The sequence below is a fragment of the Cyphomyrmex costatus genome, unplaced genomic scaffold (genome assembly GCF_001594065.2).
Source record: "Cyphomyrmex costatus isolate MS0001 unplaced genomic scaffold, Ccosl1.0 scaffold33, whole genome shotgun sequence".
NCBI lineage: Eukaryota > Metazoa > Arthropoda > Insecta > Hymenoptera > Formicidae > Cyphomyrmex > Cyphomyrmex costatus.
The window spans coordinates 1139435-1260070 of record NW_017277450.1 but is presented as its reverse complement, the minus strand read 5'-3'; the positions used below and the strand labels follow the sequence as shown (position 1 = coordinate 1260070).

General features: G+C 31.9%; 7 protein-coding genes and 1 long non-coding RNA gene across 9 annotated transcripts in view; all 8 read left to right on the top strand.

Moving 5' to 3' along the window:
• The first annotated feature begins 2048 nt into the window (after positions 1 to 2048).
• On the top strand, positions 2049 to 11362 carry LOC108775838 (neuropeptides capa receptor). The gene is made up of 6 exons (XM_018542284.1): positions 2049 to 2343; positions 9326 to 9416; positions 9499 to 9698; positions 9984 to 10232; positions 10609 to 10933; positions 11107 to 11362. The coding sequence occupies exons 1-6, from the start codon at positions 2049 to 2051 to the stop codon at positions 11360 to 11362; spliced, it is 1416 nt and encodes a 471-aa protein (XP_018397786.1).
• Positions 11363 to 16527: 5165 nt separating this feature from the next.
• Positions 16528 to 20284, top strand: LOC108775886 (uncharacterized). Its single transcript, XR_001940772.1, has 5 exons — positions 16528 to 16798; positions 16869 to 16987; positions 17075 to 17210; positions 19735 to 19989; positions 20079 to 20284. It is a non-coding gene; the product is annotated as an uncharacterized LOC108775886 (long non-coding RNA).
• A 9009-nt stretch (positions 20285 to 29293) lies between these two features.
• LOC108775878 (neuropeptides capa receptor) lies at positions 29294 to 58416 on the top strand. Its single transcript, XM_018542335.1, has 6 exons — positions 29294 to 29570; positions 40496 to 40586; positions 41688 to 41887; positions 53540 to 53782; positions 57179 to 57521; positions 58170 to 58416. The coding sequence occupies exons 1-6, from the start codon at positions 29294 to 29296 to the stop codon at positions 58414 to 58416; spliced, it is 1401 nt and encodes a 466-aa protein (XP_018397837.1).
• An 11775-nt stretch (positions 58417 to 70191) lies between these two features.
• Positions 70192 to 72239, top strand: LOC108775884 (fidgetin-like protein 1). The gene is made up of 2 exons (XM_018542340.1): positions 70192 to 70390; positions 70472 to 72239. The coding sequence occupies exons 1-2, from the start codon at positions 70209 to 70211 to the stop codon at positions 72237 to 72239; spliced, it is 1950 nt and encodes a 649-aa protein (XP_018397842.1). The 5' UTR covers positions 70192 to 70208.
• A 1476-nt stretch (positions 72240 to 73715) lies between these two features.
• Positions 73716 to 77509, top strand: Rae1 (ribonucleic acid export 1). Of its 2 annotated transcripts, XM_018542333.1 has the most exons (7): positions 73716 to 73908; positions 74231 to 74498; positions 75241 to 75414; positions 75982 to 76053; positions 76126 to 76407; positions 76771 to 76965; positions 77046 to 77132. In XM_018542333.1, exons 2-7 carry the CDS (start codon positions 74241 to 74243, stop codon positions 77130 to 77132), a joined length of 1068 nt encoding a protein of 355 aa, XP_018397835.1. In that variant the 5' UTR covers positions 73716 to 73908; positions 74231 to 74240. The 2 variants fall into 2 exon arrangements, with proteins under 2 accessions (XP_018397835.1, XP_018397836.1); XM_018542334.1 differs by lacking the exon at positions 73716 to 73908 and having other exon boundaries at positions 74241 to 74498; positions 77046 to 77509.
• Positions 77510 to 78050: 541 nt separating this feature from the next.
• Oseg6 (intraflagellar transport protein Oseg6) lies at positions 78051 to 85368 on the top strand. Its single transcript, XM_018542317.1, has 19 exons — positions 78051 to 78121; positions 78444 to 78823; positions 79339 to 79549; positions 79635 to 79747; positions 79835 to 80252; positions 80316 to 80546; positions 80620 to 80745; positions 80824 to 81121; positions 81193 to 81391; positions 81473 to 81570; positions 81706 to 81988; positions 82178 to 82656; positions 82750 to 83060; positions 83141 to 83290; positions 83581 to 83677; positions 83752 to 83958; positions 84032 to 84318; positions 84392 to 84468; positions 84923 to 85368. Exons 1-19 carry the CDS (start codon positions 78107 to 78109, stop codon positions 85047 to 85049), a joined length of 4107 nt encoding a protein of 1368 aa, XP_018397819.1. The 5' UTR covers positions 78051 to 78106; the 3' UTR covers positions 85050 to 85368.
• A 4022-nt stretch (positions 85369 to 89390) lies between these two features.
• MSBP (membrane steroid binding protein) lies at positions 89391 to 93987 on the top strand. The gene is made up of 3 exons (XM_018542308.1): positions 89391 to 90198; positions 91780 to 91929; positions 92570 to 93987. The coding sequence occupies exons 1-3, from the start codon at positions 89868 to 89870 to the stop codon at positions 92737 to 92739; spliced, it is 651 nt and encodes a 216-aa protein (XP_018397810.1). The 5' UTR covers positions 89391 to 89867; the 3' UTR covers positions 92740 to 93987.
• Positions 93988 to 109029: 15042 nt separating this feature from the next.
• Positions 109030 to 120636, top strand: part of LOC108775851 (CREB-binding protein) — a 20571-nt gene continuing 8964 nt past the window's right edge. Inside the window, exons 1-10 of the mRNA XM_018542296.1 lie at positions 109030 to 109134; positions 114532 to 114684; positions 116599 to 116810; positions 116895 to 117272; positions 117350 to 117638; positions 118343 to 118666; positions 118764 to 119081; positions 119332 to 119541; positions 119753 to 120116; positions 120203 to 120375. Of these exons, the coding sequence (XP_018397798.1) occupies positions 109056 to 109134; positions 114532 to 114684; positions 116599 to 116810; positions 116895 to 117272; positions 117350 to 117638; positions 118343 to 118666; positions 118764 to 119081; positions 119332 to 119541; positions 119753 to 120116; positions 120203 to 120375 (2500 nt within the window). The 5' untranslated portion in view covers positions 109030 to 109055. The remainder of the gene's footprint in view (positions 109135 to 114531; positions 114685 to 116598; positions 116811 to 116894; positions 117273 to 117349; positions 117639 to 118342; positions 118667 to 118763; positions 119082 to 119331; positions 119542 to 119752; positions 120117 to 120202; positions 120376 to 120636) is intronic.

The window sequence follows — 120636 nt, the reverse complement described above, 5'->3', positions numbered from 1 at the left end:
GTGTGTGTGTGTGTGTGTGTGTGTGTGTTTAAAACTTTGTCATATTTGATAAATCGAGTAATTTTATTAAGAATACCTGATTGCTTGCGACAGACGATGCGATTTTTCTCACTAGATTGTGCTTGCGATTTAGTAAATTTCTAAAAATTCTGTATTTTCTATGGTGTAAATCGTAGTAATTTACTAAATACGCAAGCAATTTAACAGAAAAAATTACTGTCTATTGCAAACTTGAGATGCTTCCAAACCTCTAAAGTGATTTCAAGAAAATTTCAAAACAATCTTGATAAAAAAAAATAGTTTTAAAAACATTATCGAAGCTGCGTAAAAAGATCTTTCTAACAAATACACTTTCATATTAATATGCTTCAAAAAGATTTCAAAAATTAACACCGAAACGATAACGAGAAAAATGTGGTTTTGTTTTTTCTTAAGAGGATGCTGGATTTAAGACCAAATTATTGACATTTATAAAAATCTCTGAATTAATTGACTGAATAGAACAAAAAATTCTTTTATAGGATTAAAGTAGACGCAAAATTAGGAGATGCTGCAGTGGACTTTATACTAAAATAAAAAAAAGTTAAGTAAATTTCTGACTTTTTTTTATTTTAGTAAAAAGTCCACTGCAGCACCTCCTAATTTTGCGTCTACTTTAATGCTTTAAAAGGATTTTTGATTCCGTTAGTCAATTAAGAGATTTTTATACAACTGTAATGTCAATAATTTGATCACTCCAGCATTACTTTAAACAAAATAATAACGTTAGTTATTATAGATTCACGCATTTCTACGAAGAAAATTGCTCTTAAACTTTTCGTCGTTACCTCGATAGAAACTTCTTAAATCTTATTTATAAAAGGAACTTCTTTTGAACTTTGAAACCATCACATCGAATATTAAAACTGACCAACTTGAATTATTTGCAAAATTCAGAAAGAGATTTGATTAATTTGACTTGATGCTAATCAAGTTGAAGAAAATTCGCTATCAGCGACGGAACAGTCGACAGGTGTTCTTAATGATATTATCAAGATCATCGCGCTCAGTTCGTATTCAGCGACGTTCTATCGCAGATGATAGATCCGTTCTAACATCTTTGTCACGATAGACGTCTAATTATTCGGTGGTCTCGGATTATTAGCGCCAATTGACGAGTCAAAACAGTCGATAAGGTGACCTTGCATAACCCACGAAGACACGTGTTTCTCAAAATTACAAACACTTGTATGCTTTGAAGCACAATTTACGTTATTCTGATGTCTCACGAGTGCTAAATTGTAAACAGCGCGTCTTTCAGCACGGAGCTCGTAATTTCGTTTATATCGATTCAAAGTGGAACTCGATCACTACAATATTGCAGACTTTTTTTCCGGTTATATTGCGGTTTTATCGTTGTCGAAATTCGAGAGAGTGTGCACGTAAAAATAAAAAAAAAGGTTTAAAAAACACAAAAGTGAAAACTGCAGCGATGTGCGACAATTGTGTTGTGACGATCGCGGATTGTAACGCTGCGCAAATATTCGAAAAGCAATCAAAAGCATAATATTGACTCTGAATACGATTTATAATTGCAATCTAATTTCAATTAAATTATAATTATAATCTTGCTTGGCAGCAAAGTTGTAATCATTAATGTTGTGAACCGATTGTTCGCAGTGCGTACGGAAACGTAAAAACGAGGAACGTTTATTTTATCAAATAATTTAAACGTATCCACGCTTTTCATCAGTACGAATCGCTTTTCATGCTTGCGTATACTGCCTTGGAATTCAGTTGGAAAAATTAAGAATGCATGAATGACACTCTTATCCCATCTGCTTCGTGTTAGTTTTTCTTTATAGTCTCGAAAGGATTTTGCAAGAAGAAGATTATATTGTCGCAAGTGAGTGACCCATTAACAATCAACAGAAAAAGATTTATCGAGAAGCCTGACGCGTTCTTTGTTTGCGTGCGCGATACCGAGTGATATCAGAATGTGCATACGGGCGAAGGTATTGTCATGATGAACCGAACTAGCGTGTGACATCCTCACGAAGGTTCCGAGCATGGGGACGTCGAGCCAGGACGGGGACATCGAAAACGACACGCTCGATTTCTGGCGGGACTGGGATCTAAGCGAGTTGACCGAGGCTGAGTACCTGAGCAAGGTGCTGGGACCCAAGTACCTGTCCCTCAGACTGGTAATACCACTCACGATCGCGTACGTGGTGATCTTCATTACCGGAATTTTCGGTAATCTCGCCACGTGCACGGTCATCGTCCGGAACTCATCCATGCAGACCGCCACCAATTACTATCTCTTCAGTCTGGCCATATCCGACCTCACTCTACTTTTATTAGGTAAACGAACAAAACAAACATCAAAATTGCTTTTCGATATTGTCTTTTTGTGCTTCAAGCGTTTTTTTTACAGGCTGATGTTTCTTACGGATTAGATACTAATTGTTTTTTCTTTTATACTTTTCTCTCACATTTATTATATTTATCCATCGGTGAGAACACAGTTAGACAATTTTTGTCAAATTTAACACGTTTCAGATGTTCAAAGGATTCATACAAATTTTCGTGTTTAACTTAAGATGAATATGAAAGTAACTAATATAATCTGTAAACACAAATATTTTTTCAGTCAAGTTAATATTAGTGAAGTGTTAAAAATTAATCTATATTTTATTTATTCATCTTAGAATTAACGTTTTAAAATACATGCTTATATTACTTGTTTACTTATTTATCAATTATTGTATTCTTTTGACACTAAAAGAAATATTGATCTCAAGTTATAAACAAGCTATTTAAATAACATAGTTATATTATGTTAAAAATTCAACTCAAAATTTGAACAAGGACTTCAGTCGACCAGTTTTAACACAAATACAAAATGTTTTTACTGTGTAAAGAGAAGTCACATCATTTCAGTTAGGATGATCTTCTCAGATCCAATAACAACATAGTAAAACCTAATTTGATAGGTTAATACTCGTTGCAGAATCTATCTTTAAATAGCTTGGACTCTAACAAAATGTGTATGTGTGTGTGTGTGTGTGTGTGTGTGTGTGTGTGTGTGCTCGCAGATGATTTTAATAAAAGAATATTCTGAATATTCCTATAAAAAATATGAAATGAAAGAAATAAGAATATATTATTTGACTAAATACATGCTATTGCATATTTAAATAAAATACGAGTCTTATATATGTTTGCCTCAGCAAAATCTGCCTTTGGCATAAAATTTCTTTTCTTTTTATTATTGTCAAAACAGATAATATAAAATGTAAATATAAGGAATAGGATATCAAGATCTAAGCTATTATTTCGCGCTTTCTATGTTCTCTTTATTCATGTTTCATTATCTCTCGTAATGTATAGAATTTTATGTTTATAAAATGAATTACATATTTGCGAGCTGAAAATTCGCTTCCTTTATCACTCTCGTTTCAATCGGGAATCGATATAAAGCAACGCCGACAACCGAATCGCCTCTGGCTGGTAAATCAACGACTCGTTAAATGCCGATGGCTCTTCGCTCGCTGATAATGCGATTTTGATAATTGGTAAAGCAATTGATAACGATAGCTGACTCGCTTAAACCGTCCTCATTTGGATAACGCAGAATAATAGATATGTTTTGCGGTGTCGATTTGGCCGAGAACCTGTTTGCAAAATGTCTAAATTTCATTGGACTATTCTCGATTGGACCGGTCAGGTCTAAAAAAGTTTTAATAATGAATGAGGTCAAATTCTTATTGTAGGAACAAATTGGTTTGGATTTAAAAACTAAAGGGAGCAGTAGAACGAAGCCAATCCCTTTACTTTGACGTGATGACAAATTAAACTGAGAATTCCTAGCATATATATATATATATTTCTCATATTTCTTCGCGTTTCTTTGTTAATAGGTTATTTTTTTACGTAATTTTAACAAACAACATCGACAATAAAAAAATATTACAATCGTGAAACTGATAGCGTTTTAAAAATATTATTCGCATATTTTTTCGTCATATTTAAAATCAATATAAACGATATATTATTATATTAATACAAGCATCTCCTTTATTGAACGTTTCAAGAATATTATTCATATATTGTTGTCACGTTTACAATGGAAACGAAATATTAGATAAATACAGGCATTCCTTTATTGAGTTATTTATTAAAAAACCACAGATATTGTAACTGAGAATGTTTAAAAATGCAATTCAAACTATTGTTTCATCAATACTGTCGATATATTTAGACGCTAGTATATTTTTGTATTTAACTAATTTGTAGCTCTTTGATTAAATTTAATCAAAATTAAATTTAAATTAGTATGTATTATTAAGTAACGCTTGACAACACGATCAGCATTTCAAAGCACGAATACAGACGATCTTTCATCGGATAAATAAAATCAATTATTGTACGTTATCTGTATTATCGCGATCACATACACTTTTGATACTCTCCTGCTTTCCTAGCATTGACGCACGTAGATAAAAGCATGAAATTAATCTCCGTTTTATGTGTACAATTACGATTGTTATCTGCACAGTGGTTTGTTTGCCGATGGTAACAATGGCATTCGTATTTACGTCATTGCGAGGAATTCGCGAGACTGAAGACTTGGACATGATAACAATTCCACATCAAAAGTCTGAGAGATAGGCTATTTAAACAAAATACGAGTCTTATTATATGTAGGTACAGTTTTTATCTAAACGAAATCTCTTCTTTAGCCTGAGGAATTTCTTTTCTTCTTTAATAAGTTTATCTAGACTATTTTATGAATAAATCAAACAATTAAGGAAATTGACCTATAAACGATATAAAGAACTGTGAAAGACGTATATTATAAAATGTATATAAAAATTTTATCAAGCATTAAGATCTACTTGCTACCTTTTTTCTTAATTGTTTGAATATTCTTTTCCCTTTATCCATTCTTTAAAATAGCAGATAATGTAAAATATATAAATGTAAGAATATCAGAGTTTAAGCTATATAATATTTCGCGATTCATGTAATTCTACGTTCTTTATTATTCTTTTCACTATTTTCAATCAGCTGTTTTATGAATCAATGCAAAGAAATCAATGCCCGTATAATAAATTGTACAATAAATGAAACAATTTGAATAGTATTTGAATAATACTTGAGCAGCATTTAATACACTGAATAAGAATATTAAGTAAAAAAGTCCAAATTTCTTGTATTAAAGCAGACAGAAAAATATAATTTGTATGGATGTGTGTATGTAGACGTCATGAATAAATTAAAACTGGCGTGTTTGTCAAAAATTAAAATAGAAATTCTTTATTTAGAAAAAAATATTGTGAAAAGTCAACAACAGATGTACGAACTATTCAAACATACCGCTTGGAATCGAGAGGGACGTGTCACTTACGAAGGATTTAATTATAAATCAGTTATTTTGGCATGAGAGAGACTAAGAAAAACAGAAGAAGAGAGAAACTGAAACAATCGCATCCGTAGCGCTCACGAGTAAAACGGCAATTTTGCAATGCAATAAAAGGTTTTATCATGTGACGAATGTTGTTGTATAACACAAGTGCCACTTTGACAAATGTTAGGCACAATAGGAACGACCGAAAGGTTTCCACTCGAGGAGGCTATACCATTCACGTTTACGTTCAACTTCCAGTGGGAATCAGACTTTACGAAGGTTTCGACACTAACTGTGAAGCTTTATAAAAAAAACCAAGGATAGACAATTAATATACAATATGTTAGACGACTACTGGACAGCTTTTACGCTTTGGGAGATGACTGAAAAGTACAAAATCCGACATATCGAAAATCTGAGAGGAAGGGGAAATGTACTTTTAACATGGCTTGCACAGGGAGGAGCATTCTTTTAAATTTTGATAAGGAGAACCAATTAAATTATGAAAATCATTTTTACAATGAAAAGTTAAATACTCATTGCTCAATTTGTGGCACGTGTTATTCGTAAGAAATTCGATTAAAATTTCTCATTGAGTTTATAATAGAAATTTAATATTAGCATATTAACATATTTGTCAGAAAGTTAACTATTTTAATACATTTTGTACAAAAATAAATTTTTTCTCTTTTTATCGAAATTCCGGGTATACCCATAACTTTTAATATTATTATAATAAAATGTGCTTATTTCTAATTCATATCTATAAAAGATTTGTTATATAAATATTTGCGACATTTTCATTCAGATCTTTTCATTTCTATTAAATTATTAAAAGAAACCATCTCTTAGAACCACGTGTTAGCAAAAAATTAATGAAGAAAGAAAGAAATCGAAAAAAGTTAGTACAAAAGCAGTAGAAGAAAACGGGATATTAACGGACCGTTGCATTAATGAACAGACAGTAGAATAAAAAAATATTAGATTACGCTGAAAGACACAAAGATTTGTCTTGTATAAGCTCTTCGCTTATACAATATATAATACGTTCATTAATTAAAACACGAACATTTGAGTGGTACTTGAATGGAGTTTATTCGATTTACAATGATATGCGCTGAATGTTCGCAGTTTATTTCTACGGCGAAGGTATATAATGATTGAAAGTTATTTTAATTTGCGCAGGGAAGGATGCGCGTAACCTCGTTAATATGGTCATGATACAGTGATGCTTTCGCGCTAATTACCAGCCTGGTTTAAGTCAGTCGTAAATCTGTTTTTTGGAAAATTAATTTACACTCATGAAGGAAGGAGAGAAAAAGGGCTATACAAATGTTTTATCCGAGAGCATATCGTACGAGATTGTGATGCTGATACAAGCAGATATTCGAACGTACCTTGTGTGTTCTTACTAAGCTTTGCGATTTTTACTAATTTTTTATTGAGTCTAAAGTTAAAGATTAACAGTTAAATTCAAAAGACAGAACATTTCTGAATGTTAATAAAAAACATAAGACGTAATCAAATATTTATATAAGTGCATGAGTATAAAGATTTAAAAAAGTAGCGTTTCACGCATACTAAGTATATATACACCCAATATGATCTAAGTATATGTTTTCCTCTTTTTCGTAAAAATATGTTACAAAAATAGAAAATAAAGTGATACGTGCAATGCTACTTTTATACAAATAAAATTATAAGATTATATTATTATTAACATATTGATATGTTTATTGACAGATAAGAATACACGAAGAAGTATTACAAAAAAACTATTTTTTGCAGACAATGATCTTATCTTTACACAACACACACACACACACACACACTTATCTATTAATTTATTTATTTTCACGATGTTTCACTTACACTCCGTATTTCTAGTTTGATAGGATTATATTACGAGTAATTCTACTTTTTTTTTTCATTATGAACATAACATTGTGACGAAAATATTAACACATTGAGTGCCGACTAATTTTTATAGATGTACCAGAAGCCAAAGCTTGAAACTATCCAATGTTTGGAAATTATTATTTTTTATGCAATTTGAGAATCTTGGTTAGTTATTTTATAGTATGAACAATAATGACGATTAAGTCGTCAATGAGAGTTCAGCGTGGTTGATAGTATGCAAGTAAAAATATTATGAAATTTTTTTACTCGAAACTCTTTATTTCATTAAATTGTACGTTTCGACTCACTTCGAAGTCCTCTTCAGCAATTGTATATGTTTCTCCTTTATGAGTAAAAGATGAATCGACAGTAAATTAACAGATTTGATGTAGTGAAATCTGTCAATTTGCTGTCGATTCATCTTTTACTCATAAAGGAGAAATATATACAATTACTGAAGAGGACTTCGAAGTGAGTCGAAACGTACAATTTAATGGAATAAAGAGTTTTGAGTAAAAAAAATTTCATAATATTTTTACTTGCATACTATCAACCACGCTGAACGAAACGTACAATTTAATGGAATAAAGGATTTTAAGTAAAAAAATTTTATAATATTTTTACTTACTATCAACTACGCTAAACTCTCATTGCCCGGCTTAAGTCATTATTGTTCTTAATTTTGAAGAGTCCGCACTTTTTTATGGTTTCATTTTAGTATATTATACTGGAAATCACGGAAATCTGTGACACACAGTCAATGTCACATGTGTCGCCGACGCTCGACACGTTAACTAAATATATGTATAATGTAAAACATAAATAAAGAGCTACAATAACATAAACTATTAAAATTAATAACCATCTTTTGGTAGTTTTATAAAAAATTATATTTACTTACGAACTATTACATCACATTTCGCATTTTGCTTTACTGATGACGATAACAGAATGAACAAATTGAGCAATAAATCGATGCAATTTAGTCAGATAGATAATCTACACGAGCTACTACTGCTATCTATAGAACTAATCGCGTAATTACAAACAGCGAACAGGGCGTTTTGAGTACACACCCATATTAGATCTGGTTATATCTTACATTAAAGTAATTGAAAATATGAAAAGAATAAGAGAATTAAAGCAAAAAATGAGAATCATGTCTCAAATTTTGCGAGAAAAAAAAACTAAACTTTAAAGAGTGATGACATTCTTATAATTTTCTTGCCCATTACGTAAAATATATTTAACCCTTTTCGTTTTTTTGCATATTTTTACTGTTTTCGTCTAGTTCAAGTTCTTTTTACTATTCTAAGTTTTCAGAAAATGTGAAAAAAATTCAAGATTACTTTTCAATATCTCTATTATAATATCAAATAGTTAGTAGTTTATTGTAGACTCAAAGTTTTTAATAAGATATTTTAGAAGGACGAATCAGACTCCGCGTCCTCCTTTATGTTAAATAAACTTGAATAGAAATTTTGCTGTTGGAATTGTGCCAAAAAAGACCTTTAAATTACAGCTGGAGAGTTAATCAAATATATATTCATATAAAAATTATTCTTAAAACTGTTCAATAATGAAAATTAAAATTCTTTATTAAAATTATTTTTCTTTTACGTTTTACAGATCCTTTCGAACATTTTCAGTTTGGCTCATTGAAAATTTAATGGAATATGTATATAGGAATACACTAACATAAGTCAAGGGAAGGTCAAAATGACTTTATTTATGTACGTTTATTTCTGTATGACATCATAAAAGTCAAAATGATGACTTCTTTTCATACAAAATTTAACTCTTTATTGACGTTAAAAATTAAAATAAAGTTATTTTGATTTTTTATTAATTTTTATGTATTCCTTAAGTTGGAATGAAAACTCGCTCTAAAGAGTAAAAATTGAATCAATCTTGAAAAAGAGCTTAATTTTTAATTTTTTTTTTTTAAGAGTAAAATCTTCAGAGTAAAAGATTTTAGAAAGTAACATAAAAATAATTTATTAATTAATCCATAACGTTAATTAATTGTTCTAGGTCTTCCCAATGAACTAAGTGTATTTTGGCAGCAGTATCCGTGGGCCCTTGGCACGGGATTATGCAAAATCCGGGCGTATGTGTCAGAAATGTAAGAAATAGCACGTCTGGTTTTTTGTATCCCACAAAGAAATCTGACACTCTTCTCTAAATCTGGGCATCGATTTCCACAGGTCGTCCTACGTATCGGTTCTTACGATTGTGGCTTTCTCTATGGAAAGGTATTTGGCCATCTGCCATCCATTGCACGTCTATTCAATGAGTGGTCTCAAAAGACCAACACGTTTCATCCTTGCAGCCTGGTTGATTGCAATTGTCTCGGCCATACCGTTCGCAATTTATACCAAGGTCAATTTCGTCGAATATCCGCCAGGTTAAGCCGACATACTAATTCCTTGCAATTATCGTAAATCAATATTCGATAATTAATTGTTCAAATCTTTTGTAATCTCAAGTCTTAAACTTTTATTAAAAGTTTGTCATTGCATCGGTCGTTTAATTTCCTCCTCAGAATTTTCTCTTGTATGCAACAAGTGCGAAATATATAAAATTTAATTCCGAATATCTAATTATTTTAATTATTTAAACTGCAGTTTTAGTACACAAATTTATTTAAAATAACTATGATCTACGTTAAAATGTCAAGTTCTCTTTTCAGGATCAGGAAATTACTCAGCTGATTCGGCGATTTGCGCGATGCTTCTGCCTGACATGCCAAAATTTCCCCTTTATGAGCTCAGTTGCATCGTATTTTTTCTAATACCGATGCTTATGATCCTTGTAGTGTATACGAGAATGGGATTAAAAATTAAAAGCAGTACCAAAGAAATACTTGGCCCGATACAAGCCTCCGTTCATGGCGATCATCGACAGATTCAATCCAGAAAATCTGTCATCAGGATGTTAAGTATGATAATCATAGCCTTTATTCTCTTTAATTATAACCATAGTTTTATTTTTTTCTTCTAATGATATAATTGTAGCGATAATTAAAAAATTGGCGAGTAGTTGAATAATAAATATAATTACATTAATTGTAGTCTAATTTTTGTTAACGGTAATTCGGTTAATATTATACTCCTTTTGTTTCTTATTTTTGATATTAACAATTTCAATAAACAATGTAAAAAAAGATTTAGGTTCTAACAAGATAAATCAATAATTAATAAATATTTTAGAGAAATGTCTCTAAAGCATTTATTAATTAACAATCTTAATAATTAAGAGACATTAATAATTAAACTTTAAAAGTTTTTTAAGATTCCTGACGTAATTTCTTTCAGGCGCGGTCGTTATCATGTTTTTCCTTTGCTGGGCTCCGTTCCACGCCCAACGTTTACTTTACATCTATGCACAGGATTCCGATTATTACCCAGATTTAAACGAATGGCTCTATATTCTGAGCGGCTGTCTATATTACTTCAGCACTACTGTCAATCCGATTCTCTATAATTTGATGAGCATCAAATACCGTCATGCATTCAAACGAACAATAGGCTGCAGAATGAGAAGGCCGACGAGCAAAATTATGATAGTTAAGAAATCTCATCCGCACAGATGTGATTCCTTGAGCGAACCTCATGACCGAAATGTTGCATGCTCTGTTAGGTACGTATGGTAGTTTGAAAAGTATAAAAAATGTTATATCAGATAAATATATAATTTTAATATTGTATAATAATTTTATATTCTATAAAACATGTTTGTCGAAACATGATTCTTTTTTTATAATCTAATATACGATATATTGCATTACAGTAATTTCACATTTTTTTCTTTAGGCATACGATTGCTCAAGTCAAAAATATATTTTGTTTTACGTCGACCCAACGAGAAAGTATCAAAGATAGCAATAGAAATAATGGAAATGCAAGCAATTTTCCTCAAAATGCTTACGCGTTACAAAAGAAGAATTCATCCTCGTCGTTTCTCTTTGAACGAGGACATCTTCTCGCTCATCAGCAGCCTAGCATCGAAAGCACGACATCCACAAAAAGATCGGAAGACAGTGTTTCCGTAGCTAAAAGCAGTCTGTGATCTATTTCCATTCGCTTTTATTTAGATATGCATTTATAATGCGCGTCGCTGTAAATAAAACTAGACATATTCGAATGATCGATTATTATAAATGCGTCTGAAAGGTTTTAAACTATATTGTAAATAAGTAAAATAAGATAGATAACCTGAATTATTTTTTATTAATTATAATAACGCGCCAAAATTTATTTTATACTATTTATTTCAGAATAAATTTTACACATATTATACCTGATATTTATTTTACGCATTCGTGATATTTTGCAGTTTTAAAAGGCAAAGGTTTGAAATCCTGACATGAGAGTAATGCTTTTCGTCAAAATGCTAATATTTTCCATAGGAATCATAAAATACGCTTTACGTCAACAAGCTGTACTTTAATAAAGATATATTTGCTGCAATAAATCGTTCAAGTAAGTTTTTAATAATAAAATCATTTCCAAAGCTTCAGCTTATTTTAACAGCGGTATTATCAGTCAAGTTCCTAATTAGTTAATTATCAATATGTAAAATACACGTTTTTGCTCAAATAAAACGTTACTTTTTATTTGCAATTATTATCCTTCAATATAAAGTAATAATTCCCCGTATATAAACTTTTATATACGGAGAATTTTATTTATTCTTATTGGACCGCTAAACTTTAAACCAAATGATACAATACCACAGCGGTGTAAGCTGGATCACGGGTGCTTCTAAATAATTGTGTGTGAATTTACATACTGTATGTAATTAATTTTCACTGCAAAAAATTAATTATTTACAGTTTTTAATAGGTTATTTAACATTAATAGAATCGATATAAGATGCATAAACAGCATCAATAATTGTTAAATTGTTAGACAATTTAACTCGTGATATTACTGCGGTACTTTATTAGTGTTGCGTTTCAAATCTGAAAAAATTTTGGCGCGCGATCGAAGAATTTATACATTGCAGTATATAAATTCACATATAATTATTTAAAAGCACCCGTGATCCAGCTTACAATTAGATCGCTGTGGCATTGTCTCATTCGGTTTCATATATATTTTTCAATTTACAATACTTTACTTAATTGTTCAAGTTTTACATAGTAGACAAACGTATTCAAGCAGTGACAATAATTTTCCTGCACTATATTCAAATGACGTAACCCACGCATTTATTTCGATTTAAACGAGATACGTATTGTACTTATAACGTATACTCCTCTTTGTTTCTCGACACCAACTTCAAGAACTAAAAGAATATTTAGTACCGTGTAATTATTTATTTAACGTCCGTAACTTTAAAGTCGTGTAGATAAGAAGGCTATAAAAGTAAAAGATGACTTTTTGATAAATAAAGTAATTTAAGTGAGAAACCAATATAATCTATACATTCATTTTATCCATGTTCAAAAGATAGTTCCCGTCTCAAAGGTAATTCATGCAGAAATTCTTAATGGCAAAAGATTGTTCGCAGAATTAAATTTCCAGAATCACTTGACATTCCCGCATTGATTTTATGGAATTTGATTTAAGTAGATTCTTTAGAATTTTAATTTGATTTTAGAACTTATTTTATTTGTTTGGTACCTATACTGAATTAAAAAAGTAAGTTTTAAATAATTCGGTAATGCATAAAATCGCGATCAAAATTTTCCTTCAAAATTAAAATTAGATTCGATTTTAAGAAAAATATGTTAACATCACACTTATAAAATAGTAATTTTAGCATATCATTATGAAATAGACTTTATTTTTGTTACTGCACTGAGTTTCTATGAAGGTTAATTTCTACATTGAAGTCGGAAAGAGTTGAATCGATCGATTTTCTGTATTTAGCAAAACCTTCAACGAACCTTTAATGAATCTCCATTTACTACAATCATCGACTATATTTTACACCGTTAATTACAGTTAGGTGTATAAACCGTAGGGAATTAAGTCTGGTTCTATTTCGAGTAACAAATCACTAACGCGTTAATTACAAATACGAGTAAATTAACAAAATTAAAGAACTCTTAATGTTAAATAATAATATAAAGAAAGTGAAATTTAAGAGTCAATTTTAAAATCTTAATCTTAAAAACTTAACTTAACGCGTGAAAAACAAAACATTTACATTAATTAAGTTCATAAATACATATTTCGGCTTTTTGATTGAGCCATCTTCAAATATTCAAATAGATGCAGTAATGATACTTAGATAAATCAAAAATAACGCAGAGGAAAACGTTAAGTATATAATAACTTATATACTTATCTAACGATAAGTCCTGATGAATAATATGTAGAGAGACAGAAATTGCTCGCAAGCGGTGGAAGACTGATTGTTGGAAATTTCCGGAAGTTCCAAATGGCCTCATACAGCGCGAAAGATAATTGTATGACTATTTTAAACATCCGGAAATTTCCAACAATCAGTCTTCCACCGCTTGCAAGCAATTTCTGTCTCTCTACATATTATTCTTCAAGCCTTATCTAACTCATATACTTAAGGTTTTACTCGTGTGTTATTTTTAATTCATCTAACACACACACACACACACACACACATAAGTATCGTTACGGGGTCTATTTAAATATCTACAGATAGCTCAATCGAAAAGCCGAAATGTAATATATTTTACTGAATTTATAGTTTATATTTAATTTAGAAATATATAATATATTAAACATTTTATTTTTCACATGTTAAGTTTTTAAATTTAACTCTTACATACCCTTCACTTTCTTTATATTATTAATTATAAATAAGGTATGCACGTAGCATTTCGCTCTTTATATTATATATAACATTGATTGATATAAATCAATTTTTTATGCTATATCAAGAACTTAATTGGATGTAGAATCTTTTTAAACTATCAATTTTAAATATGCAATAATCTTTATTTTAGATATAGACAAGAAATCTTAAATTAAATTTTTGCAAAATTAAAACTTTTATAACGTTATTTTTGCCAGTGTTTCCATGGCTGTTGGAAAAAGCACACACACACACACACACACACACACACACACACACACACACACACACACACACACACACACACACACACACACACACACACACACACACACACATATACACGTGGGAGTTTTCTTATTAAATTTCATGAAGAGAGATGCTAAAAGTACATATTTTAGTACTAGCGTGCCAAGAGCTTCCTCATATCATGAAAACTAAAATAATTTAGACAACGTGATTTTAAATAAAATAAATAATTAAATTATGTGTCATAAAAATGGTGAAATATTTTCACATTAAATTACGAAAGTTCGAAAGAAAATGTATCAAATCTGGGAAAAGAACTTTTCAACAAAGGACAAAGCACACGTTGTGATGTTACATTATTTTTCATACTAGTAAATAATTTATAACATCTTTGTACTCTAATGTATCTTCGGTGTCTCTTTACGAAATGTAATAAGACAACTCTCATATGCCCTTTTCCAACAGCTCAGCTGGAAAAAATAGTATTATAAGTTTGAAACTTTAATTTTGTAAAAGATTAATTTAAGATTTCTTATAGGTATATTCTTTTTAAATTAAGAAAATTATTATATTATTAAAATATCTTTAAATTTTCGCTTCCTAAAGAATTGTGCCAGAAGAAAAAATTCGCGGAAAATTCACGTTTTTTTATTCTAAGCAAATTTTTCAAATACTCGTAACTACAAGATTTAATTTTCATTGAGCTATCAAATATAATGATAAAAATGTCAAATTTTATATATAATTGTTATCGATCATATTGTGAAATGATGCAAACACAAGATTTGCATCAGCGAATTGAGATGAAGATCTTACTCTTCGCCATGTTTCCATGTATCATTCAAATGTAAAATAAGTGTCTTACGTATAAATTCTCACAAAGGAAGTTTCGCTGAATTGGCAAAGTTTCAAAAGTGCTGTCGTAGATACTACGACCGAGGAACACGTTAACGTTTCATAAACGTTGATCGATAAAGATTTATTCCAAATCGTGTTGACTGAAAGTTCAACTAGAATAGTTACAAACAAGTTCTGTATGTTCGTACGCTTTCATTGAGCCTAGCATATTACGCAAATTCGACTGAATGCAAACTTAAATTAAATTTGTTATGAACTATTTTACATGAATTAAGAAATTTGGAGATTTTACTATGAAAAATTAGAAGTGCCTCAGAAATAATAGAGAACATGCAAAGCGCTGTTAATACAATATTTACGTATTTACATATTTAACATTTACATATTTTGATGAAAGCCTCAAAGCTCATTTATTCTATACGATTATCGGATGTTTGGATCGTTTCCTAAAATGGGATTGTCATATTTTGATGCAGCATTGCAAGAGGTGGCGGCGGTTCCCTCAAAAAGGTATTTCAAGAAAATCCTATTTAGGCAAACAGAGGCCAATTTAAGAAAATTTCTCATCTACATACTTTTCCGCTCCGAAAATATAAACAACAAAAGCGTAAGTATTCAAAGAAATAAGTTTCACATATATTCTAAAAATATTCTAAAAGAATTTTTTTCTCTTATTTGAAGAAGATTCAATTTTACGAATTATATTTTTGAATTATTTTATAACTTGTATTAAACTATTATTAATAATTTATTTCTTATAATTAATAAACGGAAAGAAACAGAGGGATTAAAGAAAATTTAAAACATTTTCTAAAAGACTATTTTGAATTCTAAGTTTATTTTTTAGATTCGTGACAATTATCTTTTGACAAATTCTAAAAGTTATTATATATATATTTGCAAAAGAATCGATTATAATAAAATGATGTATACTCTTAAAATAAACCATTTTAATTTTATCATAAATTATTATAATCGTACTATAATCATAATCGCAAATTATGATATTAGTTAAACAAATAATAATTTCTTAGAATATATTTTTATACTTTCTTAGTATCAGTAATAATAAGAATAATTCAATTTTTTTAAATTCATTTTTTTGTACATATTAAAATAAAATGAAGTAAATATAAAGAAAATTAAAAGAAAATCTATACACCCGTTGTATTTTACAATATTGAAATTTATATCCTCTCTTTCTGAATACGAAAGACATAGCTAATAAGAACAGACATTTAAAAATGTACAATACATTTTTCATAATTTTCGCAGGAGTTTGTTGTTTTTCATTTCGTTGTACGCGCGACAGATTTCAGAATGTTACAATGTTCATACAACGTGATAAATTTCTCTCGTGCAAAAATGTAACCTACGTTTGCAACATTCGTAACAAATGTCTTCCAAACCACAATTTTCCGATCGCGCGTGCCGAAACGTTGCGCAAATAATTTCGGCCAGTGCGATGAAATGATAGATTTGACTTTTGTAAAATTTCTCGTCTGTCTGAAAGAACTGATTGTTCTTATTATAGCGCAACTCCTTGAAACGACTGTGAAATGCGTGCTGCCGGCGGTAATCGCGCAACTAACGGGACCGAGATATTTACGATGGGTAAAGCCTCGATGATTTGTAGCGAAACAAGACTGCGACCTGTTTGATCGATCCCGCTTTCTCCTTTCAGACGCGAAATGTTCTTTAGTCTCGCTATCTTATTTTGTGCGAAATTCTCTATATGCATGGCATGAATAAGGACAAAAATGAAGAAACGTTAACTCCGACACTTTCGTTATCATTGTCGTGGTAAGCATTAATTAAACAAAAAAAGGTAAAAGGATGGCAGGAAACGCCTGACGAAGAGATGCTATAATCGCTCGTAATATATTTCAGTATATTTAACGATTCCCGTTTTTGCCCGCATTCATCTTGTGTGTTATACGCGTGAACATATATTACACCATATTAATGTAACCATTAAGAAAATTATGGATCCAATAGATCAAGTTATCGCTGATAGCAGTTAATGGTACGTCAACCTGTATAAAATAAAGTAGATCGATGAGAAACATCTCGTCTATCGATAATATAATCTTGTATTGAAAAACAGAATTTTACATGCAGGTGCGCCACTATAAATTATCTACTCAAAATTGAAATTCTATACCGCTTTAAACACATCCAAAAGGCAATATTGAAACATTAACGGGCATAAATTATTTTGCAAATTTACAACATATATGGTATTATATATTCCAGACTTACCATGATAACCGTTAATAATAGATTCCTCCCAAAGAAAATTTTACATTGTGTAATCAGTTCAAAATTTTGATTAATTCGTAATAATTGCCATCACTGCAGTATCTTTTTAATCAGTTAATTTTGAGCTTATCTCAATTAAAACCTACAGTAGCTTCAATATTTTGGTATAAGAATTTTCATCTTAAAATGATTCTAGTCTAAGAATCAGAAAATACATCAAAATAGTATCATATATTGACTTAATAATGTGACAAAAAATGGCATAAATTTGATTAATAATCGATCAATATGACATTAACATTTTATAGTGAACTATAAGTATAATATAATTATAATTATGAAATATTAAAAAAATACATATTAAAGAAAATATTTTAATAAGATTTTTTCTGGTGCTATTGAAATTGAAGGAATATAGTGTCTGTATCATTACATTTATGATACACACTTTTTCTTGAAATTGTTTATCGCGCTTCATATAAAATTAGAAAATCCGACACAAGCAAGCGGTAAAAGGGGAAATAATGGGCATGAATTACGAAATCTAGTCAAAAATTGAAAGTAAATTCCAGCGCTGTTCTACGTATTCTATTAAACACTTTCATTACTGTGCAATGTGCTATGCTTAAGTGAACAAATTTCAAAAGTTTTAGTTAACTTCAAATCGCTCTCATTTAAAAATTACTATTAGCTTCAATATTTTGGCATTAGAATTTTTATCCCAAAATAATCTCAAGAATCTATCATTAATGGTTGTCACCGTATCAGGAACACCCTGTATATGATATTCGATTTGTATAGATAACATTAAATTTTATCGATCGTAAGGTTACCGCACATAAAATGACACAGCTGCATATGAAGGTCGTCTGGACCAATGAGCATCCAGCATAAAGTTGCTATATTGATTTGCATAACATATTATGTAAGTACTCATTGGTTCAGACAGTCTCATGCTATGCAGACGAAGCTATGTTACTTTGTACGCGATAGCTTTTAGAATGTATCGCAAAATATATAAGGAAAACGCCGCACTGCAGATGCATTATTAACATATAAATAAAAAACTGAATAAATGCGTAGTATAAAGCCGCTTTCATTCTTAAATAATTCTTCGTAAAGGACTTATTAAAAAGTTTTCATATTTCTCTACCTTTCTTTTTACATGGCGATTTAGTTTTCATAGCAGGATAATATCCGTTTTGCACATTAAATCGGACTCTTCTTTTTTAAATTTCTTTTAAATTTAATATTAACCTGCGTGATAATTATTTAATAATAAATAAAAGTTATACCTTTTTGACATTAAAACGTTTATGAACGAAGTGTCATGACATCGCAATATAATTGTATAGTAAGTAATGAAAAAACCTTATCGGACTGAGTAAAGGCCTCCCTAGAAGGTCAGTAATACTCAGTCAATATTACTGATCAGTATTACTGACAGTATGCATTAGGTTTTACAACCTTATACGATCAGTATTATTGACAATATTTCACTTCAGTTTGACGTGGTTTGGCGTACATTATTATCTATGGCGACATGGATCTTAGGGAAAAAGCATGTATTCAAATCCACACACACAAATCATCGTCAGTATTCCACGTCAATCCATCAATATTAACCACACACGATCAATAATACTGTCAGTATTCGTTAATACTGACAGTATATTATTGACCACATACAGAGACCTTAAGATCTTAATGCTTAAATAATGCTTAAATTTTGATGTGAATTTATATATATATATCTAATATTCATACAACACTACGCACCAAAATCATTTTCAATCTTTAATCTTTAAAGTTTAAACGCAATTTTAAACCAAACTGGTGTATAATATCACAAATTAATTTATGCAATGACAATTAAATATGGTAAACCTCATAAAACATTTACGGATAATTGAAAATATTATTTTGGTCATTTTGTAAGTGATATCTGTAAATATATACGTTACTTAAAATTTTCAAAAATTTTTGCTTTTAAAATGAGATAAATATATGTATGTACGAGTTTTGAAAAGAAAGTGACGGTACTAAATGTAAAAGTGAACAGTCCATGCATTAAAACACTATTTTTCACTGGTTCAGTAGTTTTTACAGAGTGCAATATTTCCGTTATATTTTGACGATATCATATTCACATGTTGCGTGTCTGTTATCTCTTTTTACCTCCCTATCTTGTCTGAAAATCGATGATCTGATTTATTTGTTTCACCAGTCAAAGTATGATATAGCAATAAAGTGCGATATAGCAATAAAATGTTATTGATCTTTTGCAGTTTGCGTTTTATTTTTACTTACTCGGCACGATATTTCTGCTGCTGGACTCGTATGCCGAAGCAACGAAATTGCCTCCTGAGAGATATACGTATAGCGTTTGCCATTACCATCAAGTGTATTTACCGGAGGAAGCGATGGCATTGCAGACACGCGACAGAGGAATGTTCTATCTCTTGGAAGGCGTCGCAACACATCGCCGGAAGAACGTGATTCATTTCATAGTTGACAAATAACTCGGCAATAGTAATAGAAAAGTAACGATAGCCTTACTAATAGTTACTTTTTTACTTCGGTATTTTACGTAACGATCGCACTATCAACACCGATCATTGTATGCTTTCAGACTAAAAGCTCCTAAATAAACAAATAAGAAGAATAGCCTACAACGGTCAAACCTGGATCATAGTGCTTATTATATAGTTATGTGTGATTTTTATATACTGCGTATGTAGTGCCCCCCAATAATCGCGCGCTGATATACTATTCAGATATAACGCAAACATACTTATCTCAGTATTATCACGAATTAAAATTGAATAACAATTTTAATACTCATAACATCATGGATCTCAATAATATTTTGAATGACATATTAAAATCTAAAGATGATAAATTATTTTTCTATATATTGAATATTATGAAGAATATCACGTAATTTTTGGCGTTTCGTCCCGGCTTCCACTACTGGACTCATCAGTAAGGTAATGTAGTGGAGACCTACCTCAAACGCCTTGGATGAAATATTAAATAGATTCTATATAAAGAGATATACGCATATCTCAATACTTACGAGAATTTGCGAATATCGATAGACCTCTGATGGCGGATCGACGCAGTAATATTCTTCGTAATATTTTTATTTGAAGTTGGAATAACGTCTCTTCGGCTTGACGTATAATTAATATATATTAAATTCTATTACGACTGTATATTGATAAACAAATAAGAAGAACAGCCTGTAACGATCAAACCTGGATTATAGTGCTCCTAAATAAAGTTTAACATTTTCCGACTGATGTCAAAAAAATTAGAACATTCTGCATGTTGAGGAGATTTTTATTATTAATAGAAACGACTTCTTGGCATAAAATATTTAGATATTATAGCAGAGATTCCAAACACGTGCGATGGAATTTATAAAGCGATCTTCTGATATTAATGTACGATTCGATTAAAGATGAACTATTATTGAACTAGTTTCTTTTATTCAATTTCTACTAAACTTAAGATTCTTAAAATCGTGTTACAAGAAAAAATCTTTGTATATGTCTATCCTATTTTAATTATATACATAAAAATTAAGATTTATATCTAAGAGTAAAAGTTATGTATTAGAAGATCCAAAAACAAGATGTAAAAATATCAATTAACTATCTTTATTGATGCAATATTAAGTTTTCCAGTTTCCTGTTTATAATTCTTATAAATTCCACAAAATTGATTTTAAACGTTTTGTTTAAAATCTATAATTTTACAATTTAGAGGTTTTATGGTTTTATAATTTTGCTTAAAAGAATTATAACTTGCAGCAATATGTAGCAGATGGAGAATGATTCATGGTTTACCGACAATCTTATGGAAGTTCTTGAAGTGTGTAATGTTTGCGGACAACATACAATTGAAGAAGAGATCTACTCGAATGCACTGAGCGATAAAAAGACGAATGGAAAAATCGGTCGTGCGTGTCATACAGGGCTTCTCTGAGGATGCGGAATGCCATTTAAACCGACGAGAGACTTTACGGGATTTTTCAAAGGACAAAAGCTGCTACAAATGTATTGTCCGACAAACAAAATCACGACGATCTGTCGCAACCAGCTACTTTGATCGACACGCGGACGATAATTTTAAGCCAGCAGTTGAAACTCACTGAAATCCCCGTGTCGACTTCAACAAGATCACTTCTCGACGCGACAGCAATTGTTGAAACCAACATAATTTCAGTCAGCTTAAAGCTCGATGTCATAAACACACGGAAATCTTTATATAAAGCTGTCACCGCAATAATATTATAACATGCAAAAACAAGAATATAGTACTGCAGTTTTGAATTTATATCAAAATTGTATGTTAAAACCACAAAAAGCGTCACATGAAACTTATTTTCTTATTATCTCCTAATAAATAAAAAGTAAAATTACTAAAAGATGATATAAATCTTTCTCTCAAAATAAATTTTCATTAATATTTGTTGCGACGAGCGTCTCATTTATTAACAGCGATAAAAGAGTAATAATTGAAAGGAGTGGAACACTTTTTGCGTCTGTTGTATGGAAAATTTAATTCAACTGAAACCATTTCGGTTTCATTGCTTTTATCTTTCTAAATGAATGTCTAGCAAATATGATTCGTGTGAATAAAATTTCTTAAAAATAGGTCGCCATAAATAGCGATTAAAAAATAAATTTTTATGCAAACACTAATATATAATAGAGATGCTACTGGTAATTTGATTTTGAAAGCGCTTTATTCTTCGAGTTAATCAAAGTATCTTCATTACGTAATCAATGATATACTACACGCACGAGTGAAAAACAGATGAGTGAATTTATCAAATTAAGTATTCGTGGCGCGTTCGACCGTCATAAATATTGGCACATAAATTAATATTTCCGCACATAACTTACTCCTCTCATCCATGCCCGACTACGTTTCGCGAATTCGCGATGTGTCAATTGGAAATTCATTTAGGAGATCGAGATTTAACGTAGATTTGCCAAGTTTTGTAAACTTACTTAATCTTAGAATGCATAATCTACGAGTCCTGTAAATATATATCCGTTATTGTGAAAAATATCTGTACATCTGAGAATTTTGTTACAGCACATAACGTTAAAATCGCGCTACATTTTACTTGATACATAAGAGATCATTAAAAAAAAAAACTGTTATATTACATTTCTTCAACAATTGCTTAAAACGTTGAATAAAACTAAATAATGCACACATATAAGCTTTCTCTCTTCGAGTTTAGAATACCTATTTTTCAAAATCTATTTGACATTCGTAGTCTATATTATATTTTTAGTGACTACGAGAGTTAGTTATTACATACAGGAGAAATAACTCGTGCAAAACATATAAAATATTTCCTCAAAACATTTATTTAGAGACAAAAAATAATATTATTTTACAAAATAAAGTTCTATTCATTTCAGGAATTTTAAATAGGAATTTTACGTAAAGCAGCATCGAGAATAGCAGAATATATTATTTACTGTCGTCGTTGTACATAAACTTATAATTAAAAAAATAATAAAATAAGAATAAATTAAAAAATAAAAACGAATAAATTAAAAAAACCGAGGTACAGTTTCTTTCAACTCGGTAAAATAACAGAACATTTTAATAACGATACGTAAAATTAGCGTCAAAAGTAATATTTTTAATTGTCAACCTAAAGCGTTAACAATTTCTGATTATAATTGACAAAAAAAATGCATAACTCTCAGTTAGTATTTTTACATCTCTCTCTGTATGTTACAAATACAGCTACAACTTTCTACGAAATGCATTCAGGAAATATCTCATGTCGGAAAATGATTGCGGGTTACATGATAAACATACAACACTTTCCATAATTAACGCGTGCGTTTGATGTATTATCATGAAAAGGAGTTTCTCGTTGCAAGCACGGTTAAGGTGCCTCGAATATCTGAAATAAGTCATGTCTGAAAGCTGTCTCTTAATTCTACCAATATATAGTAAGTTATATAAGATTAACTTTAATCTCTCTTATATGACTTATTAACTAACTGTTTATCTCTTTTTCTCATTCTAGAATTAGAAAAATAAATAGGTTAAATCGCGACATTAATTAATCATACATTGGAGAAATTGAGCGTTTGTCTCTTTTATCTTTCATCAACTTTTGATTAAGGGATAAAACCATTCTAGAGAGAGAGAGAGAGAGAGAGAGAGAGAGAGAGCACGAGAAATAAGTCTAATTTTATAGAGTTTCTTCGGAAATGTAATGAAAAAAATAAAGAAATATATTTTAGGTCTTTGTTGTGCATATATTGAAGTGTAAAAAAAATATTTTTTATAGTGATTTTGTTACATAATGGCGGCGCTACAGCTCTGCAATGGTACCGTCTTCTCTCTCAATGCTCTGCGGCCGGAACAATAACTCCGGCAATTTTTAATCTGGAACAAAAAACCAAAAATTTTTTTAATCTATGTTCCAAAAGCTAGAGAAAGACAGAAATTGCAATATATCGTTTTTTAAAAAAATGGTACGAATTTGAAGTATAAATGTTAAAAAAGGGTAAAAAATTGTTCACGTATATATAAAAAAGTATATATAACAAAAAAATCCGTACTTCTTTCTCTAGAGAATATAATTTTGAAGCTACAATTGAAATTTCAAGTAAATCAGTGAAAATTTGTGGGAGTTATATTTCCGGCCAACTTGAAAAAAGTGATTTCGAGAAAAATACATTTAAAGTTTTATGTAACAATCATAGAAATGTTTACCTTTAATCTGCGATACCTGCATCGTACAATAGACCTTCCTCGTTGATGTTCTTTTCCTCCTGATCCTTCTTGGCTGATTTTAGAGATAATTTTCGAGTCGTACATAACTAATTTCTTTATTATTCTCAGAAGGACTCCTTTGCAAATATATAAATCTTATCGACAAGTACAATGCTTTAAACTTCCAAAAATGACACTTAGGAATTTTTCTTCGCTATATGACCTTTTGTACCTCATTTCTAAGATTTTAAAGCATCATTTAAGCAAAAAAAACGATGAAAATTTTTTTTGAAAATTCTAGAGTGGCTTTACTCCTTAAGGAGGAAAGCCACTGTGAACGGTCGAAAACATAGGGTAACTTAGGGATTTTTTTATAGTTAAATAATAAAGTAAATAGAAAATCGGTTTGAAGGCCTTTAATGTACATATTTAAAAGTATTTTGTTTTATTTTTATTTTATTTTTTTGCGTCAAGATGGTGACGTTGGAGCCCTGCAAATGAGACTGCGTTTTTCTCATAGGCCTCCGGGGCTTGCAGCAGAAGTGCCGTATACTTTCACTAAGGACAAAAAGCAAAATTTTTTCATAATCTACATTAAATTTGCTAGAGAAGTACACACGTATATTTTAAAATATTGATTTTTGTAGAAATGGTGAACATGTAAATACAAAGTTTCATTTTCACTCAAAAAATTCAATAAAAAAATATTAGTAACAAAAAAAGTTTTTAACCGATCGAAAAAATCGTGTGTACTTCTCTAGAGAATTTAGTTTAGCAGCTATTGTAAAAATTTCAAGTTGATCGGATAAAATTTGTCAAAGTTATGCTGCAAGCCAATTAGAAAAACATGGTTTCGAGAAAAACGCGTTTAAAGTTTTGAACAACATTATTTCATATTTAACTATAGAAATTTTTTATCTACCTTTACTCTGCGATATCTGCACCATATGAACTGTTCTTCCATATCGATGTTTTGTTGAATTAAAACTTTCATTATTGTTCTGCGTAAAGCCAACTAAGCAACGATGATTGAGCGCTTAGATGGTGTTACGCCTTGCTTCAAAAAATCAGCTATAAAACCATTAAAAAAAATTTTTTCACGTATAAGACCAATTGAATCTTATTCTAAAGACTCTAAAGTATCATTTAAAACAAAAAAAATTTTTTCGATTTTTTTTGAAAAGTTCACAGTGGCTTTCCTCCTTAAGTTAATTGAAGATTAAGACCCGGTTTCACAATTCATGATTAGCTTTTTAACCAAGATTTATCTCTTACTTCATACACCTTTTCAATTCTAGAATTGGAAAACTAAGCCTAATTCGCAAAAGTGCCAATTGAACAACAGTTCAATATAAATAACAAGAAAATAAAGGGCGATGTAAAGGTCACAACTTTCAAATATAATTAATAAAATCTTTCAATAATTCCATAACTTAACAACTAAAGATATTACTTAAAAATTACTTAAAATGTACTTAAAAAATACGTATATCTTGTAACAGGTTTCGGCTCCTGGATTGAGCCCTCCTCATACATACATATTACACAGCAGTCAATATATCGTTAGACAATAAGATCACGCATGCAAATTAATATATTGGTCCTGTGAGTCTCCATGTAAAAAATTGACGTTGATTGCACACGATTGAAAAGTCGTATATATAGCAATATCTCTGAAAAGATGTTAAGAATCTTTCTTTATAAATGATAAAAAAACATGTCAAAATTATAAAAACAAACTCACCATTAGGCCATCAAGTAAAAGAAATTACTTTCAAATTATTATTTAAAAAATTAAGTACTTTGTGAAGAATATCATTACGTCGACTTGCCAATAGAGGTCTATAGTTAATCTTGTCAATTCTCGCAAGTGCTGAATTACATGATTATTTGTTTATATAGAACTTCTTTCTAACATCTCTCCCAGGCGTCTAAGGTAGGCTCCCACTACATTACCTTACTGATGAGTCCAGTAGTGGAAGCCGGGACGAAACGCCAACTCGTGATATTCTTCACAAATTCTTATTTCTCTCAGTTTTAAATTTATTTCTTTCTTTAATATTTAATTTAAGATTTTAATATGTCTTTAAACATATTATTAAGATCTTGTTAGATGCTATAAGCATCAAAAATTTGTGATATTACTACGGTAGTTAATAGATTTGCGTTTTAAGTTCGACGGATGTTCGGCGCGCAATGGGGGGGGAACTACTTACGTGGTATATAATATTCACATTCTAATATCTTATATATGGTCGCACCAATAACCGCGGAATAGCTCTCATTAGCCTGATTATTCTTGTTATTTAAAAGAAATAAAATAAATTTAATAATAATTTGGTGCGTCCACATAACTGTAGTAATATTCGTCAAACAATTAATTATTGAAAGATTTTATTAGTTATACGTTTTATATTTGAAAGTTTTGACTCTTATGTCGTGCACTGTCTTCTTGTTATTTTTTTTATACAAAGAGTCCTTTATTTCTTATCTATTAAACAATTTAATATATCAAAACTTCTTTCTCTTCCGCTTTTGAAGTAAACTATGTTTATTATAGTTCTCACATTCACAACAGCGATGATTGAGTTAACCATTGATGTTAGCGTTAATCAGAGTGTGCGAAGAAGCCCTTGGTGACATAAACACTTCTATACTTCATATTTACACACCATTAACGATCCTCAATACACGCAGTTGAGAGTTAAAACGATCACCTGCAATTTTGATAATTAAATATCACGTAACATATCACATGACTGTAGGATTGGCGTGAATAATACTCGATAAATTACATTCAAACCGTATTCGATAAAATCATGAATATAATCTTTATACATAGATAAAGTAAATTAATAATAATAATAATAACGGTAATAATACAAGAAAATAACACAGTGAAATGAATAATATGACAAATAAACGATACGTGCAGTGAAGCGATTTAAACAATTCTCCAAATAAAGCGAAGCAACAGGGAAAGCAGAAATTTGTTGCACAAAATGAGTAACATTCACGGAAGAACAGAGCCAATTCTATTACATTGGATACTTGTTTTGTGATACAATCGCTGGCAATTAAAAGAATACCTATAATATGATATAAAATTATCTTATTAAATATCATTTACTTTTTCATAATTTTATTTACATGTAAGAAAGTTTTATCATAACTATTATATTAACTTTCTTCTAGATAAAAAACGAAATTATTATAATTACGATAATACATCATCTGTTGCCGAAAGTTAAAACTTTGGATTTTAGTAATAAATAGTAATGAATTACAGATGTTGAAAGGCAAACTTAACATAGAGCTATTTTTAATTTACTTTAAGAAACACAGAAATTGATACCCGCATTAAATTTAAAGAAATTCAATAAATTTCATTTCAAAATACGCGAAATAGATTAAATAGATCTCCATCCTAATAAAAAGATGGAGTTTCCTTTTCTAAAATCTCGTTTAACCATCTCGAATCGCTTTTGGTTAAATATAAAGATCGTGTGTCTCTCACACACATACACGCGCACGCGCGCGCACACACAAAAGCTAGAACGAACGCTCAATACAATTTCAAATAAGATTGTCAGGAAAATTCATTATATGAGAATTGATACAAATCGCTCTATGTAATACATTTAATTTTATTTTTCAACCAAGTATCTTTTAAGACTGTAATGTAAATACACAACAACCAAATAGAATAAAAATCTTAAAAAGTCAAGAAAGACTTTTTTAATACTTAAATCATTCGGTGTAAATTTATATACTTATTTAATCCTACAAACTACGTGCCAAAGTTATTTCAGTCTTGAAACATAGTTCTAACAGAACTAGGGTACACACGCTAACAAAACTGTTTAGTTATTATTTAATATAATAGCTATCAAATACTTATTTATATAATAAAAAGTATAGCTACAAAATAATTTCTTTGCTTAGTAAATAACAAAAATAAGTATTTATTTGTACCAACTAAATAATTTAATTAGTGTAAAATTACAGTTTTGTTCGATATATTTTAATCAAAAATTTGTGTTCAGTATATTTCAATAAATTTTTGTTATTGCAACAAAATTTTGATTTATAAAATAAAACATTTTTCCTAGTGTAATAATATCACAAATTAAATTGAGAAACAATTTAATAATACTAATACTCATTAGCATCTTAGAAAGATATTCTAATGTTATTATTTCATTTAAACAAAAAAATGTTCAATATACAAAAATTTAATTATTTATTCTCAACCCATTATCTTACGTAGGATAACTTCTTAATTATATTGTCAATAACGGAGCATCGTATATAAAATCCTTCGGATCTGATCGACTATTCGATTAAAATCAATCGTTCAATATCATCTAACTAGAATTGCTTCAGGTATCGCTATCCCAGAGAGAAATGACCGTCAATTAGACGTCGAATCGATATCGAATTGCCATCGAAATCATCGTATCGATGTCGATTCGATGAGTTATTTCTCACTGGAATGTCGTTTAAAACAATATGCGTTGAATATCTGGAATATTTTACACGGCGATCAGCGGACTTCTATTGGACGGGTGGCGCAGCGTGCTCTCTCGAGGGGGTTGAAGTTAAGGGCTGGATGCGTGGTGGATGGGCGCGTGGTCCGCTAGCGAAGACCGGAGCGTTCCGCGGTCGTCACTTGTTCACAATCAGTCGAATGGAGCACTTTTCCACCCCGTTGTATATTCCTCGCGCGTATCGCGGCTATTTATTCTCGAAAAAAAGAAAAACAAACAGGCTTGTTTCTCGAAAATATCCACAAAACCGGGCGATCGATATTGATCAGTGAAGATCAACATTTTTGAGAAGCAATAAGTCGATTAATGACAACTCAACGCTTACGCGATGTTTGATGTAATGTGTTGAAAACCGAAAGAATAATCGTTAAGTTTCTGTGCGTCGTTTGATCAGAATTTAATGTAGTGTAAAATCATGATTGTTGAGAGAAGAAGGAACAAGATAAAATCGGTGTACAACGAACGGACGATCTAATCGGCAATATTACTGACGGAGAAAAGTGATCGACCGGATCAATAAAACACGTGAAATATGGAATTTTCAGGCCAATATCTTCTGAGGATCGATAACATCACAGAACTGATGAACCTGAGTGAGTCCGATTATGTAAGATCAATCTGGGGACCGAAACATCTACCGCTAAAGCTTGTGTTGCCGATCACCTTCGTCTACGTCGCGATCTTCGTCACCGGCGTGTTCGGCAACGTGGTCACCTGTATCGTCATTAGGCGAAATCCCGTCATGCAAACCGCCACTAATTACTATCTATTCAATTTGGCGATATCCGATTTGCTTCTCTTGATTCTCGGTGAGTTATTGTCAAAATTATCTTCTCTCTTTCATTACAAATTTCTATCCTAAATTGAATTGTAAATAATAAAGATTCCTTAACAATTACAATAAAATAAAAAGTCGATTTAATATATTATTTAATACTTGAATTGAAAAATATAGTCCTTAAGATCTTTCATTTTTTTATAATCTATGTAATGATAATACGTATATTATGGAAAATATTTTGTTATTTAATTCACAATTTAAGAAAATTAATAAATGTGAATTTTTTATTATATAATATATTAAATTATTTAATAAATTTTATTATTTTATTATTACTGGGTCTCGAAGATATTTAAAAATTTAAGAAACGCTATAATTTGATAATTTTTATCAAATTAGAATATCACTATAAAAATTTATTTCTAAGTATCTTTACATTTTCAACATGCAAATTAAATTATTTAAAATTTCATCATGTTTTATTTAAAAGTTATAATTGTATAATTAAAATTTTAATGTATTCTGCAATGTGTAAAGCGTTAATATAATATATTTGAAAATTGTATGATATTAATTTTACTAATAAAGAGTGAATGTCACTTTAGTTGTAGCAAATACAAATTATATAATATTTCTTACACATTATTCTTGTAATATGCTTTTATATTCCTTAATTTAATTTCCTTATCGCAATAAATTATCACGTTACACATTTAATTAATTAATACAGGCTATTTACATAAATTATAGAAAATTCAAAATTATTTTTTTATTTAAAATCAAAAAAATATTGCAAGTTATCTATTTGGATTATTGAATTATATATAATTTATATAAAATTTTAATTTATAACAAAATTTTCTACATAAGTTATATAAGTCACTTGCATAAATTAGTACAAGTTACTCGAAAAGTTGTTTCCTTCTTTGAAATGTAATATCCTTGTAATCCATCAAATTGGTACATTTTCTCAGATATAACAGAAATTTTCTTCTGTTCGAAAATTTTCTGTACTCTCAGCACAGGTTTACATTATTCAGTGCACTCGATTCGTCAGAAGATCGTCACTTCACCTACGTCTGATTTATCTCGTCTCATTCTACTTGACACCATACGCGCAGCTAGAATAATATCTGCGGAAGTGTGACTCGTTTGGTATTTCGATCCGATACGCAGTTATGTGCCAGTCTCAGCTCTAAAGTTTTCCTATTCGACTTTTCCTATCAACTGCTCCATACCTGCCATTTCATTCACGTTGCAAGAGTTTGCATAGTGTTCGTAATTCGGCTTTACATTTTATTAAGCGCATTTTGTTGGCATTTCCAATTAGTTAGCCGTAAGCTTCGCACCACGACGTAATAATTATTCTGTTCATCCAATTAGTAGTAATCGCATTAAGTGTTTATACCGAGCTTTCACGATAATGGCTGATAACATGGCAGAAAAAACGCGTATACTTACATTAAATTGTTAATGACAACAATTATTTACTCTGGAAACGTTACTCCATCGCGTCCCGGTAGAAATTCATCCGCTTTTGTTTATCGTCGCTTTGATCATGATTATTATACGCGTAATGAGTTTTAGCTCGCGACAATTAATTTAATCAGCTATTAATATTGTCGCAGCCAAAACCGCCGCACCTTGGGCGGTCGAAGAATAGGCGCTGCTCTCTGAAACAAAGTTACTATAACCTAACTATCGCATTGTCTCTTCGCGCGGGCGATAATCATCATAATGAATCTCACCATGTATGCGATAATGAAGGTATACACAGCACCGCGTCCTATTCATTACGTGTTAATTATACGATTGAGAATTACGTACCAAGGATCAATTTCGATATTTTCGTTGTAATGTCAAGAATCAGTGTAAAAATTTATTAACGCACCGCTTTTTATCCTCGACACTTTTGCATCAATTAACTCTACATTACTTGTATAATTTTTTAACGTATATAATTCCCTATAATTAGGGCACTTCTGACACCTCAATATTACACCTGAATTTTCATTGTTTCTTATAATATAATATTAAATAAAATTTATATATTACACCTGAATTTTCATTGTTTCTTATAATATAATATTAAATAAAATTTATAATATTTTGTAGATTCTTTAGATAAAAATCGTCCTTTAAATAAAGATGAATGCAAGGAAAAAAATTGTTTTAATTGTGAAACAGTTTACGCTAAATATAATAATGTATATAAATAACATTTAGCAAATTTATAAGGTTGGGACACCTTATAAATGAAGACACCTTAGAAATTCGCGTGGGCCGTGCTGGACTCCCCACGCGAATAATAAAGGATTAATAGACTATGCTAATTTAAATCGAACATGATCCACGTTTTAAAAAATTCTATGATATTTTAAAAAATTCAAATTGATGTATTCAGCTTCATAACATTCTCCTCATTTTTGTCAAGTTTTTATCCAGTGCTGTTTATATTTTTCGGATTTAATATCACGTTTCCCTCGAGCGAGTGGGTTATTTATTACTCGCATTCCGACGATAAACGTGACGAACTGCAGGAATTTATCGAGGGTGACCATCGAATGCTAGCTATTAGAGAATCAACGATAATCGTATTTCTTTATTATTGGTCTCTCCGGAGAAATTTTTTACAGTGAAAACATTTTCCTCACGTATATTAAAAAGAAAGTGCATACGAAGCTTTTACATGTGATCTTACTTAGACATCAACATCAGTCGTCAATTTTTCCTTTACGTTGTGAATAAATTACACCCCCGCAATCTTCGGAATGGAGTTTCCTCTGATATTTCTCTGAGTGCTGTTTTAAACAGTTCATCTGTCAGGATCACGAACAATATCTGCCAATGATTAATGGATAGCCCAGATATTGATTTACCGTTGTCGCCTCTCAATGAATAAATAATCATTATTCATCATATTATAAAGTAAATATTCATTAGAGAAAATATTGTTTTCATCCCTATAATTATTATTGATCTTTAAAATAAATGCAAATGAGAATATTCTCTTTTTAATATAGTATACAAAGAAATATTTTATTTTCTATATTCATTCTGCTTTTGAACTTTTTAACTAAACGCCTATGTCGTGCCGAATGTTGAAATGAAAAGTGGAACATCCATTAACTTTATAAAGATGATATGTTGATTGGAAAAGTATTCTCCTGATGTTATGGAACAATTGTAATACTTGTCATAAAATGAATGCAACAGAAATAATAATAGCATTAAATTATTTCCTACCATTGAATTTCTGATTTAATACACTGCTGATATTGTTTCTGTATCCTTTGCCATATAATCCGATACTTCTATTTCACAAACTCGGCCATAGCATTTCCGAACATAACGGATCATGTATTTGTCAGCTATACAAAAGTGATTAACGATCAATGTACTCGAATAATGTAGAGAATTATTATTTTATATTATGTAGATATATCTATACACAAAAAATATTGTTTGATCGATTTTATTTTCTATTCTCGCAAATCTAATTTTTGAGAAGTACGCGATGAAAGATTTTTTCCAGAGAGATTTTATTTTATAAATTCCAGGTCTTTGTGCAATATTTTTTAGGGATTAACATAAGTAGAGACTCTATTTGTTAGGTGTAGAAGACCAATTAACTGAGGTGAAGATAAACGAACATGTAGACTCGTCCTTTAATAAATACTTCAATGCAACAAATAACATTATTGTCGACTTCCACAACTTTTCAGTTGTTAAAATAGAAAAACGATTGTTTTTCTAATGCACAATCAACGTTGATATATTTTGCTTCGTAATTAGCAATGCCGTAACATCAGGACCATCGTTAAAATACGATACAAACTTGTAAATAAGAAACACATATAATAGAGTACATTGCAATTAAAGTCACGTAGCCGATATTGAGCTTCTGTTCTGTCCTTTTTTTACGTTTTTCTCCATCTTCCTTCGATTGCCATGCATTCTCTCTCTCTCTCTCTCTCCCTCCCTCTCTCTCTCTCTCTCTCTCTCTCTCTCTCTCTCTCTCTCTCCCCCTCTCTCTCTCTTTCTCTCTGTCTTTCTCTCATGATAGCAGTTGTATTCGAAGTTTCAAACACTGTTCGCTCTTAATGCAATCTGTATATCTCACATATGGTTGGCCTTATTTTATATCTCACTTATATGTACCTTCGTCATGAATTTCTCAACTATGAGATTAATGCAAGCACTAGTGAATGTCGTGAACATCTTCGTGCAATATGGTAAATTCAGTGAAAATCGAGCAGAAAATTAATTTATCATTCTTCGCAATATTAACTATATTATATAGATTAACTTTTGCTAAAAAATTAATAATCGTGAGAATTGTAGAAGATATTTTTGCGCAATATTCAATATAAATATCAACTGTCTTATTACGTGTGTGTGAGTGTAAATCTTTTCTAAAAAAAAGTTTTCAGAAGAAATACCTATATATATGAATTTTTTTAAATTTTATATATTTCTCCTTAAAATTCTCTTTTCTCTTAAAATTTCTGTTATACAATATATGAGTTTTTTCTATATAAAAAAAGATTTATTTTTTAATATTTGAAATTTATAAAAATTTCGTACATTTCTTCTTAAAATCTCTTTTCTCTCTTAGAAAAAACTCATACACATATAACAAGGCAGTTTAAATAATTTATATTAAATGTTGAAGAATACGTTTTATAATTCTAATCTACTAACGTTCTGGCTAATCCAAAATAATATGTAAGTTACGACTGCGTTAAATTAACTTTCTGCTCAATTTTTACTTAATTCGTAAAAGTAATTTTAAAAAGAAATATATGACATGTTTATAAGCTTTTTATTATCTCCTATTATATTATTATATATTATTATATTTCTATCTATTTCTCTTTTTTTTTAGTAAACTTATACACACACACACACATATAAAACAAGGCAATTAAAATTTATGTTGCATACAAGAATACGTTTTATATTATATTAAGTCATGAAGTATAAAATGTTCATGTTACTATTAATAGCAGCTGTAAAATTTATTAAAAATTAACGAAATTTAAAAAGAGTTTTAAAGCTGAAAATTTCTACTTACAAAAGGACATTATGTTTTTTGAGTTTTTGTGAGTTTATGTTTATATATAAAAAAACTATGAGCTGGATAAAATAAATTTTTGGTGTTACTTTGTGGACTTATTACGTGTTTAAAAAATTTTTTTGAAAATTTTTGTTTTTCCCACGTGAAAATTCGAAACTTTCCTTACAAATCATTTACCTAAATTGTTCCTTAAATTTGTTGTTACTGAGTTATCACGAATTATTTATAAATAACAAAAATGTTTTTATTTTGATTATTCATAACTTCGTTAAAAATCGTCGTAACACAATTTAAAAAAAACATTCTTAAAACTGAAATGTTCTATCAAATAGTATAACTACTAAATTTTTGTAAAAGCGTGTAGATAAAATAATAATCATACGAAAAATGATTATTTCATACTTAATAACTTATATAATAATAATCCTCTGCACAAATAATAAGTAAACAGCTTAATAAGTAAAACAGTGAAATTTTAATGATTCTCCAGCAATTATAAAATTAGAGTGATATCTTCAGATGAGTTTACTATCGCAGAGATTAAGAATTCGGTCATGCTCAATCAATGTATCAATGGCTTTTAGAAACTTTAAGAAATTGCCGCGAAAGTTGTGTTGCAGTGCAGAAAAGCGGCGAATGAAAAATAATATCCTAGAAAAGTCTCGTTTCTCATATAAATGTAGGAAGTAACTTGAACATATATATTCTGAATATTTATGTGATCTAGCGACTAGCGAATAACCTTTGTTTCCTGACATGTTATTTGACAAGAGATATCTTGATGTACAGAACATTTCGGGATACCCACGTATGTTTCTCTCGCAGGAATAATGATATAAGAGAGAATTTCCGGTTGATTTCCTGAAGCTTAGTTCATAAAAGTCATTTTATTTTCAGTTGATCATAACTTAAGAATCAGTTCAAATAATTCTACATTCCAATATCTCTGACTAAAAGGATTTTCGTCGAAACCAGATATATACTGTGCCCTATATATATATATACATATGTGTATATATATATATACATATATGAAAATGTAATATATATATATTACATTTCAACGTTCTCCTTCATCGACCACATATCAGATTGCTGAGAAAATACGAGAACTTCGTATCTAATAAGGTATTCTCCCGTGAGAAAAAAGAAACTTTACTTTTACGACGGAACGTTGATTTCATATGACATATCTTTCCCATTACTACAACATTACATTACATCTTACGTAATATCTACAATAATGCTTAAGATTGAAAAAATTAGTTGAAAATTTAATTAAATGGTGAAAAAGAAAAATATTTATCTTGAGTATACAGAAATGCACAAACACGATAAATGAGTTTATAATTTTATCATTCCTTTCTCAATATTTTTTATGAAAAAGTATTGCTTTTAAACTTTTTAATAAAAATAATGCAAAAAAGAACTTTTTGCATTATCTCACAAGCCAGAAATTTTTATTAGATTTGACGTGGAAATATTCAATTTATGTGAAAGTTTCGAGTTTATGTAGAGAGTTACGTGAGCCTTGAGCTTTCAATTGTGAACTTTAAACTTCTCAAATATGAATCTTCCGATATTCTCGTTAATGATGCGCTAATAAGGACTCTTCATTGAGCCTAGTGAAAGCCAATGTCTATGCGAGAACACGTTCTATCATGTGATTTGAGGATTCGTCACGTACTCGATATTAACCGCTAGTTAATGGATTTTGCGATCTCTAAAGTCGGATAAAATGGACGACTCTGCACAATGCGGTTAATACAATTCCACCGGGTCTTCTTAATTATAGTTTACAGCGATCTTATATTGGTATTCGGTTGCGAGTACAGGTATCCGAGGTACAGGTTGCGAGTACAGGTAAAACCCGATAAAAGCAACATTTTTGTAAAAAATTCATGCAAACAATATACATCAAGCTTTATTACGTTTTTTCCTTGTTTGAGTGTTGCTTCTTTATTTTTCGACAATGTAAATTTAATAAAATCCTTGAGTAAAGTGTATATTGTGAATCTTTAATCCTGAAATGCTATTGTAAGTGAATTTTCACCAAAGAGTACTTTTTGAGTTTAATATAGTTTGTTATTATAAATTTTGATAGCTTAAAATAACGTTTAATAAAAAAAATGAGTTAACATTAATATTCATTATTTAAAAAAAAAACGTAGTGAGAATTAAAATAGACATAAAAAGTGTAAAAAAAATTGTTAATTATTATATAGATGAATTTTTATTCAAAAAATGTGTTAATATAAGAAAAATGAATAAATAACATTCTAAAAAATAAGCAATGCGCAAATAAATATACTTGCGCAATGCAGAAGGCTCGAGATAGTTTGAAGATTTGGAATGAATTAAGAAAAAAAAGTTTTCTTTAGCGCAAATTGCTAAATTAAAATCTTTTAAAATTTTAAAATTAATACTTTCTAATAATATGTACATAAAATTTCAGAATCTTTAGACATTGTAATTTATGCAATTTGCTTTATAGAATATAAGTACATTAAAAAATATATTTAATAAAAAACAGAAATGTGAAATGACCAAAGTTTTAAAGACACGATATTAATACTGATCACGAAAAATTAAAGGTTTATCATCGAATCATATCGTTATAGGTATTTCATAATACTAGTTACGTTTCCAACGACATTCAATACAAGGCATTGAGATAAATCGTTAAATAAAACGTCACTGTTTGTTGCATGATTTATGAACTTGTTTAATATATCTTTGAGATCCATAAATTGAAAACATCATCAACGCGAAAACCGAGTAACAATAAAGCGAACAGTGTCAGACATTGTATTTTGAATATGTATCTAATACTTTATGATATTATCAGAGTTTACAGATATCGTCAATTTTTTCTCATGACCCACAATATGATCAGCATAAAATTTATTCTTTGCTATATAAAAGTTAATTTTGTCAAATAAGTAACAATTATTACTTTTATTTTGCCACATAAATATATTACCTGTGTATTAATTTGTCATATTAGATTGTTACATAGAAATATCGGTTTTATAAAAAAAAAATTACCTTTGATCAAGAAAACAAGGTGACATAAAGTATTAGACACAATCTGTCTTTTTTTACAATTATTACAAACGTCTATTCTATCTACATGATAATGTTCCTTTCTAGTCAATAATAGGGGAGAATGTCCTAAATCGAACCGTGTTCCTAATCGGATCTTTTTAATTTAAATCAATACGGTTAAGCAGATTGCGTGCTATTTATAATGTAAAATCTTTATAAGATACCGAACATGTGACAGCCGTTTGGCAGTACTCTGTCATAGGATAGACGCAAATATGTATTTTCGGCTATCATGCGAAAATTTTTTTAAAAAAGAAAATCATTGTAAATCATTATTTAAAAGATGTTAAAAATTTGAACGGTAATTGATTTAAGATAATTAAAGAGTGTAGAATTCAAAAATATCGAGAGTTTTGTAATTACTTTTGCGGTTTATTATAAAATTTGTTCCAATAGTTCGAAAGAACTCGTGTCCAAATCGGACTTATACAAGAAACATTAAAAAGACGAGTAAGCCAGCTAATTCATCAAAGAAAGAAGGTTCGCCACAACCTGGTTGTAGTATTGTTGATCAACCGAACAGATCTGGTCGAAAAAACACTAAATCAATAAAATATCATGTGTCATCAGACTCACAATCAGACTGATAAAATTTTTTATTCCATTTATTGTAATTCTAATAATATAGACTGTATTTTTATATACCTTTAAGTCTTTGCTTGAGTAAATTACTCGTTTTTACTCAATACTAACAAAAATTAATTAAAATATTTTAAAATTCTATCCAAAATTCCATAAAAATAGGAGAGATCCGATTTGGAACTCATAGTTCCAAATCAGACCGGAAAATGCATTTTTATATTTTTCATTATAGTTCGATACAGGTAAGAGATACGTCAAAATAGTCTGAAGCAAAAATAAAGGAAATTAAATAATCTTTCGAACGGCAACATTGGTTTTATGATCGGACTTTATTTACGCTTTATAGAGAACAAAAACTGCAAATAGGTTCGGTTAGACCACTCCCTATATTATTTACTATTTGAAATTTACTTATGTATTATATATTTTTAAGAATAAATAGAATACTATCTGCTAGAGATTTTCATCTTTTTCATTATAGCTTCGTTATATTTTTATATAAATAAATTTTTTTCATTATTTTGTAAAAATATTTTATGAAGTATTTAGATCCTGAGATCATAAAAAATTAAGATATTACAATATATATTTCATATTTTACATTTACATATATACAATATATATATTTACATATATAATATTATTATATAAATATCTATTTATACTTAATAAATATCTTACACAATATTTATTTTCTAATAATATTAGGTTAACGTTTTTTATAAATAAAATAAATAAGTTGCTCATATTATTTTAAAATATTCTATTGGTTAATTAAATTGTAAACATTGAAAATACAGAAAATATAGAACTTTAAAAGATCAATTTCCTTCATAAAATAATGATCTTTCTTAATTAAAACGTTTATATTTTAAAATAATTTTATAACACTATACTTAAAAGTAAAATAATAAAATAATATTATTTTAGTATTTTATTTGTTATGACTGTAAAAATTGCAAGCAAGGAAGCATTTTTTGCAAAATGTAAGAGAATTATGATATTCTAACATAACATGTTGTGTGTAACAAGCAAATGCGAGGTAAAATATCCTTTTTCTATTTTAAATCCAACTATCTTGTATAATGCAGTGACCTAACATAAAAGCGTGAATCGAGTGCATGTGCTCTATGGTTGGCAAGCGTACAAGAAAATAAAAAACATACGCAGTGTCCTCGGACACAAATAACGCTTAGTGAATCATGAAATATTTACAGTGACAGGTAATATCATCGCTTGATGCATCGCTTGTAAACAAAATTAATATCGGAATCTCGTTCGCTTATCATACAAGAAAAATTATAATTCAAGGTTCTTACCCTTTACGTAAGATATTATTTTTAATTATTTTTTATTGTGCAACTAAAAATGATTCACATACCTACTAAAAAATTTACTCAACTTTAAATTACACACACACACACACGCGCGCGCGAGTTGTCTATTTGGCGTCTTTTATATCATGAAAATGATTACAAATTTTAACAGAAAATTGATTTATTAAATCCATCGAAACGAAAATTGTAACGCGAGTTATGCTCTATTTTGTAATTAGTGATTGGAATTCTCTATATGAATTATATAACAATTGAATCTCTGATTTGCCTTGTTTTTGTGTCTTTTATTTACGCGTGCTCATTAGAATTCATTTACAATTAGACTTACCTACACTAGCTTTTAACAAAGAATCTTATATTACTCTAAAGCTTTGTTTTTATGTACTTACATGGCACGTTTCTATTTAAAATTTGTGAATATTTCACATCTTTTGTATATCAATGAATTATCCCAATAATTAATGATCTCAGAGAAAAATGCATAAAGCAACATTATGCAAGCAATTATTTCATAGATCTTTTGTTTCCGTGTAAAAATAAAGTTTTTAAACAGCGTCTCTCAAAATAGTAACATAGGAATAACAAACAAATTTTATACATTACACAATCGCTCTTTCCAATGCCAGTCTTTTCCTAGCCAGGAATGATTGGTCGATCGACATCGAATAATCGTCGATCAACATTGAATCAACATCGATTCGACGTCGATCGAGGTTAAATCATCATCGATTCGACGTTGATCGATTAATTATTTCTAGCTTGGTTCTTTCCAATCTTTATAACTTATATACATGACACAATAATCAATTTAACAATTAAAATAAAATATTTTCTCTTTGCTTCCAGGATTGCCTAATGAATTAAGCGTATTTTGGCAGCAATATCCATGGACACTTGGAGTGGGTTTATGCAAAGTACGAGCGTATGTTTCAGAAATGTAAGTTTAGACAAACAAATAAAAAGCTATTAAATAAAAATAAAATAAAAACAAGAGCAAACTTAATTGGAGATAAATAATAATTTTTTACCTATCTATTATGTATAATCTAAATTATGATTTCTATAATAAATGCAATACAATTTAACAATTCATATTTTATTATACGTAATTAATAATCATAAAAAGAACTAAACAAATAAAATTAAACAGCAAGTGCATGGATATGTTAACTTTTTCAGTTACAGAATAAATTGTATTTCAAAGTAAATTTTAGATAATTGAACTTAGAAATATATCTGATACAAGAGAAATGCAAATATGTGCTACAGTATACAACTGTAGAATAAATTAGTTATTCAAAGCATTAGATTATTTTGCATTTAAGTTACGTATGACATATCCTATGCAACAACAAGAAATGCATGAAGAAGCACAGAAACTAATGAGATTTTGTAGCAATTACGTACATACAAAATATAAACTTGTTTTGAAATAATCTTCCTTTTCAAAAAGCTCTCGTTACACATTTTCTTTACAGATATATTTTTGCTAGAAAATATTCTGTGTAAATATATATCAATAAAAATTAAAAATATTTTAAGATTTGTGTTTTACAGTTCAGTTTTAAATGATTCAAAATTTTTTAATTATTTATTTTAAAATTTAAGAAATGCTTTAATTATAAGAAGATTGTAAAATATTAAAAAATTTAGATACAAAAGTAAGAGCAGAGATATATATTTATTACAGGATATATTACAAAATTTTACAACATGAACATGTTAATGTTCTTTTAATCCTCAATTACAGCTATAAAAAGTATATCTAAGTTGTAAAATATATTCTATTTGAAATACAAAACACAAATAGACCTTTGCTTTAAATTGATTACTAGAGAAAGGTTTAAAGTTTTCTTATCTCTCTACGACTATAATTTAAAATAATATCAATCGTACAAATCGCACAACCGAACAAAAATTTTTGCTTTCATTTTTGCATTCAAATAACCAGTTTCTGTAGTCGAGGATTAAATATAGGAATTTAGAAAAATTCGCATAATAACGCACAACTAGAAAATTAATTGGTATGTTTTTTAAGGTCGTCTTACGTGTCAGTGTTAACAATAGTAATATTCTCATTGGAGAGATACTTAGCTATATGCCACCCCTTGCACTTGTATTCCATGAGCGGGTTGAAACGACCTATACGATTCATCTTAGGCGCCTGGCTACTGGCTCTCATCTTCGCTCTACCCTTCGCCGCTTATACCACCGTTAATTACATTGAGTATCCGCCAAGTGAGTATTTCTTGTGTTAATAGCTTATCTATATCTATTATTTAGTCGAGTGCTTGTACCAGTGATATAAGTATCATAAATAAAAGTTTTAAGATTTTTCACAGAAATAAGATATAAGTATTGTTGATAGCATATAAAAGAAAATTATAGATCTGAAAGAATTTGTAATAGTTTCTGTTTCTCTTTATGATTTTTTTTTATGTGTACGCGAGGTATAAAAGAAAATTACAAAAAGAACTTATCATAGTTTTCCAACTTATATATTAGAGGTATATAAATAAGTTTCCGCCGTTTTTTCATCAAAAATTGGGCATTTATTGTGAAAGAACGGTACCTATAATGTTTTATTCGAATAAGTATTGTCTATCGCTAGCCACTACTTTTTCCCATCTTTCTGGTAATTAGTGGATTCCACGTCGATAAAACAAAAAACGTCGAAACTACGTTCTTTGTCTTCGACGTCAAATTCACCATTCTTAAACTTATGAAACCACTCACGGCAACTTCTCTCACTTAAGGCAGCCTCACCATATGCTTCTACAAACAATTAATCGATGCGCCTCAGCTGCAGATTTCTTCAAATTAAAGAAGCTCCCGCAAATGACGCTTATTCGCCTCAAAACTCGACATTTTCACACGAAAAAAAATATATGATGCTGATACAAAATTTATATATATATATATATATGGAACGTTTCGTGTCAAGTGGGCCACTTCTTTTTCTAAAATTTGACGCAACGGAAAAAAAACGTTTAGGGTCCTTTCCTTGTCATTAAAGAAATAATTTGCATGTAATGCGATACTCTAGTGCCATTAAACCAATGGTCGCTGTAAAGTATATTAAACTCGACATAAACATCAATTATGAACTACGACACTTCAAGTTTTAAATATTGATTCCAAATCCGCCATGTTTGACTTTATAATTCTATCTCTAGGTTCGTATAATCATATACAGTAATCATTTTCAAGCCGATTGTCATAGTTTTCGCATTTAAAGCGACGATGTTGTAAGAACATTCGTGACTTTTCAAACGCTATATTTGAACGGTCATATTGAATTTTTTAAAAGACCACGTTTCATTCAAAAGTACCGAAATATACGAATATTTTGAGACCTTAAACGTTAATTTTATAATCGTAAAATATAAAATTATATATTTCTACAATTTTATATATATAAAATGTAAAAAGAGAGAGAGCATTTACAAAATCTATAAAATTGTAAATAAAACATTTAGTTCTGAACTCTAACAAATTAAAGATTGTCTAAAATAGACATAATAATCTGATCATATGACCACATGGCTCGCGCACTTCGGAATTACTTTCACATCATAAATGCGAGCTCTGAAGGAGACTTATAAATAAAAAACTTTTATGTGGTTGATATATTAACCTTCATATTTACCCGCGCATTTCTTTAAAATAGAGGAAGCACTTGATTATATAAGACCTTTATTGTTTTATTTTTTGTTTAATATACAACCGTGTAAATACTTTCTAAATAATAGAATACATACAAGTTAAAATATATATATATATATATATATATAACAATCACACTTAATAATTTTATATACTTATAAAAGTGAACTTATGAAAGTTAATTCAAACACGAATGACTCATTACGTGTATCAAAGGACCAGAAAATCATCATGTGTACTAAAGGTGAAATGGAGAGGTTAGATAGACACAGACTATTATTGCAATTCTACTTTAATAGTCTTTTTTGATCTTTCTTCGTTAATTGCCCCTTACACGCCTTCAACTTTGATTCTCTTTTCGCAATTTTCCTGTAATTCTCCTTCTTTGATCCTTTCTCTTTAATTCGTTTTTTATTAAGAAAACAATTACTTCGTCAAGTCCTCTTTCATGTTCATCTCATCTTCTTTTGTCTTCTATATTTTTACTTGAGCCATTCTTCTCACTAGATTCTCCTTGTTGATTTTTCCTTTCATCCTGCTAAATACCGGCGTTTTTAATTTTATAATCTACCATTTGTAAACCACCTTCTTCAATCCTTTGAACTTTCTCTTTCAATCGTCTCTTTTAATCCTTTTTTCCTATTTTCTTGCAATCTTTTCATTCTGTTCGATCTTCGTTTTTCAATCTCTTTCAATTCATCTCAAATTCTATTTTTATCTTATGCTTTTCCTTCAAGGAAATCTACTGTTTTTATTAGCCTTTCAAAGATAGGCCGATTCGGAAATAATGTGTTAACAACATAGAGCTCATTTGAGAAAGAATACAAGAGGAATAGATGCATAAAGCAAGTAGGTATGTAGCGAGTTTGCAATCTACGTGTAATTATGACTGGTCTATTTGCTTGCCGTGAGTACACTTGCGGGCTATCGACGAGTAAACTTGTTTGAAGCAAACGCTCGTCCAATTATTCGAGCACATTTTTCATTACTTCTTCAATTTCAGTGATCATAGGTATGGTGAAGTAAATAATTAAGTAATAGTGACTTTTTTTATAGGAGCATTATTATAGCATTATAAGATTGTTTGAACGCGTAAAAGATACGATTGCGAATAAAAATGTAGAAAAAATCCTATAAGTTTCAGAACAATTAAAATAAATAAGTAAAAATTAAATGTATCACACTCATTTCAATAATAATAAAACAATACATTAAAATGACACTTCGAGTTATCTCTTAATTTTAATAATCAATATCGAAACCAATTCTGCACTGCTATGAGATTCTTTATTATTGCAAATAATTACTGAAGTTATCACAGAGAGCTCCACAATTAAAAAACAAAATAATTAGCACCGATGCTGTGCAAGATACCGAGAGAAACTTAGATAGAGTCCAATACTTTCTTTCGACCAAAAACAGAATATCTAATTAAAAATTAACTGAAGATATGAAAATATATTTCGCGACAAATCAATTATTTACGTAAAATAAGACAATAAAAAGTAACAATAAAAGCAAAAAAAACAAAGATGTTCTCTTTACAAAGAATTTGTGAGCATTTGTTTCAATCTCGAAATACGTATACTCATTATGTATACTCATTACTGCCGAGATTTCGATCTGTAAGTAAGTATTGAATTTTGTATAAGCTATCCTATTATAGCTGTCCAAACTGTAACATGTGGTGACATGAAACACCTCTGTGGTCGGATAGAGTATATACCATATGAGCTGAATATATCATATGGACCGTTTCACCGCAGATTTACGATGAATCAGTGCGACAATTATCTCTGGCCTTGATCGCAATACCACGTGCATATTACAAGTTATACTCGATATAAAGAGCTGAATTTGAAAGAACCATATAATTTTTATTTTATGATGCGAGTTCTTTAATCTTAAAATTACAGAGTGACTCTTTAGAATATTTTCTTCTACATATCCATCTTTTTGAATAAGTTCAATAAAAGTAAAATAAGTTTCAATTATAACAAATTCGATTGGAGACACTATATTACATATTGATGTCAAATTTTATTTCATTTTACATCTATCTGCCAAACAGTTATGTCGTTTATAATTTTCATTTAAATTTCATTAAACTGAGCGGTCTAATGGAACCTGTACTACAACTATACAAAAAATCGTCTAAGCTTGACAATTATTAAATTTAACAATTTGATGAACAAGTTTGACTTGAATTTAATGAAGTATAGTTGTATGTGCTACCATCATAATCGTAATTTTAATCGTGTTTAATTGTTAGTTTTATATTATTTTGTACTGAGGAGGACCTTGACTATAGGTCGAAACGTACACACATACACACACACACGCACGCACGCACGCACGCACGCACGCACGCACACACACACACAAATAGCAAAATGCTGTTATAGAAAAACAAATATAAATTATTTTATTTTTATCTTATTTTAATATAGAAATATTAAATACAAAGTGCTTTGTCAGAGTTAATTATATTATAGTTAATATAGTTGTAATTGAATGTTTACACGTGCGGTACAGCAAGTTAACTTAATCTTTCCTTATACATGAGCCAATGTACCCCATTTCTGTATACGTCTGATTTTTATCATTTTATCATAACAAATTATCATTAACAATAACGTGTCATATACTATCAGACACTTTTCTTACAACTAATAATACATCACTTAGATTTACATTTTCAAGCCAAAGGACGTTAATATGAAATTACGAAATGCATTTAGAATTTAGAATGCATCAAGAATTTACTTATTTCGAATTAAATTTTTCTCTTTTTCTATTGTAATACTTATTGATTTAAATGAAACTTAGGAAAAAAATACTTATGTTTTAAAAGATATATTTTTATTATTGTTCTCTCTCTCTCTTTCGTCATAAATATACGATAATCGGAATGCAATGCCAACTTGCCTCGTGTACCAACGATCCTCTACTAACCAAGTTATTACTTCGTATTCTTTCTAAAGAAAAAAATCAATAGATTTGACATTTCTATACAAAATTACCATTATTCTATAGAAGATCGATTATCAATATCAACATTGTTATCTTCTAGCAATACCTTTCCTTGATAAATATCATTATAAATTTGGCCTATCAAAGATTCTTTTTAAAATCGAAGAAGAATCGCGACCGTCATAATCTATACACTTTTTTAAAATTTATCAAAATTTTGAACGGTTAATCAAGCGATGCGGTAGCGTCGCGACGCCAAGTGCATAAAATAAAAAAAAAACCACTTGACATTATCGCTTGAACATTATCGTGTATATGTTCATGTCGCTGCCAAATTCGCGATGCTACCACAGCTTTATTTGGAGTTATCTACAAACTTTAGATTAATATTACTCAGAAATTAAAAGTCCAATCAAAAATCTAAAAACACTTTTATTATATAATGTCATCGGTATCTTCCGATTGCAACCAGTCCGAATAACATTGGTGCAGCCAATACCGAGATCTATGGACCAAAAAGGGATCGTTTCAAGATATTTTAGTCTTACGTGTGACACATACATGTAAATCGTTTTTGTCCATTAAGCTGCTGTTTACAATGTCTACATTCAAAAAGTAAATTATAAAAATTAAATTAAATTAAGTAAAAAATTAAACAAATAAAATTAATTAAATTAAAAAATTAATTAATTAATCTAATTAAATAAATTAATTAAATTAAATTAATCAATTTAATAAATAATATATAAATTAAAGTGGCTTAAAAATAAACAAAATAAGAGGTCAAGCATATGCCACACACTGGATCGTATTAGTGAAAGTTATCTATATTATAAAGTACAATTACATATAATTAGAATAGACGCTACAACTTCAACCCTAAATGTGATCATTTTCAGTATACAATAAAATTAAAACAATGCAAAACAGAATAACACAAGGATAAAATGAAGTTGTGTGAAATTTAAGTATTAGTCCTTATAATTATCTAAAATGATAATAATTCTATAATGTTATTACGCAAGTCAATGTTATAATTGTACGACGTATAAATTCTATGAATTTCAATTGATAAATTGTGATATTAATCGTGATACAAAAACAGTTTTGTTAGAATATGTTTTAATTCTTGCCTGAGTTGGATTCATTAATTAACAATTCGTCTGTTCCTTGTCAAAAACAAGGTTGTTGGATGTTCCGGGACGTTGCGGGACTTTGCGGGACGTCCCGGAACGACGACGACGACGACGACGATTATTTATATACAGTATATTTGAACTTTGCATACTATCTTGTGCGACAACTAAAATAAACAAGAGAAGATAACATTACACATACATATCGATATCTTTCAATTTTGAAGTGGCACTAATTGAATACATACAGTACGTATAAGTGCAAAGGATGAGAAAAAGAGATATTATTATAACATTAATTTCCTATTTTCCGGCAGATAGAAGAAATTTTCAACATTAAAAACACCTTTTTAAAAAAAGAAAATATATACGCTAAGTGCATAAAAAAGTATATAAAAAATTGAATTCTTCTTAATTAAAAACGGATATGAAATAAATATAATTATTCAAGTATTTCATTACGCAACACACATAAGATGAACCAAAAGTATACTAAAATTAAAAATGAAAATACAGGACTCTTAGTATTTAAAATATAATAAAAAGGTAATATAATAAAAGTTTAAAACAACGCTAATGTATTGACATAATTAAATAGAAATATAAAAATATAATGATTAACACAAAAAATCGAACAATGATAAATCATATAAAGCGTTGAATAATGTACAAATTATTACATGTTCTATTTAATTACGTCAATATATTAGCGTTGTTTTAAACTTTTAATCTTGAATGTGTGATTAGCCCTCTTATTAGCCCTGTACCTTTTTATTATATTTTATATACTAAAATTGTCAACTGGATTATGCGGGAAAGAAAAAACTTTGCGTGCCTTGTCGCATTAATTGTACTTCAGTGAAAACATTATTCCAATATATTTGCGTTATAATTAAATTAAAATATAAAATAATAGACATATGTATATAAATATAATATATACGTATGTATATATAATGATATAGCTTGTGGGATATAAAGAATACTAAAAAATAATTGATATGTTGTAAATTATGAAGAAATAAAATATTTAGATATATTAATTGATTATAGATAACAAATTTACAAGTTTAGTAAACTATCATTAACATCTCTTCTTTGTTGAATTATTGTTTTCATATACAATATTATGTATACCTGCATAATGTTGCGATAGAACCATACTGGTTCTGGAATATCGTGTTTTAATGCGACTTGGACACTTCAAGTTTTTTCTTTACCAGTTCACAATTTTAGCAACTTTCGGTTGATCTTACGTGTCTCGCATAATGAAATACTTGGATAATTACATTTATTTCATGTCCGTTTTTGATTAACAAGGATTTAATACCTTTTTTATGCACACTATATTTTTTCTTTTTTTAAAAAGGTTTTTTTAAAGTTGAAGATTTCTTCTATCTGCCGAAAAACAAGAAATTTGTTTAAAAAGTCGAAATCTTCGGCGAAAACCAAAGAGATAACTGTAATTACAATTTAAGGTTTATTACGAGATGAGTTAGTAGCCCAACCCTTCATTACTTTGCAGGACGTGGAAATCAAACCAGAAACCCGCCTATTACGTGTTCGCCGCTTTTACATGGAGTAGTGCATCACATTATATAATAAATCAATTTCTATTAATACATGTATGAAAAGAACGACTTTACTGAAAATATTTAAAAATTTGGAGAAACAGAACTGAAAATAAGATAATCAACAGAACTGAAAATAATTTAGACCATTCAAATAATTAGAAAATTCAAACATGATAAACAATTCCAAAAAATTTTAACATTGTAGCAATCAGATTGAGTTGTTCTACATAATTATTTTGATAGACTAACAAAATTATTTTCAGATCTATATTTAGCAAAATTTTTAGATACTCCAACAAAATTCTGTGTTCTTTTCGTACATATATTTATTTATTATAAGTTTCATCAAAAGCAACAAAATTAATAAAATTTTATATAATTAAATATAAGAAATTAAAGGTACATATATATATATATAAATTATTTATTCTTTATTAAATATTAATTCTTTATAAGAATTTATTCTTATTCAACTATATTATTATTATTTTATGTTTAATATACGTGGACGAGATGATGCGTTATATTGTTTTGGCCCTTCTTATGTTAGATATACATAGAATATATCGCGAGAAAAATGCCTTCTTAAAACTTTGCATTTGATTGCACTCTCCAGAAAATATAAACAAATTGAGAAAGAAAATAGATTCTTAATTTTTATGAAATATAAAAGCTTTTAGTTACACTATATGTAGTAGACATGATAATATCGAACGGGGTTGATCAGAAATTCAATGGGAAACCCAGCGTCGCGTATAACGGTGATTATACTAAGCGCGTGCAATTATGTCGCACAAAGAGAAGCCTTTCACGGCACGCATCAACGTTTGTTATACGAACGATAATGACGATCGGCGAAAATCACGTGATAAACTGTTTTGCGCGAGAAATTTATCGTCCGGCCGCGGGCAACAAGTACATAAATCTGGTAATATCGAGAAACACTTCACACGTGTTAACGTAACAAATTTTGCAATCGTATTATTTTCATGATTATATAATATTCCTGTCAATAAAACAAATAAATATATATACGTGACTTTGTCCCAATGTACAAGTTGACCATTGTGTTTAAAGATGTATTGGTACATAGTTCTTTTTCCGCAAAAAGTGACAGGAATAAGAATATTTTATACGTTTTGTAGAAAAATAAATGTTATATGTAACATATGAAACAATTCAATAAGGTCAATGTTCATATTTAGCAACACAATTTTATAGTTCAAATGAAAATTTTTCTCATTTTATCTTAATTATTTTTTAAAAACATATCTACTTCTTATTGAAATAATTTTTAATTCAAATTTTAAATCGCCGCCGAACTTTTGTATGTATTATTTTTACTTAAATATATATATAATACAAAAAAATCTGACATTTTTTAATAATACCTTCATTTTGTTAAAAAAAAAAAAAACATGTGCATCCTTAATAAAATGCTGTAAAAACATAAGTTTTAAGTATGATAATGTTAAATTATATAATGTGTATCTCATAAATTTTACTCTTACAATGTTTACAGCTAAACAAGTAAAAATTGAGTTAAATATAATATGGCAGCGACATTTGAATACAAAAACATATCTATGTAGAATTGAATTTTTATCATAAACTTCGCTATAATTTGCTGAAATATATCGCTTTGGCTGCAATAATTTATAATTTTTATAATCGCCTGATACTGCATAATAAAGTTGCAATTATTGTTATCTACAGCACCTCTCTTCTAATGTTACGTTTTGTTTCATGTAACTAAATAACAGAGAGTATAAATATGAACCATTTTAAACGATATTTAGTATTATTCATATTAGATTTCTATTCTTAATTTACACACAATTCTTACATCTCTTTTTTTTATACAATCATAGAAATAAGGTTGCCAATTATATGCGTAATTTCATAATACTTCCAATAACGTGATTTCTCTAAGCTTCATCTACTTTTAAAATTTTCAGAAATGTCATATTTCAGGAAATTGTTTCTTTTATACTTTAGAAATTTCTGTTTTTCCGAGACAAGAGACATGTCCATCTTTGAAATGGACTTTCCGCACAATCAATAGGATTAGTATGAATCTTTTACATTTTTTATATATATCTTGAATTTTTACGTCAAAATACATATCTCGTTATTATAATACCAATATTTTGCCAATGCATGTACATTAATGTAAAAAAGATTTTAAAAATAATATTTTAATGTAACTCATACAAAAAAAATAATTTTGATATAAAAAATCTTCCGCGATCAGATGTTATTTCACATACTCATGCTACATCCCGTTCAAAATTATATATATACTTATCTATATTCGAATAAATATGGATGACTGGACTAAAAAAAAGATTAAAAGAAATTGATCCAGTAGTATCGCGATGCCAAGTATATAAAAAGAATAATAGATAATATTCAACTCTAAAAGAAAAGAGAAAAACAGAAAAAATATTAAAAAACTAATTGCAAACTTGAAATTTGATTTAAAAGATAATTTGTATATAATTATATTTTTTAAGTAAAAGGAGGAAAATAACACATTTGTATTTAATTAAATGTAATAATTTTTCCCTACTATATTTATAAATATTTTTTTTCTCCCCCCCCCCCTTTATACAATCTATACCATTGTATCAACTTCTCCATTGTCTTTAAAATGTGAATATCATAAAGAAATTAAAGTAAAATTTTTATATATCCTAAGTATACATTTATATAATGAAGTACTTAATGAAGTTCTTCAAATACTGTATTATCATTATTGCGTCATGCATGATATTCCCGATTGCATTTTTTAAAATACTTGCCTGTGTATAAAATATTTGTAAAATATATACATATACATATATAAAATCATTAATTTCTAGATTTAACAACAATTTTTCACAAAAATAATTCCATTTTTATTTGTTTTTTTATACTTTAACATATTTTTTGTTATAAAATATGTTTTATTATTTATACTTAAGAATTAAAACTCTTTTCGGCTTCAAACAACCTATCTCTTGTATACATATAATCAATATTCTATTAAATATAATATAACTCTATTGCATTAAAATGCCAATAAATAATGATTAGGTATATGAATAATTTTTCTGATTATTAATAAATTCTATTTTTACAACATTCAAGTTTATATCAAGTAAATTGACAAAAGATTAAAAATATTATAAGATTAAATAACAGCATCGACCTATCCTAGCCTATCCATTTCAAGACAACAGATCTATGAAATGGTGCATTTGTAATATTATTATTAACAGATCTATTATGTTAAATTAAAATAAGGATAATTTGACATTCACAAATACAATGTACGAACACAACAAAGTGTTATAATTAAATAAATTCCTCTACTTTTTCTCATTCACTTTTCCCTTTTCCTTCTTATATAGATCCATTGTTACATTCACACCTAATTAGAATTATAATATATTTAATCACATCGAAATACAAATTTCATGATAATTTGTACAACGGGCCCGAAATCAAATGCGATATGTATTTTTGCGGAATCTTGAAGCGCGATGCAAAATAGATTACGTAACTAATATTAATAATAGTGTAATAAATTTAAATTTGCGTAATAATTAAAAAAATTTTGTATAATGCTTTGAATATACACCACACATAAATTAATAAATAGAATTCCCCACACAGTTTCTATTTATGAATTACAAACTTTAAATAGTTCTTATGTGATGCAAAACGGATCATTGAAAATTAAGATATAATTAATTTCTTATATAAAATACGATATATATACAATATACATATATATAATTACAGTAAAGTAATTAAATTTTTTTATTTATAAATACTTTAAAGTATATATGCGATACTGTATTATAATTTTTCAAATTTTCATAATTTTGTTCTAAAAATATTTAAGTTAAATTAAATTAATATTTAGAAATCAGTTGATATATTTCTATATTTAAAAAATTTATATATTTATGCATTTTATATAAAATTATTTGCAAGAAGAATTTATATTATATTCTTGTATCTATAACAATCTATATTTGACAATAAAACGTGTGAATGATTATTTGACATTACATATTCAAAATCCTGTTTAAACTATTTAAATGCGTTTTATTCATTGCACAGATAAGTGATTATTCAATCGCGAATTAATTAGTCAGAACATATTATAATATATCTTGTATATATGCTTTTGTACTGATATGATTTAAAGCTTTTAATCCGACAGTTACGATATGTAGTTGAAAGATTATAACGAAATTCCATTTGCAAGAGAATTTATATATTCCAGATTATTAATTATTAATAAAACCAGCATATATTCCCTAAAATGCATTGAATTAAAATTTGTTTAATAACAATTTATGATTATTTACCATTACTAAGATTTTTACCATTCGCGTAATTAAAATAAAATTTTATAAAAAATATCATAATCTAATAGTTTCAATTACTAATGGTTATATATATGTAAGATTTATCTATAGATCGAAAATATAAGAAATAATAACAGAAAAATAGAAGAAAAACGTGTTTCTTACATCTGTTTGCAGAATCCGGTCGTTATTCCGAGGAGTCAGCAATGTGTGCCATGTTACTGCCCAACATGCCGAAATTCCCGCTTTACGAACTCAGCTGCCTCATATTCTTTTTCGTACCGATGTTGTCTATAGCGGTGCTATATGTAAGGATGGGCCTCCGAATACAAAACAACGGTCTCGGACGCAGTATCGAGGGTTCCGTTCACGGAGAAACGAGGCAGGCTCAGTCACGAAAAGCCATCATCCGAATGCTCAGTAAATTTCCGTCTTTTTCCGAACACTCGTGTCATAAAAAAACATACACACACATAGAATTTACGCAACGTAGTCTATTGATTCATGGCACTCACTAGATTAACGCCGCATTTTATTTCGATTGAATTCGTTTTACATCCTTGAGACTGCCAGCTATTATTTCATATTTTATAAATCATTTATTGCAATGAAATTTTGTATCAGTATCTTTATTGAAAGAAACGAAGTCAAATTAATTGATTGAGTTTGACACAAAGAAAACGTATAACTTGTTTCTAAATTAGTAATGCTGCAAAAGATATCATATGTATTATATATTTCTGATTGATATTGAGGTAACTTTGATATATACTGCCTTGATCAAAAAAATTTTACACCTTATTAATCATTAATTAAAATTTTAGCATAAAAATTAATTTATGGCATTTGTTGTAATTATTCTTTGTTTTATGAACCCTTTTTTATGTATAATATAATGCCGGTAAGATCACAGAATTCTTTTACCTGCATGGTTATCAATAGGTAACAATACAGAAAAAAATTTTAAATATGGTATTATAGATGAGATTGAGAAGAATATAGGTACTTAATATTTTTCTCATCCATTTAAAATTCTTTTATCTGCATTATGCTTTGTATCGCAAACTTAACTTTTTAAGTACTGAATATTCACAACATTGAAACTAAATAAACTATATCAAATAAAAACTTTATATTGTCGCGCTATCTACAAAAAAAATTATAAATATAAAATAATTATTTTCTATATTTAAAAAACTTTTTAAAATACTTGCATTTTTGCTATATATCTCATGTGGCACTTTGTTACGTAAATTCTGGAGCGGTGTAAATACCGGAGTTACTTGATAATATCATGTTAAACTTATAAAATTTTCATAACTGTGTGCGCATAAAGTATATCAGGAAATTTCATGTAAGCAAGGTAAAAAATTCGATAAAAAAGAACGCCGTTATATTTTTTTTATACATCTCGTCCAAGCTTATGTGTCAGCATGCTTCAATATTTTCAACATACGATAAATTGCAGGGAGACAGGGAGTTGTATGGTGAGCGTTACGTTTTTGAAAACTTATTACGGAGATGTCAAAATTCCATGCGTTAACCGCATGGTTTTCATTCTCACGCGCACATTTCATGACGGCGGATGTTAAAACTCTATAACATACTGACGTAATATCAGATGCTTTTTCAATCTGACACAGTGTCGGCCCAAAGTTATCCCATTCTCACATCTACTTTGTGTGTGTATTTGTAATGGGACACCTGACAACTTTCATTCTCCTATAATTTTGATATTTGTTTCTTTCTTTATGAAACATCTGTGCATTTCCACTTGGCTCCTCAGTTGATGCAATTTCAAAGTTTACTTGAAGTTTATGGATAATTATAGCAATAAAACGTTTTATCTAACGTCACTTAGGAAAAGTGATGCTTGCATAACACCGAGCATAACACAAAGAGAGAGAGAGAGAGAGAGAGAGAGAGAGAGTTTCTTGATTTGGTTTTAATTATTCCCAGAGATACATCGTTGTATAACAACACGGAACTTTAAATATTATTCTTTGTCGTAAGAAAAATATTATTCTTGAAAGAACAGGTCTTTAAAAAGGGATGAAGGTATACCGATCGCGGTACAACTATACAATATGAGAGATCTTTTTATTTCCGGTATTCTTAATTTTTTATTGAATACGTTAAGAAAGAAAATATATTCACATCGTTTTAAATGTTAAAAAAACGTTCAGAGCTTCTGCACATACATACACTGAAAAAAAATAATAAATTTTAATAGATATTTATTTTAATTATATTAAGCACAAAAAATCATTATTTTGTTTTAGATGAATTACTGTTCTTTTTATATATATATATATATATATATTGAGTAAATATTTTTTTTTTCAATAATACAAACTAAACTTTACTTATGATAAATGTTTAGTTCGTATTATTGAAAAAATATGTATCAAGATTTAATAGCGCACCCCCCGCTCTGATGAAGTGAACAGCACGGTTCACGAAACGTTGGTATTAATAATGAAGAAAGACACGGTGATAACCCGCAAACCTTCTGGTATAATAGAAGATTTAATAGATTTTTTTCTCAGTGTGTTTTCGAAAATTAATATAATCGTATAAAATATATAAATAGAATTCTTTTGATAAATTTGACTTAAATTACATTTATGTAATTATTATTAACATTCAATAAAATTAAAAGTAACATTCAATAAAATCTTTAACTAGTATAATTTAAATTAAATGGGGTTTGAATGCTTAATAAATTATTTTCCCAATTTTTTATTACTATACTGGAAATAATTTTTCTTTTGCGTATGGTCAGTTTCCTAACAATGAATGTCATTCCTCTATGTCTGCATTGTGCTTGTAAACTGCCGTGTAGCAAATTTCCGAGAAGATAAAGAGGAAGTCGTTTGCAGCATCGATTAATCATCAAGCTGCTTAGGTTTCCTATTTCCATAGCTACGAAGATAACAGGGCTGAGTAAAACCTATAAAGTAGTATGCGTTGACACAAATTTGCTGATTCACTGTAGCAGAGTATCGTAAACTATTCAAGCATAACGATATAATAAATTACAGCAACACGCGAGAGTATCGTACAATATAACAGAAGTACGAATATCATTTCAATTTCCTCGAATATCTGTGTTCTGCCGTTCCAATATATTTCTCAGTATCGCGCGTAAATTCTCTTGATTTGATGTATAATGCAATTTTGAATCTCGTATTGTTTTTTATTCTAAAGCAATTGGAAACACTCGCTGATAGTAAACATTGCATCCTTTCCATTTCTGTTATTTCCGTAAATATCCCGCTACTTCAAAAAGCAGAAACAAAGAACATAAATATTTTTTTTATCACGTGAATACATTTCCATAATTGAGACAAGAAATAAATAAAACAGCATTTTCATGTCTGCATTCGTTTTATAGACATACGGAATGGTGTGGAAATCGATGAATTGATATTACAGATTTTACGTTCTCGAAGTACTTTTAGATTCATAAAAAATTGATGATTCCAGCAAATGAAAACGTTTCAAGACGTTTTCATCCTTCCATTAATTTTAAGCTTAAATCTTAACACATCTTATTTGATCATTAATTTTATTAGAAGGTCTTACTTTTAGCAAATATTTAACTTAGAATTTTATTAGAGAGTTATTTAATTACTTTCCAAAATTAAGTTATTTTATTCAATTATAGTTGGGAACATGGAAAAAAAATTAAAGAACAGTTTATATTATTTTTAATTTTTTCCACGTGGCGTTCCTTGTGCATTCTCCCTTATTCTCGAGAAGTGAAAATAGCGATACGGCTACATGAAAGATACCGATGGCTTCATTCTACAGGTGCGGTCGTGGTAACATTTTTTATCTGCTGGGCGCCCTTTCACGCTCAGCGCTTATTGTACGTGTATCAAGTGTCGGCCTTCAATGACATTAACGACTGGCTGTATCCACTCGGCGGTTGCCTGTACTACTTCAGTACCACCGTCAACCCGATCCTATACAACGTAATGAGTGTTAAGTACAGACTGGCATTTAAAAAGACATTGTACTGCACACCATCGAGTCCTATCATCACTAGAGACGATCTCAGCAGTATGAGAGATAGCACGGTGTGCAGATGCGGATCCAGAAGAGGGTCCCAGCTAGTTCGCGTAAGAAGTGTGCACTACCAACGTAGCATTAAGTAAGCACTCGCGCAATTAATTTTCCCCCCTTTCGCCCCCGTTAGTTCTATCAATATCAAATATTTGCTTTTAGTATTTGTATTCAAACCAATCCACTTAAGTCCTTGTCAAAATTTTGTGTTGAATTTTTATCATTTTCGAGTGTTAATTTAATATAATGTGATTATGTTATAATATTTAAATATTTTGTGTGTTAAATTAATATTCAACATATCCCAGTCAAAACAGCATAAAAATAATATTTAAAACGTAAATTTAAAAAAGTGAAAAGAATATTACGTATTAAATTAACATACCATAAATATTATTAATTTTACTGAAAAAATATACTTCTGAAATTTGCTTCAAAATTGTATCAACATCACATTTTCTGTTAATTTTTTGTAAATAATTATTTAATTTAATTTAATGTACCTACTTCTATAAAAAATATATAGATGTATGATAAAATAATAACTACAAATTGCAGGTAAATCATGATAATTATGCGCGCAATCATATTTTCTCTCGATTAACATCTACTAACAATTCGTTTAAATTACATATCATTTCAAAACTCGATCAGTACTGTAGTCTTTATTTTAAAAAATCCCAGAATTAGTATACGCAATTACAATTAAAACGAGTGCAATTTTTTTCAATTTTAGATGTAACGTGTCGCACACAATGCTTCGTTCGCCGATAAGATTACGTTACGACGACGAAGATGACGACGTAAACCATTGTGACGCAGAAAGGATACCATGCGACGTTCTTACTCCTGACACGCAACCACAAGATACAAGATCCCCTTTCATCGCGCATTCAAGTAACGGCAGGAATACCATATTTAAATCGAGAGAGAAAACGAGAGACGGCATCTCACCGATTGCAGCGAATGAGACGTGTATCTGATCTCTGGTTTATTCCGACGAAAAAAGGAAGAAACGTTGCGGTACAAGGATTATAAGGATCACTTATGACCTCGACGAAAAGCAGCCGTATCGTTTCCGCATACATGATGAGACTGACACATCGAATGCTACGTATAACCCTACATTGAAGGATAACTTCCAGAGGCAGACGTGTCGCAATATCTTCCCTGAGGAGCGTGTTCGCAACCGGAACAAGGAATCGAATTTCGTGGAAAGTTATGTTTGAATGATGCTTTGAAACCTCACAAACGAAATCATGAAGTGTGTGACGAATATGTTGAATCAAGACAAACTTAGCAATATCAGTAAGTTATATTACATTTATAATTTACAATATTAAATGTCGCAAAGTCGCAATTTTCAGTAAAAATTTTGCGAAGTTAAATAAATTCAATTAATTAATTAATGCAACATAAAATTATTAATAAATTCGCGTTAAGAAAGAAAATATACGAATGGCGAAATCAAGTTACAAGACGAAATTTAATCTAATGTGGAACACAAATAAATCTTACAATTAATGTGTGTAATCTGAGTGTAGAACGAAAGTAATATGAGGAAAAATTCTTCGAAATATTTAAGCAATACTAATTAATAAATAATATATTTCAACAATAGTGATTCATAAATCAATATTATATATATAGCCTTTTCAGACTTTCTCTTTCTCTCTTTCTTAAATATAATCAAAATATCAATAAAATCCTCTTCTTAAATGCTTCTTATTACAATAATTACTTTATTAGTAATCTCAAAAATATATTATAACCCTAATATCTTATATAGGGGAGAGTCTAAATCGGACCTATTTGCAGTTTTTGTTCTCTATAAAGCGTAAATAAAGTCCGATCATAAAACCAATGGTGCCGTTCGAAAGATTATTTAATTCTTCATTTTTGTTTGACCATTTTGACGTATCTCTTATCTGTGTCGAACTATAATGGAAAATGTAAAAATGCATTTTCCCGTCCTCTCCTATTTTTATAGACTTTTAGATAGAATTTTAAAATATTTTAATTAATTTTTGTTAGTATTGAGTAAAAACGAACAATTTAAGACTCAAAGATAAAAATACAGTTTATATTATTAGAATTACAGTCAATAAAAAATTCCATCAATCTGAGTCTGAGACATATGATATTTTATTGATTTATACCTGTTTCCACCAATGCAGATTAACTTTAATCTCGGTTTAACTTACTGTTAATCTTTTTCTAATTTTTAGAATTAGAAAAAGACGAAGAGCAAATTGAACCGAGATTAAAGTTAATCTACATTAGTGGAAATGGGCATTAGTGTTCTTTAGACCAGATCTGGTCGATTGATCATCATCTGCTTAACCGTATTTATTTAAATCAAAAAGGTTCGATTTGGAACACGATTCGATTTAGGACATTCTCCCCTAATATATACATATTTTTTTTATTTTTACGTAAATAATAAAAAAAAACAAATTTTGCGAATAAAACAGCTACTCAAGTAATTTTGAACAAAAGTTACGTTCCGTTGCACACATATAATCCACATGAGGTATCATGTTATTTTTATTGTTCGCAGAGTATTAAACATCTGAAAATAATTTTCTTGGACAAAATAATTATATTGAACAATCAAGCATGATAACCAATGTCGTATTTTGACATTGTAGTAATTTTTCTACATAATTATTTTAATGGTTCAACAAAGTTATTTTTAAATCTCTATTTATAGATATTTAATATCCTTTATTTATATACATAGATCTAAACTTTTAGATCCTTCAACTATTCTTTCCATACAGTATTACATTATACGCTTTCTGTATACTCTTTTCATATAATATTAAACCACTTTTTATGTTTAAATTCTCTATACGACTGTACAGTACATCGAGCATTTGCATGATCTCCTTTATAAAAATTTGTCACCATTTTTAGCCCGTTTTTAGTTTGCGCGAACGGTTAGTTTGAGTGATGAAAACGTGCATTTCACTCAATGAGTACGGCTCCGTTTTTAACTCGCAAACAGGAACTTTTCCGTAAAAATGAGTAGTTAAAACGGATTGCACTCATGCAGAACACGAATATATCCGAGTGGTAAAAACGTATACATTATGTGTATTTTTGAGTGGTAAATACATGCTGTGTAAATTTGAAGTGAAAAAACGTATCTTTAGCTACTATAGTATGAAATACTCATTTAGCATTCACAAATACACTCATAGCGGAAAAAAAAAGTATTGAAAACGTAATCTCCTCAAAAATACTCATACGTATACTCGTTTATACTCGTTATCGTTCCGATAGTGCACCGCGAGTGTTTATACGAATGTAAGAACAGGAATGGGTTAAAAACGGTTCATAAGAATAAAGTCCAAAAACGGTGAAAAATTATTATAAGGGCTAAGTTGATTCTTGTCTTGCAACTTTGTTTTGCCATTCATAGAACTTCTCTACGAGTTGAAAATTCTATTGACGTTTTACTTGTAAATATTGGACAGTTATTATATTCGCAAGTGTGAAAAAGCTATAAGAATATATAAAATATAGATGATGTCTAAAATAACAAAATGACACGAGCAATGTGTCGACAGGGAACTACATATCTACTTTCAAATGAATTCAAGAATCGTTTGGACACCTGAGAAATAAACGCTCGACAATGACATACGGAAAGCGATGAGCGCAGGAAAGTAAATTCCTCTCGGAAATCCTCGATTTCAAGTTCCGTTGGAAAAGGACTGACAGATACTTATCGGATCTTCGATATATCCCACCAACGAGACACATAAGATGTCTCTGACAGTTTCTGTGGACTCGGCCAACAGCGCGTTCGATATAAGCGCCTTGTGTATGTGTAATGCTCAAAGGAGACTAGGTCTCGATTAGAATAAAGCTTTTACAGGATAAATGGACACGAAGTCTCGCGATTAAGGCACAGGTTTACGAAATAAGTTTGCATTTTGTGTGTGTGTGTGTGTGTGTGTGTGTGTGTGTGTGTGTTTTCCGAAAATAAGAACTCAATTGTCTCACGTTTATCCTTATGAGAGAAATATTCGTGCAAAAGTGAGTGTATTGTATTTGTGTATGTATACGCGTACAAAATGGATAAAAGGATCAGAGAAAAAGGATTTTATAATGTATTCGTACAGAAGATTGCTCGCAAGCGGGATCCCATAGTACGTAATCTTGAGGGAATACCGGTAGAGGAATTACTTTTCGTGCTTCAAGTACAAAATGAGTGGTGCGTAAAGAATTCAAATGTGTGGTCAAACGAGAGAACGACCAGAGAGACAGCTGGAGAGAAAGAGGAAGGGAAAAGAAATAAAATCAAACTCGCGAGAGTTCGTATCTGCACGCCGCCGGGGGACTTCATTGTGATCGGGCGATTTTCATTTTCAGAATGTTCCCACTTCCCGGGTAAAATGGACTATCGCTGAGATGTATCGATTATCGGGACGAATGCTCACTAACCCGCATACGGACGGTCCAGCCGCGCAGCGTTTTTTAGTTCTCTGTTCATCCGCATGCCGCGGATCACAGGATTTTGATTGATTTTCAAAGTTGTTACAATAAATTCCTCATCCTAACATTCCATAACTTTTCCCTGATTTCTAGACAAAATTTCATGAATTTCCTTTATATTTCCAATAATTTTGAAATTTTTTGTTTTTGTATTTTCATCTTGGGGTTTAGAAATCAGCAACTATTTTATTATAAGAAATTTAACATATCATTATTAACGTTGTTGATACCGCTTTAATTTGTTAAGTTGGTATAGCATTCCAAAACTGCGTAAGCACAATTCAATTTCTTTAAAGCCAAAAATTTTGCGAAATTTCCTGACTTTTTTTTATGTCACTGACTATTTTTAATTTCCTTGACATTTCCCTAATTTCCTTGATTCCCAGTTTTGTGGAAATGCTGTTCTTACGTGAAAAGAACCGCCCGCGGCAATTTACACTGGACCAGTCGCTGCGGCTTCATTCAAGCGCGAATTCGTGATTTAAAAATCTGTACAGCGTAAATGTAATAAGATGCGTTATAACAAATAAAACTTTGCTTTTTAGTAATCGTTGTTTGTCCATTAATTTGTAGGTAATATCTGCGCTATAAATACCATTACATTTATTGTAACAAAGAAAAATTTCAATATTAGCATTTTAATAAAACGTAAAATATTTGATATGCATGGCGAAGCCAGCAGTAAATAATAGTAACGCAAAATTGAAGTTTGAAAACAAACTACAACTAGAATTTACCTTTCAAAGATGTCATTTGCTAATAAAAAGTTTGTTTAAATCGTAGACCGCTCGTGAGAATTACTTTAAAAATAAAAAACTATAGCTTATGCATCCTCAAAAGAATTAATGTTTTAAACATGTTTTATTATATACCAAGTTATACTAGAATATATTCTTCCGAATATCAAAATTTTCAAATTACCAGGTTTGTCAGAAACACAAATTAGACAATTCTAAGGTAAGTGTACCGTAACAAAATGTCAAGGTAGTTGAAAGAGGCTGCTTGTGAAATTTGTTTTGTTTCAGAAATAAGATTTCAGCGGAAAGCGTGTTAGTAAGACCCTATTATGCGGCGGTTATTACTCAAACATTGTGGCACGTTATTCCTAAAAACTATGTTATTGAAACATTTAACTAAATGAGTACTATTAGATATCAAAGGAACAATTCAATCCCTTGAGTTAATAACTTGAGTTATTAACTCAAGGGATTGAATTGTTCCTTTGATATCTAATAGTACTCATTTAGTTAAATGTTTCAATAACATTTTTTTGTTAATTTTAACTTCCATATCTGGTCACAATCTATTTCTGTAATTAGTTTCAATGTAAAAACTGTCCATTCATTTATTGTTAATAAATAATAAACTATAAATTTGAGTCAATAAATTTGATAAATATTTTTTAATTAAATTGTTTAACTCTATTTAGTTAAATTAATGATATGTGTGTGTTGAGCAGAAGGTTGATTAAATGATTAAAAATAACTCAAACTCTGGATATAATTTGACATTATAAATTAAACAGTAGTATTAAATAATTTCATTTTGCAAACAATCAAATCGATAAATTTTTAAATAGACGTCCTAGATTGTATACATATATATGTATGTGTTGTATATATACATTTATATTTGTATTAGATCTTTACATGTATATATAATTATGACATAATGTTTTTAATCTCAAATAATTATGTTTTAATGAGTATGTCCAGTGTTGTTTTATATTAACTTCTCCAAAAGGATCTTCTAGAAAACTGATAATATTATTTCGCAAAGATATTAAATTTTACGCTCGAGGTGGGACGCATGAAAATGTATGTATCAAGAGCAAGGAATTTCCTCAAGAGATCACTCGGCGCACGCTGTTTCGTACATTATTTCCGTCTGTTTAATTAAAGCAAGTTTAATTATACACTTCCTTTACATATCTTTCTCAGTGGACAAACCGCGAAAAATTCATTCACTAAAATTCTAAAATAAAAATGATTATTTTATGTTTATTATGTTATTGTAATTATGCTTTTCTAAAAGAGAGAGAGAGAATAACATGTGCCAACTTCAAAATTAAAAAAAGTGAAAAAATATTAAATAGTTGTATTTTCTATTCTAAATATTAAGAATGTATTATTACATGTATTTTTAATAAAATAAAAAAATTATAAAAAAGTTACAAATATTGTATTTAAAAATTGAGAAAAACAACTATTTGCATAAAAAACTATATTTCAATAAAAGATAGACATGTTCCTAAAAAATAATTAATATGGAAGGAGAAATTTTTCATTTGAACTATAAAATTGTATTAAATATTAATATTGATCTTATTGAATATATATATCTGTTTCGCGTATATACATTTATTTTCTAATTTCAATTACCTTAAACGACAATCAATATGCCAATAAAAATAATGTCATTATAAAATAATTAGAGAACATTGGTGATGTAAATTTCCGGTATCTAGCAGTTCACAAACAATATATATATGATATATATATATATATACACACACACACACAAAATATATAATTCACTGCAATTGCAAGTACTGCGTTTCTATTCCGTGCCATATTCATGCCGACAAAATGAGGTGCCGACAAATGTAAGAACCCTCGAAGCCCTAACAATTCTCGTCGTTAAGCAGATTAAAGCAGTCGGCATGTCGCATCTGTCCCAAAAGATTTAATTGCACGATCATTACTTCCCGCGGGAATCGAGACTTTCGGGTCGCGTTGGAGTGCCGCAGCAGCAACTTCGTTGCTCGTTAATTTACGAAGTTCTAAATAACTTCCATGTTACCATCGACCAATCGCCAACTCTCGAAAAGGTCGACATGCCATCGATCACTCGTATCTTCTCTAATTAAGATCTCGGCATTTAATGGTTGTGTTAATACTTGTTTTCGTGAAAACGCTCGAGCGAATTGAATGCGAGAAACGTAAGCAGATTAATAAATCACGAGTGTAAAAAGAAATACAAAATATCCTAAAAGCATATTGGAATTTTGAATTTAATGACAGAACCTTCGAACGAAAAACAGATTTTTTTTTAGTTGATTCACTAATGGAAGACCTTGATCGAAACTGATATCGAGGACACTATATAAAAGTCTACTACATGCAAGAAAAATTAAATTGCACGCAGATTGGAGAAATAGAAAAAATGAAAAAATTTTTATCGCACGTATATATCCATGTGTGTCTTGAAATTTATAAATATTTAATATTAAATTTATAGAGAATATATATATATACCTTTTTAATTATATATTAATATCTCACATATAGTAATACTTTTAACATGAGATTATATAAATTATAAAGTACTACTAATTTACAACAAAAATAAATTGCCAGACATTCTGGAAATATTCTTTTTTTATCTTTTAAATCATTTTGACATTTTTATCAATTTTTTATGAATATTTGTTAACAATACATAGTATTGTCAGAGAATAAAAATTATCATCCATTCCTTAAATCACTCATAGATTTCGGGTATATACTCTAATAAGTATTTATACCCACTTCGATATTTCTGAATCAACAGATCATGCGCGAGAAAAGCTTAATATAATACTCACTCAATATAACAGAATAGATTATAATCCAAATAATAAATTAATTCAATTTATAGAAAATTATTTGTATCATAGAAACTAGAAGATCGATATCACATTCGAAAGCAAATAGAAACTTTCAATAAAGTTATAAATATTTTTTAAACAGCTGAATAATATTATTAAATAGAAAGGTGTTGAAAAAAATCTTTTTTTCCATTTACATTTAAATTATTGTCATATATTATTAAACTTGGTACGAAAATTATTTTGCATGACTGTTGAATGTTTCCTTACTTTAAGCTTTCATTAGTTTCTTTATATATTTATTTCTACTAAAATTTTTTTAATTTTAGAAGTTCATAACTAAGCAATAACTATACACAATAAACACAATTTATCTTCCACATAAACAAAAGATTGATAGGTAGAAACTCCGGGATAAAATTAACCAACGGAAATTAAACAAAATTTGGAATAATTGAGTAAATTTTCAGACTTGTATTCCGAATCAAACCGTTATTGTTGTCGCTACTAAATCATAGAAATCACTTGCTGATTCAAGTATATATTTTTGTGGCGTGCCTAGCAACTATTAAATCCCATTCACGGAATATAAGTTCAAGTCAATCAGGTCAATTGGTATCAACACGAAAGCTTTCTTTCGAAAAAGGAACGTGAATCAGAAAATTCTTTCATCGCAACTCTCTCTTCTTTCTTGAGCTTTTAACTTCTACCAATCTAGTTAATTTACTCCTTCAATTCTATTTACCGACTTCAGAAAACAACTGATTCAACAACTTTTTTTATATCTTTTGTACCTATCTTTTTTTACTTTTATTATAAACGAAATTAAACCTTTAACAATAATTAAAATATTATATTCAGGGTTCAAAATATTAATTACTATTATATTAATTACTATTATATTCCTTATATGCCTTCTTCTAAAGAATTATTTTTATAGATTTTCAGATATAGATTTTCACTTTATTTCAGATACTCTTTTATAAAAAAAAAGACTAATTTTTCTCTTTGTGTTACAGTAAATTATTTTAATTTAAAAAATTCTATTTTTTTAACTATTTTTATTTTGCTTTTGAAAGTCGACACACAAAATTTTGAAAGATAATTAGTTGAATCATTTTTTTATGTCTCCCTAATTATTGTAACTGTTCTTAAAAGAATTAAATAATTAATTTTTTTAGCAAGAATAATCAAAATATATGTGTATGTGTGTCTGTGTCACATCTTATTTATAAAAGAATTTCAATAAGCAAACAAATGATAAATTGTCATCTTTAATATCTTTGAAAAATTTCTTTTCTGTTCGCTTCGCAAATTCAATACTTTAGAAGCACACTTGTGACGTCTACAAGGGAGATGTCATTCTTTTTTGCGTAAGCTTATTACGAAAGTTACTGTCGCGAGAATGCTATTGACGCTCGATATACGTCAAGTCTGTCTTATCGTGTTACCATTGTGAACGCGAATGTACAGTCTGCGAAATTCTCACGGGTTCTACAGTAAGTCTCTATTACGATTGAAATTTCAATTTTAATGTAACTGACTCAACCGTGTAGAATCTTTATGTAATCATTAGGCATTTACTTTTTCCGGGAACTCGTGGATTTCTTCTCTTGTACTGAGAGGAACTTACGTAATCTTAAGCTATTTATTGATTTCACGTGCTTTAATAATATCACCGTTCGTCTTGCAAATAACATTTTGAAACACAAATATATACTTTATAACAAATAAAATATATCACTGCAAAACAAATAAATATGACAAATTAATTTCACATCGCATATCTATCTCCTTATTTCTCAAATAAAAATAAATGCATTAAAACAGACTGACTATAATACTAAAATGGTTTTAATTTAATAATTACGTAAGATGTTATTCATTATTTCCTTAAATAAGAGCCATCTAGAAAATGAGAAACGGAACTTCTTTGTAGGTATTATATAGAAAACATAGATAAAAAATAACTCTCTTTTTTACTTTTTATATTTTTGCTCGTTGCAATAATACGTTTCTGACACTTTCAGACCGTATATATCATATTTTTGCAGAATGTTTTGAAAGCTCTGGATTTTAACTTCACAGGCGTCTTTATTGATTCGAAAACAAATTTACTAGTCAAAATAGAAGTGCTCGCGCGACTTTCAGAGATGCTTCCGGAAGACTGATTTCAGATTAATTTATAAGAGATAACTTATAAGTAATTTATAAGGTACATATATATAAACGTATATAGTTTTAAATACATTCTGTACGAGATAGTCTTACAATCTCCAAGCACAAATATAAATACGCCACGATGGCGATCGGCTGTAACCTCAACAGAATATAATGCAACTATATACTCACTGCGTAGCGGTTTACACGACAATCGTTCACCATCATGATCTATAACGAGATGACGAACAGTTGTAGCCACAACTGCAGAAATCATGCAGAGAATTCTGTTTGAGACAGCTCTTACATCGTAAGAACGGATAAACGAAAATGCATTTGAGAGGAAATTCAAATGTGTGGAAATCGATATGTCTGATCTACAAAAGATTAAACAATTTCATTTTACTTTTCTCCTCATTTTATTTCTCATGATTATCTTATCTTGTTTTATTTTTTAACATTTTCAACTTCACGTTCTCATTTTTTGCGTGAACGTCATTTAATTACGATTTGATAAAACAATTCTCAATTTTGTTTGGATAATTTTTTGTTTATACAAAAATGCATTAAAAAGTTTATTTTTACATTAAAGTGAAAAGGGATATGTATAATTTATAAAATAAAAAAATTTATTTTATTTTCTCCTTTATATTATTATTTCTCGTGATTTATTTCATACTGTGTGTCACTATTTTTAATTTTTAAATTAGAGTAATTCTATATTTTTCTCCTTTTGTTCGTATCATTTAATTACATTTTAATAAAACAAATCTGATTTCCATTTGCGATACTATCCGATTACCTCACTTTTGACATTTCGCTATCATATGTAAGTGGAATCTATTCAAGAGGTGCGAACCAGGTTTACCGCGGTTAATGCGCGGGCTTTGCCAGGGAAACAGGCATAAGCGGCATAAACGTGTTACAAAGTTTATACAGCTAATAATTAAATGTTTCGAAACTGGTACGCGCCGCGAGTACTGTTCTGATGCAAACTGCGTTGCTCACACTGTATAAGTTATAGTTGTTATGAACAGATAACTGTACGAGTAGAATAGCATTATGTATCTATTATTATTGTTACAACATTAGACACGCAAATTATGTGAGTTTCGACGGCGTTAAAAAGTTCGGAAATGCATACATCACCGAGAAGCAATTCAAAGCAAAGGCAGGCATAATTATAATGTGATCTTTTTTATAATACTGTATAATACTCCTTTATATATAAGAAAAAGAAGCAAAAGTTTTTGTTTGGATATTTTGCTAGTCCTCAATTATTCAATTATTATACATGTATATATATTATATTAATAATAAAATATAAATTTATTCTAAATATTGCGCAATTTTAAACGTATTCGAAAGTACTCTGTATTTTTTATTGAATAATATATTTTTTTATAATCTATATATTTCAAAACCATTCAAGCTTTAAAATAGTTTTTAAAGTTCTTGAAAGTTTCTTACGTATTTATATATATAGTGTCGTAAAAACACTAATAAAAGCAAAACATGTAAAAACATTAATAATTTTACAATATGTAGTCAATAATTATTGAATTAATACTTCGCGCATTGGCAAATTCTAACAAGCTTTTCGAGCATCAATTGTCTTGGCTATTGATCAAATTTCGCTCTATCTTCCGATCTCTCGATAGAGATTAGGGATACTTCGGGTTCTAGAGGAAGGATTGTACGATCCAAAGTCGAGTTACATTACAGCTACATTCCTCCGCGCAATGCAACGCATTAAATGACTTTACTTAACTTGATATAAAAGATCGCATGTATAATCTCGAATTCCACCACAATGAATGTATTGCATCATTGCATTTGAGCGATTATTGATGCAACCGGGCCTTACAATTAATAAGTTACCATCAGAAATATTCGTGCACATGGCTACATAGTTCATGTCCATATTTTGTAGAGGCGCTAATGGGTGAAACATGAAAACCAATTACCAAACGAAGTGAAACAAGAGCGTATTTATATTCGGTAAGACTTTTTTTCATTTCTTTATAATTCTTTCTAATATTATAATAACAATAACTTCATTGAATTCTAAGTTAGATATTAAACATATTATAATAACATAGTTTATCTGCGGATAACTGAAACGGAAATGAGATACTTTTTTGCATGCGTATTATAATAATTGACATAAGAAATTAAACGAAATTATATCGGCATTTTTGAATCCTTGTGAGTTATTCGTAGTTATCTTCAAGTTTTGACTTGATAGCCAATCATAGTGGCAACACGACTCACGTGACACACGTCAAGCTGCCTTCTTGAGTGTAATCTCTGTACGCAATATTTCATGCTGCAACAGGTGTTTATAAAGTTTTATTGACATAAGTATGTAGAGATATTCAATCTTAGCAAATGAACTTGTTAAGACGTGATGATATTTAAATCGCAATAATTACTGAAAGATACCTTTAAATACACTATTATATCTTGATAATTATTCAATTTAACTCTCTCTTCAATTTCAATCGACGTATATCGAGTATGAATAAACATACAGCTTCTGACAGTGCACAGTGTGTTTCACCAAATTCGAAAGACGAAAAAAATAATGTTTTAGCTGCTTATCATACTCTGATATTTTCAAAAAAAGATGAGGACTGCTTCGATGTCGCAGATATTGAACGCAAGTCGCTCGCTATGAAGTATATGACAACAAAGTTATCGTAAGTAAAATGCACACATACTCCATAATTTTTTGTAGCGTTAAATTTATCATACATTTTTGTTTTCTCATTATTGAACAGCAATTCAGAGGATAAGGCAGCTGTATTGCTCCAAAAGGGTCTTAAAGATTATCACAGCCTAATAAAGGATAAGAATGGAGTAAACAATTACTGGAAGCAGATTAAATCTCAACTGTCAACAGATGTAAAAAATGATCCATTGAAGTGGAAGTCAGAATTAGATGTGGACACTACGTTAAATTTTATAAAACCTTTGACTTGTCAGAAGCTCAATACTCTACCTTGCAAAGCAAAATCTTACAATGATAGGGATATAGAGAATCTAATGAATAATTCAAAGAAGGATATAGAAAGAAATAGAAAAATCTGTTCACAGTTACAATCGGCTTCTAGTCAGAATTCAAGTCAAAAACTTTTATTAAAGCCTAATAATAGTGAACAAGATGTATCTACATATTTCACAAATATTCCCAGAAATTTTAATAAGCATGTAAGTTCCACCAAACAGAATGTTTCCAAAGTACAAACAAATAATCAATCTTCCTATCAGACTCTGGACAGATTTGTGAAAAAAGTACCTCCTAAGTTAAGCAATAATAATATGAATGGTAAAAGCTTGTACAGACCAATAAATCCTCATGTGCTACAATTAAAACCAGTTGCTCCTCCACAGACGATCAATGAAAACGCCAATACACAAAAAATCGATTTCGATTCCTTTAGAAGTGCCAGAGACGAATTGTACATCCAAGAGATGAAGAAGAACAAGTCGGCGCCAAAGAAGACTTTAGGCGGCCGAGGGGCGGCTAATTCACAATTTGTTTGTCCTTTCAAACGTGATAAGGAAGAGCCAGCGCAGAGCTACAATGCACTGCAAGGTAAAGCGAACGCAGAAGTAGAGGATGAAAGGCTAAAGAACATTGATCCAAATATGATCGAGTTGATAAAAAATGAGATCATGGATTCAGGTAAAACGATAACATGGGACGACATCGCCGGGCTCGAATACATCAAAAAGATCGTCAAAGAAGTAGTAGTGTTTCCCATGTTGAGACCGGACATCTTCACAGGTCTCCGTCGTCCACCTAAGGGGATTTTACTGTTTGGCCCACCTGGAACAGGAAAGACCCTCATCGGCAAATGCATAGCTTCGCAGAGCAAGTCTACATTTTTTTCGATTTCAGCGAGCTCCCTGACTTCCAAGTGGATTGGCGACGGCGAGAAGATGGTACGCGCGTTATTCGCAGTGGCCAGGGTACATCAACCGTCCGTCGTCTTCATCGACGAGATCGATTCGTTGTTGACGCAGCGTTCGGAGACGGAACACGAGTCTTCTAGAAGGTTGAAGACGGAGTTCCTGGTGCAGCTAGACGGCGCAGCAACATCTGAGGAAGATCGTATTCTAATCGTTGGTGCAACCAATCGACCGCAAGAGCTGGACGAGGCGGCGAGAAGACGTCTCGTCAAGAGATTGTATGTTCCTCTGCCAGAGTTCGAGGCGCGTAAGCAAATAATAGATAATTTATTGAAGTCAGTGAATCACAATCTTAATGAAGAGGATATCACGAGGATCGCGAAAAAATCGGCAGGATATTCTGGCGCTGATATGACTAATCTCTGCAAGGAGGCAAGTATGGAACCAATCCGCAGCATTCCCTTCAGCCAACTTGAAGATATTAGAATGGAGGAAGTGAGGCACATAACGAATAGTGATTTTGAACAGGCGCTAATTAACGTACGACCCAGCGTGTCTCAATCGGATTTAAACAATTACATCGAATGGGATCGTACTTATGGTTCTGGTACTGCTCAGAGTTGTAAAACCTAATGTAATACATACAAATAACTTAATTATATTTTTTATCTCAATAGTGTGTTATTTATATGTATATACATAAATTACCGAAAAGAAATTCTCTCTAGTTTTATTTTTGTAACTTCAAGTTTTCTAATAAATACATTATTTTGTGCAAAATTAAATTTTCTTTTTAATAAAAATTTTTTCTTTATTCCTAATTATTACACGATTAAAATATTAGCTATTAATTAAACATATTTGTTAAAATAAATGGTGTGCCTTGTAATAATCTAGGTAATTATAATTTATAACAAATTTTTAGTTACTCTGTATTACACTAGCTGTAAAAATTACTTTTATATGAAATTAAAACAAAATGTTGAAAATGAAGATTTTAAACGATACCTATGATATCGTCACGTTATTTAATATAATATATACATGTCATTATTTCATTGTCAAAGTTAATTATTATTATGTCACTGTATTTAGATATTTATATAAAGCAATCTTTAATACGTACTAATCCAGTGTAGTAGTACAAATGATTAAATTCGTCAGTATAAAATCCTGTATATTATCGTGTAATTTCAAAAACGGCATATATATATATTAATATATTATGAATTGTGTATTCTTTATATTATAATTATTTAGATTTGTTAAAATAATATAAATAAATTATTTCTATTATATTTATGAATTATATAATATTTATATTATTTTGTATGATTTATTGATTGCGTTCAGCATACTCAACAGTTTTACAACTGTCTTTATGATTCCTCGCTAAGATAGCTAGAACTATTCCTTTAGATCTAAAAGTATAATCCAATCAGCGAGACGAATCATAAAACGGTTGCAAAACTGTTGAGTCTGCTGAACGTAGCCATTGGACGAGTTTAAGACGGTAAAGCGATCGAATATGATTGGTTGGATCTGGAATAAACAGTATGTATTCCATAGTACATGATTTCTGATAGGTTGAAATTTTATTCTCTGTTCTTTGTTCCCTGTTCCTTTTATTCTGCGCAGCCTTAAGCCAGCGGCACACGATGCTTGTTTTCCTGCTGGATTGCTAGCTATATCAGATTCTTGCCATCGGATTGGCCACGATACTGACACTTTCAACACCGCAGCCAATACGGTGGAAAGATTTTAATCCAGCTAGCAATCCAGCAGGAAAACAAGCACCGTGTGCCGCTGACTTAAGTAATAATCAATGGGCGCATTCAGCAGAAAAGAGCGCTACGAGAGCGCTCGCTGTTATTGGTGTATTCTTCTAGATCATCCAATCAGAATTTTAAATCTGGAAGAATATACCAATAACAGCGAGCGCTCTAGTAGCGCTCTTTTCTACTGAATGCGCCCAATTATGTTCAATCACTCGCGGCAAGCTTTACTTTGCCGTTTTGAACTCGCCCATTGATATCTCAGATTCTTTGCCATATTGCAGCGCATGCGCAGAATCGAGACGATGCTAGAAATAATTGGCTTTTTGTTAGGTTAAATTCGTCGATTGCAACTTACGTCTTGCGTATACTTGCAAGATCCAGTCCAGCCTAGGTAGTGGCAGCCAGAGATAGAGCAAGCTAGAGCGTTCACTCCATATTTCCAGTCTCGTTCGAATTATTCGGATTGATTATTTTCGAGTGTGGACGATGTAGAGAGGCCGTTTTCGCCTGCAAGTAAACCAGAGGTAAACAGTCGCATGAGTCACATACATTTTGCATGAGATAATTTCAGATCATTCGCTAATTTACCGTTGCTGATATTTTTGTAATCTTAATAGAAACATTATTCATTACTTGGGACTATTCTGAGTCGGTAGTCCTAAATCTTATCGGTGAAGTTGGTCGTTTATTTCGTACAAAAACGCGTCGAATGAGTGTATTTTTATCAAAATTTGAGGTGAACGGGTACTTCTTAACATTTACCCAAATATGCAAAAATTTATAGTTACCTATATTTAGGTTAAGACTAGTTAGAACTTAAAATTTCCAACTACTAACTCATTGTAGATTCAACGTAATGTTCAATCAAAGCAACTCATTGAGGACGGGAACGTCGAATACATCAAATCCAATGCAAGACTTTGAGGTTGTCTCGCCGCCTGATGACTCAGTCTCAAGCCTGGCGTTCAGTCCAGCGTCAATACCACAGAATTTTCTAGTGGCTGGCTCCTGGGACTGTAATGTTCGTTGCTGGGAAGTAGAGCAATCAGGCAAGACTGTACCAAAATCAATGCAAAGTATGGCAGCGCCTGTCTTAGCTGTGTGCTGGAGCGATGTAAGCTCTTTGATAATTATATAATTAGCTTGATTAAATGTATTTTTATTGAGATTTGAGGTGGACGGGATATTTTCAACATTTATCTGCAATTATCAAGGACCATATTCTCAAAAAATATTCCATATGAAAATTTATAAAATACTCTAGTATATATATTGATTGCTTTCCATTTGTACCAAATCTTAAGTCATTTATAATTATGATGTCATGATTCAATTGAATGCATATTCTTTTTCATTCTGACAAGTGAGATTTAACTAAGTTTTGTCTATAATCTCCACAAGCTCGAGATTGTATGCTATACTGAATCTTGTTAACTCACATTAAAAGTGAGATGACAAACCTATTGTTATATGATAATTTTGCAAAAGCAAGTTTTATTTGGATATAAAATATTCACATAACTTTAGACTTAGTATCACTTGTATAAGAATGAAAAGCAACTACTATAAATCTTTTCATTATCTTTGTATGCAATATTTTTCAACATAGTTTCTTTTTCCTTTTTTTTATTTCCAACATGAAATAAAACAGAAAATATGATTTGATCAAAAAGTACAATTAACAAAATAGACTTTATACATGGTGAACATGACTCTAGATAGCATGGACATTCTCATAATATTGTAGTTATATGTTACAAGATTATTATAATATTGCTGAAATCTTCCATGCTACCTGGATAACTAAATAACAGTATTAAATATTATACACTTATAAGTTATCTAATAATTATTAGGATGGAACCAAAGTATTTATGGCGGGTTGCGACAAGACAGCAAAGTGCTGGGATTTGGCTACAAATCAAAGTGTACAAGTAGCAGCTCACGATGCACCTATTAGAACATGTCACTGGATAAAAGCATCTACATATTCCTGTCTAATGACTGGTTCCTGGGATAAGACATTGAGGGTTAATATTCAACTTTCTATTTTATTTTAATGTTATATTTGCAAATTATCAAATTTTTTAATTTATTAGTCTGTCAGTTTTCTTATAGCAAACTTGATCATTTGTCTTAATTACATTATACTAGATTAATACATATATTAAACATATTAAAAATTATAAATATTTAAAACAATTAAATATCTAATAATGTCTAATAATGATGTTGTTATGTTATTTAACTTGTAATATAATAGAATGTAAAATGTACATTGTATTGTTATTATTAAAATTGGTTATATCATGCCACTAGATTTAGATACTTTACATAAGGTGGTTTTTCTTTAAGAAACACAATTGACACAAACTACGTTATATTCTTAGCATTCAATGAATAACAAAGATAGAAAGAGCACTTGTATTGACTGTATTTCGTAAAAAAAAAAAGCAGCTTAAAGCTGCCTTTAATGTGTACTAATTTAGTGTAGTGCGAGTGATCGAATTCATGATTAAATATTAGTCACTTAATATTAATCACAATTGTTAATTTTTTTTTTAATATTGACTTTCATCACAATGTAAAATTTCCAGTTTTGGGATCTGCGTAGTCCTAAACCTGCAATGACTATTAATCTGCCTGAAAGATGCTATTGCTCAGATGTGGTAAATACACACAAATCATATAATAAAATATTACACTGATGTGTAGCATTATTAATATTAATAATATTGCAGGACTATCCTATGGCAGTTGTGGGAACAGCTGGGCGTGGTTTAATAGTTTATCAACTAGAAGGCAGTCCTCGTGAATATAAACCCGTCGAGTTGAGCCTAAAATATCAGTACCGTTGTGTGGCAATCTTTAGAGACAAGAAGAAAGTACCGACCGGTTTTGCAATAGGAAGCACGGAAGGACGCGTTGCAATTCATCATCTGAATCTCAGTACAAAGGAGAACTTTACGTTTAAATGCCACAGGACCAATGGCACGCCTAATGGATATCAAGATATCTATGCGGTTTGTTAGACTTTCCTTTAAAATGGAATTGAATTAAGATTATGTTAAGCTTACTTCAGATTAAGGTTGAGATTGGATTTAATCAATTAGAACAAAGGAAAATGTGTAGATCTATTCTTTTCAGCTAAACTTATGGTACAGTTTATCCATTTTCTCTTTTTCTCCATTTTTGGAGAAAAAAAAGAAAATGTGAGCGTACAAAAAAGCTAAAAAGAACAGGTCTGAGGCTTTTCAAGTTAATAATTTCTGCTTTGATTGATCAAATTCCAATCCATCTCCATTCTAATTTGTAATCTTACACAGATTTTACGTTTTTTATCTTCTTGTAAACAATTGCAATAATTTATTGATTCGCGCGGACAGGTAAACGATATAGCATTCCACCCGGTACATGGCACGGTAGCGACCGTAGGCGGCGATGGTACTTTCGGATTTTGGGACAAAGATGCACGTACTAAACTGAAATCCTCTGAAACAATGGAGCAACCCATCACACGTTGCTGTTTCAATCACAATGGACAGATATTTGCATATGCTGTTTCTTACGATTGGTCAAAGGTATCGCTGCATGAATTTGAAGTATGATAATCGTTAAAAGGTCTGTGTGTAACATTATTATTAATTTACAAATATTTCAGGGCCATGAGTACTATATTCCGGCAAAGAAAAATCAGATATTTTTGAGACCTTGTTACGATGAACTAAAACCGAAGGCTACGCCTTAAGCTGGATGACATTCGAGCGAAACAATGTGTGAATCTAGGTGCAATTACGAGGATTCACGTATTTTTATTCGATAAAAACTGTACTATCGATACTTTTTTTTACGTACAACTGTTAATATGCGTGTAATGTAAAATACAGTTAAAACAGTAATTATTGGGGTTTTTTTTGTACGTTAGACATAAAGAATTGGTACTGGGAAACACGTTTTGATATAATGTCGTTTGTGTATCTTATTTGTTAGTATTTATTTTTACAAGAGAACCTGAACACGACGATGAATTCTAAGACATTGGACGATAGTAGAGCGATGCCACAATTCATAAAGCGAGCTGATATTTACATAATCCTTTCTATAAAATATACATTTTTTTAACAAAATTACACATGCATGCCTTTTTTTACGTTCAATATCATTTCCTTTCTATGACTGAATAGTGCGTTACATTCGAGTGACAGTAACTGTGTAAGTTTAACAGTTGTGAACATATATCATTAGAGCTCTAAAAAGCTGATATATAATTATTATTAATTAGGTGATATTATTAGATATATTTAACTATAATAGGATTTATTCCTGATGACATTGAATTTAAATTATTTTTCTTGCCCCAAAAAGTTATTAGGATTATTGGCAAATAATAAATAAAATAAAAAAGAAATGATAATCTTATAAATTTTTCCTTTATCAACTGTTGATATGATTTTGTTATCTCTAGTGTTTATCTATTGAGTTATGCGATCTAGAGTTCTCTCGTCGCATGCAGATTAACATGTATAAATCGATTAAAAGCAACACAGAAATATAAACAATATGGCCGATGTATGAGATACGTCAGTACGCAAAAGCGACACTACTTAATAAATCAATATTTAAGCTATGCATATTGCAATCAATTGCAATGCCGTATAGACCTATCATTTAAATGCGCGGATCGACCAATTTCTCCCTGAGAGACAAATTCTCCGCGTTACGATGTCGTCGGAGAAGGTAGGTTATGCAGCCTCGACAGTTGTATTTTATGGAATTATTAATAAAAACGTCAATTTTAATGATTTAAGAAGGGAAAAATATATTCTATTTTGACCATCAAATTTGCATCTCTATTCGTCTCATTTGATTTCATTATGCGAATTTTCAAGGTGTTTTTTATTCCTGTAGTAGACTGCACTTTTTTCTCATTTTAGCTACAGGTATCAAATAGATACTCTTATTTCAATTTAAATTTAAAAAAAGGGTAGTCCAACTAATTCAACTATAAGAAATAGACCTATAGAAAAATGCCTATCTAATCTTATATATTTGATGACAGATTCTTTATCGACTAGACCAACCCCATGGCAATGGCAACGTCTGTATTTCTTGGCGGCCTGGTAATAGCACACATTTGGCCACAACAGGTTGCGATTCCACCGTTGCGGTTTTCGATAGACAGGGAGACATTCAGGAACGGATACAAATTTCTGGATTATGCACTGGCTTTGGCTGGGACTCAGATGGGGATCTATTAGCAATAATATCACAAAATTCTTCAACTATAATTCTATGGGATGCCACAACTGGGAAAAAGGCCCAGATAGATGCGGGTGTAAGAGATGGGCTTACTTGTATGATGTGGGCAAAGAAGAGTTGTCTACTAGCTATAGGGACACAAAAGGGAAATTTTGTGCTTTACGATCACATAAATGCCAAGTAGGATATCAGCCATAATGAGATAGATACTGTTTCCTAGAAAAAGACATAAAGTAACGTAGTGATCATTTAATATTTGTTTTAACATTAGCAACAAGGATGTAATAATTTATTGTAAACGGTATATAAAATAGAGTCTAAAGTTGATTATACTGTGTACTACTACATATGTATATGCCACTAGATTTAGATATTTTATATAAGGCAGCATTTAATATACTAATCCAGTGTAATGTGAGTGACCAAATTTGTCATTACTTAATTTATACTATCTCACTTTATATTCTTAATTAAAGTTACAGAATGAGACAGTATAAGTTTTGTGTGTGTACACATAAGTAGACAGTATACATACATTTTCTTGATAGAATTTTAAATTATTTATATATTATAAAATTATAATAGAGATTCTGTTACAGAATCTCTAATACACTGTGTTATCTGTATCTCTTGTTAGAAAGCATTCACAATGTGTAAAATATTTTAAAATTGTTTTATTTAATTGTGTTATACAGGCGGATACCTATTTTAGGAAAACATAGAAAGCGCATTGTATGTGGCGCGTGGTCGATGGATGGTCTTCTTGCCTTGGCAAGTGAAGACAAGGTTTTAAGTATCAGTACGAGCGAAGGAGATACACGTCGAGAAATAAATCTTCAAGGCGATCCCTCTCTTATACAATTTAGCGAGATGAAAATGGATCATAGAATAGGCGGTGAAAACACGGTATATGATTTTACATCACTCACTATTAAAAATATCTATAAAATATTTATATAAAGCTGTTACTTTTACCCAAAAATGTGTTTAGGTATCCCTTATCGTTAGTAAAACGACATTGTTTTTGTATAACATTCTGGACCCAGAAAACCCTATTGAATTGGCCTTTCAGAAACGTTATGGATTAATCGTAACTTACAAGTGGTAATTATTTGCTAGTATTAACAAATAAGTTTAATAAAATAGCTCCAATTTATTAATCAATAATGCGCATGCATTTCTACTTTATAGGTATGGCGATGGTTACATATTGGTGGGATTCGAAGCTGGTTTCTTTATAGCGATATCGACACATATAAAGGAAGTTGGTCAAGAATTGTTTCAAACCAAGAATCACAGAGATTATATGTCGGACATTGCGCTGAGCCAAGCGGTTGGAAAAGTAGCTACTTGCGGCGACAATACGCTAAAAGTACATAGTTTGCAGAATCTGGAAGAAACCGAAACGTTGATCACGGTGACCAACGAGAATGGAATCAAAAATATCGAATGGTCGACGGACGGAACGATGCTGGCAGTTGTAACTTACGTCGGCAATGTTTTAATTTATTTGATAGAGATTCCAAAATTAACCAGTGTCTGTGGCAACAGAATAGCATTGTTAACAAGTCTGATGGAAGTAGCTGTACATCTTTATACTTTAGACAAGGTATTTTTGTCAACACATAATAATAAAATAGATTTTTTTTATCAGAGCAAATTATACTTTCAGGATAAACCAAGCCCGCAAATAATCAATACTATAATAGAACCGGCAATATTAGCAGTGGGACCAATACATTTAGCAGTAGGATTAAATAACAGAGCGCTTTTTTGGGATTTGTCTATAAGCCATTACGATCAAATACATTTTGAAAGAGATTATTTGGCTACGATAGATAGCATGCGTTTAAATGAGACATATGTATCGGCTTTATTCGATGGAAAATTGCAATTACATTCGGTAATAAAGAATTTTTAATTAATAGTAAAAACTTCAAAACAAGACAGGCTCATTAATTCTGCTTTATGCGCAGATTAAATCCGATCAGGCTCTAATAAATAGCGGGAAGGATACAAAGATGTTTCCAGATTCAAATTCTTCCTATAATAGAATAACGTGTCACGCACTTTGTTCTGATTTTCTGGTTTACGGTAATGACGTAAGTTAGCATTATGAGATACTTTTGAATAATATTATAAGTTAATAGACTTTATACGTCCGTTTTTCAAATTTTTAGATGGGTCATCTTATATATTTTTGCTTGGAAACATTTCATCAATGTACCGAATTTATACATAACAATGGAATAAAAGAACTATATCTGGACGCGAATGGAATACAATTGTGTTTCATTGACAATAAGTTAGATGCTTATGTGTTTGATCCGATAAACGAAGCGGCCATTGCTGTGCCTGATTGTCCTGATAACATTGATGGTATTCTCTGGGATCAGAACATATTTGAACGTGCTATATTCGCAGTGTATAACAAAAGCATTATTGTAACATATATTTTCGTAAAATACTTTGTTGAAGGTAAGTAGACCTGAATGAGCGTTGTGCATTATCATTATGGAGTCTTATTTACTTGATTATGTCATGAACAGGTACCAAAGTAATAAAAATCAATACAACTAAGTTGCCATCAGACTCAGTGCCTTTATTAATGTACTCAGGCGAAGTAACACTGAGCACAATGGGTAGTAAATTAATACAATTAACATTAGCATCCCACGAAGAAGTGGGGAATATTGTGGAATCGAAAAAAATTATTGAGATTTTAGAGAATCAAATTTTGTGCAGACGGTAAGTTCTACATAATCCAATTTGCAAGTGGGAAAATGTGTATAAAATATTTTTTTTTAATGCTTTTGAATTATTTTCTAGATTTCAGCAAGCATGGAATAGTTGCGAAAAATTAAACGATAAAGATACGTGGATGAAACTAGGACAAAGCGCCATTGCAAATTTAAATATCGAATTTGGTAAGTGTAATGTTGTTGTATTATTGTTATATAATTATAATATTGATAATTAATGTTATATAGTCATTAATTTTATATATTACGATATTTTATATTATTGACACGTATGTTAATTGAATTGATCATACGCCATAGCTATTCGCGTGTATCGGCAAATGGAAGATGCAGCAATGGTGTGGACGTTACAAGCTATGGAAAATATAGATGAATTGGCTTTGTTGTGCGGTCACGCATGTATATTACTAGGAGATTATAACGAAGCCGAAAAGTATTTTCTGCAATCTTCCGAACCTGTACAGGCCTTATATCTGAGGAGAGATTTAATGCAATGGGAACAAGCATTGAGTTTGGCACAAAAATTAAAACCTGACGAGATTCCTTTTATCGCCAGAGAGTACGCCCAACAATTGGAATTCACGTAAGATTTTTTTATTAATATTATTAAAGTACTTCATTAAAAATAAAATCAGATTATATGTGGTGATAATATGTAATGATTATAAATTATTATTAATCAGTTATTTATATTCAACAAAATATTTCATAAAAATACATATCACAATCTTGTCATATTACAAATAATTACTAAATATATATCTTTATGTAGAGGAAACTATCCAAAAGCTTTAACGAATTACGAACGTGGTCTAGTCGACTACAATACGTCCACTTTGGCTGTGCAAAATCCTAATCATCGAACCCAATGTTTAGCGGGAATAGCGAGAATGTCTATAAGATGCGGTGACAGTAGAAAAGGCGTTGGTATAGCCATGGATAACGAAAGTTCGAGGATACTACGGAAAGAATGTGCGGAGATTTTAGAATCAATGAAGCAATTCAGTGAAGCTGCACAGTTATACGAAAAGTCCGAATATTTCGATAAAGCTGCCTCTGCATATATAAAATTAAAAAATTGGCACAAAGTGGGACAGCTCTTACCGCAAATATCGTCGGCAAAAATTAATATACAATATGCTAAAGCCAAAGAATCTGAGGGTAAATACGAAGAAGCTGCCAAAGCATATGAAACCGCCAAGGATTACGATAACATAATCAGAATTAATTTGGAACATTTAAATAATCCTGGTAAATATATATCGTATCTTGTTTTGCTGTGTTTTACAAGATATATTAATAATATTCAAATGACATGCTTAATTATATTATTTTATTCTACAGCTCGTAGTGTTGAAGTTGTTCAACAAACTAAAAGCATAGAAGGTGCAAAAATGGTTGCAAAGTATTTCCAAAAGATGAATGACTATAATTCGGCTATTAAATTTCTAATTCTATCAAACTGTCACGATGAAGCCTTTCAATTGGCAAATCAGCACGGCAAAATGGAATTATACGGAGAAATCTTGGTAAATACGATCGATGACACTAATGTCCGGAAAGAAGATTTTAGAAGCCTTGCAATGCATTTTGAGTCTCAGAAAAATAACCTTTTAGCTGGAAAATACTATTTCCACGCTAAAGAATATCAGAAGGTAAATTTGTAACGTTTGTGCAATCCTAAGTTTATTTATAGATACATAGTATCGACGTTTTGAGGGATTTCTTGTTTTAGGCTTTGCGACATTTATTAAAAGCTGCTCAACTAGTTCCAGACGACAATAGAGCGATTACTTACGCCATAGATACGATAGCATCTTCTAAAGATGATAAATTAGCTAATCAATTGATAGATTTCTTGTTGGGTGGCGATGGATTACCAAAGGTTATTATGTAATATTTATACATAAAAGTTGCTTAAAACACAAGAAGTATCAAGTGGTTATTATTAACCATTTCTATTTTTTAAATTAATATTATATTTTTATACGAAGATAGAAATCCGAAATTTTTGTAACTTCAATAATTATGTCTTTTATACTAATAAAATATTTGTGTTTTTTTTTTTTCATTACTCTCTCTTTTATTTTCATAATTTATTTGCTTAGTCTTTTTAATGAGTAAAAAAACATTCTAGTGTTAGGCAATTCTAATATGTTTGTATTTTCTATTTAGGATCCGAAATATTTATTCCGATTGTACATGGCTAGGAAACAATATAAAGAAGCGGCTAAAACGGCGATCATAATTGCAAACGAGGAACAAGTTAATGGTATGTATTTACGCCAATGATATGTACGCCCGAAAATGCGTAGCGCTGCAATGATAGATTTTTATATATTGCAGGAAACTATAGAAATGCTCACGACGTTCTATTCGGCATGTATCAAGAATTGAAGAGAAATAAAATTACCATACCCTTGGAAATGCAAACCAATTTAAGACTCTTGCATTCCTACATTCTAGTGAGATTGCACGTGAAAAGGAGTGATCATTTACGAGGCGCCCGAATGCTTATAAGGGTCGCCAACAATATATCGAAATTTCCTTCACGTTAGTATGACCACGGTAATTAATGCGAAAGAATGCTCAGTTTATGGTACAATAAATGCATTATATATTTTAGATATTGTACCGATATTAACTTCAACCGTGATAGAATGTCATCGGGCGGGCTTAAAAAATGCGGCTTTCAATTTTGCCGCGATGCTGATGCGTCCTGAGTATCGGGGACAGGTCGACGCGAAATACAGTAAGAAGATTGAGGCAATTGTCAGAAAACCACCGAGAACAAAGGATATCGAGAACGAGGATGAACCTCTTACCTCATGCCCATACTGCAAGAGCAGACTTCCCGAGACTGAAGTAACCTGTGATAAGTGTAAAAACACAATACCTTTTTGCATCGCAACGGTAAGACTTTAATTATCACTTACTAACAAAAATAAAAGAACACCAGTGAAGTTTTCATCGTTATTGTTTGCAGGGACGACACATCGTGGAGGATGATTTTACAGTATGCCCCCAATGCGATTTTCCAGCCATTAGAAGTGAATTTCTAAGGTAAATATCTTGATCAAAATTTTTTTCGGAATATTTATGCAAGTTGAAACATTTTTCAGAGAAAAATACTACAACTCTCTTTTCGAGAAAATCTTTTCTTAAAATTTATATTATAGAATTTTTTCTGAAATATATTCTAGGATATTTCTCATTTTTTATAATTTCTGAAAAAATTTAATTTTTTTAAATTGTATAAAAAATTATAGAAATTAAACAAATCTTAAAAATCTTAAAACTTTTTTTAGAAATCACGTATGAAGAATTTTAGAAATCACGTATGAAGACATTTAAAAAAAAGTGTTTAGAAGAGAAATTTTTCGAAAAGGTATACAATTACTCTGAAAAATTATGAAATTTGTATAAAAGTTTTGAAAAAAATTCTTTACCACGATATCATAAAAGAATGTAAATATTATTTAAGATTATCTATTACAATATAATTTATTACATCTAGAATTGTTGAATCCGAGGAGACTTGTCCGATGTGTTCGGAGAGAGTTAATTCCGAAGCTGTATCGTCCGTCACTGATATCCGTCCATACCTCGACTATCAGGAGGAGAAAGTGATTATAAAGGCTTAAACATGTAAAAGATTATGAAAGTTTAAATATGTATAAACTTTTTACATATTTAAGAGTACATAAAGGTATAAGCGGCAACTATAACTTACGTAAACTAGGGGTGCAATAGAGAGACAGAGTTTATATAGACATTTGCATATGTGCTGCACGAATCAGAGGTGCCTTGTTATTATCGCATTACCTCGGGTAAATGCGACATAATTAGGAGATAGCGGTACCTTTATCTACAAACAATAGCGGTAGTAAATAGACTATTCCTATTGACTTGGAAGAGCGATTGACAAAGCGTCAGTATTCTCGACACAACAGTGCCGTCCACTATAAGTACAATTTATCAGAGTATAAGTAGATTATATATATTATATGTATAAAAAGACTTATTGTCATTTGCTATGCGAATTGCATTTTAATGTAGATGATTGCCATAAATAAAATGACTGATTCTAATACATGATATATTGAACGAATCTATAGAAACAAAATATTATTAGGCCTGTTTTTTGCAGTTATTTGTCACTTGAAACAAGATAGATACAAATGGATGCTACAGGAAAGAAAAGGACAAAAGAAAATAAAGAACAAATCAGTTTTGTTCTTTCATATGAAAGAAAAGACAAGCTATAGCTTGTTTATGTATTTATGATCGAAAACTATTTTTAATAGTCGGATTAAATTATGATATACACTCTCTACACTTAAAATAAAATAGATATTTGTTTGAAATTTGACGAAGTTTGAAAAGAAAAAATCTCACAGTGCAGTAATAAAAAAAATTAGTCATTCTGAGAAAAATTAAAGAGATTGTTTATATATATATATATATATATAATTTCTATTAATATATTGCGTACGTGCGTGTGTGTGTGTATACGTAAATTAACTTCAATTTTTCAATTTAGCTTTATATTTTTTCTTATTTTAAAAATTAAAACTATAAAAATTGATAAATATTCGAGCATTACAGACCAAAATACGTTTAATAAACATAAAAAAAATCGCATGATAAACATATAAATTAAAAAATAACGTTTATAAAATTTGATACGTTGTGAACGTTATAAAAACATAAAGCTTGTATTAAATAACTAAAGATTGAGATTGAAAAATTAACGAATAAAAAAAACCAATGTTCAATAAACTTCATTTTAATTTCAATTTCAATTTCTAGTTTAATAGAGGCTTAAGACATTTATAATGTTTATTTAACATCTTTTCTTTTTTGTTAATTAAAAAAAATCATTCAAAATATCGTTTTTAAATAAGGCATTTAGACGGTTTTATAATAAATTTATATTTAACGTTTATATCAATTTAATGTTTTTATATATTATAAAAACATTTAAAATGTTTATAGCTAAACGTTTGTATAAAAGTATAAATAGTCTACTTTTAGATAGATATATCAATAGACATTAATAAAAATGAATATATCTCGAATAAAAAGCCACGATAACCCAAGGAAAACACAAGTCATAATATCAAACTGACGCTAAAATCATTACCAAAGTTACTTTTAATCATTTATGGTTTATTTTAATGTTATTTTAACATTTTCGTGATTTAATTGTTTTGCAAAAAAAAACGATTGTAATTACTACTGTAATATTTCTAAAATATTTTATTGCAATATTTCAGAAATTTTTTCTATAAAATATTTTTTAAATACAAGTATATTTAGAAAAGAGTTTTGAAATATTCTTGTACTTATAATATTTCTTTCAAGGTTCTTTAAAGATTCTTTCAAGATATTTTTCAAAATTCTTTCTAAAATAGTTTGGTAAAATATTTTAGTACAACATTTTAAAATATTTCTGAATTTCAGAAAATGATTATATGTATAAATATTTCACTGTATACGATGGACAAAAAATATAATAGGCATGGAATTTTAGGATGGATAGAGTTGCTGGTCTCGCGACCTCGCGAGTTGTTTTGCGTTATATAAAAAGAAAGAAAAAAGTAAAAGTAACGAGGATGCTGTTATAATCATAATAGTATTCGTTCGGTCCCGTGACAGTCATAATTGCAGTGAGACTAACCTAATCGCGACGGCGCAATGTATGCATGAGACATATCTAGAGCACGTGACTTTACATAGCATGACTTTGAAGAATCGACGCGCATAATTATATACGTTTTTCTTCTTCTCGTAAATTACTAGATACAGGTCTTTGACGAGACTCTAAATATGTGACCGAGACTCTGAAATAAAATTGATAACAAGGCGGGAAAGCGATCTTTTTATAATTTTATTATGAAATTTATATAAGAAAATTTCACGATAGAGGAACGATAATTTCCCAGTCGATGCTCGGTAATCTTCTTTCCTCCCGTCGCGACATAACTGTTTCTCGCTCGACAAGGAGAGAGGAAGTGAGAAACGGTACACTCGGCATTCTAGGCTTCGCGGAAAAGCAAATGAGTACAACTAAGTAATACAGAAGTACAGATAATTATATACTTTGTATATATTGATACAATTAACCCAGTGGACACCAGTTAAAAATAACATCAAGTTATGATTCCCCTGGCAGAAATAAAAATCGGAACGTAAATCGAATAATCGTATAAAGAGACAGTATAAAAAGAAGCGTAGACGAAACTTGAGCGTTCTTTTATATTTTGTTGTTTCAATTTTCGCCCCTTTTAGAAGTTTCATTTATTTTTCTGTTATCTTTTCCTTATGTTCAACTTATACTCTGATTTTTATTTTCGCTAGAGTCCAACATTCAACAATATAACTGTTATGTAACATCATATATTTATATTACATGTAGTTATAATATTTATGTCTATTTCTACCAATGTAGATTAACTTTAATTTTAATTCAATTTATTCTTATATTTTTCTAGTTTCAAGTATTTAAGAAAATGAATTTAATTGAGATTGAAGTTATAATCTACATTAGAAACGGGTATTATATCGTTGAATGCAAAATTATAACATAGATATATGTATATATTTCATTTTATATTAACTAGAAACGTTTTCAAGTTCCTATAAACTTTAAATGGATCATCGAAATGTCGAAATAAATGTCCGAAAAGCTGAGCACACGCAACTGCGAAGATTCGTCGTTTCATATCATGACATTCTATGTGTACGTTGACACTAGTTACGTCAATCGCTAAGATGCAAAGTCTTAATTTTTTGCTATATTATATATCATATATTTACTAGTCTATCACGATATACGTATATCGATGCACTCAGCAATAATAATGAGTCGTTAATGATTTTCGAAGCAGAAATTATGAGATTTATGGCCGCGGGCTGCACGGTTTATTAGAATTGAAAATTGTAATCTGAAAAATGAAGGTAAAAAAAGACGAAAAAAAGGCAATTAATTAGAACACATTAATAAACTAGTAAAATGTAACTAATTATTAAATTAAAGACGAATTAATTGGCAAATTAATTTATATTTCATAAATTAATTCGTAAGTTTTATTTATGATCTTATTGGAAAACTAATTTTTACGAAAATTGAAAAGTATGTCATACGAGCTGTGACATATTAAAATGGCATTGCTTTTGAAATCTTTATATTAAAATATTTGTACTTGACGTTAAAGTTTAACATTAAAGAGAAAAAGAAGATTCCGAGTACGAGAACCCAAGCAAAACAACAAATTACAAAAAAATGATATATTAAAATGAATTATAAATGATTGAAAAGTAACTTAGTATTTTGGAGTCATTGTCACGTCATTTTGCTGTCATGATGACTTGTGTTCTGCTTAGGAAGTGTAAGAGTAACGTGAACAAATCTTTTTCATGCGGAAAACAGCCTCTCGCGATCGTCTTTTGAATTTTGGGACCATATTAGAGACCCTGTATGTATATCAAAGTCCGGCCACAAACGATTTTGTCGAAATTCTACTATAGAAATATGATAATATATATATATATATGTACATAAAATTTATATATATATACTATATCACTTTAACTTTTATCGTCTTGTATAGATATACTCTATTATCCTATTACATATACAATTCTCTAAAGTCTGTGGAATCTCGACACACTAAAGAGTATAAATTGGGCCAGTCTTGAAAAAGAGTGACTCAATTTTTAATTTTTAAGAGTAAAATCTTACTCTTTAGAATTCCTGTAAAAGTTTCGAAAGTATTTCTCTCTCTCTCTCGTAAAGGAATTTTGTCAAAATCGTTTACGGGCAAACTGGAATCTGAGAGTACTCCGAGTCTCTCCAGTACGTGCGGCCCTGCGACGCACCACCGCGGTGCAGCCACGTAGAAGGCAACTAAAGGCGACTCTCTCGTCTCTCTGCATCGCATACGTCCACATGGGCGGAGGGAAAGGAGTGGAAAGGAGAGAAAAACGGCGCGGCGGGAGAGGCAAGGGAAACCATACGTAACGACGTAACGCGCACCGGTACGCATCGTTCGTGTCGTACGATTATCGTCGCGCGCGCCGAATCCGAGTCGTCATTCTCATCGGCGAGCGGCGCCTAGTCGGCCGACATTAGTTCGCGGCTTCCCGACGTTCCTCTCCATTTTCCCGCCACCCTGCTTCCTAGTGTATTGCGGTACTCTCTCTCTCTCTCTCTCTCTCTCTGTCGTTCTCGTCGGTAAGAGACAAGCACGCGTCGCACACATAGACGTCATCGTGCGTACACGAACTGCACGCATCATACAAGTTCGGGAGCGCGCACGCTGCGTCTCGGTTTCTCTCTCCCGGCGCGGTTGATCGTAACCTCTCGTTTTCCTCGCCGGCACACCTCTCTGTACTTCTCGTCCACTGGGTAGACGAGATCGGTCCTCAGTGGTCAAGTCAGTTTGGTTTTGGTCAAGATGGCCGAGAAGATCGGTTCGCCGGCCGTCGCGACCCCGGAACAGCAACAGCAGTCGCAGTTCCTGTCGAACTTCATCGCCGAGATCGTCAAGAGTCCATTGAACCTCGCCCTCGTGGGCGTGATCGCTATCCTGGTCTACAAGATCGTCAAGAGCCGTACGCGGACCGAAGAGCCCGTGCAGGAAGTGAAGAAGCTGCCGAAGCTACGCCGCGATTTCGCGATCGAGGAGCTGACCAAGTACGACGGCAAGGGCGCGGACGGTCGGATACTCGTCGCCGTCAATGGCAGCGTGTACGACGTCACCAGAGGCGCCAGGTTCTACGGCCCTGGTGAGTCGCCGCCGCCGGGGCACTTCGCATCAGCGGATCAATTTTCCCTCACCCGCCGATCTCTGTCGCACAGATCGCGCTTGTTGCACGATATTTTTCCCCTTCCCCCTCTTCCCAATCATAATTTTGTCCTCCGTTTCTTCCTCTTCCCTTCTCTCTCCCCCCCTCTCTCTCTCTCCTTTTTTTTCTTTTCAATCTGTATTTCTTTTTCTCTCCGCGACTTCATTAGCAGTTTTTTTTTTTTTACATTAGTCTCGAAGGAGTGTCCGATGATATCATGCACTGCGCGAGCAAAAATAAAATCGCGAAAGTCTCGCGATCGTCACGACCAATTGTGCCTCTCCAATTGCGCCGCGATACTAAGCTAACGATAGCAGTTTATCACGTTCCGTGACGTATAGCGAGGAGGTTTCGCTCAAGTATGTAACACGGACGGGATGCATAAAGCTGTTCTTTTTACGGTTTACCTTTCCACTATGAAGGAAAAAAAAGAAAGATAAACTTGAAAAAAATCAGCTGAAAGAACAAACGTACAATTTACGAAACTCGAGAACGGAAAATTGTTTTCGGAATCGATAAGTCCACCGCAAAACGATAAAATAGATAAGCGATTGACAATCACTTTGGGATACGAAGGAATGTCGGACACTCGTTCTTCTTATTTTACATTCTCTTTGATTTTTAATAAAGATAAAGCTATGTTCAACAGAAAAGCAGCTTGGCCACAGTTATAAAATACTTTAGTCTGATATGATAGATCTTTGGTTTTTCACTGGATTTAAATGTGTACACTAATAGCTACATTTAACAGAAAAAAACGGCTCTACAACTGTTGTAAAATTCTTTAATGATTATTTTGTACTTTAGATCCCTAAGGCAAGAATCAAACGTATTAAAGAATTTTACAAAACTGCTTTCTTTATTGAATGCAGCCATTGGTCAAGTTCAGCAAAATGTTTATTCTGCAATCGTTGACAGTTTTCTTCGCGAAAGATAGAATATATTTCTCTAGTATCTAAAGTATAATCCAATCAAAGTGAAGAAAACTTTTAACAGTTGTAAAATAAACAATCTGCTAAACGCAGTCAATCATATTAAAGAATCTTACGATATTTGCGAAGTTGCTTTTTCTGCCGAATGCAGTCAAATGTATAAAGAATTAGTTACATACCTTTAGTCAAAAGAGATTGTACATGATGTGTGCAAAAATCTTTCGAAAATCTTATGATTAATATATGGTATAAATATATGGTATAAATGGATTTTATGAGGGGAAGGGGGGAGAAAGATTTATTTGCTTCAATTTTCATGCATAATTAAAATTATGTGTTTTGAATAAGCGATAATAGTTCTTCTAACAAAGAAAGAAATGAGAGATGAAACTATTTTGCAACAATGCACTGATTATACAATTTATATATGTAAGAAATGAGTATTATATCACTTATGGAATTTCTATTTTAAAGTTAGTTATTATTAGTAGAAAAAAAGACTTGATTTATAAATTTCAATCCACACAAATTCATTTATACTTTTTACTTAATGCTTATATAAAACTTCACAGAGTAAATACTGTTATAGGTGGACCCTATGAGACATTTGGTGGTCGAGATGCCAGTAGAGCACTTGCAAGGTTTGAAGTGGCCGCAGCGACGGATAAATATGACGATCTAAGTGACCTGAACACTACAGAAATGAATTCTATCCATGAGTGGGAAGAACAATTCAAAGGTAAAGTATATTGAATAAACGATAGTTCTTCCAACAACAGGAAATGAGATATAAAGCCCGCGGCACTGCTTTAATATATTTATTATATGTAAATTATATATGTAAAGAAATTAATACGAAACTCGATCTTATCTTAACATCAATTCTCATTAATAGAACACTTTTTTGGAAGTGTTATCTGTGTAGAGCACGCGTTCTAGGATGACGTAGGCTGTGTTTGGTTCGAACACCTTCAGCACTTTCGATGCTTTCATTCTTGTTTCACATTCTTGTTTAATGAACGTTAAAGACAGAACGATGATAATAAGCGTTTAAAGTAAATGAGCGTTAAACCGAACGTAGCTTTATATAATAGTTAAACATCTTATTGATAGGATATAAACTTTTACATTCTATGTAAATAAATGTTCTTTCTAACATGTTTTTTTCACCTATATAAGATAACATATTCTATTTCTAAGTCAATATTACAAAAGCATTGACTCTCATGAATAATGAATGAGAGCATAGTTCAAGGCTTTTTTTTATTGCTTGCATCCGTTTTAGCTTACAAACGTGATGTTTAAAATAAATATAGAAACTTGTAACTAAATTATTTACAAGAATGATAATATTATAGATAAATTTGCTTTAATTACAGAAAGATACGATTATGTTGGGAAATTATTAAAGCCTGGCGAAGCACCGACAAATTATTCCGATGAAGAGGATGAAGGTAGTCAACGGGAGACTGAAACAAAATCAGAAAGCTATGATGCAGAGAAAAAAGCGGATCATAGCGAGACCACCGAAAAATCAAAGAGCGATTGACCGCATGATCGTATATTGGAGGCAGAACTGTTACAGGAGCACACTACGCACACGCTGTTGTTACAGAAATCTTTGAAATTGTCGCTCATGAATATATTTCTGGACGTTCGGCCGAATATTTTATTACTTGGTAACGGTAACCGGATAAAGAAGCGAAACGCCGGCTTTTAATATCGCATTGGAAATACACAAAACACATTTCCGAAAAAGCTGGTAGTTATACTACGTGAAGACTTTATTTGGGCGTACAGTTCGCCGATCAGCGTGCTGACGCTCGTGTCTTTTAATGTTTTTATATATGTACAAAAGATTTTCTACCAAAAACGCTAAGCCGAATCAGTGGCATGTAACAACATACATATTCCATTGTAGATTCTTGTTGAATTACTTGTATTCCGCTGTACAACATGCGATGACGGTACGCGCCTGTACTCACACGAATACAGCGATATGATAAAGCTGACGTTGCATTTGAAGTTTAGTTTTAAGTCTGCTTTATGGAATTTAAGTCCTCTCGCGGTCATGCAGAATAGCGAATTTAAAAAGAGCCACCGAATTGGGGGAGAGAAAGATCACACAAACAGGTGCATACACTTTGAAGTAATAAGCTTGCAAATGATCCGAGTGGCGCTCATTAATTCTGACCAAGCTCTAAGAATATAGTTATATAATGTTACACTTTTAATATATAATTGTATCAGATATGTGATTATTATCAAATAATGGAAAATGTACACTGATTCAGAGGTCTCTCATTTGCGATCGTCTCAATGAGGCAAATTGCATTTTTTTCTTTTCGTGTAAAAGTTTTAATCATTGAAGTAAAATATCGGAAAAACTGAGCATAACGCGTGCGTCTTTAACAATTTGTTTTACACAAATGGAAGTAACAAATGTATAAAATTTTTTGTGGTGGATTTTAGCATTGTAAAGTTTTGTTACAAGAGTTCAATAGAACCGGTATTCATAGATAATTAATTTTTGTTTTTAGACAGTCTTAAGTAATGGCTTGAGATGTAAATCGATATATAAATCTGTTTAATTTATAATAGTTTTGGACGATCTTAAATGTAAGAATGGGCTATGAATACCGATCTAGAATGTTACATTTATAAATATTCGCGTACTTCCACGTAGTGTTGTCTCCGACACTGCGGCGCATCGATTTATTAATGCTGTTTAATGGCTTTATTCACCAATAAAATATGGTTTTGATAAACCGTTATATCTGAAAATAAATTACGAATAAAGATTATTAGAGTTATGTTAAATAAACAAAAATATATATGTATATAAATATATATACATATATATATATATATATATATATCTATATTTCTACGTACACGTGACAAGTTTGCATGCACTTGTGTATAATTTAAAATTATGTTGGTATAAGTCAAATTGTATTTTACGTCTTGTTGCGGCATTTAAAATAGGAAGAAAATTATTTATTGTATATCACGCGTCGTGCTATAGTTACTCGAAAAAAATGGTGTATATTACTTAACATGGTTAGATATTACTGATTGTGGCAAATAAAGTTTTATTATTGTTTATATTAATCCAACGGCGAGTACACATTCAGTTTGATCGTCATGTACATGAAGAATATATGAATACTTTTATTCTCTAATTAATTATTTGGGAAGAATTTTTCCTCTCCATTCTCGAAAAGCAGCGATATTTAATGTTGTATGGATATATATTATTTAACGGATGTAATTTACAGAGACGATAAAAATAAATTTGTATAATTTTAAAATAATTCATAAGCAACGCGTTAAAATGCAAGTAATCGGAATAAAAGATGTTTTTATTTCAAACATTCAAAGTAAATTTTAACTAATAGCTGAATGCCTGCTGAGCTTTATGTACTTCATTTGTTTCTAATATTCTGTCATGTGATTGTTTCATCTTGAAGACAATCGCATTTTATTATGAATCGACAAATTTTGGATGCGTTCGCTTTTCGCGCTTACAGGCTGTCAGCATTATTTTATCTATCAAATATTAAACAAGGACGAATGATGATTACTAGCACTGAATGGTATACTGGCGGAATGATCACTTCCATGTTTTTACATAGAAGAATATCGAGCCTACGATAGATTTTCGGTAAAGTGATAGAGTCCTATATATAAAGAGAAGCGACATTATACTTATTAGACCACTCCAGGATTCTCTAAACGTTTTTTCGATAATTATTATCGTCAGCCAATCATGACATTTATTCAGTGGTATTAAAATGGCTGACTAATAGATGATTGGTGGATTTTATATTTCGTCTGCAAACGACGCCATTTTTATTATTTTTCTTAGTAATTTTGCGATACTGACTTAAGCCGGTTGCGCTTCTCTGATATCTAGGACTCTAGAGTGCACCAGTGTTACACTAGTTTTCCCAAAGAAAGAAAGGGAAGCGCTATTACACAGCTGCTTCACTTAGGAGGGGACACCCAATCGGAATACATATCAGACTGCCAATCAGAAACTCGAACATGAATGAGCGCGTTCAGCGGACTTAACAATTGGATGAGCGCTCGCTGTTGTTGGTATTCTTTTAGATCATCCGATCGGAATTTTAGACCTAAAGCCCATGACACATAGAAAAACGTATGACCGTAAACATAATCAGTAAGCGAATTGACCAATCACAGTTGAGAACGCAAGCAGCCGCCGCTTACGTTCTCAACTATGATTGGTCAATTCGCTTACTGATTACGTTTACGGCCTTACATTTTTCTACGTGCCATGGGCTTAAAAGAATGCACTAATAGAGAGCGCTTACTCAACTGTCGAGTCCGTTGAATGCGCCGCTTTTATGCAAAAGCATGGCTCTCATTGGCTATCGCTCGCCGCTTCACCGCTGCGCCGCTCTGGTCTGTAGGCTCCTTTATGCATTTCATGTGCGATAGGCTTAAAGCGGGGAGCACAGACTTTTGCATAACGCATAAAGCATGTGCATAAGGAATTTCATTGGCCCATTTTCTTATGCATGAGTCAATGGATCAATCAAATTCTTTATGCATATGGTTTATGCGTTATGCAAAAGTCTGTGCTCCCCGCTTAAGACCGCAGCACACACTTTTGCATAAGCCCGGATCCTCATACGGGCAAAAGCGCTTTGACACCAAACGCTGATTGGTGAAAAACCGGTGGCGAAGGTAAAATTTATCCCCATAACCCGTTTTTCACCAATCAGCGTCCGGTGTCAAAGCGCTGTTGTCCGTATGAGGATCCGCGGGCTAACGCATAGCGCGTAATGCATAAGCGAATCAACAAATCAGAATTCTTCCTTTCCTCTCACTTCAAAGAAGAGAAGCATTTTGATTGGCTGTTTCTCCGAATGCATCGTTTGAATGCAGAAAGCAAAGTGCATTAACAAAGATCAAATCTAATAATTGACATTAGCTGCATTCAGTAGAAAAAATTGATTAAGCCTGTTTTACAATAAGATCGCAAGCCGTGAGCCGTAAGAAATGAACCAATCAAAATTTATTATTTTTTTCATATTCAATTATGATTGGCCAAATTTTTACGGTTTACGATTTGCGATTCTATTGTAGAACAAGCATATTAGTGAGTGTTCAGTGATTTTTTAATATTATTGTTTTTTTTTCGCCTTTAGTTTGCTGGATCTAAATGTAAGAACCAATTATTTCAAAGATTAACTGAATGTTCAATGATCAGTTTTCTCTACTAAACACAGCCAAACGATGCTTTCCATTTAATGGCATAAAAGTCTCGTTCTGTTTTAGTTACTTCTTGTCAAGAAAGATGGAGTAATGTTTGTGTCGATTTGTGCAATTAAATACAATAACAAAAAACACCTATTCCAATATATGCTCTCTTTATATACATATTTTAGTACGACACATTTCTACTAGATAGTAGCACAGCGATATAATTTGTTCACTTTGCTATCTACTCTCTGTTTTATCGACATACATTTTAATGAAGTTCCTGTTCGAGCAGAGATCCTGTATTTGACGAATTAAAACCCTGTCGACACAAGTTGTGAGGAAATAAGCATTTGATTTAATTCCTTCTTATGACTAATAATGCTTTCTTTATTATTTGTATTTGAATTATTCAAAGCTGTCGGACTATACTTGCCACCTTCCTGCCCCATTTAAATTAATTAAAGCATTATGGGAATGGAATAGTATAAAATACAGCTGGTCACAGATAGCTCAGAAATTGATCGAGTTTCAACAAGTTTTTAAGGAATTTTGAAAATAGGTCGCAAGCCGCTTGTTTCCAAAAAAAAAAAAAAAAAAAAGAGAGAAAAAGCTAAGAAATAGCTCTGGGAGTTATGTTTAGTTTATGAAAACGAGTTTTGGTTGTGTTTATCTCGTCTCACGGTAATGTTTCTTTGGGAATATGCGACTAAACTCGAGGGAGGCTTCAACCTTACCTCTTCAATCCACAGCATAACACACACGACGATTACGTATACTGCGTCGTCAGTGCGAGGGAATATAGCGATAGCGATAGGAATAGTATAGTTTCAACTTATCAGAAATATCGGATACATCGGAGTTTTTAATAGATTAAAACTGTGTTATTCCTCGCGCTATCGCTATTCCCTCGCATTGTATCTTGGGCTTTACAGTTGAATAGACATATACATCCCTTATTATGATTCACCTCATACTTTTGGTAAAAATAATAAAGGTTGGAGTGGAAATTGAAAATATAAAGAGAAGGTGGAGAAGCGTAAATGAAAATTGGAACATGCGAATGGGAACCTAATAAAGGGAAGCGTTTGAAGAAAAAAACACGCAAAACAAAAACTAATTAAACGTATTCTATGTATATACGTTTTGTTTCCTAGAGGGGTGCATTTAGATTTCTACTTAATAAATGCTTCCCAAGTATCATGTTATTCTTATCTCCAGTTTTAACATTCGGTGAACATCAAGGATAAAACAATACCTGGATTGCAGTGCGGTGGGATCTAAACATAATCTATATAATTCGCGTGTGTGCTTATATGCTACTCGATCTCTCTTCACTTTTACAATTAAATTCATAATAGTTTTAAATTATATTCGATTTGAATTATAATATTTTTAATTATTAGATATTTTTATAGATTACAACTGCTCCTATACTCTCATTATGTTATTGATTTGACTAAAATAATAGAGTTAAACAATTTAATTTAAGAAAATGCTTTAAACTTAACTAAAATTTAGTTTATTATTTACTAAATACGTTAATGTAAACGTTGTTTACTTTTAGAAAAAATTATAGAAATGGATTAATTAATATTTTGACGTATGTGAAAGTTAAAAATATGTTCTTTATAATTCAGGGGATTGGGATTGTCATTTGCTCTTTTGATGTATTTAACGGTGTACATTTGCTCAACATCTTTATTTTTGCCAGAGATTCTATTCGAAAAACATGTTTTTGGAAAGTTCTTATATGTTCAATAAGGAAACACACCAAAAATTACAAGAGAAATGATTTATTTTGACGTCATAAAAGTTAAAATAGTTATTTTTAATCAATAAATTTGATTGTTTATTGACTTTAAAAGTTAAAATAAAATCATCTTGATTTTTTGTTGACTTTTATATGTTTCTTGGGGGGTAAGAAATTTAGGTGACATAAAGGACGTTCTCTGGATGTCTTTAGATTCTTTAGAATGATCTTTAGGTGTCTGTGCTGTGTATAGGGAATCTTGCGACGATGCGAAGGATCGATTCTCGATCGGTGAATAAAGAGGTCGGAGTGTTTCTAATTAAAACGCCGACTGGGGGGGAGAGAAGTGCGAGCGAAAACACCGTGCCTGAAAGTTTCATCTTGAAAGCTTTACCCTTGCGGAAAGTGCGCTTCGGAGGCGTACCGCGCAACCTCAAATCGCGAAGCACTTTGAGAATGAGAGATTTACATATTCGTTTTGTACATTCACAGAAGGAGATGCACTCTTCCGTAAATCTCTGTCTCTTTATTCTCGATTGCCACTAATCGAAAATTAGCAAAAGAGAGATCCGTGCGGTTCACCGAGAAATTTAGCAACTATAATATAATTTATTATTCAATGACGTGAATATTTAATCCTTCGTATTGGCTATCTATTGTGGATCCTCCACTCAATTATAAATCTCTTTGTAAGAGAAATGTCAAATAATTAAATTTTTTTCTTGTTATATGATCAACTGATTTTCTATAGTTGATTTAGTAGGGCAGAGCGGATGAGTTAGTTTCAACTTTAAAGTAATACGAAAATTTACGATACTAAACAAAATATCTAGTGACATGCTTATAATTATATTATACAATCATGATTGGTTCTTGGAAGTACAAGCACAACTTTTAAATAATCAACATGTGCTGTTCAAAAGCACAAACATTATCACGAGAAATGAACGAAAAAGCTTTACTCTATACATGCATTTCTGAAATTTAAAGCGAAATAGGCTAAAACATTTCTCTGGAAAGTATTCCTGGAGAGTAATGTTTGTCGTTTCGATTTTTGTTGAAAGAAGAAAAATGTTTCAATCATTATCGACTAAATTATGTAGGGCCCCCTACGATACTTTGTTTGAAAATTGTCATGACGCCTTCTGTCCATTAGAAGAAAAGACGTGTGATTCATTCAATCGAAAAGACGTTGCAATGTCACGCTTCTATTCATTTGTCTTACATCTCGATGACGAATCAAAAGAGAACGTATATATATATATATATATATATATATATATATATATATATATAGACAGATTACGAAAATCATAGTCCTCTTATCTTGTACGGTCCTGATAAGCTCGCGTCAAAGTAATCGACGTACCATTTTAGCCCTGCAGCTAAAATTTCGGAGTAAAACTAAACACGGAATAAAGAATTTTATTTATTAGATGTATTTATTAGATTTACAAATTTATTAAAAAAATTTTTTTCTATTAAAATTAAAAAAATTATGTGTGATTAATGTTGTCAAATTGCGTAATCACACGATCGCCGTTATTTATGTGCTTTTGACAATTTAAAATAAAATCAGAACGTAATTTTTTTATTTATTATTTATTTATCCTAAACTCTTTCTACGAAGAGAACAAAGGAAAGGGGTGCAACGTGGCTGAATAGGCAATCAAGTATCGTCGCTTGTCTATTAACAGGAAATTATTCTGCAGACCAAACAGGTAGAGCTCTTGCGATAATTACGCACTCTGCTCAGCAAAACGATTTTAATCGACCAATTATTCTTAGAGAGGGAAAATTATTCTCGTAAACGAAGGAATTTTCAGATCGTGGAAAATCAATCGTGAATATTCGAGATAAAATGCATCGATCTTTTTGCGTCTCGTATATGTAATTTTTGCAGGAAAGGTATATAAATTTTGATGTCATTGTAATATCATTTATAGATCTAACAATCACGAAATGTTCTATCACCATTGTGCTTTGTAGAATCCAAATCGGAGCTTTGGTGCTTCAACAGATTCTATGTTGTTGAGATATGAATATAAGTGCGGCACATAACAAACGAGTAAAGATAAAAAAAAGGAAATTACATCTGAAAATGACAACAGTCTCAGTTCTTTAATTAGCTCCGATAACGGAGTCCTAAATGTAGCTTTTCGAGCGTGTCATAGTCTGCTAATTTATTATTTATTCTATTATCTATTATTTGCTGTTTATTTTAATCTAGCGCGTTTTTCCGTTGACAGCAGAGACGAAATTTTTTATAATCCTCGACGACCACAATCTTCTTTTTCAAAGTGGCAGAGTTTAATTGCAGCTACTATTGTTACATAGTCATCACTCTATTGTTACTCACTTCGAAGACCTCGAGAGCATATAGAATTAAATTGTTTCCCATCTAAGAATATCTTAGACGATCCATAATTTGTACCAAAATTCAGGATAAAAATTATATTATAATTTTATATGCCACATGTATTCAAATATCGTTTATTTACTACAACAGCGCAACTCAAAAAATAAAGTTTTCCAGAAAATAAGTTTAAATATTTTGAATCATTAAAGTTTTGTAAAGCAAAAATAAAAGATAATAAAGAAAACGAGACAAAAAGATTACAAGATGATATTGTATAGTTCATATTTTTTAGTATGTAATTTTTAAATGTCAATTTAGAAAATATTTTGAACTGTGAAGAAGACTGCAATTGAAATGTATTTACACATGTTTTGAACTTTATTCGACATTATATTAGTTATATATATTATCTTATCATCTTGTAATTTTTTGTTCGTTTCTTCGCCTTATCAACTTTCATTTTTCCTTTGCACATATAGCTAGCGCAAATCGTTGATAAAGTTTTGTAATGTTAATTTTGAAATGCAACTTTTGGGTAAATATAATTAATTAAGAAAAATACAGAAGATATGTTCTTTTTTTATGTTTTCGTCCTTTATTTCAAATTAGTTTTGTGACTGTCAGAAGTTCGTGCATTAATATCAAAAATTTTCTTGCGCAGTATAGATACTTGAGATAACTTTCAAGTGAAGCATAAGTCATCATAACATTAAAATGACGTCAAAATAATTGCAGATCTAATTACTAAAAGTTACTTTTTAATCACAATCATAATTCATTTTGACTTCACTTTGATGTATTCTGTTATTTCGGTTAATATTAGATATATCCTTATACAAAATTAAATTTATCGGTAGTTTCCGTATAAATTCGCTCATTAGTAAAATTCTAAATATTAAATAAGCCTTAAAAAGAAAGCTTGAAATAAAGAACTATCTTTTGCAATAAAGTATGTATATGGTCACTGTACTTATTGCGGAATGTGTTCTACTTCTCTCAAGAAACACAAAAGTCAATAAAATTCAAAATGACTATTTTGATTCTTAAATCACATAAAATTAAATATCTACAAAATCAATTTTGACTTTTACGACATGAAAATACAAGTTACTTTGGCCTTCTCCTTGACTCGATACATTCCCTATACGAGAACAAGAAAGTCAATTTGACCCACGTCATCATATGGATCGATCGTTGACCGGCGATTTACATAATTTTTGTTGCCATAATTCAGTCATAACGTTATCTCTTGTTTTCCTTAAAGATGAAAGTTCCTTGGATTGAGAGGCGGACGATCCGTTGACGGCGCGGCGGAATCGCGTATTCGCGCGAATACGCGAGACGCGTGAGCATCGCGACGCACGCGAAGCGAAGGAGCGCGGAGGAGATGGGTCGATGCACCGCGCGCGCGGTCGTGGGCACGCGAGACCAGACATAAATCGTGGTGCCGCGATGCGACCGGAGCGCGAGAGCGGGCCGTGCGCGCGCTCGCGCGGCAACGATCGATTACGCTTTTCCGGAATTCGCCGTGCCGTGCCGTGCGGCGTGAAGAGGCGAGAACGCTTCGGCCGCGGCCCACCTCCGCCCCAAGTGTTTCGAAGCAAAGACGAGAGAGTTACGTAACCGCGCCATCGAATAAATAGAGTACGCGCAATCACCTCTCGCGGTTCTCCCCTTACCCTCCCCAATTAACATTACGACGTCGTATACGCGGATCTTCCTTATCGAATACTATCGCGTATCGTCGGGTATCGATCTATCCCAATTTATCCTCTCGATTGTCACGTGACGGAAATCAAATTAGATAGCCGCAACATCTTCAAATTTCGCGTTTTCCCTCAGCGCGGAACGGGATCGTGATCGTCGCTGAGGGTCGCGTGGATTCTTTTCTTCCTCCCCCTGTCGAAAAACAAAAAAAAAAGAAAGACAGAGAGTTGCGTTTTGTTTGCTGCTCATAGCACTTTTCGAATTATTTTCATCCCTGTTCAAATGTTGAACAATAAGAATAAATGATATGCTCATAAGTGCTATGAACACCAAATGGAAGCACACTCGAGGAGAGAAGAAGAGAAAGAGAGCGTGGCCGCGCGCCGGTCGTCACGGAACTCGCGAATGACGGAGGGGCCCCGCGCGTATATGTATTATATTATATTATACGAGCGACGCGCGGCGGCAATCCTCTACGAGGTATTGGTATACAAAGAGCCGCTGTCACCGAGGCGGGTGGCTAGGCGGCTGCTGCCACGCCGTCATCCGATTCCCGTTCCATTTCGAAAGGCCCCTCCACTCTCCGCCCCCGTCGGAGCGTTCACCCGTTTCTTTTCCGCTCTCCTCGTCGCGGCCGCCTCCGCCGCCGCCGCCGCCGCCGCGACGACGGAGACGGCCGATATCACGCGAGAGGGAGACGCCGACAGGTTCACGCGCGATGCGTGCGTCGGGTCGCGTGCCATTCGCACCTCCGTCCCGCGTGCGGCCAGCCGCGAACTCCATGCCGTCCACGGGACGAGACGGGACGGGACGGGACGTGACGAACGTTCCGCGCAACGTGCCCTCTCCCCTTGTATATGCGCTGACTGTTCCTCTCGGACGCTCGGCGAAGAGAAATGGAGAGAGAAATAGATACATCAACTTTTGGCCATCTTGCGACCGTCGATTTTTCTCGAATTTTTCCCGAATTTCGAGACAAACGCGAGGGCTCTGTCGCAAGTAGAAGTCATTCTTGTCAAGTCTATTCGGAAATTATCCCCTATATATTGCGATTCTCTTAGTATTTGGCAATAATTACGGATCTTTTTGGTATTTTTCTTTCTAAAATCCACTAGGAAATTTTCCTAAACTTTTTGTATTCTCATAAATTCTCCCGATGAAAAAGAAAGAATTGAATCTCCAAATAATCTGATAGCGAGTCTATTACCATAAATTGGCATTCTACTGAGTAGAACACAGAGTCATAATTAAATCGTAATGATAGCATACAAACGTCATCATGATGTTATTTAGTATAACTTAAAAATGAATTTAGGTGTCATGATATTATTATGACTTATATGTCTACTTTAGATCTTAAGAAACACAAATCAAGAGAAGATCAAAATGAGACATTGTGAAGATCAGAATATGACGAGTTAACAACGATTTCGGTTACAAAATTTGATGACTGTACATTAACGTTTTTTAAGAATGAAAATTAAGTCATTTTATCATTTTTTGTTAACTTTTATATGTGTTACTTGGATTTCGGAGGAAGGAAAAAAATATATGCAGCATATACATACCTAAACGATCCTTAGGGACGACGAATGTAGTCGCGATGGCGAAAGTGATTCCTGCAGATAAGAGAAAAGAAATGACATGGCTGCTCGCGTGTCTTTTTGAGGAAAAGTACGCGCTGCAACGTGCGGATGTATATTCGCGAAAAAATCGACGCGATTGATGTACCAACGAATAATACGCGAAATCTGAAACGTTGGGATTTCTTCCTCCCTCGAATAAAATAAAAATCATAATAATGATATCACAGATAATATCGAAACAATTGCAAATAATTGTCTATTATTTTATTTAATCCTTCTTGCGAACAGGGTTTTGGCTTTCGATTTATAATCTCTTATATATATAATTTCTAATATTTAATATCTTTAAATTTGTTAAAATATTGTTACAGAATCTCTTGGGGGTCCTAACTTTATTCTTACCCTTCCCCCAGATCAAGTCAACCAAAAATCAAAATGACTTTATTTTGATTCTTAATTTTATTAAACAGTCAAATTTTGTAACTAAAAATTTACATTTTGACATTGTAAAAATATCTAACCTAACCAAAAATTATCATTCTGACTTTCATAGTTATTTAGACATTTTCATTTTAACTTGATGTGTTCCTTGCACAGACTTCTATTATAGAAGTCTGTGGTTCCTTGCTACGCATGGATAAAGGTTAAATTAACTTAAACCTTCTTGTTAAAATGAATTCTTAAATAAATAGGAAAAAGCGAGATTTCTATTAACAATAATTCAATGAAATAAATAAACTTAATGAAAAAACAGAAACTATATCAGGAAAAATTCATTGGGTATATTCTGTCACACTTTGCAAACTGTATGTGGCAAAAATATTAAAATTATTAAAACAACTTTTTCAATTCAACATCATTGTGATATTATTGTTAATATTATTACCTGCTGTTCTACGTGAATCTTTATGTCTCTTTTTCCATATTTTGATATATATCACGTTCGATGATTACTTGTTTTTATTACATATATTTTAATTTAACTTATACTGTATCTTAATCGACTTACGCATTTATGTTTTAATTCGGAATGTATTAATTTTTACATCATCGATTTTTAATATAACGATGAACGAAAGGAGGCAGCGTTTTTGAAGATCCTGGATGGTAACTGCAAAGATTCCAAGGACTTTAAAAAGGAAAAGAATTCCCTCACAGAAATTTATAATTAATAATGGAACATAGTAATTAATAATTTTTTAAATATATACTAAAGACGCCTATTCAGTGATTTTAGTAATTAAAGCATATAATTAATCACTAATTTTCAGCATTAAACTGAATTATGTACGAAATTTTTTATTGTTGAAAAGAATTACGGCAAAAAATATCAGAAATCACTAATCAAATGTTCGGTCTGCATCGGTGGAGATTTTCTTTCTGCACGCGTATAATCTTGGTCGTGCAATTATCTCGTTGTCTTGCATAACTGTGTTATAATGTAATGTAAAGATGAATATGATAATTCGATAAGATTGATAATGAAAAATTGGAATCCAGATCGATTTCATAATGTTATTTTAAGAACAGATTTGTAAAAAGAGATTAATAAAGTCAGTATATTCGTACGCAAAACATGAGTTATTCCATCATTATTTTCCTTTCTAGGATAACAGGGAAATAGAGGTGTTTTTAATAATCATTACAGGTAAATAACATGGCATACATTTAGCTCGCGACATAATTTATGTTTATTTCTATCCAATGTAGATCAGCTTCTCTCCGTTTAACTCACTTTTTATCTTTTTCTAGGATGTGGAAGAAGATAAGGGAGACTACAGACAATCTATGTTGATAGAAATGCACATCAATGGCTGTGTTTATCAGAAACAACAACTTTGCAACTGATGTAAGATTCGTTAAAGTATGGATTGATTTATACATTTAGATCTAGTGAGAAACTAAAAGCAAGTCTACTTATATTAAAGAATTTTACAATTATTGCAAAGCTGCTTTTATCTTAACCATTGTAAAGAAATTTAATTGCAAATAAACTGTCAGTTATAGGTCTTCATTTACATGTAGTCAGCTGATATTATCTGCTGTTATTTTTGGTCAAAATGATAACAAGTAACACATTAACTAGTCATTTTTGTATTTAACTGCTTTTGTAAAACATATAATTAGATGTAATTTTTCACGAAATCTTTATAAAAATATAAAAGACTTAGAAGAAAGAAATCGTTTAACCCAATGTAGATTAATCTCGGTTTAACTTTTTTTATTTTTACATCTACTTTTACTAATATAGATTAACTTCAATCTGGATTTATTTTACTCCTTATCTTTTCCTAATTCTTACAACTAAAAGAAGATAAAGAAAATAGATTAAACCGAGATTAAAGTTAATCTACACTAGAAATGGACATCAGAGCTAAAAAAAAAAATTATAAAAATCAACATAGGTAGAAACACAAATCGTTTCCAAAAAATTATTTAATGTTTCATCTTTTTTTAATATGGATTAACTATAATCTGTTTAATTTCATATCTATTTTTTAAAACTAGAAGAAACAAAAACTAAGTTAAATACAAATTACAATTCAATTCACAATGATAGAAAGTCATTCCAAAAAAATGACTTGATATCTATTTCTATTAATGAAGATCAACTTAATTTCGGTTTAATTCAACATCACTTTTAAATTCTTAAAATTGAAACAAGAGTAAATTATAGACAGAAATTTGAATTTAACCTACATTGATAAAAAAGACACAAGTTATTCGACAAAAATTATTTAATACACATTTCCACTAACATACATTCATCTCGGCTGTATGTAGCATCTTATTCTATTTTTTTAGAATTGGAAAAAAAAACAAAGAGCAAATTAGATGAAGATTGATGTTGAATCTATACATTAATGGAAATGGACACAAATCGTTTTAGAAAAAAAATTATTTCACAGCCGGCGACTTCGCGATTGGCAGAGTGTCACTCTTTCGATCCAAAGATACGTGATTTCGGTCGACGGGACAGATCGGTAGGTATAATTCACGATGAAGATCGTCACATTGCCACGGTCGTCATGGAATGCGAAGCATCGGCGGATCCGAAGAAAATACACAAGAGTCGCGATCGCGGATGTCCTTCCTCGACGGGAGTGAATGGGAGGGAAGAACGACTCCACGATTCCCACGAAGCGTCCTGGTACAGAAACTGACAGAAGCGTCCGCGATAGCTGAGTGGAGCGCGGCTTGGCGCGGCTCGTGGAGCTCGCGAGTTTGCACATTGGGTCGGCAAACGGCCATGATTGCGTACAGCGGCGCCACGGAAACGAGGCGGGCCATGGCGGAGGCTCGGTCGACAGACGGCGTGGCTGTAGCCGCGGCGCTCCATCCCCCGCGACTCGCGACGTCCAATCGCGCACGCCCGGCCGGATCACGTGACCGGCTGGGCCAATCCGCGGAGCGGTCTAGAGGCACGTCCGGTGTCGCCGAGTTGGGAGACGGGCAATATTCTGACAAGCGTAGAAAAACTCGTCAACAGCGGCCGCCATTTTACGTTAGCTAACGTTAGTCGATGCTCGTGTGGTAACGGAGGGTCTCGCGAACGGTTTTCCCGAGCGAATTTCTGTGGCGAGCGCGGCGGCCGCGTACGTGCCGCGACCCGCGATCGCGTCCGTTTGCTCGCGTACGCGATATCGCGCGCGAGTGCACGGGGATAAACGCTCATTTCCCGCTGATCGTTCGCGCGCCCCGTGTGTCGCAGTGTGTCCGAGGCTGAGAGAGAGAGAGAGAGATAGAGCGAGAAGAGGAAGATGGTACCAGAGGGCCTCGGGAGCGACATCGTCGCCGTGAGCTAGCGCCGTGCGCGCAGCCAGTCGTTTGGCGAGTCGTCGTACGGTCAGTACGTACGTTCTCGCGTTGGATATACATACGATTGTTGGTATTTTACGTGAGACAAGTGCCGAAGGGTGAGCAAGAGAGTTAAGAGAGCGCGCGTGAGAGAAGGAGAGTGAGAGAGAGAGAGAGAGAGAGAGAGAGAGAGAGAGAGACACAGATAGACAGGCGCACACGCGCGCACACGTACACACACGGGACACACTCTCGCATACCCCACGCACACATACATTACACAGAGGACCGTGAGTTAGAGTCGAGAGTGAGAGCGCGAGTAGAGAACGCGAGGAGAGCGGGAGAGTCGCGAGAGAGAGATTATTCGGCGGTGCGTCGGAGTCGCGAGAACCTAGCCGCGAGGTGAATCGAATTGTGACGAGACGAGCCGCCGCCGCCGCGATCTGGTCATCGTCGTCGCCGAGACGCGTCGTCGCGCGCTCATCATCTCGGCGTTCTTCGGAGTGGCGGAGTCGCGATTCGCCGTCGTCGCCGCCACCATCGTCGCCGTCGTCGTACTTCTCGTTTCTCGACGCGGTCGCTGATCTGCCGTCCCGTCCTGTCGCCGGCGACGCGGCGCGGCAACCGTCTCGTCGTCGTTCGCCGGAGTGAAGGAAAGTGAGAGAGACAGAAAGAGAGAGAGAGAGAGAGAGAGAGAGAAACAGAGAGCAGCATCAGACATTACTCGTCGTCGCCATCATCGCCGTCGCCGTCGCCGCCGCCGCCGCCGCCGTCGTCGCCGTAGTTGTTCTCCGCTGGTGCTTTTGGTGCTCGGTGGTTTCGTTGGTGCATTTCTACCGCACGGTGTGTGTATCATTACTTGTGCGTGTTCGCCTGCGCTCGTTGGGCTCTGACGCCGGGGGTTCGACGTACCCCGAGCTCTACGATGCCCAATGGTTGACCGTGCATCGCAGGATGCTACACGGGGACGCTCCACGCGCCACGGTTCTTACTGTTGTTGTTATGCGCGCGAATACGATTGCGGTACGGTGAAATTGTTACGCGGTTGCCCCGCCGCTGGCAGGGAGCAAGTGGTAGCTGTATCATCATCATCGTCGTCGTCGTCGGCGATCGCATTGTCATTGATAGATTTGGTAACAACAGAAACGACGAATGTAGCTACGGCGCCAGCGCCGCCCAGGACCACGGCGACGGTGGTCTTCTAGTTGAGGAGACTAACGGCCAACCAAGGGGCTTCACCCAGCTACCCACGGTGCCGTTTCGTTCGCGAAACGCGTATACGGCCGGACGCGGCCGTGCTACCTGTGTGTGCGCGCTCGCGCGCGCGCGCTGGTGGTCGAGAGGGATCAGCGAGAGACGGGCGCTAGTGGGAAGGAAGAACGAGAGGTTAGGTTATTACGGAAGAAAGATAACAGCCGCGCGGAGGAGCCATGGCCGACCACCTGGTGGACGGTCCTCCGCCGAAGCGGCCCAAACTCGATCCGTTCCAGGGGACGTCGGACTCGACGGGTAAGTTGTTCGCCAATCCTCTTGTCATTTTTGCCTTTTTCTTTTTTTTTTCGACCATCACGATTCCTCCGCTTCCTTCCTTTCAGCCCGTGTTGGAGTCTAGAGCGAGCCTCGTTTCACTAATGTATGATTAACTTTAATCTCGATTTAACTTACAGTGTTTATCAATAGGTCCGCTGCTTGAAACACCAGATATTCCTGCAATTAAAGTGAAATAAATATATGTTCGAATGTTGAAGAGAGAGAAAGATGAGAGGAAGCAACGCGAGAACTTTTGTTCTAGATGTTCTTTAGAGAAAGGTAAAGAGCGAGATTGAAGTTAATCTTATATTGATGGAACCGGACCTAAGGATTGTGAATTGAAGATTGGAATTCGATCAGATAATTTTTATGTTAATCCGTTTCATTCTTTCGATCGATTATATTCTAATCTTCAATTCGCAGTTTTCTCAATCTTCCTCGTGCGAGATACGGGCTTTTCCCTTCTTCCGATATCTTTAGGTCTCTTCTTTGTGGCTCATCAACTATCCGCAGAATAAAATAACAGTAACATTACAACTATGTTATGATTTTCTACTCGACAATAAACCTGTAATTTTTAACTGAACTTCTTGCACCGTTTATTTTTTCTCTTTTTCTTCAACTTGCAGAAAAATACAAAAGGTTCCAACTGAAAAGAACGCAAAGTAACTATCACGTCCGTTGATGTAAAACGTGTGATCAGACTGGACTTGAGGTTGGATTGAAATTTAACCAATTAAAGCAAAGTTTACTAAACTTGAAATCGGTTTTCTTTCTCTGACTAGTTAAATTCCAATCTACTCTCAAACTGTAGTCAGAGCTTTATGTTACAATTACAGGTATATTCGCGATGCTTGAAATCTCTAAAAATTAGAAGGACATAGATACATTTGGGTGTTGAAGGGGGGTGGGGGGAGAGAGAGAGAGAGAGAGACTGCTGTTCAGTAGAAAATTATAATATTCATGTAAGACTAGGTCCACAACCTCGTTTCAAGTAACTCTAAAGCCGTAAGAAATGATCAATCGCAGTCAATTATTTTTCTCGCATTTAACTATGGTTGATCAGTTTCTTAAGGACTCTTAAAACGAGGTTGTGGACCTAACCTATGTTCTTATTTGTGTTCTGCGAGCATTGTACACTTGATGTACTCAAAATGAAATAGATATCTCTTTCAAGTTTGATAAGAGCAAGATTTAGTCCAGTGCAGCGATAGAGAAAAGGCCTTTTGTACCTGACGACCTGTCTCACTTTTTTTCTCTCTTTTTTTTCTTCCTTCCGGGAACCGCGCGCAGTTCCACGACTAACCTTACGCAGGAATACGCGGTGCACGCGTACATCGCACGTACGCATACATTCAAACACACGTACACGCGCACACACGGCGAAGAGAAAAAAAAAGAGAGACCCGGGCCGAGAGGCCCGGCGCGGTTTTCACGATTCTTTCGGGCGCAGCTGACCGCCATCGCTGTGCTGACTGGCCAGCCAGTTCGCCGTCTGTTTGCGACGCGACGCGACGTGGTGCGACTCGCCGCGTCGCGATGGATCGCCCAGGCGTCGCCGAATCTCCGAGCGAAGTCTCGCGTGAGCGCGCCAAGACGCTCGCGGCGTGCGCTGTCGAGTTTCGCGGTGACTTCGATCAAAATCGTACGCATTGGGTACCTGTTCTCTGTGTGGAATTAAGCCTGAGACACAGTTCAACAGTACAGGCGATAGAAACAGGTTATACTGATCCTATCAGAATATCGTGAATTCTGAGGTACGCTATAAAGCCTTGTGTCCGTGATGCTAGAAATTGGTCCGAAATCTCGGATGAAGAAAGAACTGATCAATTGCATATTGGTCTTATGACCAAATTGTTCCAATGTGACTTGTTAATTCTTTCTCTGTCCGAGATCGTGAACTGATTTCTAGCATGGTGGACACAAGGTTGAAGGCCGATATTCATATAATTCGTTCTTATATTAATACCATGTTAGTAATGTTTTGAGATACTGATACTTCATCTCACTTATGACATCTTGAAACTGACTTAAGACAGTTTGAAATGTAAGAATCGATTATGAATATCAGTCTTAAAATATTATAAGTCAATTGCAGATCAGTATTCATAATCCGTTCTTGTTTTAGGGCAGCTTTAAGTACAGTCTTAAGGTGTTATAAATCAATCACAGGCTACTACTCAAAGTCTGTTCTTATTTCACGACCGTCTTAAGTATATCTTAATGGTGCTAATGAGTTATCTGATTGGTCTATGACATCTTAAGATTGTGTTCAAGACAGTTTTAAATATAAGAGTCGACTATGAATACCACCTACAGAGCAGTATTAGCATTTTAAGACATTTTTTCTAAAATTTGTAGAATGGAATCAAATTTTAAAGAGTGAAATCTCATTGTTAAAGATTGACAATCGAATCACTCTTTTAACATTGGTTTAATTGTAATTATTTGTCAAAGATTTTAGAGAATTACTTAAGACCATCTTCAATTTTCCATTATAATATTTGAAAGAGTTTTATTATAATATATTTGAAAGAGTTTTATAATTTTAAACAATTCAGATTGTCACACATTCATAAAGTACATTCAACAGAAAAATTCAAATTTAAAAATGTGATCTTGCAACTCGATGTTATTTTGTTGTGATTTTATATAATATCCCACATTAGATGTTACTAGTTATTTAACAAATATATATATAATAATAATATTGTTCATGTGTGTTTCATTCACAATTATAACAAATATTTATTTACTAAAATTTAATTGCGACAACTAATATTGAATTTTTTATTGTCCTTCTTTCCCTTCTTAAGGAGTTAGTCATATTAGTATTTACGGTTTCTCCTAGGTTTGTTACATCATGTTCCTATTGCGTGTGCTTTTCAATTGTGTCTTTCTACAGTAAGCCATTACCGGAGCTTTAAACCGTAAGAAATTGACCAATCACAGTCGAATGTGAGAAGAATAATCGACTGTGATCGATCAATTTCTTATTATAATAAGCTTAAAGCTTATAGGTAAGGTACGCGCGAAACCTCGCCGTTCTCTCTTCTGTTTTGGCGACGCGATGACCATGATAGCGTCGTTCCGCGATACTCTTGTGACACACACGACGCGGGCTTTGTCGACGCAAGATGGATGATACACGAGGATAGCCGCGGCGCGGCGCGCCAAGTTTCGCTCGGGGATTTACACGTGGACGGTTTACACGCGCTGCGAATCTATCGAGAAAATAACTTTGTACATTACTTGCTCCGTCTTTCCACATTAGTGTCCATTTCTATCAATGTAGATTAATTTTAATCCTGATTTAACTTGCTTCTTATCTTCTTCTAGTTCGAGATATTAGAAAAAGGTAAAGAACTCAGAGCACATAAAGTTCAAAATCAGCACATGAGATATTTGAAAGACATCTAAAAAGCGTCTTGAAGCACGGGAAGAACGATTTTGCTGAAGTACTTAAAAATTTAGCCGGATACAAATCTAAAAATAATTTTGTTGGATCATCAAAACAATTATGTATAGGAAATTTAAACATGATGAGCTGTGTAAAAGATGTTGACATTCTAGCAATTTAAGCGTCCTACATAATTACACATATTTTGATGGTCCAACAAAATTATTTTCAGATCTGTAGTTAGCTAAAATTTTAGATAGATCAGCAAGTCTTTTCTGTGGTCATTCTAAAAAAGTGTGGATTTAATAACATAAAGTGTTTATACAATTCTTCTTACTGTGTTGTATTATCTCCAATGGATTTATTATAACGTTCTAGGTTTTGAATCCATACCTTGATGAAGTTGATATAAATTTTGTGTGGATTTTAAATCTACACCATATATCATATTGATGTTAACCTTTTTAGATCCGATTTTAATAGAACCGTGTCAATTTTTTAAATTTAACTTAAGGTCACCGTGATTTATTTTAAAAAATTAATTATTTTTTTAATTTTAACTTTTTTTACAACATATACATTATTATGTATATCTAATCTGAGATGATGTCAATAGAACTAAATACGGATGTCTTGAAATTTATGTACGTTGTGCACAAAGTTTGAAGCAGTAAGCCCAAAACACATGAAATGCATAACAGTGCATAAACATAACATAAGACTGCTGGACCAATGAGCATCTTATGTTAATTAATATGGCAACTTTATGTTGGATGCTTATTGGTTTTATGTTATGTTCATGCTCTATTATGCATTTCATGTGCGATAGGCTTTACTGTTAACACCAGTTTGGTGAGAATTATTAATAGACACCTCGTGATGTTAAATCTATACCGATATTTTTTTTAAGTAGAGACATTTTGCGAGAAACATTTAAAAGACATTTTAAAAACGTCTTACATTCTGATTATGTTTTGTGTTGTCCGGGAATAAATTAAGAGATTAAAGTTGATCTATCTTGGTTGGTAGTGATGGACATTACACTGCCTTGTTTTGTTTTGAAACGAATGTGCTATACTGACGTTGCAGTTCTGTACATTCTTCCAGACATACTCTAGATTTAAAACATAGTTGCGATCTTGTAGTGCATGAGGGTGCATGACACTTTAATGTTAAAGATTACATCTCGCTGGCATGAACGAAGCGCTAATATATATATATATATATCTCTTTGTTCTTCCTTTATTTTTTGTTTTTTAAATTACTCCTTTGAACACATCTTAATCATCCCTTAACAGTTTTCAAACTCGAAGTTGACGCACATAACGCTGTAATATATTATCGACTTGTAATTATCTTTTACTCGGATGTAATAAAACGCGGACTCTTCGAATCGCTTCTTTGCGAGGGTATTCAACGGACAAAGTCACAGAAACAGTTTACTCGAGTTTTCACAATCGCCAAAAGTCGCGGACGTGCGTGACTAGTCGTTGACGATAATCGAAAATTCGAATTTTTAAATTTTTCTGTTTCTGCTACTTACAATTAGGTCAGTAGTCATAATCAATTCTTATATTTAATATCATCTTAAGTACATGGAAGGAAAGGTTTTGCTGAGGTATCCAAATATAAAATCTAAAAATTTAGCCACATACTATGATATGAAAATATTTTTGATCATAAAAATAATTTTGCAAGACATTTGATGGCAATGCTGCAAAAAGTTTTAATATTCAGTTTAACATCCTACATAATTATTTTTATGGTCCAACAAAATTTCCCGAGCTACATTTTTAGATACTCTTCTCAGCAAAACTGTATATCAAAATATTAATATCTTAAGACATTACTTAAGACGGTTTCGAAATAAGAACCGATTATGAATACTGGCCTTAGAGTACCATAATCCAGAGAACAAGCTTTGAATAGTGTATTCTCCTTCGTTCTAAATTAAACGAAAAACTGTGATATAGTAGTGGGTATGCCGCCTTTATTGATGCACCCTGCTTATACGAACTACGGGGGAGGTGGCAGTGGTAACATGCAACAAATACAGGCCCCAACGCAACAGCTACATCTGCAACAGCATCCACTGCAACACTGGAACAACAATACGGTCCAGAAAAGAAGTAAATATCATTATTAGATCAAAAAAAGCGACAATTTTTGAAAAATCATCAAATTCTGGTACCGCAGACCAAAAAAAAATTGAAATCTATTTGTTCGTTCGATCATAGTACCATACGTTTCTCTCGTTAAAATTACTTGTCTCAGTCTCTGGTTTTTAGTGACACCTTCCAGTTTCACCAATACTTTCTGATGGGTGATAGTTTTGGCATATTGTCACTATGGTTCAATAACTTTAGTCTATTGTCGACACGGTTAGAGAAAAATGAGAAAGAAATGGATGTCATGATAATTTATCTTCGAATAAAAAAAATGGCAGAGCGGCAATACGGATATATTAAGTATTGTCTTATTTTGATCACGGACTGATTCACTTTACATAGCAATGGAGAAAAATTGGATCGGTGGTTGCTATAAAGGTACATAAGAATTCAGGATAAGCCGAGTTCCTCTCTTTTCTGTAATGAACACCGTGAGATATTTCTCGATGTGAATCAAAACGTAACATAGACATGCGACACACACGCGCCGAGCTCGTGGACTTGCGGAGGAATTGCAAAGGTGAAATTAAATATGCATACAACACTGTGCTTGTAACATAAAGAGAGTTTACGATACAGCGCTGATAATAAATAGCGTAGGTGGGGAGTCGACTCGGTCTATATCAATTAAATCTTTTATAGATATTTATAAATGAACGTAAATATAGAATAAAAATCCTATGCGTGCGCAGACACATCTTGTTTAGAGTTTTTGAAAAATTTTTGCATTTTATTTTCTTGTTTTAGGATGAAGAGAAACGACGTTCTCTTACGACCATGTCGCGTCGGGAGTATTATTTTGCTTGAACAGATATTTTCTAGAGTGACTGATTTCTTCGCATGACTCTTCTATAAAGTTTGCCATCGATAGCTTCGCTGGATGCTTGTTTAGTTTAGCACTAATTTATTATGCCGAAAATTTCATTCTGCTGTAGAATAAGGCTCCTTTACGTTATGCTCATGCAGTGTATGTCTCATGTCTTATTTTTCATGTTTGTTTTTACAACCACGTACAGTTTTCTATAGTTTTTCTTTTTTTCGTTTTTATTTTGATATATAGGATCTCCTTTTTGCATTTGTACTTTTCTACATATACATATACGTATACATTTATATATGTACACCCTTTTTTTCTCCGTCAATGTATATATGGTCAGTCGTGGATAGATGAGTAAGTTTCAGCAGTTTTATTTGCTTAGAAATGTTTACATTTTTTAACGATGTTAATAGCATCGGAAGTTCCTTGTAACATAGATGAAAATTGAATGCTTTTTTGCCTGTACGTGTTTCTATATACACGCATGTATATATGTATATTTACATGCAGTTATATGTGTATACATGTATAAAAGGGCATATATGATATAATACATACATTATGCACATAATGATGTAACACGTACATTTATAATACAATCGAAGATATAAATACTCTGCTAAAATTTTGATGCTAAAAGCTATGGTGACGGCGCTAAAATCTTTTACCCTTGTAAAATTACTAATGATTTCTTGGTATCTATGGTACTTATCATTCTCAATATTATAATCATTTTAATTTGCGAACTGGTTATCTCGAAAAATAGTACGTGTACTGTATATAATGTGCATTTAAACAGTAATAAACAAAAATAGATGAAAGTGTCATCATTTTGACAGCGAATACAATAGTAAAATAAATTGAATGAAAAGTAAAAGTAATGAAAGAATTAACGAATGAAAATGAACGATACTATAAGTCACATTGTACACACACTGATGTAACACATATAGAGATGTATTTTTCTGATAGCCAGTATGTGTTATCGCGACGGAAACATGATGTAAATCCTTATAGAAACGTGTGATTCTTAATTCCTTTTTTTTCTTCATTCTCAGATTACATTTCTAACACAGAAATGTTCGATCTTGAAAATGATCTTCCTGATGACTTGCTGTCATCCGGATCTTGGGGTTCCACAACCGAGAGCACCAAGCCACCTGCAACCGGTCCTGGTCCAGGGCAGCAAAATGGTGCTCTCGATACAGAACTCAGACAACATGTACAGCAGCAGCAACAACTCTCTCATCATCTCATTCAACAACAACAGGTACGATTATATTATACATTAGAGATCTTTTGATTTTGTTTGCATATCGATGCACGTTATACTTTACAAACAATTGTTAAACAGGGCAACAAAAACTTGGTGGCGAATTCTTTAGTAATGGCTGCTGGAACATTAGGCAATAAGAGTCCAAATATGCAATCACCACCAAACGTTTCCGTTTCTAAGGGAGGAATAGTCGATCCACAGATGGTCGTGAGTCTTGGTAATTTACCAAGTAGTATAGCCAGTTCATTGGCGAATAATCAAATGTCGATCGCGAATTCGATGGGCGGTTTACAATCGTCCATGAGTATGGCCGGAAGTAACCCCGCGATGTCGATGCCGGGTGGCATGAATTCCGGTTTAGTGATGACTAGCACCGCTAGTGGAAACAACATGGGAGGAATGGCTGGCGGGAGCTTGATAGTAACGAACAGTTTGAACAAACAACCTTTAAATACAGTATGTTGATTAATGTCATAGTAATTTTTCTTCTAGTAAAAAGGTAGATTGGATATTTGACCAAGAATCTTTTAAAGGTAACCATGATGGGCCCTAATACTCAAGCGATACATCATCCCGGTGCTCCTCACGGGGTTACACCGATGCAAAACGGTCCTGGAATGATGAACACAAGAGCTGTGGCAATGCAGCAACAACAACAAGCGCATATGGTTGGTCCGGCGAGGGGGCAAAGTCCTCACCAACAGGTGCATCAAGTTGGCATTGTCGGTCCCAATCAGGGTGGTCCAAGAATGCAGGCTCCTCCTAATATGGCAAATATGCCGACTATGGGGCAACTAGGTGCATCGAATCCGTACAGCTACGGTATATAAAATATATCTTTAGAATTTAACGAATTTATTGGCTCGTAGCCCTGTTTCTCCTTATTAGTTTTAAATTTATTGAGCCTTATTACAATCTACATTTTAATTCACGCGGGCGAAATGATGCGTTTAAAATCACAATTTGATTAAGGTGACGTTATTTCAGATTATTAAAGTTGCGTTTCAAGACCGACGATTGTTCGGCCCGCAATTTGGGGGGATTTTTCAGATAGGGTTGCGTTTCAAGACCGATGATTGTTCGGCGCGCAAGTTGGGTAGGGGGTGGTAGGGGCAATACATATATTACTATGGATAAATATTGCAAAGAATATTACTACGTCGACTCGCCATCAGAGGTCTATCGATATTCGTAAATTCTCGCAAGTGCTTTGATACGCGTATATCTCTTTATATAAAATCTCGATTGAATAACTCTTAGGCGTGAGGTAGAGGCTTCCACTACAATGCCTTACTGATGAGTCTAGTAGTGGAAGCCGGGACGAAACGCCAAAATTAGGTGATATTCTTTGCAATATATTAGAATAAATTAAAGAATTTAACGAATTTATTGGTTCGTAGCCTTGTTTCTCCTTATTAGTTTAAAATATATCTTCTTTTGTTTCATATATGTATATGAACGAAGAAGCGGACGTTGTCAATAGTTAGATACAGATAAACGATGAAAATAACAAATTTATAATACAGGTTCTCCAAATACGGTTGGACCAGGGGCAGGCGTAACTGTATGCTCCAATAATCCCGTAGGTGTCGTCAAACCGCAGCAGAAGGGCGTAGGAACAAACATGAGTCCTATGCAAGCGGCAGCCGCTGCTAGCAGATTTACTGGTGCTGCTGGTCCGATTGGTACTACGAATGTCGTGGGCGGTCAGGAAGGTGGAACGGCAGCACAGCAAGCGCAGCCACCAGCACCAAGTCCAGCTCAACCTCAATCGGGAGCACCGACCGGAGGGCAACCAGGTCCGCAGCAAGCTACACAAGGACAAATGCCTGGTGCTGGTGCTCCAGCGGGTAAGTTATATCTCTTTATTTTATGTATATATACATTATTGTAAATCATATTAGTTGTTGCAATACCTTTGCTCAATACGAACTTTGTTCGGTTTAGGCGCAAAATCGACACCAGATCCGGAAAAATGTAGACTCATACAACAACAATTGGTGCTACTTTTGCATGCGCATAAATGTCAACGACGCGAGAGTCAAGCTAACGGCGAGGTGAGACAATGCGCCTTGCCGGACTGTAAAACCATGAAAAATGTTTTGAATCACATGACGAATTGTCAGGCTGGTAAAAACTGTACGGTGCCTCACTGTAGTATGTCTAGACAAATCATCAATCATTGGAAACATTGTAATCGAAGTGATTGCCCAGTCTGCTTGCCGATAAAACAAGCAAATAAAAACAGGACTAATTCTGCGCAAGGTAATTTAAAAATATCTGTGATATTTTAATATTTTGGCGATATTCCAAAAATTTTTTTTCTTAAAGAAAAAACGTAAACGTAAATTTTATGATCTTTTAGAAAATAAAAATCTGACAATCTAAAAAAGAATAAATGTGTTTACGTTTTTTTATATCTTCTGGTTTAGCAGTTATTTCAAACAGTATCTAAAGATATCCTGTGTACATTTACGTTATATATACTATATATATGTATTTTTTTTATTAATAGCGCCCGCAATTCAACCAAATAATCAGCCAAATACAAGTCCATCCGAAATGAGAAGGGCTTATGAAGCTTTAGGGATTCAATGTCCAACAACAACATCGGGAATTTTACCTGGTCAAGGCGTTGGAAGAGGCGTCAGAATGCCAGGTCCCGGTATGACAGGTCCTCCAGGAGCACTGGGGAATGTTAGATTAGCGCAACCTCAAACACAGAGTGAGTTGCATGACATTTTATATTAACTGTTTGCTTTTCTCAACTTTTTTAAAACTTTCAACTCTAAAACATTTTATAAAATTTATGTATATGTATATAAAATTATATTTTGTTATATTATTTTTTTATATTCTGCTAAAAGTATAAAATATGATTTGTATAGATTTTTACGAGAAAAGCAACAAGCGATGGGCGCCCATGTGTGTTTCAGCTGCACCGGGACAATCCGTAGTCGGTGCTGGACAACAAGTAGTCGCTCCGAACGTATCTCTTCCTTTAAATTCCGATCCTAGTACTGTCGGAGTAGCCAGCAATCAGACTGTACCGACAACCGGACCCACATCCGCCGCAGCAGCAGCCGCTGCCAATATACAACAATCTGTTAATATGCAAACATTGTTCGGACTGAACGAGTCTGGACAACCTGGTGTGATAGGCGGGGAAAATAGATTAGCAAATCTGCAGCTTCCAGGTGGTCTTCAACCCGGACAAGTCACTGCGACGCCGATGCAAGGAACAAAGGATTGGCATTTGTCCGTCACTCCTGATCTCAGGAACCATCTCGTTCATAAATTGTTAGTGAAAATTTTATTATATATGACTTTTCGAAACTTATTGAGCTATAACTCAGTACGTTATAGCGTGTGTTTAATTTTCTTAGGGTTCAAGCGATATTCCCGACTCCCGATCCACAAGCTATGCTCGATAAAAGAATGCACAACTTAGTCGCATACGCGAGGAAGGTAGAAGGTGACATGTATGAAATGGCTAACACTCGGTCGGAATACTATCATCTGCTAGCTGAGAAAATTTACAAGATTCAAAAGGAACTCGGTAAATAATGGAATTTTAACAACATTGAAACATCTTTTAACGCTAGTGTTTATTTTTATTTATAAACCATTTTATGTAATAGCTGTCTTTTAATATGACTTTGATTAATTTATATATGACATTATTTGAAGACTATTTCAAATACAAGTACAGTATAAATTAAGCAGTTCATTTTCAAATTTTTTTTCCATTATTAACATTTCATTTTTTTAAATGAGAATATATAATTTTATACATACATATATATATATATATATATAT

Excerpts from the sequence above, each read along its gene's own strand:
- LOC108775884 (XM_018542340.1), top strand. The coding sequence starts at position 70,209 with ATGAATAAACATACAGCTTCTGACAGTGCACAGTGTGTTTCACCAAAT. Across the intron at positions 70,391-70,471 it reads TATATGACAACAAAGTTATC|CAATTCAGAGGATAAGGCAG; the intron begins GTAAGTAAAATG and ends ATTATTGAACAG.
- LOC108775878 (XM_018542335.1), top strand. The coding sequence starts at position 29,294 with ATGGAATTTTCAGGCCAATATCTTCTGAGGATCGATAACATCACAGAA. Across the intron at positions 29,571-40,495 it reads TTTGCTTCTCTTGATTCTCG|GATTGCCTAATGAATTAAGC; the intron begins GTGAGTTATTGT and ends CTTTGCTTCCAG. Across the intron at positions 53,783-57,178 it reads AGCCATCATCCGAATGCTCA|GTGCGGTCGTGGTAACATTT; the intron begins GTAAATTTCCGT and ends TTCATTCTACAG.
- Oseg6 (XM_018542317.1), top strand. Across the intron at positions 79,748-79,834 it reads TTAATCGTAACTTACAAGTG|GTATGGCGATGGTTACATAT; the intron begins GTAATTATTTGC and ends TCTACTTTATAG. Across the intron at positions 80,547-80,619 it reads GAAAATTGCAATTACATTCG|ATTAAATCCGATCAGGCTCT; the intron begins GTAATAAAGAAT and ends CTTTATGCGCAG.
- LOC108775838 (XM_018542284.1), top strand. The coding sequence starts at position 2,049 with ATGGGGACGTCGAGCCAGGACGGGGACATCGAAAACGACACGCTCGAT. Across the intron at positions 9,699-9,983 it reads TTTCGTCGAATATCCGCCAG|GATCAGGAAATTACTCAGCT; the intron begins GTTAAGCCGACA and ends TTCTCTTTTCAG. Across the intron at positions 10,934-11,106 it reads AATGTTGCATGCTCTGTTAG|GCATACGATTGCTCAAGTCA; the intron begins GTACGTATGGTA and ends TTTTTTCTTTAG.
- Rae1 (XM_018542334.1), top strand. The coding sequence starts at position 74,241 with ATGTTCAATCAAAGCAACTCATTGAGGACGGGAACGTCGAATACATCA. Across the intron at positions 76,054-76,125 it reads GATGCTATTGCTCAGATGTG|GACTATCCTATGGCAGTTGT; the intron begins GTAAATACACAC and ends ATAATATTGCAG. Across the intron at positions 76,408-76,770 it reads GATATCAAGATATCTATGCG|GTAAACGATATAGCATTCCA; the intron begins GTTTGTTAGACT and ends TCGCGCGGACAG.
- MSBP (XM_018542308.1), top strand. The coding sequence starts at position 89,868 with ATGGCCGAGAAGATCGGTTCGCCGGCCGTCGCGACCCCGGAACAGCAA. Across the intron at positions 90,199-91,779 it reads CGCCAGGTTCTACGGCCCTG|GTGGACCCTATGAGACATTT; the intron begins GTGAGTCGCCGC and ends ATACTGTTATAG. Across the intron at positions 91,930-92,569 it reads GTGGGAAGAACAATTCAAAG|AAAGATACGATTATGTTGGG; the intron begins GTAAAGTATATT and ends CTTTAATTACAG.